This window comes from Sphaeramia orbicularis, chromosome 20, assembly GCF_902148855.1.
Source record: "Sphaeramia orbicularis chromosome 20, fSphaOr1.1, whole genome shotgun sequence".
Classification (NCBI taxonomy): Eukaryota; Metazoa; Chordata; class Actinopteri; order Kurtiformes; family Apogonidae; genus Sphaeramia; species Sphaeramia orbicularis.
In genome coordinates this window covers 19,461,990-19,604,285 of record NC_043976.1, presented here as the reverse complement: position 1 = coordinate 19,604,285, position 142,296 = coordinate 19,461,990, and the positions used below count along the sequence as shown (strand labels likewise).

General features: G+C 40.5%; 8 protein-coding genes, 1 long non-coding RNA gene and 1 pseudogene across 18 annotated transcripts; 5 read left to right on the top strand and 5 right to left on the bottom strand.

Moving 5' to 3' along the window:
* Positions 1 to 9,076: 9,076 nt before the first annotated feature.
* Positions 9,077 to 10,309, bottom strand: LOC115411390 (60S ribosomal protein L21-like; annotated as a pseudogene).
* A 192-nt stretch (positions 10,310 to 10,501) lies between these two features.
* Positions 10,502 to 11,739, bottom strand: LOC115411391 (uncharacterized). The gene is made up of 3 exons (XR_003934205.1): positions 11,699 to 11,739; positions 10,632 to 10,710; positions 10,502 to 10,538 (listed from the first exon to the last, which is right to left on the bottom strand). It is a non-coding gene; the product is annotated as an uncharacterized LOC115411391 (long non-coding RNA).
* A 614-nt stretch (positions 11,740 to 12,353) lies between these two features.
* Positions 12,354 to 17,183, top strand: LOC115411635 (ubiquitin carboxyl-terminal hydrolase 12-like). Its single transcript, XM_030123831.1, is given in 11 exon segments — positions 12,354 to 12,506; positions 13,591 to 13,626; positions 13,628 to 13,672; positions 13,767 to 13,980; positions 14,227 to 14,415; positions 14,418 to 14,461; positions 14,641 to 14,717; positions 15,053 to 15,136; positions 15,214 to 15,411; positions 16,187 to 16,265; positions 16,352 to 17,183. Coding segments are annotated over 11 exon segments (1,116 nt in total). The 5' UTR covers positions 12,354 to 12,458; the 3' UTR covers positions 16,454 to 17,183.
* Positions 17,184 to 18,075: 892 nt separating this feature from the next.
* Positions 18,076 to 24,097, top strand: LOC115411147 (G-protein coupled receptor 12-like). Its single transcript, XM_030123103.1, has 2 exons — positions 18,076 to 18,350; positions 19,175 to 24,097. The coding sequence occupies exon 2, from the start codon at positions 19,187 to 19,189 to the stop codon at positions 20,213 to 20,215; it is 1,029 nt and encodes a 342-aa protein (XP_029978963.1). The 5' UTR covers positions 18,076 to 18,350; positions 19,175 to 19,186; the 3' UTR covers positions 20,216 to 24,097.
* A 180-nt stretch (positions 24,098 to 24,277) lies between these two features.
* On the bottom strand, positions 24,278 to 37,234 carry wasf3b (WASP family member 3b). Of its 2 annotated transcripts, XM_030123101.1 has the most exons (9): positions 37,124 to 37,234; positions 32,243 to 32,413; positions 30,132 to 30,266; positions 29,790 to 29,943; positions 27,812 to 27,929; positions 26,912 to 27,093; positions 26,513 to 26,782; positions 25,420 to 25,730; positions 25,027 to 25,184 (listed from the first exon to the last, which is right to left on the bottom strand). In XM_030123101.1, exons 2-9 carry the CDS (start codon positions 32,373 to 32,375, stop codon positions 25,027 to 25,029), a joined length of 1,461 nt encoding a protein of 486 aa, XP_029978961.1. In that variant the 5' UTR covers positions 32,376 to 32,413; positions 37,124 to 37,234. The 2 variants fall into 2 exon arrangements, with proteins under 2 accessions (XP_029978962.1, XP_029978961.1); XM_030123102.1 differs by lacking the exon at positions 37,124 to 37,234 and having other exon boundaries at positions 24,278 to 25,184; positions 32,243 to 32,375.
* Positions 37,235 to 38,351: 1,117 nt separating this feature from the next.
* LOC115411560 (cyclin-dependent kinase 8) lies at positions 38,352 to 46,151 on the bottom strand. The gene is made up of 13 exons (XM_030123747.1): positions 45,693 to 46,151; positions 44,312 to 44,387; positions 43,876 to 43,986; positions 43,095 to 43,235; positions 42,155 to 42,212; positions 41,936 to 42,067; positions 41,702 to 41,845; positions 40,774 to 40,843; positions 40,505 to 40,577; positions 40,226 to 40,323; positions 39,989 to 40,067; positions 39,715 to 39,873; positions 38,352 to 39,395 (listed from the first exon to the last, which is right to left on the bottom strand). The coding sequence occupies exons 1-13, from the start codon at positions 45,818 to 45,820 to the stop codon at positions 39,270 to 39,272; spliced, it is 1,395 nt and encodes a 464-aa protein (XP_029979607.1). The 5' UTR covers positions 45,821 to 46,151; the 3' UTR covers positions 38,352 to 39,269.
* Positions 46,152 to 47,283: 1,132 nt separating this feature from the next.
* On the top strand, positions 47,284 to 53,035 carry rnf6 (ring finger protein (C3H2C3 type) 6). Of its 2 annotated transcripts, none has more exons than XM_030123249.1 (4): positions 47,284 to 47,388; positions 48,613 to 48,768; positions 48,929 to 49,093; positions 49,309 to 53,035. In XM_030123249.1, exons 2-4 carry the CDS (start codon positions 48,627 to 48,629, stop codon positions 51,159 to 51,161), a joined length of 2,160 nt encoding a protein of 719 aa, XP_029979109.1. In that variant the 5' UTR covers positions 47,284 to 47,388; positions 48,613 to 48,626; the 3' UTR covers positions 51,162 to 53,035. The 2 variants fall into 2 exon arrangements, with proteins under 2 accessions (XP_029979109.1, XP_029979110.1); XM_030123250.1 differs by lacking the exon at positions 47,284 to 47,388 and adding an exon at positions 47,411 to 48,231.
* A 724-nt stretch (positions 53,036 to 53,759) lies between these two features.
* On the top strand, positions 53,760 to 100,799 carry atp8a2 (ATPase phospholipid transporting 8A2). Of its 6 annotated transcripts, none has more exons than XM_030123239.1 (37): positions 53,760 to 53,989; positions 56,347 to 56,454; positions 61,395 to 61,572; positions 64,395 to 64,494; positions 65,003 to 65,101; positions 65,186 to 65,231; positions 65,471 to 65,511; positions 67,307 to 67,380; positions 67,659 to 67,728; positions 68,126 to 68,253; positions 68,508 to 68,619; positions 68,839 to 69,007; positions 69,511 to 69,638; positions 69,733 to 69,810; positions 69,921 to 70,009; positions 70,294 to 70,338; positions 70,511 to 70,586; positions 70,685 to 70,873; positions 70,954 to 71,003; positions 71,100 to 71,169; positions 71,283 to 71,367; positions 71,536 to 71,675; positions 73,138 to 73,276; positions 74,058 to 74,122; positions 81,894 to 82,066; positions 87,912 to 88,095; positions 89,381 to 89,491; positions 90,817 to 90,891; positions 91,308 to 91,430; positions 91,917 to 91,995; positions 92,081 to 92,142; positions 92,624 to 92,680; positions 94,164 to 94,271; positions 96,047 to 96,135; positions 96,331 to 96,435; positions 98,497 to 98,588; positions 99,275 to 100,799. In XM_030123239.1, exons 1-37 carry the CDS (start codon positions 53,947 to 53,949, stop codon positions 99,367 to 99,369), a joined length of 3,675 nt encoding a protein of 1,224 aa, XP_029979099.1. In that variant the 5' UTR covers positions 53,760 to 53,946; the 3' UTR covers positions 99,370 to 100,799. The 6 variants fall into 6 exon arrangements, with proteins under 6 accessions (XP_029979099.1, XP_029979100.1, XP_029979101.1 ...); XM_030123240.1 differs by having other exon boundaries at positions 53,761 to 53,989; positions 61,428 to 61,572; XM_030123241.1 differs by lacking the exon at positions 56,347 to 56,454 and having other exon boundaries at positions 53,761 to 53,989.
* shisa2b (shisa family member 2b) lies at positions 100,521 to 108,079 on the bottom strand. Its single transcript, XM_030123251.1, has 2 exons — positions 107,188 to 108,079; positions 100,521 to 103,781 (listed from the first exon to the last, which is right to left on the bottom strand). Exons 1-2 carry the CDS (start codon positions 107,489 to 107,491, stop codon positions 103,210 to 103,212), a joined length of 876 nt encoding a protein of 291 aa, XP_029979111.1. The 5' UTR covers positions 107,492 to 108,079; the 3' UTR covers positions 100,521 to 103,209.
* Positions 108,080 to 110,304: 2,225 nt separating this feature from the next.
* spice1 (spindle and centriole associated protein 1) lies at positions 110,305 to 119,532 on the top strand. Of its 3 annotated transcripts, none has more exons than XM_030123248.1 (18): positions 110,305 to 110,443; positions 110,651 to 110,746; positions 110,834 to 110,881; positions 111,092 to 111,232; positions 111,405 to 111,507; positions 111,709 to 111,827; positions 111,999 to 112,081; positions 112,204 to 112,343; positions 112,471 to 112,596; positions 112,727 to 112,983; positions 114,768 to 114,899; positions 116,013 to 116,138; positions 116,238 to 116,325; positions 116,428 to 116,828; positions 118,014 to 118,197; positions 118,270 to 118,336; positions 119,241 to 119,307; positions 119,377 to 119,532. In XM_030123248.1, the coding sequence occupies exons 2-18, from the start codon at positions 110,651 to 110,653 to the stop codon at positions 119,434 to 119,436; spliced, it is 2,238 nt and encodes a 745-aa protein (XP_029979108.1). In that variant the 5' UTR covers positions 110,305 to 110,443; the 3' UTR covers positions 119,437 to 119,532. The 3 variants fall into 3 exon arrangements, with proteins under 3 accessions (XP_029979108.1, XP_029979106.1, XP_029979105.1); XM_030123246.1 differs by having other exon boundaries at positions 116,013 to 116,139; positions 116,215 to 116,325; positions 119,380 to 119,532; XM_030123245.1 differs by having other exon boundaries at positions 116,013 to 116,139; positions 116,215 to 116,325.
* The last annotated feature ends 22,764 nt before the right edge of the window (positions 119,533 to 142,296 follow it).

The following is a 142,296-nucleotide window of genomic DNA, read 5'->3' as shown; positions in this document are numbered from 1 at the left end:
GGGGCGGTGGGGGTATCAGATCAAAAAGGGACTGTATTTTGCCTTTCTGTTGACCGCAAAAAGGTTTTTAATTGGGTTATATGTAGTGCCATTAATACAAAGTCACCTCAAGGTCCCTGCCCAAAATGCAGAATGGATAACATGGCCCGACCTCAACCATTCACTGCAGTGCATTACTACTTCATATTTTAATGTATTGATTAAATAATTGATGAGAAAATGTTCTTTAACCCATAAGACCCAAACATCCACCACCAACCAAAACCATCTACTGATGTGAACTGTTTAATACCTGTTGATCCACTAATCCTATCAATACAGGGAAATAATTGGTGTAAAATGCAGTTTGTCATCAGATATGACCCATTGGGACATTTAGAGGCTCCGTAGTGAACGTGAAACACTGTAATCTTCTACAACACTGATTCATCAGTAAAACCAATGGAGTGTATATAGATGACAGTGGGTGGAGACACTTGTTTTTACGTTAAGGTTATTGACATATTTTGCTGAAAAAGTCAATTTTCTTCTGTTTTCTCTGTTTTGATATAATAACCCTCAATTTTAATCTGAGCTTTTGATCAGTGAATCAAATATCAGCAAACACATGTTTTTCACTGAAAAAAACACAAAATGTTCAGGATATATTATAATAAATAGTGATAAATTGCTTAAGAAAGAAACTGAAAGAAAAATTAATTTGGGAACTGCCACAAAAGTAGCACTGGGTTTTTATGCGTTAATATGGCTCATTCTGCTTGATAGCAAATTTGGTATTAAACTGTGATTTACTTACAATTTAATATTAATGGTTGACTAAAAGATGACTTCTTTATTAATTCTTCTTCAGAGGGTTAAATGCATTCACACTCAAAATCTCAACCTTCATTTCTATAAACAGTGCCTGTAAAAAGTGTTCACAAACCAACTCTGGCTGTGATTTATTGAAATTTGCAATCAATTTGACATTAAAGAGTGAGAAACTCAAATTGTGTCAGAAATTATTGACATTTTATAACAATAAATCAATAAAATATTCAAGGGAGTGAAACCTTTTTAATAGGCTTTACTTTTAATACTTTTTAACCTACAGTGATATGGGAATTACTGTAGAATATTTGATTTTAAGTTTAAATCAAATAATAGATGCAGATGGGTCATCCACAAAGTAGAAGGTTGGCGGTTAAATCTCATCCCCTGTTCACATGCTGAAATGTTCTTGAGCAAAACACCAATCCTCAGTCGCTTCCAATGGTGCGTGAATGTGTGTGTTAACGTGTGGAAATAGGTGATGTGACACAGTGGATACCATTAAGGTACGAAAACATCATATTAACCCATTAAGACCCAGTGCTACTTTAGTGGCATCTCCCAAATTATTTTTCCCCTATATTTAACCTTTCTTAAGTGATTTATCACAATTTAATTGTAATATTATCTTCTTTACTTTGAGTTTTTCCATTTTTATAATGTATTTTTCTATATTTAATTCATTGATTATGTAGATGTTCATAAAAGCTCAGAATAATTCAAAGGTTATTGTATCAGAAACAAAGAAAACAGAAGAAAAAGTGACTTTTCAGTAAAATATATCATAAACTGAACATAAAAACAAGTGTGTCCATCCACTGTCACTGATCCAATCCATGGGTTTTACTGGTGATCAGTGTTGTAGAAGATGACGGTGTTTCTACTTCACTACGGAGCCTCTGAACGTCCAAATGGGTCATATCTGATGACCATGAAAAGATGACAAACTGCATTTTACACCAATTATTTACATGCATTGATAGAATTAATGGATCCACAGGTATTAACAGTTTGCATCAGTAGATGCTGTGGTTGCCAGTGGCTGCTTGGGTCTTTATGGGTTAATTGCAGTATGTTTACCATTCTCAGTGAAGAGTCAAATGTACACATTTAGTACTGTTACAGTATTGAAAACATACCTGTTCTATTAGAAAAGACATCATGCATACTATATAATGCTTGGTTGGAAAAAATCCCCCCCTTAATTTAACTAAGCAAACAGGTACGAGTCTTCCATTAGATCATTTTAATGTTTCAACTGCAACAAGTTATTTAATAATAACCGTTGCAGTGAGTAGCTTCTCATTTCTTCAATAACTATTAGTTTGACAGAGAGCATAAATGTTTGACCACACCAGGATTCATCAGGTTCAAGTTGTAAAGTAGTGGTTCAGGGAATATGAGGCATCATTTTCACACATGGATTTGCCACCACAGCTTCCAAACCTGAACCCCATTGGGAATCTTTGGTATGTACTGAAGAAGACTTTACACAGTGGACCAACACTCCCATCGTCAAGACAAGATGTCAGTGAAAATTATACAACTCTGGACAGAAATAAATGTTGTGACATTTATGGTGACATTGCACAAGCATTGCATAGCATAAATGATGTCACGGTTAACCCATAAAGACCCAGTGCTACTTTGTGGCACTTCCCAAATTATTTTTCTGTTTCTACCTTTCTTAACTGATTATCACCAACTTTTTTTAATTATAATATTATCCTCTGTATTTTTCATTTTTCGGTGTAAATCATGTTTTTCCCATATTTAATTCACAGATCATATAGATATTCATGAAAAGTCAGGGTAAATTCAAAGTTATTATATCAGAAACAGAGAAAACTTAAGAAAAATTGACTTTTTCAGCAAAATACATCATTAACTGAACATAAGCCAAGTGTGTCCAGTCCACTGTCATTGATCCAACTCCATGGGGTTTACTGGTGAATTAATGTAGGAGATGATGGTTTTTCCACGTTCACTACAGAGCCTCTGAATGTCCAAATGGGTCATATCTACCTAAGACCAGGAAAGTGAAAGTTTTAAGCTTTTTTACATTAAAACAATTGTCTTGATTGGAAACTGTATAATGCAACAGTTTTTCAGACACATTTTTTCAATTATTTTTATTTATTTATTTTTATTTTAATGATTTGTCCTTGCAATGGAGAGCTTTTTTTTTTAAAGTAAAACTGTGAAACTTTTGTCCCTACAGAGGACACAGATGCATTGCTGGGTCTCAGGAGGATATCTGATGACCATGAAAAGACAACAAACTGGATTTTTACACCATTATTTACACGGATTGATAGGATTAGTGGATCACAGGTATTAAACAGTTTATAACTGTCGATGGTTTGTGTCGCCGGTGGCTGTTTGGGTCTTTATGGGTTAAGTTGCACTGAAATATTGGCAGCTTATAAAACCAACAGAACCGTGCTTTGTTCAGTCACAGTCATAACATCTCACTTGAAGAAATAAGGCTGAAAAAATGGTATAAACGATAATAAGATAACACAATTATATCATATTGTTTTTCTGAGATTTGGTGAATGTGTCCTGTGAGAGCAGATAACTGTGAAATTGTATCGTGCTATGCAACATTTGGTGGTGTAAGCCTGTCTCTGTCCACGTCCAGTGATCTACCTTGTATGTTTGTGTGCATGTGCTGTGTGTGTGTGTGGTTAATGTGTAACACCGCGGGTCGATACAGCTGCTCTGAGCTGCTGGCTGAGCTGACAGACTCAATCTGTGTGTGTCAAACCAGTGTGATTAAGGGTTCATAGTGCTCCGCGGCTTTTATCCACATGCCTCGTCTTTCTGCCCTCCTCCCTTTGCTTGCTTTCTCTCCTCCTCTGTTTACTCTTCGTTCCTTCAATCAGTAACTTCCGTGAGTCAGTGCCACACATGACACTCTGATCGCCACACACAAAGGCCCTACAGTAGATGTATAGGCACGATGGTTGTCTCACTACTCTACTGGGAAAGCATGTGTTGTTGAGGTAATATTTTAGGTACAAATATGTGGCATTTTCTTTCACACATAGCACATAACAGCAAGAATGATCCACTCTGTGCTCTATTCCTGCAAGTAGTGGGAATATACAAAATGTTTGGGCACCGTTCGTCTTATCTAAACACACAAACAAGATCCAGACCTTGTCAATCAATACCAAGGGCTTTAGGGGCCAACTCGCTCACTGATTGATTGCATTTTATTTTTCCATCTGCTTTTCCTGGTTTATCTGTCCGGCTTGTTGGGTACTTATTACGCCGTCCCCGATAAGGCCTGTGTCTAAATTCCCTGACCTCAGGTGTGTTAAGGTTGAGGGTGAAGACAACCTGAGCAAGTTTATCTCAGAGGGCTGACACCATTGTCCACTGGAGGATTTCAACATCTACAACAGGGGTGTCAAACTCATTTCAATTCAGGGGCCACATTCAGCCCAATATGACCTCAGTGGGATGGATCAGTAAAATAATAACATAATAATAAGCTATAAGTGATGTCAACTCCAAACTTTTCTATGTTTTAGAGTAAGAAAAGTAAATTATATAATGAAAAATGTTTAAACTATCCTTTAAAAATTATGAATAACACGAACAACCTGAAATTCCTTAAGAAAAATAGTGCAGTTTTAACAATATTACACCTTAGTTTATCATTTTCACACATGTATTACAACTTACAGAATGTATTGGATATAAAGGCACAAAACATTTGGTACGAGCCATAATATTGTTAAACCATTAAGACTCAATTTTACTTTTGTGCCAGTTACCAAATCAATTTTTCCTCTGTATTTAATCTCTCTTAAGGGATTTATCATCATTTATTATAAGATTATCCTCTGTATTTTGTGTTTTTTCAGTGTAAATCAGGTATTTTCCTGTATTTAATTAACTGATCATGCAGATGTTCAAAAAGCTCAGATTAATGTTAAAGGTGTTATATCAGAAGGAGAGAAAACTAATGAAAAAGTGACTTTTTCGGCAAAATATATCATTAACTGAACATAAAGCAAGTGTGTCCATCCACTGTCATTGATCCAACTCCATGGATTTTACTGGTGAATCAATGTTGTAGAAGATGATGGTGTTTCCATGTTCACTACGGAGCCTCTGAACGTCCAGATGGGTCATAATCTGATGACCATGAAAAGATGACAAACTGCATTTTACACCAATTACTTACATGTATTGATAGGATTAGTGGAATAACAGGTATTAAACGGTAGATGCTTATGGTTACCATTGGCTGTTTGGCTCTTTATGGGTTAAAATTGCATTTACTTCTCTTAGGATGTTTCATATTTGTTCAGGTCATTCACATTTTTTGTGAAGAGATAGTTTGTAAATGTAAACATTTTCATGTAATTCTTTTTTCTTTTTTTTTTTTACCCTAAGACAAAGAGAAAAAATTGGAGTTGTCATTATTTATAGGTTATTATCGTAGGATTTTACTGAACTGACCGAGTTGAGATCAAATTGGTCTGTATGTGCCCCCTGAACCAAACTATTTCAACCCCCTTGATTGTTAATACTTGCATTTCACAAATTCATCCCATGGTCAAGATTGGACATTTGACCCACAGGCTGTATGTTTGACCTCCCATAATCTACAAAATGTCTTTTTCCTCTTTTTTTAATTAATATTTAGAAGTCCTAAAAGTCACATCTTTTCTTCCTTCAAAGAATGTGTGCTTCTGCAGAAATAAAAAATGCTTAACCTGATTCACACACATACATACGCTAACACATCACCCTGTCATCTGCTGCCTCTATCTCTGTAAACTGGTCCTAATAAGTGCAAATATTGGGTAAAGTACCGAGGTGGGCTGAGATAACCTATTGTCACATAACCAGCCAGCCATTCAGCCTCCACTGATTAACAACACACATCAAGTGGCCTACACACACATGCACTCACACAGCTCCAACGTTAGACAGCTCTCACACATATTCATATATGAGTAATACATGTGAATAACATTAAAAAAATAACAGTGCTATTGAAAAAACATATATTGGATCAATCCATCTCCTGTTGATGGTAAAGTACACAGAAAGATCATGAAAAGAGACTATTCACAGGCTGTGTTAAACATTTTGTTGCACCAAATGATGTGTAATTACATAAATCTGTCATGCTATATTGCCTTTTATTATGAACAGAGGCTCATATTGAAAACGAAAGCAGTGATTTCCAGCTTTTAAGCCCTGAATGACAAGTTCAGTGTCACCTCAGGACCAAACGCTTCCAAAAAATGTCATAAATTTCCATACAAACTACATTTTTTCATTTTTACAATGAAAATAATGTCTCTGAAAGTCTCGTTTGTGTGTGTGTGTGTGTGTGTGTGTAGTATATATATATATATATAGATATATATATATATATATTTTTTTTTTTTTGACATTTTAATCCTGTTGCATCTTTTGCACCATTTCAATCTTTTCATCTCTCGTACAGTTTTGTTCATCTTTTACATTGTACCCATCTTATGTCCTTTTCTTTTACATTATTTTTGTCACGTCTTTAGAACTGAAGCCTCTCTTCTACATTTCACAGCTTTATTGGCACAAACATTTAAAAAACTCTTCCAGGAAACACTCTTCTTCTGTTCTAATTAAGAAAATAAATTCCCATATGATATAACTATTATATATTTTCCTCTGCCAATAAATACAGCTATGCGACCCATTTTGGGTCCTGGGCCTAAGTTTGGGAAACACAAGTGTAGACTATTCTTAATATTAACGTGACAAGTCAAAACTTTATTTTACAGAACTTATGAAAATGGTCAAATTAGTAAGAGCCTTATCTTTTCATCGTTATCATTTTGCCAATTCACCTACATTCTAAATTGTCATCGTTTGGCCTCATGTTTGTAATTAGGGTTGTTGATCTTCATTTTGATCTACCTTGAAAAGACTGGTTAAAAAAAAAAAAAAAAAAAGTTGATATTGGATAATTGCTTACCACCAGGGGTGTCAGACATGTAGCCAGACAAAGGGTCCAAACTGACCCACAGGATGATTAATGTGCAAGAAATACACTGAAGACGTTAACGGTCAAGGGTGTCAGTCATTTTAGTTCAGGTGCCACATACAGGCCAATGTGAGCTCAAGTAAAATAATAGCATAATAAGACATATATAAAACTCTTAATTTCTCTTTTGTTTGATGTGAAAAAAAACATAATTGCATTACTAAAATATTTACATTTACAAACTATCCCTTCACAATAAAATGTGTCCACTGTACACACCAAATGTCCACTGCAATCTGAGAGTTGTGTTAATAATAAGCTGAGACATTGTATTGTTGAAATTGCACTTATTTTTCTCAGTAACTTTCCAGTTGTACGTAGTTTTTTAGGTTATTACCATTTTCATAATGAAATCTGACTTTTTTTTTTTTAATTACCTCATCGGGGCAAATACCTTTTAACTGAAAACAAATATATTTTTATTATTCTTTATAAATTATGATGCCTAATATTTACTGTCCGGCCCACTTGAGGTCACATTGGGCTGTAGTTGACCCCTGAACTAAAACAATTTTTGCCAGCCCTGTCTTAAACCATGATTCAACTGTTCATACTTACTTCTATGATTAAATGTATATAGTTCCTTAAATCTGGGTTATTTGGCAGTAAAATGTCCTGATGAAGACACTGGATTGTGTTACACAAACTGCTGAATCATGGTCCCGTCTCACTGGAAACATCTAGCCCTTGGAAAATACTCTGCAGTTGAATTATCCACTTCACATGAGGTAATCCCATAATACTGATACTATTATGTTCAATTATCACATGTATCAAACCTTGGTTATCACCTAAACACCTTTCTAAGCTCTACAGTGCATGTGTCTCCATCCACCACAGGCCTGATGCTAATGCTGAGCTCCTTGGACATTTCATTGTGCATACTGCCACCTAGTGCATGAACAGAGAAATGACTGGAAGAACCAAGGGATGTGGTTTACATCATATTGAAATACAGCTTTGGAAATACTCATCAGATCATCTGTGAATTGGTGTAGAAACTCAGTAGTACAGGCCTGTTCTTGAAATATTCAACATTTATTTTCACCGTTTGTCACTCAATACTAAACACTGGATCTTTGTTCATTTAAACACACTGCTTCTGTAAAGCATTTCAATATTTTAATCACCTTCTTTAAACTCACACTTACACATAAGAAAATCCTGATGGCTTTATAAGACATTACATAATTTTCTACTGTCTTGTTACATTGCTTTATTCCCCTCTACAAGTAAATATTTCCACTGGTCTACTGATGCCTTCGCTATCTATATATAATTTCATAAATAATTTTAAGGTTTAAGATTATTTGTGATTACGTATTCATATGGTTGGAAGAAGCCTCTTCGAATTTCCATTCAACACATCTGTATAAAGTGAACTAATCTCTGCATCATTGCACAATAGAATTAGTAGCAAAATCATTTGTGCCCTGTAGCACTGGAATTTTTTAATTTATAGTAACTTTACTTGCAGATTTATATGCATGAATAGAGCATTTGCCTCCATTTATGCAAGAGTTAGCTGCTGAATTTAAGCAAAGTATAAAGCTGATAAGGATACAAAGCTTGTGTACAATAAGGCATATACAACAGTTCTCAGGACAGTGAGTTATGTCTGTTTAAAATATAGTATTGCTAAAGGAACATGGCATGAATTTGACTTTCTGGACTGTAGAAGGAGGGTGTGCTAGTTTACACCTCTCAGTCTTTAAACATTATAGTTATATCATTATTTTTTAATGACAATTTGTTGTCTATTGCTCTTGTCTGTCTTGCTTTGGTACTGGTAATAATAAAAATAAAGATCCTCAATTCCAGTGGTCAGTTGTGTTGTCCTAAAGTCTATTAAACCCTATGCTTTATGACATATCTTTTATGAAATTGAACTGCAGAGATCTAACCAGAAACATTAACAGAAACTGGTTGTTGACCATTTACTGCTAATGATTACCAGCCATGCTTAGCCTCAATCTAAACAGTTAACAGGTCAATGACAAATAGCATAAACAAGAGTGGATGTAGATCTGTAATGCTTGTGTCACTTGTAGTCACTCTCAGATCGCCGGTGAAATAGAAAGTGCGTTTGATTTCATCTTGAGAAATCATAGGAGGAAAATCATCACTGAGTGACAGCACATGGTGACACTTCATTTTAAGTTGTTTAAAAATGTAAAAAAAAAAAAAAAAAAAAAACACGTCAAAGGGTGTGTGTACAAATATTTTTATTGTGTGAGCACTTTATGCCATGAACTCATAGGGGATGGGCTCCAGCAGCTGAGGGGTGTTCTTCTTCGTGCTGACAAAGTGGGCTTCACGTGGAGGAGCAGGCTGTAAAGACAGAGGAAACGTCAGGTGATGAATGAGTAAATAAATGGATTCAGATGAAAACAAACTCATTTTGAAGTTTAATAATAATAATAATAATAATAATAATAATAAAAAAAGTTTCCAGACATAAAAAAACAAATTCACAATAGTGTTTCAATTGTAGACATTTTAATTTGACCTAAATTTGGTTTTAATTTGTGGACTGAGTATCACCAGATAAGATCTGCACAACAAAAACACTTACTATAAATTGCACTCACACTAAAGCAGACTATAATTACTAATTGACTGAACTCATACCTGGCGCTTCAGCTCCCCCAGGTGCCTTCTGCTTGGCCTCCAGTTTCCTGGCTTCATTCTCCTTGACGCGCTGCAGGAAACTGTCCCTGCCTCTTCGAGTGCTTCACATGCTCAATGCGCACGTTAATCCTCTTGGCCAGGATCTGCCCCTGTGAGCCACATGCAAAAAATGTAAATCATGTATGTGACCTGACTGATGGCTTTGACAAAATACTGCTGTTTACTGGTCTCTTCTGTCTCCTCAATACAACCCCAGATCTAACAGGAGTCCAGACCTTTGGTGCTTAAGGATTAAGTATTTTTCCCCACATGAATGACCACTGAGGACATAAAAAATCCTGGTGGCAAAGTGAAGATGGGGTCAAATCAGCCTCGGTTTCAGTTTAAGTAAAACCAAAATTTAGTTCCAAAACACAAGAATCTATGTATTACATCAGGCTGTGTTTATCACAGATGTTCAGTGGACGTGTACATTATCTCCTAACACCAAAACTACACTGTTTACAACTCACTTTGTGAATGACTTTAGCAACTGATTCTTAATCACATCAGTCATTTCTTAATGCTCAGATAATTTTACCAACTACATAATATTTCCCTGTATGCATAAATACAATTTAACCAGCTGTCATGAAGTTTAGTGACCGAGAAAAAATATGTACTTTAACAAATTGAGGCAACAGTTGGAATTTGAGGGTTGTTCAATGAAAGACAGACAACTTAAGTACTTACTTGACCTGCTTGTTGACAATGATGCCGACAGCATGTTGGGTTACATTGTAGACTCGTCCGTCTTGCCATGGGTAGCACTTATGAGGCATACCTTCTGAATGGTTCCTGTGCCCTACAAAGAAGCACACACACATCAATTAACAATGCCTAGAAAGATTCTTGTCCCTGCAAGAACCTCAAAATACTTAACAGCTGCACTTTGCGGAAAAGCTTTCACTTGAGTCTCTGTCGTAAGATATCTTACCTTAATGTCCAACGATATCACCTTTCTTGTAGATGCGCATGTATGTGGACAGGGGAATGGGGCCTGCAAAATACACACACAACATTCACTCATCTTGTTCTGACAATGCAAAATTTAATAGCAGTTTGAAAGTTAGTCTTGGAGTCAGTACTCCACCATGCTTGCGGAAAGGCCTGCTGAACATATACCTCGTCCCCCTCCTCTTGCCTCTGGTGTTCGTCATGTTGCCTGATTACTGAGAGAATATTCGTGTCAGTTTCAATAGATCCTGGACTTTAGAGCTGCAACTGATTAATCGACTCAAAGTGATCCAAAAAAAAATAAAAATCATTCAACAATTCTCCTGAATCAAAGCGTTATTTCCTTCATTTCTCCACTGTTAAACACTGGTTCCACTGTTGCGTTTCACACTGACGCTTATTGTGACACACAAAGAAGCTTCAATTCAGGAAAACTGCAATAGAATATCTCCTTCAATCACTTCGAGTCGATTAATCGAATCGGACTTTTGCATTGACTTCAAGCACCTAGTCGATTAATCGGTTGCAGCTCTACTGGACTTACAATTTGTTTTTCTCATATTCCACTTGACAAGCATGATATTGAAGCTTATAATACCAACCAAATGTGTACGATGTGGTGCCAAAAGTGCTTGAGTACAGCACCCCAACAGAGTCAACTTTTAGGTCATTAAAAACCGGGGTGTTGGAGTAAGTTTAAATACCCTGCGTTTAGCAGTCTATGCGTGTCTGAACAAAATTGGTCGATTATATTCCTTAAACCTAAAGATCAAAAGACATTCGGAGTGAAATGATTATATTTTCCACAACCTGTACTTGCCGGTGATAGGGCTGTGATAGACATAATGCTAATGTGTTAACAAGGAATTCTCAACGTGGCTAAGTTGTGATATTAAAAACATGTTAAGAAAATGACGAAATATCACAGTCTATATTGCACTAAGGTCTGTGACAGTACTGTGGAGAGATTATCAGTAAAAAATAAAGAGTCTGCACATCGTTACGTGTCTCCCAGGCCCACATGGAGAACCACGCTACTGATCCCACCAATATAACACGGAAATAACGATAAATTGGACACGTTTATCGTTCTATTAATTCAGAGAGATGTAAAAAGGGGTTGCGATTCATATACTGACATATCAACATTCAAATGTGCTAAAAAATAAGGAAATATCTAATTTAACAAGGAGAAGCTCTTACCCCCGGTCTCTACAAGATGGCGGGTACAGCGGAAAGGAGATTGAAGGCCCCCAAACTCCGCCTTGTAAAAATCCATTTCAGGCAGACTTCAATATTGCCTGAACTAAAATTGTGAAGTAATCAGCAGTCGGAATTCGTTACGGCGAATTACAAAGAATCGATGCCCTACAGTTGTCACCACACTGGTCCTAGAAAATATTATATCAACAATATTTTGTACTCCACATAGGAAGCGAGAAACTTTCCATTAATGTATTTTTCTTTTTCTGTCACCCGACAGATTTGTACATCCATATATATGGTTTAGGTTTGCGCTACGAACTTGAGGCAAATTGTTGATTCTTTTAATGAATAACAGTGATAAATCAATGTTGCATTCTCTGCCTGCATTCACGAGCACCGTTTATACTACGCATGCGCCAGACTTGAGTTACGACAGACCTGTAATTATTTGATTGTACCAGGAGGTGTGCTATATTGAGATTTCATGTTGGTCAGTTGAGGTTGACAAATAATATTTATCAGAGTACATTGTTGATGAATCAAAGTTTCTATCCCAAATGAGGAGATTCAGGTTACTAGTCACGATATACCGAAGGCGGAAGTGAGAGACAGTGCATTCTCTTGTTTTCCTTGAGCCAGGGACCTTCCGTCGCGAGCTCAGCAGTATAAACAGCACAGCCGATCGCCTGCCCTCACGAGGGGAGCCAGCCCAGTCTTGTCAGCGCGCGGTGGTGTAGTGGAAGATGGCGTTAGCCGAATGGAAATCCTAATGACAGTCTCAAAATTTGCCTCTTTTTGTACCATGGTGAGTTCACGGCAGTCTGCTACTTGAATAGTCAGGTTTATAGGGTCATACAGTTGCCGTGCTGTTGTCCTACTAGCCTTTTAAATCATAGAATTCTCAATAAAAGTAAACCCTGGTGTCTATGCTAGCCAAGCAGTTTCCGTCCAAAGCAAAGCAAGCAGCCACCCACTACCTGCTCCGCTCTGCTCTGTTTCCTAACGATAGTACGAATTGACACTCTTGTGCGTTTATTATTTCTTTAGTTAGAGCTTGACGCCTTAGCTGATTAATATTTATCAAAGCTTCTTTGAGCACAGTGACAGTGCACCTGCTGCAGCTGGGATTCACTGCTAACTGGCTAACGTTTAGGCATCTGAAGCTAAACCACTGTTGGAGTTAGCTTGCGAACAACTGGAACACAGCTGGATTATAGATGCCTTCTGATTAATAAACCATTAATCAACTGGATTTATGGGTAAACTGCATAACGTGAAGCTAACTTTACGTATTGGCCTTTGACAAGCTACCAGATATTATTAACGCAGGCAATGACGACATGGTTTAACATTAGCTGCGCAGTTGTGGACCCGTTCCAGGTCCATGTACACCCCGCACAGTTTGCTGCTGTCTGCATATCGCATCATACCTGTTAACCGTTCTTGCAAAATTATAGTAAGGGGGCAGGAAATTCCCAGAACGGACAGTCTCGAATCAACTTCCAAGAAACTCCTTGGTCTCGTCTTGGCACATGTAATTTTGTCATTCTGCCCATTTTGTTTTGCATTTAAAAGCTTCTTAGGAACTGTGAAAGCCTAGCCAGACCAACTTCACTGTTTGTTTAAAATAATGCGCGCTGTTAGCATCGTTTTAAAGGATATAAAAGGATCAGTTGGAGTTGGCGAGAGTAATTCATAGTCTGTGAGTGTTAAATCACCCATTAACTTTTTAGTTCATCCAAAAAGCAAATGACCTTGAAATCCCAAGCTTGGCAATACATTGCAGATCTAGAAGTGCTTTTGTCTTGGTTTACCACAAATAATAGGAAAGCATGTGGTTTTGTCTTGTTTTAAGAAGATATATATTATTTGACATTGTGTTTTCACAGGGCGCCAATGCCTCTGCTCTGGAGAAAGAGATTGGACTCTGAGCAGTTTCCGGTCAATGAGCACTATTTTGGCCTGGTCAATGTAAGTGAATGATACTTTGTTTTGATACAGTGATGTTTAAGTGTATTTCACAGTGACAGTTCTAACTGTATGCCATGTGATATATTGATTTCAGTTTGGGAATACCTGCTACTGTAACTCGGTGCTGCAGGCTCTCTACTTCTGCCGACCATTTCGGGAGAAGATTTTGGCATACCGTAGTCAGCCCCGGCGGAAGGAGAACCTGCTCACATGTCTGGCCGACCTGTTCCATAGTATTGCTAACCAGAAGAGGAAAGTGGGTGTCATACCACCCAAGAAGTTTATCACACGGCTACGCAAGGAGAATGGTGAGGAAATTTAAAAAAGCTCATCAAGGAGTTAAGTAGTCTTGCGGCATATATCCAGTTTGTATTACACTGAGGGCCATCTCATTTCCTGTTACTATAAGCTATCTAAGAATGGAAAAGTACTTAAGTATTTTCAGGAAAAATTCTGCACTTTCACAACACCTGGAAGATCCTGAAGTACCTGTGGAACATGTAGAATACCAGCACAGCAATTCTAACTTCACTCTTTGTGACTTTCTTCCTCAGAGCTGTTTGACAACTACATGCAGCAGGATGCCCATGAGTTCCTGAACTACCTGCTAAACACCATTGCCGACCTGCTTCAGGAAGAAAGGAAGCAGGAGAAGACCAATGGCCGCCTTGCCAACGGTACATTGGACTCTCAGAACAACAACAGCAATGCCACACCTGCTCCCACCTGGGTCCATGAGATCTTCCAGGCACTCTGACCAATGAGACACGCTGCCTCACCTGTGAAACGGTAATGAGCGATATGCAGGGATTGTTAAGCTTTAAACAAGATTGGGGAAAAACAGCACAGCAGTCCTTTTTATTTTAGGAGACTGAAATTGAAGACTGTGTTAAACATTATGGTAACGTCTGTGTATAACAAAAATATTCAGTCGTAATCTTTATTTAAATGTTCACTTTTCTCCTCAGATAAGCAGCAAAGATGAGGACTTTCTGGACCTTTCTGTAGATGTTGAACAGAATACCTCCATCACACACTGCCTCAGGTAATGCAGCACTGCAACATGTAGAAGTAGGCAAACTCCTTTCGTGTTTCTTTCCATCCATTAAAATAGAAGACCAGAGAGCATGATTGCTTTTGATAAAGTTTCACTTTGTATTTACTATCATTAAAGTAATGTAGTAAGTTTTAGACATCTGAATCAACTATTTTTCCTATTTTTATTTGTATTTATTTAGAAATATATTTTCCACGTGTTCTACTGTGTTGTTCACCAACCTGTTTGAGGAAAATGCATTATTATTAAATCGGAGCAGTCAGACACAAATGTGGACCCCTGATATAATGAATGCTCGTTTTTTTTTTTTTCTGACTCCTCAGAGGTTTCAGTAACACAGAGACACTGTGCAGTGAGTATAAATACTACTGTGAAGAATGTAGAAGCAAGCAAGAGGCACACAAGAGGTTGGTATTCAGATTCACTTTACATTTCAAAATTTTAGGTCTACGTCCTGCGATCTGATGCTGGTTTGTGATTGCAGGATGCGAGTAAAGAAGCTGCCAATGATCCTGGCACTACACCTGAAGCGCTTTAAATACATGGAGCAGCTGCAGCGCTACACCAAGCTATCCTATCGCGTTGTCTTCCCCCTGGAGCTGCGTCTCTTCAACACCTCTGGAGATGCCACCAATCCTGAGAGGCTCTATGACCTGGTCGCTGTGGTGGTACATTGTGGGAGGTGTGTAGGTGAACACAGGAGAAATACAACACCCTATTGCTATCTCCACACCAACCAGAGGCATACATATAAGTCACTTTTCTGAAAATCAAGTGCATCTGAATCGGTTGGCACAAGAATAAAGAACATTAGAGTTTGAATAAGATAAAACAGGAGGAAACACAGACCCTCGTCTGTCAGTGTTCAGCTGTAGCGTTCCTCTTCCAGTGCTGGTTTTGACTCTGTGTGGGTGGGAGTTTGTCTGTTGGTGTTAATGCAGGGTGTTTCCCTGCTCTTACAAAGTGCATGCTTGAACAGGCTCCAGCCTTCCCTGATTCACAATAGGCATGATCTTACAAGGAGAATAAATAGAAGTCAAACTTGAAATCTTGCAGATAAAATGGTGACGGTTTCTCTTCCCTTTTCTTTGAGCCAAACTACTCAGATTTTTTTTCCCTCTTAAACAGCAGAGAGATGTGTATCATAACTTTAGTGTTGTGAGCCTGTGTCTTTTGGGATTTTGACCAGGACTCCATGGAAGAAAGGATCTCATCTCAATGGGATCTACCTGGATAAATTAAAAAAACATGTCATGATATTGCATAAATGACACAATGAGTTGCAATGATCCATTTAATACACAAACAAATACTGTGTGCAGTGACCAGCATATTAATGCTACTTTGTCAGTTTGCTGCTGCTTAGATGTGTTTTAGAAAATGTGTTAATAAAACTGTGTAAACTGACTGCTAACTTGCACTTTGTAAGGCTGATTTAATGTTTTCTTTCTTTTCAGTGGTCCAAACAGGGGTCACTACATTGCAATTGTGAAAAGTCACGACTTCTGGTTGCTGTTTGATGATGATATTGTAGAGGTGAGTCTCCAATACTGGTTTTTATTTGTGTACAAGTCTGCATAATATTTCCTAACGCTGCTGTTTGTCGTCCGTCTGCTCTGCAGAAAATCGATGCACAGGCCATAGAGGAATTCTACGGCCTCACCTCTGAAATCTCCAAGAACTCTGAGTCGGGCTACATCCTCTTTTATCAGTCCAGAGACTAAAATCTTGAGCTGAGTGTTTTCACCACAGCAGCCGGGAGGAAACTCTGATCCCGCTTTGTGGGGAGCAGTGGACCATAAACGCACCACAGCAGCTCGCTTGGTGTCCTACCTGCTCACACAGCTGTAATTCAAACCTGTGCTTTTAGGCACTCAGTGCTGCAGCTCAGCCATGGAAGTTTAACCCCCCTTAAGTACCAGCTGCCCCTCCTCATCCCCTTCACTCTGGCTGGACACTGCTGCAGGGACAATGAGACAATAATGAATGAAAACTGTGTTGAGATTGTTTCTAAACAGATGCTGAATGAGGGTTGTACAGATATTAGTTGGTGTATGAGTGGCGTACTAGTTTTTGCCTTGGGTGTGGGATGAATGGTTATTTAATAATTCATATGACATAATATTGGCCCAGTGTTTTCACCCCCACACTGTTATTCTGCACTGGGTTTTACTTTGACTGGATCATCAGTTTGATCACGGATATAAAGAATGATGGGTTCGGGGGTGAGTGTCCCATCTATGGGGCAGACTGGGTTGTGTATTTCTACAGTGTACAGAATGGTATTTGTATAAATATTACAAGAAGATAATATTATCATTGGAAAATGTTAGACCTTAAGAAGATGTATTAACACTATGGTGCACTTTTGATACCGTTTTGTAGGTGTTGGCAAGTTTAATGTGAGGGTTTGCTTGAAAAGGCCTGTTGTGAAGCGATCATTTTCTGTTTTAAGAAAAAGAAATAAAGCCCGTAAAGATTGAGGCTTGGTGTACTGAGCTTTTCCTTTCCGTGTCACTCAGGTGCGCACTGATGACTCATAGCAGCTCAACATTGCCCCTTAGCGGTGCTACCTGGTAGACCCAGTTTCCCACTGCAACAGGAGCTATTTTTAATTCATTCAAACCCAAAAGGAAGGTGCTGTGGAAAAACAGCCACGCACACCGCCGACATAATGCTTGGTCAGCTAACTGGTCAGATATATGCACAAGTCCGCCATCAGTTTGTCATCAGCAGCACAGGAGGAAGAGGAGGAGGAGGAGGTGTCTGTGGAGTCAATGCCGCAAGGATGGAGAGATGAGGCAGAGAAGATGGAGGACAGGGGAGATGGAGAAAGAGATGTGAGGAGGGGAGGGGAGGAGGTTGGTGACACACATCAGGGTTGCCGTTAATAGCACAGACAGGACCAGAATAGCAGGGCGTCGCAGGAGGAAAGCGAGTCACTGCATCCAGCATCTTCATATCTGCAACTGGACTCAGATATCCAGAAAATCATTAAAAACAAACCAGACACTGGAGCTGTTGGGTTAAAAGGGCTTCACTGGTAGAAGCAGATGTTGAAACATGCCTGGAGAAAGAGAGGAACGTTATTGAAATGTGTTCGAGCATCTGAAATACCTGGACAAACACACACACACACACACACTAAAAATTAAACACACCTACATTTGCACCTGTCTGTGTCCTTGAGACAGCAGGGACCAGACGTGAGTTTTTTTTTGTTTTGTTTTTTTTTTTTTGCGGAGTTCAACCGGTCTGGCCCATTTGGGACTCCTCCTTCATCAACCCCCCCCCCCCCTCCTCCTCCTCCCCCCTCCTCACACACACACCTCTCTGTGCCGCTCCTCCGCTCGCTGCTCACTGCACAGCCGCAGTCCACGGCGATGCGCCGTTAACGGCAGAGCCGCTCCGCGCTCTTTTCTTTCTTCTTCCACCATCCTCGCTTTGAGAGGATCATCATCATCATCACCATCAGCAGCATCACCATCAGCAGCAGCATCCCCATCCCCTCTCCGGGCTGCGTGTTTGTCCGCCGGCGCTGCACCGTCCTTATCAATACCATGGAAATACCAGGCTGTCATTCTTCCATCTAGAAGGGAAGTCTCACCTCACACAGTCAAGGTAGGCAGCTGGGTGAGGCGAAATGGGATTATTGAGCATCCTTCACATGTATGAAGAATGTACGAGCATCCTTTTCCTGCCGTGAAGCCGCCGCTGTGTTTTTCCAGTGCAGGATACTGGGCGCATATGAGCACCATATGGTCAGGGTTCTGTGGATGTATGGCGGTGGAGGCAGGGTTTAGCCGAGCTCCATGGCGGGCGCGGTAAGCTGTCTCCTGCTATGGAGAGCGGCACCTGGTCATTGACAGCACCGTGAAAGATTACCGGCACCGGTGGAGAAAATCTGGCCTATAGAGACCTATAAAGGCTGCATTGGATTTCAATTATTAGTGTCCCTAGTCTACACATTAAAAATGCAGTTCTTCATAATCCATTACGGTAGGCCTCTTAAAATAGTTAAAACCTTTAGAAAAGCTAAGTAGATCTGTACAGTTTATGATTTAATGTCAGCCTTGATGTTGGACTTTGGGGATGGTCAGGTTTCTTGTGTTACAATAGAGCTGTTAAGGTTAGTGTGTGCTCCTGCATAATGAGCTCACATGTCTACACACACAACCACACATTAAGAACCTAACCTTGGCTGTTGATGTAGAACTTGAGTCTTCCAGTTGTGTGCTGCGCACAAATGTGGGTCAGAGGGAGTATATAACATGGAGCTGTAATTCTTAAAACAAATGCAAAAAATACAATAGCATCCAAAATGATACACCTTCTGTTCCTGTTGTGGTTTAGATTCGTTGTGTTTCTTTCCTGACAGTTAAAGTGTGCATGTTAGTGGTCATGAGCATCAAACACCCAACTCAGATGTAAATCTGTTGTTTCAGACGGGGGGCACAATGAGTGAAGAGTCACCGGCCTCCCCCAGTTGGCTGACCCCTGACCCCACAGCATGGGCCAGCGGAGGCGGGGGACCGATGGACAACAGCACCAGCATGGGGACGTTTCCCCCGGAGGAGTCTCTACCGCCCAGCCAGCTGCCCCTGCTGGTCAACCCCTGGGACATTGTGCTGTGCTCATCTGGGACTCTGATAGCCTGTGAGAACGCCCTGGTGGTGCTGGTGATCTGGCAGAACCCGGCGCTCAGAGCCCCCATGTTCCTGCTGATCGGCAGCCTGGCGCTGGCGGACCTCCTAGCCGGCCTGGGCCTGGTGCTCCACTTCACCTGTGCCTACCTGCTCCGCTCTGACTCGGCCCAGTTGCTGACCGTGGGCCTGGTGGTGGCCTCCTTCTCTGCTTCTGTCTTCAGTCTGCTGGCCATCACTATTGACCGCTACTTGTCGCTGTATTACGCCCTCACCTATAACTCGGAGCGGACAGCGGCCTTCACCTACACCATGCTGGTGCTCCTGTGGGGCCTGTCCCTGTGTCTGGGCCTGCTTCCGGTCACAGGGGTCAACTGCCTGGCAGAGGAGGCCACATGCAGCGTGGTTCGGCCACTCACAAAGAACAACATAGCAGTGCTGTCCGTCTCCTTCCTGCTGCTCTTCGGCCTCATGCTGCAACTTTACGTCCAAATCTGCAAGATCGTGATGCGCCACGCCCACCAGATCGCCCTCCAGCACCACTTCCTGGCTGCCACACCCCACTACGTCACAACACGGAAGGGCGTGTCAACACTGGCCATCATCCTGGGTACTTTTGCTGCCTGTTGGATGCCATTCACTGTCTACTCTCTAATCGCTGACTACACCTACCCTCCTCTGTACACCTACGCCACGCTGGTGCCTGCCACCTACAACTCTGTCATCAACCCGGTCATATACGCTTTCAGGAACCAGGAGATCCAGAAGGCGCTGTGGCTGGTGTGCTGTGGATGCGTGCCTGCCAGCGTAGCCCACCGAGCACGGACCCCTAGTGACGTCTGACCAAGCAGACCCAGGTGGGAAGAGAGAGGCACCCTGGGTCAGCTGTGCTCCTCACTGGATGTGACCAGTGTCAAAGAGAGCAGCAGCAGGAGAGATCAGGGGAAGAAGTGGCAGAGGGCTGAAGCTGCAGTTCCGACTGGAGATAATACTGGAGATGATAGTGGCAGAGGCAGATGGGTGAATTATCCACAGCCCTCCTGGATGGATGGCGTGTGTTTCTTTGTTATATTCATCATAGGGCAAGGTATCTCACTGTCTTCCCCAGTGCAGGCGGCCATCACAGGGCTGCCTCCCGCCCCCTCCCATTCAATCCGTGCCACGCCCTTCCTTCTCTATTCTGCAGAGAGCTGAGAGCATCACATGTTACAGGCAGCAGCTGTATATAGAATGTCCATACAGCACTGGAGCTGTGGTTGGCACGTGCTTGTTTTACTTCAAACGGCGGGGAGGGATTATTATTTTGAGCTTCTGTGCGTGCGTAAATACGCGCGGCGGATTAACAAAGCAGTGTGCGCGGTGCGGTGCGGTGCGGTGAGGTGAGGAGAGATACGGCCGCTGCTCAATACGCGGCATTTCCACAGTAAAAGCCCGTCTGGAGCAGCATCCCGTCGCTCTACTGCTGCACTCTGAACGTGCGTCGAAAGCTAAGCAGCCACGGAGAGCTAAAAATAGACCCTGGCGCTCTCTGATCCGCGCCCTGCGTCCTCCACGGACGTCAAGAAAGAAAGAAATCTAGCCGCCTTTTCTCCTCGCCTCTCTTATATTCTCATTTCTAATTTTTTTTTTTTCTGGATTGTGCGTGAATGTGTTGTAGAGTCAGTCTGTGTTTGAGAGGCTATAGCTGCGTCTTAAAACAAGGCCCAGTTTAGCCACCATTATTTTTTTATTGTTAAGAAGCGCCGAACCGTGTAGAAAAGGAGTAAGATTATGTAACCCCCCTTATAGCTCTCCAGTGCATCTTTTTAAAAGATGGGAATGCTATAAATGTATTGCTGTTTATGGAAACAAAGATAAAATCTAACTTTTAAGGTTAATTTGGAAACAAACACTTTAGAAAGGAAATCAAAATCCCTATGTGGAAATTAGTAAAAAGTCAAATGACAGAAAGAAAAAGGTGTGCTTTTTGTTTAGACTGCAAAATCTGAATGTGTTTACATGTATTTGATCTCTAATGGCTCAAAAGAGCACACAGCAACCACATAATCTCTAATCTGCATGCTAAACTCTAGTGTAATTTGCATGCAAGCACAGATCCCACTTTTTCTCCTGAATTCAGTGTTTTAGGTCACATAGGCCACTGCAGGCGATGTGTCATGGGATCCTGATGTCATCATGACCCAAATAATTTTCATGTACCTCACTTGTATTGCATTGAAAGAGCTACAATCATCACTGGATGGTCACAATGTTTAATGTATAACTAATGTGCAGAGTTCAGAGGTGATCTGATTATTCTAGTTCACAAAATCTAGCAGCTGCTCTGAGTTAATTACTTTTGGTCCTCAAACATATTTAGGTGATTTGTTATAACCCAACAAATACGTACACTAATTCCACACTCATACAGATCATGTCAGCAATAACTAGCCTCTGAATGGTAGTTTGTTGTTTTTTTTTTAGAATCGAAGCAATACTCAGACAGCAATAACATCCATGCCCCACCATGACTTCTTCCTGCAGAGGTGAGGCACCTTCATGGTTGCTCTGGTGGGGATGTGTTGTAAAGGGCAGAACCTACAAGTGATGCTTTAGTGATATCTCTTCAAATAGGTGGTAGGATGGATTATCACTTGTGGATTGGAACAAGTGGATGAGGTCAAAACAACTCAATTGTAACGATGACACCACTGCCTCATGTTTCTGCTGAGGGTGTTGTTTTCCAACCCCGTCAAAATTTGGGCTTCGATCTTTAGTCAGACCAGGATGAAATTGTGAACTTCTTATTGCCTCTGCCTTTTGTGAGCATCTGAACTATTCTAAATGTGGTAACCTCAAGCGTTTGTGTGTGATTAGGGACTCTCTTTTTTGTTTTTTGTTTGTTCTGTTTGTTCGTGCATAAGGTTATGAGTTGCATGGCCTCTGGGTGTGTGCATGTATGTGTCCGTGTGTGTGTGTGTGTGTTTTTGACCCAGCAGCTCAACAGACCGTAATCTGTCTCGTTGTGTTGTCAGGGGTTATACCGGGTCGGAGGGAAACAAATTATTGTTGACCGCTGACCTTAGAGGATAATGCTGCCAGTCTTCCTGTCAATTCTGAGAGAAGTGGCCTCGTTCTGTGTTTGTCTTACAGCATGTAAACCTTTTACAGAAAGAAACTGGACTAGGATGCGAATGCTCCTGCGCTTCAAGCCAAAGTGAAAGGACTCTGAATGAACTGGGATCCTAGTCCTACTATGTTCTTTTGTCTTCTCTATATCACTAATATTCTACTCTACTTTAAATCAGTCTCGTCTGGTCAAGGCAGGTGCCCATTAAGTGACCTCTGAACGATTCAATGAGCTAAAATTGGCCACGTCCAAAGACAAAGTTAATGCTTCTTCTTTCTTTCCTTGCAGAGCTCTCTGTCTTTCTGGCCTCAGATTATTTAGAAAGCATTACAAGAAAAAGGCGAGATATGTAAGGAAAGCAGAAGCATAGCATTTCTTAGCACTGGAACGTAGCCTGTGTGTGTGAACTTGTGCACAGTGTCAGACTGAACCCTGTAGTTTTTTCGATGAGCACCGACAGGTCAGGCTGGCACATCACAAACCATCACAAACTCTTATTCCTTTACCTTTGGAGAAAAGTCTATTTTGTTATATTCATTGAAAAGTTCTATTTTTTTCCACTTTAGTCTGGCCTGAATTCTTTCAGATTCTGATGTTGTATGATATAATGGCGCTGTAAAGCCTTTTTCTGAATGTAGTAATAATCAACAAATTGTTTAAATGATACCCTCCCCACCCCCTCTTGACTAATTTGTTTCTGTAAATAAGGCATGCTTAAGAGGAGGGACTTTATACCATTGTGCATGGTGCTGCCAAAGCCAGTCAAACTAAGGGATGAGTTGGTTTGCACCAGTATTTGAATGATATTTCACCAAGGCTGTTAATGTAGAATTTGTTCTGTTGAGTTTCACTTTTCTCGCTTCAATATGCACCAGTTTGTAAAGGCTGGTTAACTGAGTGGATCTGGCAACAAAGATGGGGGATGTTCGAGAAAGAAATGGCAGAAGATGTCTTCTGATTGGTGAATGTTTTCCTCATGTACAGCGAACAGTATTGTTAACCTGGAATCTGTAAAGATGTTAAGGTTTTTTTATGGTTGAGCAGGTGTGAACAAGGGCTTTGTATCCAAGAATAGTATAAGACTGTGATGTTGGATGTAATACTTATCTGTACACCTGTTAATCTACTGAATGGTTTCACTCTGTAATAGTACGCAAAGTATGGCTGTGTGCAAAGCAACCAGAGCTTGTGGGTTTTTGGAGAAATTGTGTAGCCAGTGATGGGACATTAGTTCAGAGGGAGGCGGTGTCCACTAATCTAGAGCTAAATATCAAAACACTCAAGGGCCTGTGAATGTGTGTGTGTTTGGGTGGGGGTGGGAGTGGGGGTCAGAGGTGGGGACACCACAGTAACAGCATCTTGTGTAGACGTATGCGTAGTTTTCAATGTGAAATGCACTTTATTTTTTGGATGAAAATGGCACAACAAATTAAGTATCTGCAAAATGAAACGTATAAACGATAATCAACATGCACTAACTGAGATATTGTAAAAACATTGTGTGAACGTGGTGTCTATTTTTCCAAGGTGTTAGTTGTACTTTTTATTGCTTTGGTTAGTTCACTCAACTGAGAGATCTTGTTAATTTTGTATTAAAAAATGTGCTGTGCATAAAACTCACGCCTTGACTAATTTGTTCATCCTCATCCTGGCTCAGTGCCTCCCTCTTCGCACTCCTGTTTCCCTGGCAACTAAATTCTTAGCTGTACTGTTACCATGGAAACTGAAGACTTAGTGCCAGGTATGTGTTGTCTCTATGACGACAGTGGAACAGTAAAGAGACATGGCAGCCCAGCCATGATCCTTCATTCATCATTTTATTTATCAGAGCTCACACTAGCATATACATCGTCACCCCCGCCCCACAGCAGTGAACAGCACTGAACTCCTGCACATGCAGACGGCTCAGTCACTTAATCACTTTGTATACTGTTTTCATCATCAGTAAGACTGTTTACATATGGCCCTTACATCCTGTTTTCTCACAGCATTTTCAAACACTCTCCCCAATCACTCCTTCAGCTTCCAGTTATTGTCATCTACACATTAAAAACTTGCCTCATGGTCTATGGCATAAGCAACTGTTTTCAGTAAAAACGTTAAAAAAAAGACAAGTACATTGGTTAGCTCAAGAGGAAAGTTTCTAGCATTTCTAACACTCTTAAGCTTTGACTATACATGAAATAAGCACCTTCACTGGGTGTCTATAGTGTTACAACAGGTTAAAGAAACATCTATTGGGGTGTATTCACAATGCCTTTGAATATAATTGTCAAACTGAACCTTAAAGTTTCATAGAGTGGTCAGGATTACAGTATATTACTTTACAGTGTGTATGCATGTTGAATACACCCCCATATTTCCAGTTTTGGACCATTCAGCTTATATCAACCTACAGCATGTGATTGTGTGTAGGTGTAAAGTGTGTGTTTTCAGCAACAATGTGTGCAGTAACCTGTGAATGTGGTACAGTGGGCATTCTTTCAGTGTGTGTGTGCCTTTAGTGGTTATTCCAAGTGTGTGTTTTTGTAAATTTGAGTGTGCGTTAATCGGACCAGTCGTTCTCCTCTAAGTCGGAGTCGTCCTCCGAGTCGGAGTATTCCACTGCGATGCGCCGCGACAGGATGGTGGCCACGTCGTTTCCAACTGGCTCTCTCTTCGCCTGTTGCTCCTGCTGCTCCTGCACCTTCTTCAGCTGGATGCCTAAAGGAAGACATGGGATGTAAGGTGTGTTTTAACTGGTTTTTGCAGTACAACAGCAATAATAGGACAACTACTATCATGAAAAGCAGCTTTATTTCAGTGCTGACAGATTCTTGGCTTGGTAAACTTGTATACTCTTTGGGACAGTAGACAAAACACGCTTTTGTTGATAGTACAAATGTTTGGTATTCTTAATAAAATACACAAATTGAATCATTTAGACACAAGCTCTTACCCATGCGTATGGCAGCCAGCAGATCACTGCGAGCATCACTGACCACTGTCGTCTCAGCAGGTGCAGAGGAGGACATCTTGCGTGTTGTGGAGTGGGAGGCACCAGCTGGAAGGGGAGGAGGTGGAGGACCTGGGGGAGGTGGGGCTGCCTGTGCACCAGACACAGGTGGTGGAGGAGGAGCGTAGCCTCCAGCTACACTCATTGGTCCAGGAGGCATCGGACCTCCAGGAGGTAAGGCAAAAGCAGTTTGGGCAGAAGGAATGAGAGGGGCGGGAGGAGGGGGAGGAGGAGTGTTGGCATAGCCATCCATACTGCAGGAAGAGAAAAGCAACAGAGTCAAGAATCTGTACTCACTTTTTCAATCAGAAGTACAGTCACCATGGTCCATAAATGAAGCATAAAGATAATGTCCCACTAGATGGCAGCATTAGCTCAACGTTAACAGATAGTATAGTACAACATGAGCATGCCCTGACCTCTGACAGTATGTGAAATGAACAAAAACAGCAAAAAGTTGCATTTTAACATTACAGAATTTCCTCAAACAGGGATCAGGGCCTTTATTTACTTCAAGTGCAGAAGGTAACAGACCTTTATTTGGAACAGGCTTGTATTAGAAGCCTTTATTTCTAATTGTTTCTCTCATTTTGTATAGGATTGGTCATATTTGATTACAGAGCTTCCTTTTGAGTTTTATGTAAATTTCACTACCTGGCAAGTTTCCCATAGCTTAAAACTATTAATATTGTGGCACTTGTATATTATTGCAAATTTAGAGATCAGCTGCGACATCAACTCACAAAGACCCACAACTTACAACTTCAGATGAGTAATTAGAGCAGTGAAGTTTGGAAAATAACATGAACATCCTGGTAAAACACATATTATATGACAGCCAGGAGGAGTTTACCCACTTTTGGTTTCTCTGACCTTAATTGAGAACTTATATATTGATTGACCAGGCTTTATTTGAGGAAACGCAGCACTTATAAAAACCCACAAATTGTTCAGAGCAGTGTAGCTCAGCTTGACTTACGGTGTTAAAAGGACATTACAGATGTGTGTCTGTGAAGTGCAGTGTGTTTGTGTTTACCTGTAGTCCACTGGTGGGAGGGACATTGAGCCTCCATTCATAGCCTCAGTGGGTGGAGGAGGGAGTGGGACCTGGTGGTGAGATCGGCCGAGTGTCCCACTTGGATAGGCCATGGTCCTGCCTCGGTTGTCATGGTCACTTCCTCCTCGGGCAGTGTGTCCTGCAGCCATCTGGGCAGCCAGGATGCTGGGCGGTGGGCCTGAGTAGGTGTGGGCGTGGCCAGCATGGTTCATGGCATTGGGATAGTGATGCTGATCAGGACCATGACCCCTGAATGACACATTACAAAGTTTAATGTAAGCAATACAGCACATTTCTTCCACTTTTATATTGGTTGCTAAACTCACAACATTACACAAACAAAAAAATTAGGCCTGAGGGAGACAAGTGTTACTTTACCTGTTCTCTGGAGACATTGAGCCCTCAGAAGAAGCACCTCTGTCTCTATGTATAGTGTGTCGGTGATCAGGCCTCAGTTCCTTATCCAGAGCCATCATATTCCACTCCTGTCGACGGTTCCTTGCCTTGCGGACCTTCTTGACCTCCCTCTGTAATGTGCCATCCACACAGCGTCTCTGCTCCTAAGAGAAGCAGAGAGAAAAACAGCTCTACTTTGATGAAATGTATTTTGATCTACCAAGTAACAATAGCCTGAAGGACTATTTGTGTACCTAAATATACACTGTCTTGTTTATGGATCATTGATTATTCTCTTTGCTGTAATAAAGATATTTTTGTGTGTTTAGACTCCTGGTATCTTTTTTCAGTATGCTCATTTTTAGGTATTTTACTTACGCCAGGTGGTCAATATGAACTACCACAGAAGTGAACAGGAGTAGAAGGGAAATACACACACAAGACCTAAATGCAAACTTAAGTGAGTCTGAATCTCAATCACGTTGCAGCTGAGGCTGATGTTGAACATAAAAACCAACAGCTTCTTTATGCACTGACAGCTTTGCATCTACAAAAATTCTGCATCTGACCTGTGCTAGAGAATATCAAACGTATCTGTGCTAACAGCCAGTGGGTTTGTTGCTACAGGTTCACAGGTTAATGACGTTAATTTAATCTTGTGGTCTAGCAATGTTAGCTTGCTAGTCTTGTTTATTTCAGGTGAAGCTACATCTACATCAGAGTCATTATCATTCTATAGGAATAGGAAAATTGGTAATTGATATCAACATTTTCCAAAATGTACTCTTTAGAACTGCCAAGTGCAGACTTTAATTAAATATGTGCATTTACTATAGCAGTAATAGTAGTGGTAGTATAGTTTATTATAGAAGATAACTATACCTTCTGCTTTCTCTTTTCTTTCCTCTTATCCTCTGTGTCCTGCAGCATCTTTTCTTTCCACAGGTCAAAGAAGTACGAGGGATCAGTGTAAAACTTAAGTGCTTCCTTGTGGTCATCCCTACAAAGATAAATACAAAAGGTTACATTCATGTACACAAATGTCTGATGAAAAAAGACCTAGAGTAGTATTTTTTACTCAACATATTTCTGTGAGAAGGCTATGCAGGGGTAAAACATGTGAAGCTATCAATATTGTAAAAGTGGAGGAGTGAGTGGAAGCACAAGGATGGAATTATGAGTTTAGTGTCATGTATTTATATTTCAGCATAACTGGAAATGACAGCATGAGAAGTGGAAGTGGAAAGGCAAGTATGCAGGAAGAAAGAGTAAAGTGTGCGATGTAGTCAGGGTTACTAGTTAGATTCCCAGTGGAGGCTGCCATGCTAAATATGTAATGCACTGAAAGTACTCGAAAGCACATGGGGTAAAAGCAACTACCGAATACCATTAACGAAACATCACCAAATCTGCAGCAACACTCGGAATTTAGGTCAGAAATGGGCCAAAACTGTATTTATAGCCAGTGAGAGCTCTCATGTATGAAATAAAACACAAAGTTTCAAAGACAAAGTCTCATGATGAACAAGAGAAATCTATTTCCCCCTTACTTTCACAATAATTAACTACTCCTTTATATGAAACCCTTCTTTATGCTGACAGTTTCATTGTAAAAAACAAACAAACAAACAAAAAATAATGTTGTAAATATTTGAAGAATGCACTTCAGAAAGACACACAAGAACCAAATCATGTTCAAAGTTAAGACAAAAAACTCCACTGACAGGTTTGATAAGTTAAATTATGAATGGGCAGTGTTGATATCTTTACAAGCTGTTCTAAGAAACCAAAATCTGCTGGCTTAATGACTCTAATCATGAAACTGTCATGAGTAGCCAAGCCCAACAATGGAGACATTGATAGGATGTTGATTTATATATACTGCACCATCCAAAAAAAAATAAAAAATCCCCATCATTTAACCAAACAAACAGGTAAGAGCAGTGATTAATATGTTTCAGCTGCAACAGGTTCTTTAGGTGTAACTGATGCAGTGAGCGTCTTCTCAGTTCTTAACAACCATCAGATTCCCAGAGAGCATAAAGATTGGACTGTGTTTCAATGGAAAAAGGTCATGTGGTCTGATGAGTCCAGACAGACCCTGTTCCAGAGTGATGAAGAGAGGTGGATGAAGTAATTACCCATCATGCCTAGTTCCTACAGCACAGTGAGGGCAGTGTTATGGGGTCGCTCATTTGGTCAGGTCTAGGATCAGCAATGTTATGTGTTCAAAAAATGATGGAAATAAATGTTGTGACATTTCATGAACTTACAAACACAATGCCAGTGAATGAGTGCCATAATTAAAGCTGAAGGTTAAATAAGTCTGGGTGAATCTTAAAGTGTAGGACTTTTTTTTGGCCAGTCTGTGCATATGGGTGCAATATATATTCTGATGTTTTATTATTCTGCTTTTTATGTGCTTCTGTTTTAATTGACTTATTAAAACTCACATGTGTGAGTGTATGTGCATTAGTGTGTATATATGTCCCTGTGTATTATAAGCCATATCATGTGCATCTCTGTGTACAATTTTTTTCCCCATTGTTTGGTCACTTCTGTACTTTGTTCATATTTCTCTTACATGTGTGTTCAGCAAGTTGTAACTGTGTTTTAAAAACTGTGTTTTAATAAGTGCTATATAAATGAGCCCTTATTTCCTTTTAATCGCTGCATTGCATCACTCTAGCTGATAAATCAATTCAAAGGTGGTTTTGCTTTGTAGACAATGCCATCATATTTCAATGAATTTGTAAAATTTGATGTCTTGTCTGGATCAAGTACTAGTACTCCCTGTATTTCCCACTGTGTACTGGTGGCCTTAGTGTTCTGTGAGTGTGTATGGACCAAAAACACCAACCTGTATGTAGACAGGATGTTGAGAGGCGGAGGCTTGTCACTCAGATTGTACATCTCTCTGACAGGATTGGGCACGCTGCCCTTGGACACCACCTGCTGGTCCTGAGTGGTGGAGCTCTTGAAGGCTTTCCTCATGTTGATATCTTGTAGGGAAACTGAAAACAAAAAAAAGGAAGAGAGGAAAATGAACAGACAAATAGTTGAAAGAAAGTGGGGGGGGGGCACATAAACAATGGTGGTCCAGGAATGCAGCAAGTGGAAAAAAGCCTGGCAATATAAGACTGGCAGCACTAGGACAGAGTTGCTGTGCCTTTTCACTCAGACCTTTGACCCTTTGACCCACCTTCTTCTACTGTGGAGTCCAGCTGCGTGACCTTGACAGCCAGCCTGTCAATGCGGTCCTGGAGTGAGTTGGCACGCAGATAGAAGGTGTTGGCCTCATTAAACAGCTCACCGAATATGTCCTCCGCATGTTTACCTAAAGGGGAAGAGTGGGAAGGCCACGAAGAAAGAGAGGAAGGATTTTATGAGAAGGAGACTTGTGATCATTATCTGGAGCCAAGCAAATCCCCACAGAGACTGAGGTCCAATCAATACAATGGTAATGTGACACACAGTGAAACTAGAGTCTGACGAGTCACTGCAGGACATTGTGTCTCTTAATACTCAATATAGCAACATTCCTCATGAATAAATTAATGCAGTCTGATAAAGACTATCCACATCATACTTTACATAGGCCCATGAGAGAAAGAAACCTTTCTGTTTTAGATTATATTACCATTCTGTTCAGGCTGTTAAATGGGGGTCATATTATTGCTGCAGTTCAAAGCCATTGACTCTCCATACATTTCATGACATTTTGGTCTTCCTTAATGATTACTGCTCATGTGCGATTTAACACTAGTGTATTATTTTAGCAGGACGGCAAATTAAGTGCATATGGCTGTACTAATTCATATCTTTAAAACACCCTTAACCCAAAGCTAAAGTGAGTCCTCTGGCTAAGAAATTGTGTCCTTTAAGCAGAGTACAAATATTTTAGGGTGCATGTGCACTGAGGTGGTTTAGTTATGGCATAGGTTAAACTTCTACATGGTTTTAACAAGCAAAACATACAGATAGAACTGCCTCGAGGTGAGGCTTTGTAAGACTCATGGCTTCAAAAGGGGTCATAAGTAACATTTAGGTGCAAGACACCTGTTAGCTCTGTGTTAATGAAGCCATAAACCTCTGGCTACAAAGTCCTAATCATGGTGCAAAGATATAATGAAAATGAATGTGGTATTATTTTTAAAAAAGATTTCATTGAAAGACAACAGCTTAATTTCAATGTTGCTCTAATGACATTGATTAGGTGTAGTACACTGTGTTAAAAGGTGGTGTGCCAAACCTAGACAAACACATGCTAACAGCTATTTCTGTCCCTCCTGCTGACAGGATGGGCTGCAGGAAAAATATTTAGAGGAAGGAAGAATCACAGATCCGGCATGCTGAGGCCCATCAACTCTGACCTCTCCAGAGGATTCTTATGGTCCACTTCCATGCAAATTGCACACGCATATGTGCACACACATATGTAGTCTGTAGATTCACCCTTCCATGCCTGTGTGAGCATTTATATTTAACCCACACAGCTGCTGTTGAAAGGCCCACTCCCAGCACAGGAACTCAATACAATAAGAAACACAGAGAATGGATATGACTGGTCCAAAAATTGAAGTGTTAATAGTGAAAACAACTACTAGAGGTCACAGCATGAAATCTCCAAAAGGAGACAGGGATACTGGGTGCAGCGGGGACGAAAAGTCAGTGGATAACAGTCAAACAGCAACACAGGACACACTGTGATAGGTTATGAAATATGGATACTGGAATACATGATACTGTGGATGGTACATGAAGATAGATGGGAACACAGATGCCCTTTCTGCATTTACAGTGAGTATGATAATCAATATAAACAGCTCTGTGCAAAAACACCCACACACAAAACAAGTATGTGCACTGTCGCATGTTCACAGCTGTCCTGATGGGTTCATTTTAGCAGGGCTATCTAAAAGGATTACATTTCAAGGCTCCATGTTCCAGTACGAGGCCGCTGTAAGCCCGCTGCTTGCCGAGTGACCCTAGGCTCTGTAACTATGACAACGCCAAAATCAATCACCGCTTCGGGATTAACGATGAAAGCATGTGATCTTGTCCTGCTACAAAGAGGCTAAACACAGTGCAGACAGTTGCTATACTGAAGTTAATAGGGATACAGCCTGAGGAAGCTCTACTGTGAATTTCAGTCTGTTATCAAATTTATACAGAAACCTCTGTGTTTTTTTTTTGTTTTTAGACTTTTAACAGCTCGTATTTCTTCCAAATGCTCCAGTGAATCCATATGGTTTTGTGATCTTCGGTGTGTGTGTGTGTGTGTGTGTGTGTGTGGGTGTGCGTGTGTCTTACTCAGGCTACTGAGCTGTCGGATGATGGCAGAGAGTGTGTTGTTCATCACACACTCTAGCTCACTCCCAATGCCTTCTGGGAGCTCCCCTCGGCAGAGGTGACGGGGCTCGATGTTCCTCTTCACCAGCGGCATGGTGAGGCCTCACACCGACGCACTCCAACCAACACAAACTGAAGGGAAACACAGAAGTCAGGCACAGGTTTCAGACTCCTGTATTGAAATGAATTACATTCTATCTAACTGATAGGGATGATGGAGATTTACATAGTTCCAGTGCACTGCATCAACGTCAAATGTCCTTAGTTGGGCTTGTACATACAATTAGAGTACACTTACACACAATAAAACATACAAGAAGTACAATAAAATATATAAAACAATAAGCATATTTATTATTTTATACTTCTTCCTACTCCTTTTTGATCATACAAATTCAAACTTTCTCATACTTGAAGACAGACTCTGTTCATTTAAATGTTATTTTGTTTTTGTTTTATTTTGTTTCTTTGCATGTTTGAAAGAAAGAAAGAAAGAAAGAAAGAAAGAAAGAAAGAAAGAAAGAAAGAAAGAAAGAAAGAAATTACCATTAGCTTCAGCTCTGGTTTAGTGATCATGATCATTGGAGAACATCTTCTTCGGTAAAATGTCACCCATTGAAACAAGAGTCACACACCAGACTGTTGCTTTGAAGCATGAAGATTTATCATTTTTACTGTCGTATGAATAATTCCAATATCCATAATTTGCCAGTGTAGCTAGTTGTAGAATTCAGGCCCAAGTCAAATTTCCCTGAGGGGGTAATAAAGGATAGCCTATCTTAATACAATCATAACATTTTAATTAAGACTTATTTGGTCAATTTTAATTTCGGTTTTATACTGTTTCTTCTGTCATGCAACAAGTAACAATCATAAAGCTACTAAAATAATCATACGGCTGTAGTTTATTTATATATATGTGTGTGTGTGTGTGTGTGTGTGTGTGTGTGTGTGTTCTGACAGCTCTAGTTTTAATATTATATTTCAGATGAAGTGAAATTATTACATTTTCTAAAATACAATAAAATGTTCAGCTGGCCTTTGACGACCTCTAAATATTTACTGTAGACTATGCTCACAATGTGCTCTGACCACATTCCTGTTCATAATAATGTGCCCACATGTACATCCAGCACACTGTTCATACAAACAAAGAAACTAAGGGTTTGCCAAAGAACTGACAGTGATGACCAACAGTGTCCCAAAGCCACAAGACTTCTGGCAACCAGCAGAGAGATTAAAGCATTAGAGATAGGAAAATACAGTGTGCCAGCTAATCCCAGGGCAGCTTGTCACTGTCCCAGCTGGAATCCTGATACAAACTGAAAATCATGGATGTGGTCATGCAAAAAGCAAAATGGGAGAAAATTGCTGTCCCTGCAAGCACAACCGCTGTTACTCAACAAAAATAAAGAAATCTCAAGACACAACTGAAGCCCACACTGATGCAAACTTTTGCATTGCTGTACACAAACACAGCCACTCTGTTACACTGTGTAAAAGAAACCCAGACTGGCTCCGATCTGACACTCTGGACTCTTTGTAGTTCAAACAACTACAGACAATACTGGAACCATGAGAGATCCCAACATGCATCAGAACAGCCATCTTATCGGCGCTTCTTCCTGCTTCCTGTTTTTGCGGTATTGGTCTAGGTCCTGTTTCCTGGTCCTCCCTATGTCACATCTCTCTTCCTGTTCAAACACTTGGCCAGAACAATATGGCTCAATAAGGAGCAGCTGAAAGGAAGGACAGGGGGACAGATGGAAAAGCACAAACCCAATTCCAATCAGCAACTCATTATTGTATTTGTTAGCCAAAAGGAGCACTTTCAATTACAGATGGAGTGGTTTTATTGAACAGCTATGCCAAAAAAATCACTTTAGAGAAGAGCATGTGGGAAAGAGGCAGGAGCCCTGGCAGTGGGAAAGAAGTCTAATAATAACTGACAGGAATTAGAAATACAATTCATTATTGATAGACTATCAAAACCTTGTAAATATTAATGTATCATTAAAAGGAAATTTGGATAATTTTTGGATACTTATAAATTCATCACAACTTGAAAAGTATGGGGGCTTTATTATTTCTCATTTAGAGTTCATTCCACATCACTATATCAAAAAGCACAATTACATTTTTAATCAAAACATCACTGTCTTAGTAAATATGGTGCTGTGTTATCAGTGTCCATAAAGGAAAGTACTGTAGATAATGTCGTTCCAGCTGTCCCACACAGAAAGAGAAACTTCTGTTCAATGAGGCCAATTCCCACCAGCCGTGTCTTCATCATCAGGCCACGTTTTCTCAGCTAGTGGCCCCCTGCAAACCTCAACAGCTTCATGCCAATAAGACAAAACAAAGGGTCAAATTACACCATCTTGTGCTCCCACAAAGCAGACTAAATATAGTCAATACAGCTCGGTTTGATGCAAAAGGGCTCCTTAGGATTAACAGTCTGCTTGAGATATTGTGCTTGGAGGTGGCACAAATTAGAAGATGGCATGTTTTTGCCTTTACTGTCTGCCTGGCATGACAATCACATCAATGAGGCGAAATAATGAGCGAGTGAGGGTGAGCAGGAGGGAGGAGGGACGGGCCTTGTCTGATTGTGAGAAATGAGCGAAAAGTAGAAGCAAAGCAGGGCGCATGAACAGAGTGAGAGAGAGAGAGAGAGAGAGACACCAAGTAGGGAAAGAGTGTGTGTCTGGGAGTGTGATAGGAAGAGACAGTGAATGAAACGGTGTGTGTGTGTGAGAGAGAGAAAAGGTTGTGTGTGACATTAAGAAATGGACAAAGTATGTGTGTGTTTATGTGTTTGTGTGAAGGGGGAAAGGGTGTATTGGGTGGGGGGAGGGGTAGAATCAGGGACCTCGGGGAAGCCACTGAAAGGTTCCCGGGACAATAGAGCTCCGTTCACACGGCAACAGCACCAGTTCTCCCATGCATCCTCCTCCCCCTCCTCCTCCTCTTCGACCTTCTTTAAGGCCCCCTGTACTCCTGCCATGAAAGCATAGCAAGCAAGCACTCCTCCTCCTTCATCCTCCACGCACTCAGGGAGAGAGGTAGAAGAAAAGGAAAGTAAAGCCTCAACATAAGCCTGCTTACTAACTGTGTCATCCAACGTGTTAGTTTATACTTCCAAATAAACAGCAGGTTTCACTCTCATGCTTGTAGCTCCTCATTTTTTTTTAAATTTACATGTCTGGAGCCTTAAATTATGACAATCCTGAAAAGACACTCACTCTGTCAGGTTCACACACACATGGTAGCCTCTGAAATGTCCCATTAGCTGCATGTAAACAGTCCCATCAGCTGCAAAAATGTCTTTGATCCTCAGAGAGGTCCCTTTATAGCTACATTTGGGGGTAAAACACAGTTCCCCTGTGACTCCTGCAGCATCTCTGCACAGAATCACAGAGCTAGAAGAGACATTACTACAGATGTGAAAACTCCATTAAGATCTGAAAGGGAAATCATTACCAATTTATGAGCCCAGCACAGCTTCTTGTGTGGCTGTTTTGCTTGCTCTGATGTTATGAATAATGCAGATTGGATTACGTCAGGTCACACTGCCCTAAATATGACGTAAAAATTTGTGCTGTTACAAATGTGCCTGTCCAGGGACTTCTCCTTTTTCCAATATTACTCGGGGGGGGCATCCGTGGTGAAACATTGATGGTACTGTGCCTGTGGTCCACTTTCAAGAAAAGCCAATACTTACTGGATAGGGGACGCTTAGCAATAACTTTTTTGTCTTTCTCCTCTCTCAAAGAGGCAGATTATAGCATATTACAGAAGAATATTCCATAAATATCTCAATTATCAGCACTGATCTTGTCATAATTGATTCAATCACAAGGCTCAACCTTTAAAGTAAAAGCTTACATCATCACTTGCTTAGTCAGCATATTGATTTAAAAGTTGGTGAATCATGCTACAAAAGACATCATTTGTAGCTTTTTCCTTTAAAATTCCATTTCCATTTTATTTTTTCCTGTAGCTAGAAATCCGAAGTGATGATCTTGATCTACAGTGAAGCTCCGTTCTTGGCATTTTATTGCTAATTTTGCCATTTTATTCAGCAATAAGGGTAAAAGTGATTCTTCCTATTAAGTCATACAGCCTTGTAAATGAATTTATAGTACGCTGTCATTCACAATATTAATATCTACGAGTCAGCCATAGGTATTTAGTAATGACTCAACAATAATGTATCTGGATTTGAGGTCGGGCAGTTGTTACTGTTACACATGAATGTCATGCTTGGGTTATTACTACATAATATTAATCTGTTTCACGCTTCTCCATACATACTCCTTGTGTGTTTTTCCCACTGGCTGACAGACACGGACACGCACATACAGAGGGGTAAACTAATGGCAAACACGATCAATCACTGTTCCGCACCGTCGCTTCCCGTTACTGATGGACTGACCCACATCTGTTCATCTACATCGGTTCCTGTGGATTCCTGCCAGTTTCAATCATAAATTTACACCGCATTCTGCCGTCTGCGCTTCCAGTGAACTGATTAACACACCCACGTACAAGCACCATTCACTATCCGATCAAAAAAAAAAAAAAAAAAAAGCTTTAAAGTAACCTAACACGAGGGAAACACTTAATTAAACGGGAAAGATCCGGCTAAGGAGAGTCGGTTTATTATCCTCAACTGGGGGTCCGCTCCAACTGACCACTTGGTTAGCTAGCTTATGTCCACTACTCGACTTCTTAGTTTTGGATAAATAAGACAACAGTGAAAACAAATAGACACGCACATTTCATCAATTAGACAAAATATCTTATTAGTCTTTGTGAAAAGTATCATAAGACCCTCACCAGCGCTTGAAATATTAGAAGAAATCAGCCCGTCCGCATGTCCCGTTAGGTACTCCTATTAGCTCTGCCATCCTGTGTCCCCCAGCCCGTCTGGCCACTCCGGGAAAAAAATCCTTTGAGGACGGGGCGGTGCCCACCGGCCAGATCTACCAATCACGTCTCATAATAGGGGATTTAACACTTGATAAGCATTCATATTAACCAATGGAATCTCTCAAAGAGTATGAGTGACAGGGAGACTCCCCTGCTCGACAACGGCGTTCCGAATGGAGGGGGCGGGGATATGGTTGGGCGTTGCTGAAGAGCTTAACTGAGCTTTTTTTTCTTTTTTTTTAACGCGACTGAGTCCCATTCGTTGCCAAAATTATAAGGGGTTTAAAGACATTTTGTAGCCCGTGGGGATTTGGTGGACATGAAGACTAATTTAAGTAACGAATAATGGCTTTAAAGTGTAACCTAGATAGTGTTTTAGGGGTTAGAAAAATGCTTTAGGCAGGGATGCTGAGAAAGAGCTGGGATAGTATTGTATAACAGACTGAAATAGCTGGGCCAGCATCCTTACAGGAAGAGGTTCAGTGAGAGGACTTTCTATACTTAGATGTGTGCTTTACTCTCCCAGGTGTGTTTGTAGACAAAAACAGACTGAAGGAGATGACTGTCAGCAAAGCAGGGAAAAGCAGCTGAGAATAGTTTTTGGGCTGTAGACTAGCCATTAAAACTGTAAAAGGAATTTCATTATTGAAAAACCTGTTCTATTCTCGGTCAAGCAGAGAAAGCAATGGCCTGTTTGTGATGTAGAAATGTCAGTGTAACATACATAATTTATTTAGCAATGAATACTAAAGTGGGTTACACAATGTATAAAAAAAAAACTTAATTTTCAGTAAATTCACTCTTATTGACTCTTTGTTTAATTTCAACTGGTTTATAAAATATTTCTTTATGAAGTTTGTTTAATTGCTACTAGTATTTGATACTTTGTTGCATTTTATTTTAAGAAGTTCTTTATAAACTGAGCTAACTTAACTTTACTTAATCCTTTTCACCATTTTGTGTTTATGAGTATTATTAATCAAGAAACCCTCTCTCAAACACCTTTACCTGACTGCTTGAAAACCTAGCCCCTTAAAAACCAAGAAAAAAACCTTAGTAGGATAGTATATCAAAGAGTCATTGTATCAAGACTTTGCATCTCACACCTGCTGCTTAAGCACAGACACTCCCAAAATATCAATGTTTCCACTTTTATTGTCAGGATACTTGCTTCATGTAAAATATTTCAATACAATACAGTACAATGCATGTTCCATCTGCCATCCTCCATGCTATTGGTTGGTTTTGTCATGTTGTAAGGCTTGCCCACAGCGTACAGCAGCTGAACACTCATCCAGCACAAGCTGCATCGCCACTCTTACCATAAGAACAAAACCATGAAAAGAGATTAAATTATAAACTACTAAAATCTTTTTTTGTCATTCTTTTTTTTGTCCTTTCTGAACAAAAAACCCTCAATGCCACAGCTGTGGGGGCTCCATATCTTCCCAGCATGCTTCACAGCAGCTCAGGTCAGTCCTCAGCTGAGGCCCTCACAGGGCCACACAAAAAAAGTAATGGGTAGACAGACAGGAGGACAGACAGACAGGGAATCTGTCAATGCTGGCAGTCACATAGCAGCTTTCAGCCTCATCCAAGCTTCGACAGGAAGAGGGTAACTGGCTGGGGCAGAGTGTGTGTAGAGACAGGTGAAGAAGGAGGGGAGGGGGGGTGAAACAGCAGATTAACGTGCCCCCCAAACTGAGCCATCTTCTCCTGGCTGGTTCGATTTAGTCTGAATAACAGAAAACAGTCTGGATTCTCAGCTTCGTAGGTCGGGAGCATCTCAATACTCCTGCCTTGTGTTTCCCATTAGCTTTTGCTCTATAGCGGTGCTTCTAATACTGGGGTTACTGTGTTTTATCTTGAAGAAGTGTACTTTGATGCCATTCTGGCCTAACGGACTGCTGCAGAGAAGGTGCCCTCTGAGGGGTGGGGTGATGTGGGGATGCTGTTGCCATGGACACCCCCACATCCCTCAGTACATTCTTTCAGGTGGGCGTGGCGAGGGCGTTGTATGTGTGTGAATGTATTTGCGTATGGGTGGGATGTCTCAGTAGCGGTGGGTCTGGTGAGAGTACTGGGGCGGCTGTTGGGAGGTAGAGGAGTATCCCATGCTGCTTTGGGGCAGTGATGTGCTTGGTCCAGGGTTCTGGTAGGCAGCATGTGGATTGGAGCGCTGTATGGATGACAGAAATCAAGAAAATTATTGATTTGTGTTCCATCATTTCTATATAATTATTGCCATATTTTAGCCTGTACTGCACCTGGACCCACATACAAACCTCTGCAAAAAAGCAAGTAATTAATTTTTGTTTTTTAAGTGTTAGGGAACCTGAGATCCAGATTTTTTAAATCACAGCCTAGTATATTTGCTCCAAACTAGTTTTCAGAAACACAAATAATTTGCATTCCCCTTGGTGCAACTTTTTGAATGTTTGCTTCAACCCACTAGACATCTCATGGAAACACATCTTATGGGAAACAGAGAGAGGTACCTGGTAGTCTGAGGTCATGATGAGGCCACCTGAGGTAGTGGTGGGCGGAACAACTCGCACTTTCTTCAGAGGCGGGCCTTGGGCGTGGCTGTTTTCAGGGTTACCAGTGTGCCCCGCTCCATTCGTGTGGTTATTTCCCTGTTGCTGCTGCTGGTTTTTCTAAAAAGCAAAAAGTTGCATGGAACTCTTTATATATCCTTTAACTTTGTATATGTAATCATGAAATAAGCACTGTAAATAGCTGAAATGTCATTAGACAGTACATGTTTCTTACTTTATCTGCCTTGTCTTCTGGCTCCTCCTCTGTCAAGAACTCCCTCTTAGGATAGGGAATCTGGCAGCCCGCAAACACACTGGAGAAAAAAAGAATAGAAGCTCGTTGACTTATTTATTCCTGTGACTAGCAGCTAATTAGCTAGAAACTTGTTTAAGGTAGCACTTAATATCCCTTGGACAAATCACCCGACCTAATGAGTAGCACAAGATATGTAAACTTGATTGTGTGACTCACTCAGAGGTTGGCAGGGGCTCCTCCAAAAAGTAGGGGTCCTGCATGGCCTGCTCTGACGTGATTCTACGGATGGGGTCCATGGTCAACAGCTTCTGCAGCTTTATTCAGCAACACAGAATGTATGCGTCAGTGTGACGAAAATGCATACTTCATGCCCCATTGAGAGAATTACCCAATAACTACATATTAAATATCAACATACTAAGGATTTATCTCAAGTCTTCTATAATCTATGCAAATGACTTGTGATTGCTTTAAAACTGAGGTATTTGAACTTACCAAGTGGAATGCTTTGCTGTCTGGTTTGACTTTGTGTTTTTCCATGTACTTTATAAGGCTGCAGTTTGTGTATCTGCAATAACAAATGGGCACATTGTAATTTTATGATTCATACATTTATATTTTTTACATTTATACATTTCAAAAAATGAAGAGATACCACATGATAATATGAAAATAGTTGTTATGAAACATAACCCTCCTTGCTTGCAGAAAACACTTTAGACTAGACTTTGAGAAACTGGGACGGTGATGCTGTGCAGACTCACGTGTTTCTTCTGAAGTCTTTCATCAGTGTGGAGTGTTCTGGCATCTTTTTGATGTCCTCCCAGTCTTTATCTGTTAAATGGGAAAGACAGAATTACACAATATTACATCCACTCTTCCTTCACTAACAGATTATTTAGGTTCTAGGGTCTGGATTACAATACAAATCCTCATTATTTCACTGTGACTGTTAAAGTTACAACTTGACTAAACACAATGTGCTTTAAGATGCAAAAATGCATACTGAGATATTACATTTCAACTGCGCAACTCTGAGTAAGAAGAGTGAGTCTGCAAGTTTATATACATTCTTTTCACTTAATAGTCACAATTACTTCAATTGATGATTGTGCACTGGGACCATTACGTTTGTCCTGATACAAACTTTATAAGGCTCATTCCCACACAAAATCAAATCAAATCCATCAAACAAACTGGTGAATTACACAACAAGAGCAGCAGACATGGTAGAGGAAAAAAAGAGATCAGAAGCAGCTTAAGTGAACTGGAAAAAATAGGCCCAAATGTAGCCCTGCAAGTAAAAGTTACTATGTTTGTGCCTTGGCTTCTATCTCTATATCGTGTCAGTGGATTGATGTTGAGAGCCCACAGACCACATTACTGCCCAAAGAAAAAGGAGGAAAAGCGACCAGGGAAATAATCGACTCTGGTAGAAATGGAAAATGCTGATTCTCGCACAGCATTTTCCATTGAAAAGGAGCACAGTATCTAAGACATGAGGAAAACAGCAATGAACCAGCATTAAGTTACAGTGGAAAATCACATATACTGATTTCCCTTAATATTGAAGGCAATATGCTGGGTTTTAAACCAGTTCAGTTTAGTTATTAATAAATAAGCATGCAACTAATTATTGGCAAAGGACATTTTTAACTATTTTACTCAAATCTGTAATTAGCTGAGTCTCACCAGCAGGGAAGCCCATAACGTTAAAGATACGGTCCAGTTGGTCATGGTGGTAAGGGTTACTGGTCTTGATATCCTCCTGGCGACAGTGGAATATAGGCTCAGACGTCAGCAGCTCTGCAAAGATGCAGCCAATCGCCCAGATGTCTGAAAGGACGGCAGACCACACAACAATGCTGTCAATAAAGCCAGCAAAAGAGGATTTACATTTACATGAGTTGTACCGACAGTTCTCACCGATGGCTTTGGTGTAGTGCCGAGCCCCCAGCAGCAGTTCAGGTGCTCTGTACCAAAAGGTGACTACCACAGGGTCGAGATCGGCTAAAGGCTTCAATGGTGAATTGAAGAGACGAGCAAAACCCATGTCCGCTACCAAATACAAATACACAACACTGAGTAAAGCAGTAACTACTGCAAAGACTGAGAGCTTAAATACAAGATGAGAGACATACATACCAATTTTTACTCTACCCCTCTCTGGCCCTTCACCCATCACTAAAATGTTAGCTGGTTTCTAACAGGAAAAAACACAGGTAGACACACAGAGTCATGAATAGATTCCCACAGTTTAAAAACATGGCAGATTAAAGTAATAAAAAATAACTTTGGACCAGCAGTTACACTGTAGGGCAGGGGTGACCAATCCTGGTCCTCAAGGGCTGGTATCCTGCACGTTTTAGATGTATCCCTCTTCCAACACACCTGATTCAAATGATAAGCCTATCATCAAGCTCTGCAGAAGCCTGATAACAACTGTCAGGTGTGCTGGAAGTGGGAAATATCTAAAGCATGCAGGATACTGGCCCTTGAGGACTAGGATTGTCCACCCCTGCTGTAGGGCGATATGATTTGCAGTAGTTGATGTCAATGCAATTCTGCCTTGCTGCCCTCTAGTGGACAAAATAAATAATGCATCCCCAAGGAGAGGTCCACTATTACTGTCACAATTATATCAGTCAATGGATGTAAATGGCAGTCTGGATTCTCAATGTTACTATAAAAGTACAGCTTTTAATGAAAATTTGAAAGTAGTAATAATAGTTTTATAATATTTTAATATTAACTCAAAGAGGGAATTGCAATTCCCCAAAATGTACTATATTTCCAAATGAAAAAATTAGGTCTTTGTGCTAATAATGCATTTGAACAAATGCTCTGTCAAACCAGCAGCAGGTTACTGCATGATAATTGTGCAATTCTGAACAAAGCACAAATAGGATAGTGATGAGCCATGACTAAACATGTGCAGATTGTCACAGCTACATGCTTTTGACGGATTCTCTGGCCGTTGCCAATTTTTCATCATCTGCTGACTGGTTTTTCCTGCTACCTAAATATTTTTTCTATCCCACCCCCTCTTTTCTCTTCCCCTTCCTGCCCACCCCAATCCTCTTACAAGGTCTCTGTGAAGGACCCAGTTGGCGTGGAGGTAATGTATGCCATCCAGAATCTGGTAGAGCAGGGACTTGACCATTCCTCTAGGCAGCTGAAGTGGCTTCTTGTTAGCCTTGGATGCTCTGTGGAACTTAATTATGTGCTACAGAAAAGAAAGAATAATCATTATTTTTTAACATAAATTGCAAAAATGTATTATTTGGTGTCTCTTACTATATTTCTATCACAAATGTAAGTTTATGATACAGGCAACTTGAGTAAGGCTGCTGTTTGTGGCATGTGTTTCCACTTCGCGAGAGTGGAATGTGAATGTTGCAGCTGTGTGGCAGAAAATGGCATTTTAACCCAGTTCTGATGCCCTGCCATTTAAAACCACTAACCATAATGCAGCAGAGATTTGACTACTGAATGTTGAATACTTCTTAGTATGTGTTATGCTTTAATGAGATTTAAGAATGCATAATTAGCACTGTTTTTAATCTCTTTCCTCAGGACAGCCTGATGAATAATTCCTAATTTGTTCATTGAAAAAACTAACAACAAAACCTCATACATATTAAAATAACATGACATAAATATGTTGCTACATATTATGTATAGGTGTACAGTATGTTTGTATATATACTAACCTAAATATAACCTATGATTAACATGTGTTCATAGAATGTGGAATCTGCATCATCTACATGTGCACTGAATATAACGACAATACAATGCATGACCTTTAATATTCTGTCATGTACCTCAGGTATGTTTGTGTTTGCCTAGTGTATGCATTTTACCCAGAGATCATGTTCGGCGTAGTCGAAGAGCAGCCACACTTTACGGTCTGCATGTGATAGGAAAACCTTCTGCAGTGAGATGACATTGGGGTGCTTCAGCTCCCGGAGAAGCTGCAATAAACAAACTCATTCAGAGGGCCAGTCACACACCAAGTGGAAATCAGTGACAATGTACCAGTCTGTATTGGTTGTGGAGTATCTTCAACATCCATTTTGACACCAGTTTGATGTATTACAACATTTAAAAAAAAAAAAAAAAAAAAAGCTCAGTGTAATATTTCTTATAATGTGCTACTTTTTAGCTTCTGTGTTTGACTTGTTGTCTATTAACCAAAAATGTGAAGAAGGGTGATTTAGACATTACATAGAACACAATAAGAATGGCATAAAGGTGTTTAATAGAAATCACAAGGGACACAGGAAGACAAGCTCTTACTGCAATCTCTCTGCAGGCTGACATGGAGATGCCAGTGCCTTCAATCTGCTTGAGGGCGTAGTCCTTATCATCCTTCCTACAAACATAGAGAGAGGCAAAGCAACATCAACACCAGACCAGACTGCAGGCCCCCTGAGAGCTGTCTGCACAGAAACATAAAGGGGGGCACTTGGCAGCTGGCACAGGGACTCTGAGAAGAGGCCGAGTTGCATTACCTCCAGATTTGTGTAATCAAGCTCACCTCTGAGGCTCAAAACAATAATGGGAGAGAGGAAGCAGGCCCTGTCTGGCAGCTGGCAAGGGACAAACAGAGCACTGGGACTGGCTCTCAATTGAATGAATTGGTTACAACCCCTCCCTCCCTCCCCCTGGCCTAAATCATCTCATAAACCCATGCTTTGTGCCTCCTCAGGCCTCGTCCAAGTGCTGCAGCACAAATAAGCTCAGAGTCTCATAAACAGCAGTCTCTTAAAGTGAACACAAACATCTTTAAACACTTTAAGGCTCTTTTGTGTGGTTCCGGCTGCCAGAATGTACCGGGCTGAGATAATGGGCCTGGTAGCTAAAAATGCCTTTAGCTCTCCCAAACTCCAGTCTTGACATACAGCACTTAAGAATATTTCTGCATATGTATTAAGTACAGCCCAAATGAAAGAAAATTTCTTAAAGCCTAAAAAATGAGAGAGCCATGAAAATAAAAGAGCTAAAACATGATAATAGTAGCAAAGTTCAATTATCTTTATACTGTCCAGACAAAATTCACAAGTGGCTGCATTCACATGACAGGGACTACATACGTTCAAACAAAGCCTTCTATGTGACAGAAAATATCATACAAAGCAGGTGTAGCAACAATCATGTGATATATTGTGGGTTCAAAAAATACCCCTTAAAAAAGCACAAATGAGACACTTTCTCATGAGAGCATGGTTGCATGTACACCTGCCACCTCATCCTGCAAACACTACATCACCCAGTATGACTGTTACTTTGACTAAAAAGTAAAAATGGCTACTGCTGAGCATCAATACAATACATTTCATCTCGAGATGTCTCACAAATACTCGATGAGATAAAGCTCTCATTTGTCAAAGAGCTACAACAGGGGAAAAGGAAGCAGCCATTACAACGTTTAACCATATGTCAGTGGTTTCATACACAACAGTAACCCTCTTCAGTAGCCTGGCACTGACAATTTCAACACACTGCCTCTGTCGTAGTTCTGTCACTGCTCTGCATAAACCACTAGCAATGCCTCCGCTGCCAGTGGCACTCGATTCTAGGCTTGAAGGAGGAAAAAAGTAATTAAAATTTATTTGGGAGAGGGAGGGGGGCTGGCGCAGGGTTCACTGGCTAGAGGCCTTGCTGGTCATCAACTCACCCATCTTTTCTCTTCGCCTTGTATACATGGCCGTAGGTGCCTCTTCCCACTTTGCATCCTTCGTACTCAAACAGGTCCTCGACACGCTCTCTTTCGCCGGTCAGCTTCACTTTAAAATCATAGTCCATTTTCACCACTGTTTAGGCTGAATGTGTCCGCTCCTTCCTTTTTAAAGCGTCGCTTGGGAAGCAACTAAGCTACTCCAACGAGCTCGGTTTGGTAATTCGGCTAGTTGCCTTCCCCAGCGTGGCCCTTTCTTTCCTCAGCCCAGCTTAAACATCGAGTTCTCGGGTCAAATTTGGTGTTGTCGGGAGGATGCGCGGTGCGCGGAGAAACCCCAGGTGGAAAACGAGCCCGAAATATATTCCTTTCTCTTGTTGCTGCGTTTCTCTCAGCCGGTATCTGCTCCAAAGAGACGCACTTCACTCGGTAACGACGGCGTATTCGCGCACGGCACTGTCGTAAAACGTCGTGAACACAGCCCTGCAGCAGATAAAGAGCTGAGGAAAATGACTACACCACGTGGAAATGCATTCTAGTAAAATAAGAGCCAAATATCAAGTTTGATTAATCGATGAGCAAATAATGTGTTTTGTTCATCTCCTGGATAGCCTTTGATATTTGGCATAAGCTATGGTAGGACCAAAGTAAGACGTTCACTAAGATATTTCCCTTTTGTCAAAGAACTCAGCATTAATCGAATACTTTGATTCGACGCAAGACGGGGCATTTCACTCTGAATAACCAGGAAAACAATGCATTTATGTTCCCATAGTTATGGGTCACATTAAGCATTACATATTCAAAACAGGCATTTTTTATACAAGAAAATACATGGAATAGTAAAAAAAAAAAAAATTCAGCAAAACACAAACATCAAATAAAACATGCTTGATTTCCGGTATAAAACAGATATAGGGCGCACTTAGTTAATTTGAAGTCGTTTCTTGAAAAATTTCAACATTTGAAAAAACACTAAATATTGCCCCAGCACCTACGCCTATTGGTTATCATGCAGGTGTTGGCAGATATTATTTGGGATTTTAGTTCCTGAATATTTAAACATTTGAAATTAAGATTATGCTAACATGACAGCCTGTTTCCCTACAAACTTTCTTTGTCAAAATGAGTTTTGGTATTTATGTGACGAATCATCTATTAGCCTTGATGATGAAAGCTTTTCATTTGTTTGTGTAATGACCTGTCACCTGGCTGAAAGTGTGCCAGCTGCTGAGGCTGTTGCACTTTTTGTCTGTCCACTGGGGAGCTATTGACGATTCATATTTTATTACAATATTACATTTTTTCCCGTAAGAACAACAACATCACGAAGAAACCGGACCTATTAAATGTACGCTGCAGTCATAACGTGCAAAATGCAACGGTCAGTAAAGGTACATTATTTGAAAGCTCTTTTGCCAGTGTAAACACATAAAGATTAATGTTAAAACTCCTTCACAATGGTTTATCTGGATTTTTTTTTCGAACTAGTACAAGTCTATTAAATATCTTAAATGTATGACATGTGATATATATGACAATAAAGTTGCTGCTGTGTTTTGTGTGTTAGGTAGGAACTAAATCGTCAGGGAGGAGGTTTTCTACGGACGGCGAATTGTCGCACCACTGGTCCCATCTTGGTTTGAGAGAGAAGGGAGAGTAAGGCAAACCGTCCATATTACCGCTGCCTTGTCAGGTACTAAATTCCTTTTACTGTCACTGTCATTTTGTATGAAACTTTACTAGGGTAAAGCGTAAATATCTGTATACATTAACTGCTTGATTAAACAACTAGTCCGATTGATATATTGGAAGTTATTCAGCCTCTCAGCTCGCTGGCGAGTCAGCTATCCCAGCTACCCCACTGTCGACGGACTACTCTTCGCTAATGTTAGTTGCGCTAACCTGCTAGCTCCGAGTTAGCATCTAAAGGGTTGCGCATTCGAAATGATTCCTATTCTTTCAGTAAGGCAGAGAAAACTACCTGTTGTGTCTGAGTGGCAAAGCAGTTAATTGTTTCCTCGTATTAACAGCTGAATTATGTAATACTTTCACAATGTTGACATGATTCTTTGTCTTTCCTTCTTCGCTGTGCGTTTACATGGAGACCTTTAGTTTGCCATGTCCCGCCCCCGTAGAATACTGATTGGATGCTTAGTGGTTCCGTCATGACTATGAGGTCGGTGATTGGTGACCAAGCAGGATGACAACGCCAGTTTTGCTGCTTTACTCCCTTTGCCTTTAACATGGCCTTCCGTAGCTACTGTTTTAACTTGGCTAATATTAGCTCACATGAAGACAACGTTGTTTTTTAGGTGTGCCTTTGTATTCGTTTGCAGTGAAAGAGTTATATGTTTATTTATCCTTTATTGAATTAGATGGATATGCTATATGTGGCTTCCGGTTAAAAGTGACCAACGTAAACTGGATTTACTGTGGCTTCTCTCAGTCTCATGCTGGCGATGTCTTTCGGTAGAAAATGGATGGCGTTGCTTAAACTGCCGTTTTTCGCTAGAGATTAGTGACTGATCAGCCGAAGGTAAATGAATAACTGTGGATTAGGGGGCTTTAGTTTGTCATCGCTGTTTGCTTTTACATGTCAAACAGTCCTGGTTGCGTACGGTATGATGCAAACCAGATGATTTATTCTTTATCTGTTTAAAAGAAACTTGATGGCCATATACCTCGTTTAGATTTTGTGCAACCCTTAGAAATAACAAATGAGAATGTCTGTTGAGCACTGAGGGTGAGAACACTCAATATGTATTGGGATTTGTCTAGTGCTGTCTTTTTCTGTCTGTTTGGCCTAGGAATATTGTGTGTGAATGACCTAATAATAAATATATTTTTGCAGGATCCTAAATATAAGCTCTTTCAATAAAACAGATTCACCTGACACGCTCTGTCCTTTTTCTGCCAGCACTTTTCACGGTGATGGACCCTCCTAGTGGGGGAGACGAACGGCGGAGGCAGGCAGAGCGTCTTCGTCGAGAGGAGGCCTACTATCATTTCATTAATGAATTAAGTGAGGAGGAGTACCGCCTAATGAGGGACAGCAACCTGCTGGGCACTCCTGGTGAGAAAGAACACATTCTTCTAAATAAACACCAAGGCAGTGTCTGTGCAACCTAAATGCCCAAACATTTAAATATATGAAGTTTAAATTGCTTCCTACAGAATCATGATTCTGTAGGACGAGTAGTGCATAAACATTTAGATATAATATTTTTTCATAGGTGAGGTAACTGCTGAGGAACTTCGCCAGCGTCTTGATGGAGCTAAGGAGCGAGTGTCATCTCAGCCCCGTACTGAGCAGCAAGCACAGACTGCTGATTCTGGAGAACAGCAAGGCAGTAGCGGGGATGGAGAGGAGAGAGGGGCTGGAGGGAGACGAACAGCAGGTGGGCAGAGGGAGGAACCTCTCTCTTTCCCCAATTTTGATATATGCCATTCATGATTTCATAAAATGAAAGCATTTAACATTTAAAAAATGATACCTGTAACAACTGACAGCTGTATTCTGTGAAATTAGATAATCGCAAAGAACACACTCCCTGAAAGTATGTGAGAATATTTTGTGCTATGTTGCCATCTTACCCCCATTTGTTTTTTGCAGGGAGCGCAGAACCTGGAGCGGAAGCATCAAATGGGGACTCATTACTGGAGTGGTTGAACACTTTCAGGCGCACTGGAAATGCAACTCGCAGTGGGCAGAGTGGGAACCAGACATGGCGAGCTGTCAGCCGGACCAACCCAAACAGTGGAGAATTCCGCTTTAGCCTGGAAATCAATATCAACCACGATCAGCCGGAGCCAGGGGAGCATAATGACACCTCAGACCCTGCAGAGTTGCCAGTAACTGCTCCAAACACGACATCGGCCTCTATACGCACCGCTTCCTCCTTCTCCAACCCTCGGCCTTCAACTACACCAAGGCCAGCCCCTTACCCTTCCCCCCGCCCAGCCCTCAGTCGGAGGATGCAGACTCGGCGTACACGCAGCAGTACTACTACTCTTTCTATGAGCCCCCCTGCTCTTCCCACACCAGTGGCCCCCCAAACCACTGCCCAGAGAAGAGGTTCTACTTTGCACTCTTTAGCTCCACCCCAATCTGTTCCCACCCCTCCTCTTGACCAAACTGCACCTTTACAACTTCAAGCCCCAAATGCAGAAGAGCATGGGCGTGATAATATGACCCCTCCTCTAGACTGTCCCCGTGTGTCACCTGAGTCCGGGCCTCAGGTCCCAGCAGTGGGACATGAATCACGTGGCAGTAGGACTCGAACACGTGGACGCACACGTAGGGCGGCGGCAGGTCCCAGCAGTATTTCATCACGCCTCACAAGGCGAAGTCGTTCACCCTTGCACAGAACACCTGTTTCCAGTATCACTCCTCCATCAAACACTGGAATCAGTGGCTCTAGCATCCACACTGTTGAGCCAAACAGTAGTGCAAATTCTGTGTCCATGGAGACAGAGGAGGTTGTGACAGAACCTGCAGCTGTAACAGAGCCTGCCATAGAGACAGGAGAACGTGAGAGTGAGTCACATATTACCGGAGGAGGAAGTTCTGCAGTACGCCGGCATCCAACTATCATGTTGGACCTGCAAGTAAGAAGGATTCGACCTGGAGAAAACCGTGACCGTGATAGCATAGCTAGTAGAACGCGTTCTCGTGCCCGGGTTGCTGAGAATACAGTCACATTTGAAAGTGACAGTGGAGGATTTAGACGCACAATCTCCCGCTCTGAGCGAGCAGGTATCCGCACCTATGTGAGCACTATCCGAATTCCCTTGAGGCGCATTAGTGAGACAGGCCTGGGAGAGCCAAATTCTACTGCCCTTCGCTCCATCTTACGCCAGATCATGACCGGATTTGGAGAACTCAGCTCATTAATGGAGACAGAAGCAGACTCTGAAAATGTTGCCCCTAGTCATGCTGATGCTAGTGGTACAAACAATAGCACTAGCCCAGCTGGTCATCTGCACTCAAATGAGAGGGCAGCCGGTCAGGTTGGTACAGGTGGGACAGATCAGGAGAGACTAGGGTTGATGGGAACTGAAGAGGACCATGGTGGGCAGGCAAGGCTCGGAGGAGGTGTAGTGAGTACCACAGAGGGGCGGGCCACCAGCAGAGACACCAACAACCTCGTAGAGAATGGCACTTTACCCATTCTGCGGTTGGCACACTTCTTCTTGCTGAATGATGAAGAGGATGATGAACACCCCCGTGGCCTGACCAAAGAGCAGATTGACAATCTAGCCACACGTACCTATGGCCAGGCTAGTTTGGAGGGGGAGATAGGCCGTGCTTGCAGTGTCTGCATTAATGAGTATGCCCAGGGCAACAAGCTGCGCCGTCTGCCCTGTTCTCATGAATTCCACATCCACTGTATCGACCGCTGGCTCTCTGATAACAACACCTGTCCAATATGTAGGCAACCCATACTTGGAGTGCATCATGATTGACTTATTTGCTTATAAACACAAATGTCATGTTCCTGGCTGGCTTAACTGAGCAGACCCAAGTGGGCTTTGCATGTACATAGCGCTTTTCATGTTAAATTTCTTTAAGGTTGTTTTTGAAGGTTTGAAGCAAATGTATGAAAAAAGAAACTATAAATGCAGAGAATTAACAACTTTATTTTTTTAGACTTTGTTTTCAATATGTTTTATTTTTTCTTCCTGTGACCATTTCCACTGGTCTTAGGCCCACATTAATGGATGGCATTAATGCTTAAGGAGCTCTTGTAGCTGCTGCTGACTAGTCTCACATTAACTTCTCAAGGTCTGAAACATGTGATATCTCCTTGCTACAACTGGACTACACCATTCACTTCTAACTTGATTTATAAGCTGTAAATATTTAATCTTTGCTTATATATAATGGTTTTGAGGTGCATTGCTCCTCACATGCCATCTGTCAAGAATGGAATCAGGAAACTTTTTTTTTTAACAGTCATCCATTTTAAAGGTAATCTCAGTTCATATTTTTTACTGTCACTTCACAGTCATTTAAGAAATGTCTTATTTACTGGGATGTGTATGAGCTTTGAATTTATTTTTAAAAAAGATTTATTCAATAGTTTTTGTATTTTTTGTTAAACCCTCCACATATTCATAGCCCATGTAATTATAATACAGATTTCACCTATAAAGTCACTTTACAATCATTGACATTACTTGCGTGAGCAGCACAATTTTAATTAAATGCAGTTAACAACTGGTAATCAGGATGTCCGTGTAAGAATTTAGTATGAGTTGTGCAATAAGGAGAGGAAAAACAGTGTTGTTTGTGTTGCTGTTCACCGTTTACACTGTATTGCTTAAATATAGTCTCCATCTAAACAAAGTCTTGTCAGTCCTGAATTCAATGTTCTCTTAATTCCTGTCACTGTTGGATCCATACCTGCCAGACACCCTGGTGCAATGTCAAAAAAACAGCATTAGTAGTTAGCTTGACAGATCTGCTAAACAAAAACTTGGAACCCATTTAAATGTAAAACATGACATTTGATTTTAAAAAGGAAATGCTGCTCTGGGTTTTCATGGTACATTTGTCCAGCTAAATTGCCTCAGAAATTTTTCTTCATGATATTTGGTGAAAACGGTCAATGTCCAGAGCATCTACTGTAGCTTTGACTCCAGAGCGATGTTTGTTTTAACAGTAGAGCTTTCAATTAAGTCAGAGTGCAATGGTCACAGTCTATTTCAGTTCAACAGTACTAGTGCTACACCTATGTAAGGCAGTGTTTGTAATATATTACTGTATGCTCTTTTTGATTTTTTTTTTTAACATTACATACACAGATCGTGACTTTTCTAGTACAGCACAGATGAGTTATTTAGCTGAACCCCCAGTTCAATGTGTTGCCATCAGGGTCACTTTGTGCATCATCAGTAACCGTATGCAGGAGAAACTACATCTCTGCCGTTGACATGTGACTTAAGAAAACTGCAGGAATGATACAGTAGAGTATATAAGAATGTGTGATAGTGGGGTAAGTGTGTATGGCTTTATGTGTGCGCATGTGAGTGTGTGGATGCTGAAGGAAAGATCCAGCGTACCAATAAACCTGGTTCTCAGAAAGCTTCTGTTCAGTTAATGTCCACCTTAGAAGTGAAAAAAGGTTGTGGCCACACAGTTCAGGAGTGATTATTTATTCTGTTCCTATTTAATAAGATGGAAATAAACTTTTGAAATATGAATTAAGTATTATGTTACAATGTGATGAGAGTAAATAAACAGTTACAGAATATGTTACTATGTAATAAAATGAAAACATGTGTTTTCTTCTCTGCTCCTTAATAATGGAATAAAATGCAGCTTTGTTATGCCTGGAGATCCGCATATTGTCTTAAATGTGTACACGCGCCTTTAACTTATGAGTACCGCACGTGCGAACATGATCGATCACGTGACAGCCGGAAACGGGTCGTGAAATAGTTAAAATGGTGATGAAATACCGAGTGAAATGTGTGTTTTAAGCACACCGAACTCATAGATGGATAGAAGTCAACTCTATTTTAGGATACCGTAATTTAATAAAAGGTTAACGGTGAGTAAAGAAATTATTACGACCACTAATACGGAGGCATGCCGGTTGACATTTCAGTTTTCCACAAGCTACTGGAAAGTAGCACTTTGTAACGCTACACTAGCAAAGGTACACATTTTTAATGGCGTTTAAAACCCGTTACAGAGATTAGCGTTCACTGTTTGGATACGCATTCGTACTCCTGGGCTGATTCGTGACCGAAGACTTAATATCAGACTATAAGCTTGACAGTTGACCTTCAAAATAAAGGCCATTGTTATTTAGTACAGTCGGAGCGTTTTCGCAACACCGACCCTTTTTTCCAGTAACTTTAACTAACTGTGTCCCTAATGCACGAAACCAGTAGAGGTAGCTACATCATAGTTAGCGTTACTGGTCTTGAACCTACTGTGTTATTTTAACTCTTTGTTATTTTTTCGTACTAACATAAATAGCTAAATCTATCCATAGGACTGAAAGGTGTAACCGGAAGTTGTCCTCTCCTCAGTCTGTCTGACTTGATGCTGACTAAAACCGCCTTCGACACCGTTTACCTCCGCGGCCCAGCCGACAAATTATGATCCCGGAGAAGAACCAGCAGCAGCGGCCGCACCACGGGCCCAGACCAGCGGTCCCCAGCTCTGTCGCTGAGCTATGAGCATGCCACCGCTCCGGCTTCTTCGTCTCAGTCTGACCGATATTCAGTTACCAGCAAAATGTATTTCAACCGGAGAGCCAAGAAGATACACAGCGAGGGAGGTAAGCTAAATAATAAAATAACAACACCTTATGTGTCATATTTCTCTATCGGGGCTCCGCCCGCCGCTTAATTTGTGACTTGTCACTGTAAAGTCGGTTTATCTCAGGCTTACTAATAGGCCTGTCATTATGGGGGATATAGCGGCCTGTATGTAATCGTGCGTAATTGATATGTGCTCGGCATAATAACGGGATCCGTATTGCTCTGGACTGCGGCATACATGTGGGGTGCTGTACCGGTATTTATCCTCTAGCTTCGCTCATTTCTGGCACCGATCTGGGATGCAAGGGCAAGCAGACTGCAGGTGTTTGCTTGTCCAGGTAGTACTGTGTGCCCTTTACATACTCTGGTGTTTTGTTTTGTTTTTTTTTTTTTTAATACAGCAAAGACTATGACAACAAGGGAACTATAGCTCAACATCACGTAAAGACAACAGATTATGCGACTCTCTCATGTGACCATATCACTGTTAACATGTTTTTAATTGCACTGGCGTGATCATAGTATTATATAATTTTATTGCAACAGACTTTGGTATGTCCACCGCCTAAACTGGTGTATCAAATTGGATGTTCGGGATGATTTGCCTTAACATGATGAGTTGTCATACGTCTAAATATTGTCTTCAAAGTTAAATGTACCTCACTGTACAATCTTAGAACATAGATCAGTCCAAGAACAGCCTATTACCCCGCCGACTTAAAAAAAAACACGTGACTATCCAAGGAGCGCTCGTCGGGAAATTGATTTCAACTCACCTAAAGGCCATGGACATTCAGTGCCTGGAATTACATAACATTTCTTTTTACACACTCATATGATGCTGAGGGTCGCTTCAGGCAGTTGCATACAGAGCGTGTGTCTGCCAGATTGTGTACAGAGAATGTTGTTTATTGAATACATTCTCCATAACAAACTAGGCTACATGGGATGAGATCACACGTGGCAAACGAACGATGAACTGGATTGTCCTGGAGGAGAGAGGAGCATGTGTCTGGCTCATCCAATCGCTTTTATTAGTGACTGGCACATATTGTGTGGTGCTTTGCTTTTGTGTGTGTGTGTGTGTGTGTGTGTGTGTGTGTATGTGCGCGTGTGTGTGTCGCTTCATGCTTTTGTAGCTTCCAGAAATAGAAAGCGGGACAAATTGTGACCAAATATAAGCGCCAACTGGGCCATACTATCTTCAGGCCACATATTTATTTATTATTATCATTTTTTATTTTATTTTATTCTTTTAGACAAATACAACCAAGATATTCTGTCACAGAGGCAGTACAGTTTTGTCAGGATAAAGGTCAGAGCTGAAAGAGTGTTAGATGCCTTCATATATAAATCATACACCTGTTGTCTCTAGTTTGTTTTCCATGTCCAAGCTCTGTAATCCACAATGTGTGATTTGATAGTTTAATCCCTTTGGCATTTTGGCAGTAAACATGCAATTGAAAGTCTGTCCAAGAGGTTTAAAAGTATCTAAAGCTTTTCAAGGTGGCAGTGCAAGATGGACCCAAATTTGGATATCATGTGGTGTGAACACATTTCCCGTTCGGATTCTCCATGTAATCTCCTGAAGTCTTGAAGTCTGACCTCTTGATTCTTTGCTCTAATTAGTGAGCTGCCACATGGTGATGACGTCTGCACCTTCCAAGCTGTCACATTTACATTGACAAACATACCAAATAGAAACTGTTTGCTTAAGAAAGAAATTCTTCAAACTGATGGAATATTTTATTATATTTAGAATCCTTTATTTTCATATCTCACATACATACACACATTTGCTCACATTTGCAGCGCAGGTGACATTATTCAGCTAAACACATTACATTGGGGAAAAATCATGTCCTGTTAAATTGTGAACCCAAACCAACTAGACATAAGATGACAACAGGTTTTGCAGATTTTCTAGGAGAGCCATATGTAGATAAAAATAACAATATTACCATGAACATTGCCACAGTGTTGGGCGTCAGTGGTAGTCATGCTCAGTAGACTGCCAACAATACATCTGTTTTGTTAAGATAATGACTGGTTGTCATGGCGTCTAAGCTGCTGAAGATGTCACTTGGGAGAAACAAGGGTGCCAAAGTAATATCAGAAACAAGGTATTTACATGAGCTGAACACATGGGGGCACTCCTGGACAAGTTACAGGTATTTTGGTCAGTCGCCTCTGTGACACATCTTTCATATGCATGATGCTCATCTCTCTGTAGAATGCTTCCAGTGAACATACAAACACATTTACAGTGCAGTTATTGACACATAGATGTGTTGTGTGGTATGTGTACAGTGTATTGACATGTTGTCTTGTGTGTGTTGTTTTCTCCCGCCGCGGCCTCTCTTGATGCCCACAGAGCAGTTAGTGTTGACCACCATTAGGCAGGAGGCTTCTGAACTACAGGACCCAGACCTGGGTGCTGGTGCTACCATGCGTGCCCGCCTCACAGACAGGTTTGACAAAAGTGAGTTTGCTCTTACCAGACTGGATGATGCCCCATTTGTGTTTGGAGTCCCAAGGTGCATGTGGCTGTGCACTACAGAAAGAGCAGCTGTTTTCAACCCCCGGCCCTCATGAGCTACAACTTGTAGTTAGTGAATATCAGTCTGAAAAGGTAAAGGCATAATATTACAGCTGTGGACTCCAAATAATCTTTAGCTCCTTGGGGCCTGGAGTAATGAATGCTTAAGAGGAACAAAGCTCTCACTGCATGTGCTTGTGCAAAGTGCGATGACCACACATGTGAGACTGTAGTACTGAAGAAAGACAGATATGCACAAAGGTCGTTAAGTAATACACTTACAATGCCTGCTGATGTACATGTGGCATATGCATGTATAGACATGGCATGCCCTAATTAGAGCATGTACATGAACACTGCAGCATGCATGGAACTTTTAACTGTGTGTGAGTGGCAAGGGGATCAGGTGCATGGGGTCTTGCATGCTCTCAGGCATTAAATAATCATTATGCCCTTCTGTGTATTAAGAAGGTGTGTGTGTGTAGTAAATGTGCATATGCATACAGGACATAATTGATATGTGTGAGGTCTCACTGTGGTTGTGTGATACACAGTGTGGTTTTGTTATACAGGAGGTTGTTGTCATATTACAGTCAAATGACAATGAAGTAACGTGTGTATGAAGATTTCTGTTACTTATATTGTAAAGTAATGGTATCTGCTTTTGGATGTGTGTGTATGCATGCGCGTTGTAGTTTCACCTGTAGGATTATCAGCGTGTGGATTAGCAGTAGGTGAAGTTGCAGAGCAGACATAGAAGAGATTATCAAGCTCGCTCACTCAGTTTGTAAGAGGCTTTCTTGCCTCTCTTCTTATTCCGTTACTGTAGTAAATGGACCCAGTGGGAATGCTGAGGACCAGAACAAGGAGAGTATTCCAGTAGGGCCTACAGGTCATCTCGGAGACCTGGACAGCCATGGGACGTAGGGGTCGTCCAGGCAGACGGTGTTCTGTTGGTAATGTTTTACTGAGAATTGTTCGGTGGACAGAGGCATGCAGGCTAAAATGTTTTACTAAGCAACATTAAGTTCTTGACGGAGACAAAATTGTTGAACTTTAGCTCAGAATTTGTTCCAAGGGCTGTGAATTATTGTGAAAGCAAGAAATTTTGATGGAAAACAATTACTTCAACTATTTTACCTCCATGTTGCCATGATGGGAAGATAATTTGGAAATGGAATATGCATGACATACTGGACTATGCATTTTCATCACTGCAATTGCATGTAGATTTCCAGATAGTAAAAATGCAGAAACACTCTGAGTATCTCTCCTCAGCATGGCTTCTGGAGGTGGGAGTGATTCAACAGCTGAGATAATTGTAGGTATTGTACTATAACAGTTGGGATGATCAGTAGCTTTTTCTTTTATGAGCAGCTTGTTATGTACATAGAGCCTCATTATTAGACACAGCCAGACTAAATGTGTAAGCATCACCAAAGCTATGTTTGTGTCTGAAACACAATTCTGGCAGTCCTGCTAACTGACAGTCACAGAGCAAGATGCTGTGATAGAGGCTGACATGTGAGCTGTTTGAGTGAAGGCTGAGCCACAACACCAAGGCAGAGTGTCTGGTGAAATATGCTCTGCCATACTGGAAAATGTAGATAAATTATGCAGCCCATCTTTATCCATTATTTAGTAGCCTAGTCTGCTTTTAACAGTGAAAGTTTGGCACTAGGCCATGGCAGCTTGGGTTTGCCCCAAAACACTAAGTTTAGTGGAGAGAGTTAAGATATTACAAACCCTGTAATGAGAGACATCTCGTCTGGATGACATGTATAATGAATATAAATGTCTGCAATTTCAATACACATAACTCAAGTTATTTCATCTATCCACTGTGTATAGTTTGTTTGGTGTCTACTAATGCCATAGATGCTTCTAAGCCTTTCTGCAAAATGCCAGGTTGTTTTCTGACTAGTTGATCCATGGTGCTGTTTTTTAATGTTCAAGGTTCTCCATCCATGTGAGTAGCTGGTAGTATGAGATCAGAGTGTTTGTTGAGGAAGGATCAGTCTAGTCTTACCTGTTCTGGCTGCAGGTCATCAGTCCTATGGTACCTGTCCTGCTAGCCTGGGCGCTTCATGTGTAATTGACCTGACTGTGCTCTGCTGGGGAGTGTTGCTGACTCATCATTGGCGCATCGCTAATGAATTACGGAGGTGACTGCTTCTCTTTTCCATCAGAGATGAGTAACTGAAGCATTGATCTGCACAAAAATGAATCAGAGTTATAGTGAGTTGCTGAGAAAGCCAATATTGATCACAAAGTGCAAAGAAAAGAGTCTAAATGGGTTAAAAAGTAGACAGAGCGCTCAGGGGTGCTGGTAATGGGGTAAACAGCTCTACAACAAAATAACATAACGTCACATAAAAGCAGGAACCTCATGATAAAGACAAGAAGAGAATAAATGTGTTTATATGAACAGGCTGCTTGTGCTTGGTGACAGAAGTATAAAAGATGACTGTAGAAAATGGACTGGGCACTGCCCTTCACTACCTTTAACCTTGGATCATCTGTAATCATTTCCATACAACCACCTACTATCGTGTATGACCTCAGTGCCATTGACTGTGTGGAGACCTGAGCTGTGATTGTGACTTATAGCCCTGTTAGGAAGGTAATAGCATGGTCAGCGATAGAGAGATAAGAGATACACTGCTATTATCATAGTGCTTGGGCAGACTTTGACCCTTGCTCTCTGCCTCAAGCAGACACTTTGTGGAATGGTTTGGAATATCCCTATACTGTGGCTGCATATTAGAGGGTGATTTTTTGACATTACAATCTTCAACTAGAAGCACTCGGAGAGCGCAGACCTCCGCCAAGGCTGATCAGTGGGCCCCCCCCGTGGGCCCCCCCACCCCCGATCACCCCCAAAAGTTAATCATTTCTTCCTTATCCCATTTCCAACAAACCCTGAAAATTTCATCAAAATCTGTCCATAACTTTTTGAGTTATGTTGCACACTAACGGACAGACAAACAAACAGACAAACAAACCCTGGCAAAAACATAACCTCCTTGGCGGAGGTAACTATACAAACGTTGCATATTAATGTACAAAGACCATACATTGCATTACACTACAACTATATTAAGTTTTCACACTTTGTTTACAGAAGAAATAAAGAAAGACAACCTTCAGTAAACCAAAGTTTCACCTAAGAAGCTGTATATGATTTGTGGATACCTAGTCTAAACTCGTAATTCAGTGGATGGACATAGAAGCATCAACTGTGATGCATTGTGTTAACCGTTTATCCAACAGGGCAGACAGGGCAGGGCTGTCTGGCTCAATTTACAAGTTTAAATTGAATATAATAGTACTTACTTGTGGTTATCAGTAAACAGGAAGAATGACCATGTGATCTGTTAATGTGGATTCATTTCTACAAAAATAAGGCTTCTGAAATTGCAGAGACAGTTGTAAAGCAGGCACATACTCCTACTTAAATTATTAATGCAATTAGCCTGTTTACTTAATACTCTTAGCTACAGACAGAACTCAAAGAACATACACTACTGTTCAACACATAGAAGTGCAATACACTCAGATAACATAATAGCTGACAATTTGTAATTATTATAAAGCTCACAAGTACTGAAATCCCAAGAAAAAAGATATTATCAGAAAAAGTAGGATTATGGGGGTTGTTTTTTGAATCACCAGATACTGGAGATAATAATTTTGTTATGCATGACTAGTCATGATGGCACATATAAAATAGGAAGTGTGTAGAAATCTGTAGTTAGACCTCACAGCTGTTGGACAGGGATCGTCGGAGGTAAGGTGACTGGAAGTGATCTCCTGATAGATGGCTGATGGCTCAGGGTTGTCATTTGACCCATCAGTGTGTCTGACCGCTAAACCTTAAGGCGATATCAGGCTTCTGGCCCTTTAAAAGCGGAGTCCCGGCTTTGCCCCTCCGCAGCACTGAAGGAGCTCCATATGGCTTCCTCCCGTTGTCTGAATTTGTAGTAGCAAGCTCATCAGCTTCAAATTGGAGGGAGAAGAACGTCCAAGTCGCGCCGGATAAATATTTACCCGAAGCGGTAGGCGGCCAGATGACACGAAGGACAAGCTTGACGGGCCAGTATCTGTCACCGGGGCCGGGAGCTTCCTCCTCAGCGAGACCGAAGGAGAAGAGTGGGAGCACCGGCGTGCTGCTGCATCTGTCCTCGCCCAGGTCCGCCGTTGTTTTAGCAGCTGAGCAAACTGTGGCATCCAGACCTGTTTGCGTTTCTCTTCGTGTCCCCATAGTACCGTAGTCTGTGCAGTAACTTGGCGCTTTCGAGGATGGAAACGTCCTGCTCCTGAGGCTCCTGCGGGGGTGAATGAGCGGAGATCACGACGCTTAAAATGGTTGGAGATGACAAAGCGAGGCGGGTCGGGAGGCAAAGAGTCTGCATAAGAAGCGTGTTGCATCCTTCTGTCACTTTTTCAGACCTAATTTGTACATGTTGCATATTGACAGCCGCGATGTGTGCCGGGTCTTCTCTGTGTTACATGTAGACAAGTTGGCGTGCAGATAAAACAGACGAACCCAGTGTGTTTGTTCGCCATTGTGCATCTCTCAGCACATCCATTATACGCGGGGGGTCCCGTGGGCGTCGCGAAACGCGTGTGTGCATTGACTGTACCTGCATAATAATACTGAAAGACAAGGGGAGGGGGCTGTTTATAACGGGAAACGTCATTGAATCGACTCCGCCGGGTTCAGCACGCATCAGCATCAGTATCCTCTCGTACTAATTGGTCGCCTTTGCTTTTGAACTGTAAACCACGTCTCCGTCTATGTCTCTGTCTCTCTCTCTCGCTCCCTCCCTCTTTTTCTCTATCTCTGTGTTTCTCCCCGTCTCTCACTCACACTCACTCAGCCTCGCCTCTCTCCCATCAATCCAACGGTGCAGGACCTGCTTGCTCGTCCGCCGGCTACCGCAAGGCAGATGATGAGATGTCCGGAACCACTTCCCAGGCGGATCCTGTAGACGCAACTGCGCGGACGGTGCTTCTCAACCGGCCACAGAATACCAAGTTCTGCGACAACCATGTCAGGTAGGTGAAACTACTCCAAGGTTGCTGCATGATGCATGTTGAGTCGTTTAGATGCACTGATTTTTTTTATTTTTTATTTTTTTTGTGGGGCATTCATTAAAATTTCAGCTGACTCTCACTATTTATTTCTCCAAATTACTTTTTTTTACTTTAAGCTTTTCCAAGAAACTCACATTGCACTGTGATTCATTGTGCTGCTAAAACACTTCACAAATGAAGATGTTTCTTCATACGGGCCTCATGCCCCAGTTGTCAGATTGAAGGGCTGACTTTTATAGCCTGTTTGCATGTATTTCTATCTGGCATGCCACCCAGCAAGCAGACTTTGAACCTCTGAAGCTTGTTTTCGTTCTCTCACTCATTCTCTTTTTGTTTATTTTGTCTGAAATCTCAGAAACTTAAAAGAAAAATGTGTAGTTCTACCTTGACCAGACCTTAACATGTGAACCTTTTGATAAAACTGTTTAATAAATCACTTATTAAATGTGACTCTGCCCCTCCTGCCTGATGCATGTCTTTGCTACAAGTCCCCTCGAAAGTGTCATTGGAAAAGTGCTTTGCTTAACAAGTTAACATGACAGTGTTACTTAATCAATACAGGCTTATAAATATTTATAGCTGCTGATAAAAATGAACACTGTATTGTGTTTACATAAATTACAGAAAATGCCTTAGCTATGTTTATCTGGTCAAAGGTCTACACTTTATTATCGGTGTTTGGAGTGATTTTGAAGGATCATTGTAGAATGACGGGATCTGAATGAGAATGAAAGCTGTTTGATGCGATTCCTCGGGTTATGGTCGAAGGCTGTAGGTGGGATTCCCTTAGTTGTGACATTGTGTAGTCTGAGCAGCTGAAGCAACAAGGCTTGGACTGTAAATCTTTCATCACTGTCCAACATACAGATTCTAATTCTTATCTTGCCATTCATAATGTTGTGTCGGGGTGCCCCCCCAGAGTCCAAAGTGAACATGAGTAAATTTTCTGCTTGTATGGAGTTATCTGTCATAAGCAGGGTCATGGGCAGGGCCAAACGAACTACACTGCAGTGGAGAATCTCTTATCAACATCATCCCAGTTGGAGATGACATACTTCGTGGACTCTACTATTGCTGTAAATAATAACAGTCAGGCAAACTGTATTAGAATTGGACTGATGCCACTGTCTGTTCTTTGTTATTATTTCTATTTGTACTAACTACATTTTGGCACCATTAGGAGCTCCCTCATGTTCTGTAAGTGGAATACTTGTTGTTTGCCAGTTGATATTCAGTGGTCCGCCGTTATTGTCAAGAGATTCAATTTCACTTTTAAAAGAACCTTTTTCAGATTTACTAACAAGATTACATCAGGGGCTCCCTGGCTCATCTGACCAGATCACATGTGCATTTCTGTCCCTGCTGTGTGCTGATTGGAGTCTCAGGAGCACTCTGACTCTGGAGGCGTGCCCTTTGATGTCCCTGTGTTCCTGTAACTCTTTAGTTTATGTTTTAAAGGTTCAATAGCTTTATTGATTTTTTTTCCTTGAGATTAAAGCCTTGTAGCTTTTATCTGTATGCTCACCGCCTCTTGATTCCCTGCAGCCTCCACTTTTATATTTTACTATCCTCGGATGTTTTGTACCACCTGCATTAGAGCTCCTCTAATGCACAGTTTCTGCTTCATCATTAAATTGTTTATGTAGTCATACAAGACAACTTACTTTACATAATACAGATGCAGTCTCTCAGGCTTCAACTAAGTTTTAATGTATAAAGAACTCTGACCTTGTTTTTAAAAAAAAAAAAATGCCACAAAGCCTCACAACGGCAGGAGAGCATCAGCACCCTGCAGTTTACAGCTGTTAACACCACCAGCAAATTGGAGATCTATTGTGGAAAAACGTAACACTGCCAGATGCTGTTGTCTTTTTTTTTTTTTTTTTTTTTTTTTTTTTTTTTTTTTTTGCCTGACCCAGTGGAAACATGTATGGAGTCTGGTATCACGTGTCCCTGATCAGATTAAGGAGCCCTTATCTGCTGAATCATCGGTGTAGTATCAGTAGCCCGTAGGCATCTAGACCATCAGGGTCAGGATGACAAGTTTGCAACAGACCAACATCTTTTACTACGCTGTTCTGTATTCACTGTCCTGATCTTTTGGGGTTTTTATGTCTCTGATTTTGAGGTAGACGGAAAAAGGGATTGTGGGTCCATCTCCTAAGAGATTCTGTTATGTGATAGAGTGCATGCACTTGACACACTCATGCTCATGTGCACACAAACATGCACTATCCATTAAAGACGAACCACAGCAGAAGCCCTTACTTTCAGTGAGGGCACATAGGAAAAAACAAGGCAGCCTCTGATGTCAAGGTTGGCTTTTTTTCATTTTTAGCCTCTCTAAAAGCTATTACGGTAGCTGCTGGCTACAACAAGGCTAATCAATACAATTGTCAGATCAGTATAGGTGATTGACTGACAGGTTGAGGTTGCCAAGGTTCTTGCACTTCTTTTCTGAGGTGCTGGGTCTAAATTTAGATTGTTGGCTAAAAAAATGTAGCTATTTATAGATGTGATGCAGCCCTTAATGGCTTTTTTTGTCCCTCTTGAGTACAATTGAGTGATTCTAATAGATTTTCAAGTGCTGCAATTATTAGAGCCTAAATGGAGAGGGCCGTTATTTGGCCTTTAAGGTAATGCTGTTCAACGGAGTCAGCTTGATAAATCATTAGTGCAACATTTATGCATGAATTCCTTCTTTTGCTAATGGACTCCCTGTCTCTGCATCCACCTGCTGAATGTAAACACAGTCTCTTGTTTTTTCTTGTCTGTTTTTGCAGTACCACCAAATACGGAATACTCACCTTCCTACCCCGGTTCCTGTATGAGCAGATCCGGCGGGCAGCCAATGCCTTCTTCCTGTTCATTGCACTCATGCAGGTAAAACTCACAGACAAAAAAGATAAGAACAGTAGTCGGCACATGGCACAGCAGGCTCTGTGTTTTATTTCATTCATTGTTTTGATTATAGAGCTGTGTGGCCCACAGTCTTTAAGATGTTGATAGAAAAGCATGTTTTGAAATGATCCAAGATTCCTACTGCACCATCTTTTTCCTAAATACTGAATTACTGGATTTTTACTACACTATCGTGTGAGCATCATGAAAGTGAAACTTATTCCAAACTCCGCTTTGTATGATTTCTATTTTTTTTTTTTTTTAATATGAAACAGTGTTGGTAGTTTTTGTGTATATTCCTGTATCCATTTCAGCATGTAAGCTGAACACACTGTGCTAGCCAGCTAATGTATATCTTAATACAGTTACAAGTCATGTTTATCTGTGCCATCACTGTGATTGTCATAATGGAAACATTAACCTAGTGAACGCTTGCTGTCTGTCAACTCATTAGTAGTGTTTCTGAGTTCTGCCTCTCATCTGTCATCAGCAAATCCCTGATGTATCACCAACCGGACGCTATACTACACTTGTCCCACTTATTTTCATCCTCACCGTGGCTGGAATCAAAGAAATCATAGAAGACTATGTGAGTACACAGAACATACTGCTACAGGCTTTAAAAACAGAAGATCAGTGATTGCATTTGAAAGAAATGTTTGTCTTCTTACAGAAAAGACACAAAGCAGATAACACGGTTAACAAGAAGAAGACAACAGGTATGTACTGCGTGTGCACACTCATTAATGTGCATCAACTTTCTGTGTGCTTTTCCATGCGTGTGCTTGTGTCTGTTTGTGCAGGTTTTGTGTTCCTTTCATGACTGAGTGAATGGCTGGTTTTCTGTCACTCACTATAGAGCAGGCCATGCAGCCTCAGACAAAAGTTTAGTTGCTATGAATACTGTATGAGAGCTGCTCCATAGGCTGACTGATGGCTGTGTTGTCCTGTCCCTCAGTGCTGCGGAACGGGGCCTGGCAGACGATCATCTGGAAACAGGTAACACTATCTTCATAGACTTCATCTCTCACTTATCACTCCTTTGTTTTCTTTCTTTCACTCTCTTCGAGTTTAGCAGTTCAGTTTAGCAGGCTTTGTTGACGGTGAAAGACAGTATTGTAAGACAAACAATATGTGAGAGGTGATAGATAAAATTATATAATCTAATTGGATTAGGAAATCAAGACTTCTAAAACAGGATTAGTACTAAATATGTATCTTTCTAAAATATGTTAGCTGTATGTTTATCTGCACAATATATGACACTATGACCTTGTGCTGGTGCTGTATAATGCTTTCCAGATTTATTCCATTTTAAAATCGAGTAGTTGCAAATTCAATTTCTTAACATATTTTGGTTTTCAGTAATTACATTTGTCTCTGAGAATGTGTATCTGTGTCTCCATCTCACCTGTCGACTCAGGTCAACTCACTTTTCTGTGGCCAGACTGTGGTCACTGAGTCTGCATTTTATCTAGAGTTGTCAATGTTTCCAGTCGCTGACAGTAAAATGATACTCTGACAATTAGCAATAATGCTTTAGGGCCTGTCAAGATGGTTTAGAGTTAAGTTGATGTTTTGTAGGAGAGATTTATCCAACATTTTAAACAGGTTGAATAATTAGATTTTCTTTGTTGGCCTGTACTTCATCTGCAACAGTAACTCCAACCAAACAAAAAGGTTTTATTTCAAGTGTAGTCTGCCAAATCCATTCACTGTGACATGTCACAGTGCAATGCATGTTCAGTGTTTAATGAATTAATTTCTCTAGTGTGTAGTCTCAGTCTTGCTCAGCAGGTCAGATTAAATCAAATTTAAGTCCTTGTTAGGTGGGTGATAACACTGCAGGAAGCAGGAATTTAACCACCTTGTCAGGCAGGATCCAAGCAGGTGAAAGCATTTGTTCTTGCTGCCAAGCTAACTTAGTGCTGTCCAAATAGTACCTATGATAGAAAACCAACTTGCCTTAGAGACACTATATTGCAGCAGATGTGTCAAACTATGTGAGATATTGCAAAAGATATTTTTCAAATAGCTGTTGTCTTGTGCTTATCTCATCATCGATGTTATAGGGAAACAGGTTTGTGGGTAGAGATACAAGTGTGAACAGTTAGACTGAATGGTTTAGACAATGGTTTGGTCTGTGTTGATAAAGTGTCCCCCAAATGATTTGCTAACATTGGTTTTCCAATATTTATTTTTTTTATTTTTTTTTTTAGTATTTTGTTTTGGAGGATTTTTGTTGATAACATAAAATACAAGTACAGGCACGACACAGTAGACATGGTTCAAACATAGACCAAAAGGAGACAAAAAAATAATCACAAAGACTGCCAGTTCATAAAACATTTCAGTAAGTCAGTCCATCAGGTTTTGGTTTTCCAATGTTAGCATATTTTTCAGTTTTTGTTTGCAAATTTTGACATGCAAATATCTTTTCTACTTCCTCTGGTTTATGGTGCGCTGTACCATATCTCCCGCCTGATTCAGTCACTGATCTTTCAACTTCTTCTTTCTCTACTTTTGTCTCTTTTGTACATGCTTATAATAACTTCACTGGTATGCTGGTCTACACCTGTTGCAACATGATTATAATGGGTTAAGCCGCCCACCGCTGTGCTCACTTGTCACAATATCTCTCAGTCTTTGCTTTCTGTTGGCTGGTCACTAATTAAAATGCCTCTTATTTTCTGTCTTTGTTCCTGTGCCTTTACTTATTACCCCTTCCCCTCTGTCTAACTCCCCTCTCTTCTTTTCTCCCCACGCTGTTGTACTGCTGCATCATGGCCACAAGGTGGCAGTAGGAGACATAGTGAAGGTCACCAATGGCCAGCACCTTCCAGCTGATATGGTTATAGTATCCTCCAGGTCAGACTTCATTGTGTGTGACTGTGTATTTCTGTGTATGTGTGGTATAAGTATGTACAACATCTGTGTGTCTGTGTGCCTTCATTAATGTCTTACAGTCATGTGTAAAGTCCTACAATGTTTTAAGGCTGCAAAAAATTATCAGTCAGGTGGCAGTAACCGGTAAATGATTTAGAAATATGTCACCAAATAAAGTATTTAGCAATTATTTTAACTCTCAACGAAGATGATAATTAAACTGAAGTCCAGTTTTATGAGATCATGCTTCTCCTCCACAGTGAACCACAGGCCATGTGTTACATTGAGACTTCAAACCTCGATGGGGAAACTAACCTGAAAATCAGACAGGTCTGACATGTTTAATCATATCTCTTTGTTTCTACCAAGTTGAACAGCAGAAAGTTTTCAAAGTAGAAGGTTCTAGTACAACTTTACCTACTTCTAATGTGCATGAAGAAGGAAGAAACTTTAACCAAGTCTCCAACAGCACTCGTAGCATAGAACAATTTTATTGAGCTTTATTGAACAAACTTCTTCTATAGTACAAGTGCTGTTAGAATTCTTGACCTGTTCTTCTATTTTTCTCAGTGCATTGCTTTTTTTTTTTTTTTTTAGTGTATTGATTCAGTATGATGCTGTGTTAGTGTATTTTGGACTTGTATACACTCGTTGAATTACAATTCTGTCTTGGAAAAGTGCTTCTTTCCCAAACTTGACTTGACTTCTGATGGTTGTATTTTACCAGGGTCTCCCTCTCACGACTGGATTTCAGACTCTGGAGGATTTGATGGCATTGTCTGGTCGTTTGGAGTGCGAAGGTCCCAACAGACACCTGTATGACTTCACTGGTACACTGCGACTGGAAAACCAGAAGTGAGGTTTAAATATATACATACTGAACAAATATGAATATTGTTTAATTGTCTGTTTATCATTAAGTTATTTATTTATTTTTATGTATGACCCAGAGAAGATGACATATAAATTCTTTACTTGACTTAAAAAAACTGAAGACAAAAATATGTTTTTCCACTGTTATTCACTGATAATGTAAAGGGAAAAAAAATGGAAAATTAAATTTTTCTGTTCATTACAATGTTGTTTTTTTGCTTGCTTTCCTTTTTCAGTCCAGCTCCATTGGGTCCAGACCAGGTGTTGCTGCGTGGAGCCCAGCTCAGGAACACTCAGTGGGTCGTGGGAATTGTTGTGTACACCGGTCATGACTCCAAACTGATGCAGGTACAGTATACTGTGTAGAATAAGTAGAAAGTCCTCGTGTCAACACATCCACCAGTCTAAGACTGTCTGCCACAGTTTTCTGCAAAAAAATGTCTTTAAAGGGACCCACAAGATAAACAAGTGTAACGACATAAAAATACCCCCTCACTCATCATCATCTGCACAGACCTTTTAGTTGCTCTTTATTTTGTTTTATTCACTGACCTCTCCACCTCCCAGAACTCCACCAAGGCACCACTGAAGCGCTCTAATGTGGAGCGGGTGACCAACATGCAGATCCTGGTCCTGTTCGGCATCCTGCTGGTCATGGCCCTGGTCAGCTCCGTGGGTGCTGCCATCTGGAACAGGGAACACACTGAAGACGCCTGCTGGTACCTGTCCCGGGCAGGTGAGTTTCTTTGGAGTAATGAGCTGCTAAATTACACTTATTTTAGCCCACCCATATATTGACGTACAGGTCTCCTTGACAAGATATCTATGCACTTTGGTTTAAGGCCGTGGTGATAAAAGCTGTAAATGGCAATTCAGTAAACAATAAAATAAATAATAAAATCATTAAGATTACTGAAGCCATTCAAACATAAAACATATTAACCAACTAGAACAAACACAAGCAATAAAACCCAATAGTTGTGTCAAATTAAAAGCTGATTTGCATTTTGGTGGACTGAAGAATGAGTCCAGTATCAGCAGAATGAAAACTGTAAACCATACGTAGTGCATTTATTAGAAATGTTAGCTTAAAATAAAAGTTATAACACAGTTGTTCATGTCAACAAGGTCCCAAGCCATCAAAGATCTGGAGTTATACTGACTTCAAGTTTTTATTTGGGGGAATATAGTATATAAATAATAAGGGTCAGTTAATAAATTAATGTTGTCTTTTCACAGGTGACATCTCCACTAATTTCGCATATAACCTGTTGACATTCATCATCCTTTACAACAACCTGATCCCCATCAGTTTGCTGGTCACTCTGGAGGTCGTCAAGTTCACTCAGGCTCTCTTTATCAACTGGGTAAGCATTAAGAATGCGTCTGCAGAATGTACAAATTCATAATTTTGTGTCAAAATGTTCCTGATCGGTTTGGATGTGTTTTGTGTTTCCTCAGGACGTGGAGATGTACTATTCAGAAACAGATACACCAGCTATGGCTCGAACATCCAATCTTAATGAGGAACTGGGCCAAGTCAGTTTCAACTACTTCTCATGTTTTGCTATTTGGATGAAAAGAGTGTATTAGCTCATAAAGGTGTGTTAAAATACGCTGTGTGTATCCATTTATTAAAATGTTTCCAGGTGAAATATCTCTTCTCTGACAAAACGGGAACACTGACCTGTAATGTCATGCATTTTAAGAAGTGCACCATCGCAGGGATTACATATGGGTGAGTTGCTTTTTTTTTCTTCTTTACAAATTAAGTTTTATCAGCTGAAAGAACAAAAGCTATTATTTTAAATACATTTCTGCATAATTTTTCCTCTAACCTCCTAACTAAATTCCTACGTCAATAATGAACTAATTCATGACTTGTATTAACATGTAGTAAAGGATGAACTGTTTATTAATGAATCTGATTAACTATCCATTCCTCTCTGGTGCATGCTATGATCAAACTGACTAATCAACTGATTGATTCCTTTTGCAATGAATCCTCATTCATCACTGCAGCCATTTTCCTGATCTTGACTGTGATCGTTCAATGGAAGACTTCAGGTAACTGTCTTGTCTCCTGCCCTTCCTCCCTGTCTAATACAGTTTTCTTAATTTTAAGCACAGCATGCTTTGAGAATTCTGTCTGTGGTTCGATTGAAACAATAGTCTCGTTGCACATTTTTTGCCTCAACAATTTGATATTATAAATTGTTGGGGGGGTTTTGTCTCGCAGCAATCTGCCGTCCAACAGTAATAACTCTACAGAGTTTGATGACCCCACTCTCATCCAAAACATAGAGAAGGACCATGTAGGTTTTTCTAAAATTTTACTTAAAGTGTTTCTACACAAAACAGCTGGAAGCTGCTCCTAAAACCCATGTCCACCCTGTTTCATGTGTGTATGCAGCCTACATCACCTCAAATTTGTGAGTTCCTGACAATGATGGCAGTGTGCCACACAGTGGTCCCAGAGAGAGAAGAAAACCAGATTATTTATCAGGCCTCCTCGCCAGATGAAGGAGCTCTGGTCAAAGGGGCCAAAGGACTTGGCTTTGTCTTCACTGCTAGGACACCACATTCAGTCATCATTGAAGCTGTAAGTGTGTATGTATATATTTTTGGTGATAAAAGTTACTTTTTGCAATGTTCAGAGCTGATTTTTATTGTGTATTTTAGAGAGGAAAGGAAATGAGCTATGAGCTGCTCAATGTGCTGGAGTTTTCCAGGTAATAGACCCAAGAATATTCCTCACACCCAGTAAATATCACTTGAATAAAAAACTGTAATGTGTATTGTAACTAAACCCACTGCTTCCTTTACAGTAACCGCAAGCGCATGTCTGTTGTGGTCAGGACCCCCAATGGGAAACTACGGCTGTACTGTAAAGGGGCTGTATGTTAATCTCATTATCAGTGTAATCTAAGGCGTCAAAGGTCTCCATAGGATTTTCCATATTTAAAGAAACATTATCTTATTGTTGATTCTGTTATTTTATACTTTTGCAGGATAATGTCATTTTTGATCGCCTGACAGAGGCATCCCAGTACAAAGAACTGACTGTTGCTCATCTGGAACAATTTGCTACTGAAGGTAAGCAGCAGAACTATTTTTCTTAGTTACTTCAATTCTCTCTATTTCTCAGATTTCAAATCTTTGGAAAAAATGCTCTCTGCTATTCACTCCCGTTTAAAATATGTAACTTATTTCGGCTCCCTGAACACATGGAATGATTATCTTATCCTCCTTCCTCCCACCCAGGGTTGAGGACTCTGTGTTTTGCCTATGTGGACCTAGAGGAAGAGGCCTACCAGGAGTGGCTAAAAGAATACAATCGGGTCAGCACTGTGCTCAAAGACCGCGCTCAGAAACTAGAGGAGTGTTACGAATTAATAGAAAAGGTAAACATTCCATTTTTTTTCTCTGTGGTGATGTGTGCATCTGATCTTATTTTACCTCCGCCAAGGAGGTTATGTTTTTGTCAGCGATGGTCTGTCTGTCTGTCTGTCTGTGTGCAAGATAACTCAAAAAGTTATGGACAGATTTGGATGAAATTATCAGGAAATGTTGATACTGGCACAAGGAATAAATGATTAAATTTTGGTGGTGATTGGGGGTGGGGGGGGGGCACTGATCTGCCTTGGCGGAGGTCTGTGCTGTCCTTTCTAGAAAAGCACTCGTAGAGCGCAGAACTCCATCAAGGCAAATCAGTGCCCCCCCCCGCCCCCCCCCCCCCCCCCCCCCCCCCGATCACCACCAAAATTTAATCATTTGTTCCTTGTGCCAGTATCAACATTTCCTGAAATTTTCATCCAAACCCAGGGCACTGATCTGCCTTGGCGGAGGTCTGCACTCTCCGAGTGCTTCTAGTTACAATATATTTTTTATATGCATGTAAAAGATGTCTTTTGAGTTTGATTGTATTTAAAAGTCTAACATGCCCTTCAATTTTTTGTCACACATCGTTACATTTTTAATGATGAGCCAATGTTGAGAGGCCAAGAGGGGCCATATCGGTCCCGATGATACACAAACATACTTTTCATGCTTGCCAGTAGGTGGCAGAGTGCTTCCATTGACACCCACACTTCAGAATCCAGTGTCCCATCATTAAGCACCATGCCTTAACCTTACAGTTCACAATCAGGGACTAATTTCCCTTTAGTCCCTTTCTCTAAACATAAAAAACATATAGTGCTCTTTTTAAGGATTTGTCAGAAATATAGTGCTGTGTGACTCAAAAGTTAACAAAACAGTCAAGATTTCAGCTAAGCATTATGAGCCGAGAGCTGAAATGATGGGAGAAGTAGTGATTTACAGAAGTGAGTAGAGGTGAGAAAAGAGAGTGAGGAGGGGGAAAAAGAGGAAGCAAGAGGAGGAGGGTAGCTCAGACTGGGAGACCACAAGGGTAATTACCTGCGCCAGCCTGCCAAAAGCCCTATAAAACTGGAGTCAACAACACTGTAGTGTTACCTTGTGTGTCTGTGCGAGTGTTTGTGTGTGCCCAAGTGTGTCTAATGAGGGTACACATGCATTTAAATGCTGAACAAATTAAAGCAAGGGGGGAAAGGTAATGGGTTACTTCTTGGCATGAAGACACAGAGTTGGTGCAAAGGCCCAACGGAGCTGCTTTTCTAACTTAACTGAACTTGCTGGCACTGCTCTCATCCTCAAATTAGACATGGATGATGTTCCTCTGAGAGCACGAGCCCTCACATACACTGTGGTGATGCCTGTGTTTGTAGCCTAAACATGACTTCTTTTGAACAATTTTTTCCCTTTGTGCTATATTTCATACTTGTGTGCTCTTTTTATCAGAGACCATTTTTGTCTCTGTGTCACGCTTTTCTGTTCCACCAACAGAACTTAATGCTTTTGGGCGCCACAGCCATAGAGGACCGTCTCCAGGCAGGCGTGCCAGAGACCATCGCCACTCTGATGCGGGCTGACATCAAGATCTGGGTCCTTACTGGAGACAAGCAAGAGACTGCTATCAATATCGGTGAGTGGGAAGCATTTAAAATGTCCACATGTCCAAGATGTGAAGGACACTCATGCCACAAGATGAGGTACAAACTGTGGGCAACCTATTGCATATGTGGGTAAGACTAGTTTGCAGTGGAATGCTGTAGTCAGAGACAAATCCAACAATAATATGGAAGTTCCCTTCACTGGAGCAGTCTGATGTGAAGTACTGCAGAGAATTGCATGTTTTGTGGAGTTAATTAAATCACAGTTGGGAGAAAAGTGTGCATTATGTGGGCTGCAAAAAGCCAGACATGCCTCCACTATCTCAGTCAAATATGCCACTGACAAATGTGCCCAGTGTAGGAGAGCCATTAATTTGTGCAGCAGTCACATGAGTATGTTTGGATTTCCTTGGCAGTTGTAGAGAAAGATGGTAACTGCTCCAAAAAAGCATGACTTGAAATGCAAACTTAAGGGAATACTCAAAATACACAAAAATACACATGTAGCTCATTAAAAGTTTGGCACTCTACATTTACTAAATCCTATATCAAAGCAAAGTGAGGCTTTTATGTTTCGCACACTTACATGGAATTGATATAGTATATTGAATTCCATACATTCAGATCTGTATCTGTGTTTAAAATATTTGTCAGTAGCTTATTTTTCTTTGCTTATTTGGTACATGATAAATCGGGATGGCGCACTACTGCAGACTTATTTTGATGGCTAAGGTCTGATGTGACATTGAGTCAGATGTTTGTGTGCTTGTGTGTGAAACCCTCATTTTGGACCCTCCGCTGTCCATTTCTCAGGTTACTCCTGTCGTCTGGTGACGCACGGCATGTCTCTCATCATCGTCAATGAGGACTCTCTAGACGTGAGTAGATCATTTGTGTCCCACTGACCCCTCCTGTGTCTCTGTACACTTTGTACTATAGTAGGACTGTTTTGCACCAGAGTATGTAGAGGGGTAGCAGATTGGGTTGGGGTATAAACGGCGTTACCGTGGGAACCAGGGTGTGGTCTACACATAGATTGGTGGGTGGGGCTCTTTGTCTTCCCACAGGTGTAGGTAATTAAAGTCTCTGGTGTCCTTTGGAGAAAAGAATGAAAAGAAACAAGTGGAGAATTGAACTGTCACTTTTGTCTCTGTTTCTCTTTTTTACTACCTGCTGCTTTGATGAATACTTATGTACTGAACCAGGCTTTCATTGATCTGGCAATATTCTAACAGTATATTATTTTTTTAAATTTATTTTTATTCTATTGGTTTATTTAATAGGGACCATGCGTGTTTATGAACATTGTTGTATAAAAAATAGACCCATGTAAATATACCAGAATTAGTAAAAATAACTACTTTTCATCTGCAGTCCCTAGCCAGGTGACAGAACAAGACATAAAACAGCCAACATTGATACAGCACTCATTCACTATAAATAAAAAAAAAATACACATAATGATGACATAGACATAATCAAAACAAACACATAAACAAAAAACAAATAGACCTAGGATGATCACAGGGGCATTAGCCTATTCATTCACCTTTATACTTACATCCAATTTTGTGCCAGTCTTATTTAACACACTTCACATACTTTGGCCTAAAACAGAATGTACAGAATGTGTACATTCCTGGTCAACTTATGTCCCTGTTGCTATTTAGAGTGAGATCTCAGACAGCCTTAATCTTTAGATTAGATTTAGAACCCAAATTATGTGTGCTTTGCATTGAGGTTTTATGTGTGACCGCTTGACCTAAGTGACTTGATCACTGTCATGTGAAAATATCCTGTTTCTCTCTCCTTCACACATACACTCCCAGATTCTCAAATGCATGTGCACAGAATGAATTTGTTCACTTTACAGAGTTGTGTGAAATGGAGGAAAATATGGCACACAGATTTTAGGCACATTTTTTTTATGTGATTCTGTTCATTTATGTTTGAAAGCGCTATTTGTAAGTCTAGTGTGTTTCTAAACATAAATAGAGGAATGTCTGTTTTATATGCATCATTTTCACACTTCATTCAGACAGATGGTGAGCGTCCTGGACTGATTTTATTTATCTGTAATCACGTCATTTAGTTTGTAACTGCATAACACACTGACTGTAAATCAAATTTACTTTTCTCTTAGCATCAGAAGTAATTGTAAAATATTGCTCTCCATCAAAGCAGTGTCTGGATGCTCTCAGAGTCTGGGAACTTGTGACCTCAATTTGTGATTTTAATGTCTATGGAATTAGTGAGGAAAACTAATAGTAAGTAAGTACTATAAGTGGATCTCTCTTAAAAGGTTTAGGTGATTTTGTTAGAAGCTGTACCATGTTTTACATACTGCACCTACAATACATGAAAAGGAAACATTGTAATCCCTTTTTCTCTGGAAAGAAAAATCTTTTGCAGATGAATGGCTTGAAATGGGGCAGGATGTAGCTATGAAGGATGTAAGCTGCTGAGTTGCACTGTCTAAAGATGAGACCTCCAGTATAAACAAAATAAAAGACTGTGGAGAGAGTGGTGGGTTCAAGTGGCTGAGTAGGCAATTGAGCATTTACAGTAGAGTGTTGTTTTTGTTTCAGTTTTGTTTTCCTTCAGTTTATTTTTAATTCTTTTTTTTTTTTTCATTTTTTAAAAGATCTGAAGAACTGAACAAAGAAAACAACAGTACTTTTACACCAGTAAAATATCCTAAATCGTTTGTCTGAAAATGAGTGGAGTGCATTACAAAACGGACTTGCACTCACTGTGACTGGAACTTTTTTTGATGCCGTACCCTGATGTTCTGGTGCCAGATGCAGACAAAGACTTTCCAGTCAATGCACTCCATTTAGCAGCAACTTAAGCAACTTGACTGGGTAAAGAATCCATCTTTCAACTGGAAAGCCTGGCTTTAGTGCACCGTAATGGCAACCGTCCACCCTGTTCATGGGTCCTTGAGAAAGTTTTTGAACTGGTACCAACTCCAGCGGTGATGTTCTGTAGCTGACCTTGGCTTTCTTTTAGAGAAAGGCGCACACAAAAGGAAACATTGGATTTTAAAATGAATAAAACACATGTTCGTTTATGTTATAAGATGAAAAAAAAAAGTTATAATTATGCAGTGGTTTCTTATCAGATTGGTGTGTAATACTTGGAGACAGGAATGTAGACAAGGACAGCTGTTTGACATGAAATATAAACTATCAAGCATTACTGCAATTTTTCATCTAACAACTGCACAATGTACAGTGTGCTTTATTGCTTACTGCATTTATGGCAAGCAGTCATGAGTTTGTAAATGCAACTCCTTTAAAATAAGTTTGGTAGTTTATAGAATAAAATACATAGAAGATATGGAGAGATGAAAGATGAGTGAAAAAGGACAGGCATGATAATATGAAGATGTAACAACTAACAGAGATAACAAGACAAAAACAACACAGGATGTGCAACAATATGAAAACAATTTTAAGAACAGAACAAGACAAAAAAAACTCTAATAAATGGACAATCAGATACAGTCCTTTGACAGTGGAAGAGAAAAATGTAGATCTATGGCAATCCATGACATATTTCTCTACATTTGGGTCTCAAGGAGACGCCAAACTTTTCTTTTGGGTCTCAACTTGGGGGAAAAAAAGTAAATTATTCTTTTATTCCATTCATTACCTGAATTTACAGAGCAACTGCTTTATGATATCATAAAAATTTACATGACAGGAGATTCTAGCCCATCACTATCCCACACATAAACAAAAATCTGTCACTTGGCAGGAGATAATCATATTTACTCTCCTAAACATAGCATTTAAAGAAATGCATGTGCAAAAGGATTTCTACTTTTGAACACAAAGCTTTGAAATGAGAAATTCAACATGTGTGTCTGCATATAGCACAGACTTGGTGTCACAGTCATGCCTATCGCGGCAACTTCAAAGAGTTTGGTTTGTGACTGCTGACTGATGTAGATGAAAGCGACACTGTCTTCAGTGACCACTTATCTTGCACCACACTTAAAATAACTTGCACCAGTTCAGCTCCTTATGCCAGTATGCCCGTTACAAAGTGTAACCCCCCCATGTGACAGAAAACAGAAGCTGCTTATCAAACTCTCACCTCTAGGGTGACCTTTTGGCCCCATTTATAAAAGAAAAAGTGTCCCACCTCTGTCTCTTGACCTCTTTTCTCAAGTCGTCAGTGGAAAAGCAGATCTGTGCTGTGAATCTTGCAGTTGCCTTTATGACAGCAGCTGTACCCCACCTCCAATCGTTTCCTTAAGCCCATTCTCCACTCCATGTCTCCTTCACACTACTACCTCCACATCTGTCCGCACCCTCTCTGTGCACAGGAAGCAACTACACAGCCCCTGATGTGTGAAAGGAAAAATATGTGTGTGTTAAAGGCAGAGAAAACTTGTCTTTGTAGAAATGCCAGAGTGTGTTTGTGAATAAAGCACGGAGGGTGTTTATTGTACTTCATGTATGAGATAGACAATCTGGAAAGGGGGAGAAGACGGGGGAGATTTGGCCGAGCCATGTGAGGGTGATGACTGAGTGGTAATGTGATCTCCTTTTGGTGCTCCTCCTCATCAAAACAAACCCTGTGAGCAATGCCTCCTGGGTAAACGGTTTGCCACCGCTGAAGCTGTGACAAGCGCCATCTGTCACCTTCAGATCACATGCCACACACAGACTGACACAAATCTCTGCCCTGTCTCCTTCTGTTAAGTCAATACCGATGGACACAGGAAACAGAACTTTAAACTCTCCTGCACTTATTTCTGCATCTGGCTTTGACATACAGGCACACACTGTTTACCCTAAATGCAAAGGCACATGATCACCCTGATCAGCTTGATAATTCTAAATATACATTTCATCTCACTTTCCCACAATCCTCTGCTCAGCGTCACGCTGCCCGCAGTACAGCCTTTAAACAAACAACATCTCTCTTCTGCTCATTAATCATCTTTATGCGCACAGTTACACATACATTTAGCTTCCCTCCTCTCACATGCAGTAGTTTTGTAGCACTAACCATCGATTAATAAGTTATAGGGTTTTTTTTGTATTTTTTTGTTTTTGTGCATCCTGTCTTTTACTATTAAAGAAGAATGTGTGCCTGTATTTTTTTTTTTTTTTTTCGTTCTTTGCTGTCAGCTGTGTGTATGTTTCTGGCACTGGCTGCAGAGGATGTGGGTGTTTGCACAGATGCACAGTCTGATAATTAAACGGTATATTAAATCTCACTGGTGACAGAATCTGCACATCAGATATGAGCATGTCTTTCTCCGCCTTCTTTTCACTCAGCAGCTCTCTCTCTTCCATTTCACAGCCTGATTCACATTCCTTGTTTTCCCTTTCTTATGTATCTTTTCCCATTCATCTTGCTTAGTGCTTTATTTCTATGTTTTATACTCTGTCTGTGTTATTTATTATAATGGTATTTACTGTAAGGCTTACTTTGAATAGAAGGTGGTCTGGAACAAATCAACATTTGGTTGTGTGCGTCTTTATGTACACGTCTGTATGGATGTGGGTCATTACGTCTGTGTGATTGTTTGCATTTATGCTTTTTATGGTAGAGTATGCAATGAGAAAGGGTGACCTGTGATTTCTCAAACCACCTTCATACCCTACTCATTTTCTGATCCAAATATAAACCTGATAAAATTCCACGGAAAAGGGCTTGTGAACATGGTTTACAAAGTGTGTCTTTGAGAGTTTCCGTCCTCTCCAAGTGCAGATGCAAATGAAAAATAAACATTTACTTTGGAACATAAAAAAGCTTGCTAATGAGATTTGTCATACTGCAACTGGCGCAACCAAAGAGTTAAACAATTTTTCCTCAAAGGTCTCCAAAAATAGGAGGTAATTTAGCGTGAGAAAGTAGAGACTTGCATAGTAAGGCATTTTTCTTCAGTCTTGTGTTGAGAAAGCGTTAACAGATCATACTGGTCTGTTGTGAGCTGTTTCTTTTCATGTTAAGCCGGTGTTCTTTTGTTAGACGGATACAGTTAGGTCTGAACTTGCTGTACTTTGGTGAATGGCTGCTTGTTAGCTTTAAGAGCTAACTAGTGTTTGTACCTAAGTTACCTCCATAAGCCTCTGTAACTCCCTGCAGACTTAGTCTGGTTATTATCCCAAGTTATCTTAGCTGCCACTAAGGATTTGACTGAACCTGCTGTGACATGTCACTGTGGTGTACTAGCACCTCACTCTAAGCTAATAAAATGTGTGCAGTCAGATGGGTATTGACTAGAACTCAAACTATTATGGACAGAAAATTAGTACCTGTTTTATGTTTGACAAATATTCTCTTTTTTTCCATTTTTTTCCCAAAAGAGAATTAAGTGCCTTTAGATTATAAAGTGTCCCGTTAACAACATTCACTTCACTTTTACTCATTTAACAGCCAATTTTCACATGTCAGTATTAGACACAATTAGTAATTGAGCCATTATTATATATTTTTAACTACTTAATATGGTGTGTAAAGAAAGTTGAAAGTAAAGGGGTTGAAGGTGTTGATAAAAATATCAACACCTTCAACCCCAAATATGCATCATGTACTGTGTTTTTACACACTTAAATGCTGTTTACTTTGCATTATCCCCCTGAGGCTTTTTGTGTCGATTCCTCTGTGATGAAGTGAGGACAAGCAGGAAAAGGTCTTGTCAGTTTCCCCATCTCTCACACATGATGTACATGTACATAGACCGAACCCCCGCACACTTACATGATAACAGACACATGCATACAAGTTTTACCCCCCCTGTGAAAACACGTGCACTTCACACACACACACACACACACACACACACACACACACACACACACACACACACACACACACACACACACACACACACAGATGATTTGAGCTTCAGAACCCTGACAACCTGTAAGCTCCTTTAATCCTTTCATTATGTTTTTGTTTTCCTTTCCTCTGTTTGGGGAAAAAGGTGAATGCAAACAGGAATTCCGGCGTACAAAGAAAAACACACAGCCTCAGGCTGAGAAAACAAGAGCAGGGAATTTTTGGGAAGAGGAGGGACACTTGTGTGCACAGGGAGTGCTTATAGCATAAGTTTTGGCAGAAGATAGAGAGATTGCATTGTTCATAAGATTGTGTTGTACAAGGATATTCATGTTTATGCAGAGTTGCACAGTGGTGTCATCTCTCTGCAGGTCTGATGGTCATTGTGAGACAGTGTAGATCTTGAACGGCGGCAAATATTCAAATGTTTGTGAGCTTTTATGTCTGGACTTTGGGCTTATGTAGCTGAACGCTATGTGTTTAGTTGTATTGCCCATGTTTCCACAAACAGTTCCTGCCATGGGGAATTTAATTTTGCGTCACTCCATTTATTATGTGTATGAGCTGAATTCCACTTGTGCAACTGGCAAAAATGTCCTTAGATAAAACAGCCAGTAAGCACAGTGTTTGACCAAACTTTGGATCTAGATAACTTAATATGGATATTTAGTATTCCTCTGCCTATTTAGCCATTATTTTAATTTATCTTCTTATAGAAAGAGCTCGTAGATTAATTCTAGAGGAAAAAAAAGAGCAGCAAACAGAGTAGAAATTATGAAAGGCTAGGAATGTTCTTTCGTTACCATTTTTTGTTTCTTGTTGATGAATTTGGAGATTGGAAAATGATTGATCACAGTGAATGTGTAGCATCTAAAAGGTAGTGATGAACTGAGGCCAGGAGGATGTGTGATGCACCTTCAAATGGTATTACACCGTGGTGATGCACTGTAATGTAGATATAGACATCATAGTTTAGGCAGTTTCAGGTGTATGTGTGGGCCTGACTGGTAGCTTGTAGCGTGCCTGCTTCTCCAGATGGAATTTATTACAACTCAGTGGGCTGTTTATTTTCTCTATTAATCCTTGTTCCTCTATTATCAAGAGCTCCATCAAAACTGCCCCAAACTACTGCCCTACAGGCAGCTCGTATTCCCACAAACACGCACACTGTACACTTTGCTGTTACAAATCTGACGCATTACCCTGTGCTGTGACTTTGGTCTAGCTCATGTATCTTGTTTCCTTTTATCCTTTGGCTATGTGGTTTTGTCATTCTGTACTGTGTTGTGAGGAAAAGATATTAGATTTGATAGCTGTGGTTTAACATCCAACCAGGACCTCAGAGCATCAGCATGTGAGACTGATGATGTCTAGAACTGTTAACTTTATATTGGCTTTCTTAATTGTGTTGTGTACACAGAAGCAAATTCTTTCTCCAGATGAAAGCAGCCTGTGCAACCAGGAGCATATGTCTTCAATTTAGTGCCAGTGGTTTTGACCTTTCAACAAATTAGTCTATGTGTTTTGATCTGTGTGATTTGTATTTCACCACTTTGTGAGGCCACAATATCCTCACAAAAACATAAAACCTGAAAATGTGGTCACTTTAAAGTGCTGCTGCCAGATCACATAAGAAAAAGAGTCATTTCCAGAGTGAAATGTTATGATTGGTGAGGGTGCCGATTAGGTCTTTGTGTTGTTGGCAAATGGTGGAAAGACTTAAATATCGGGGTTTTACTGCAAGCCAACTAGTATTTCTTCAGGAGCTAACAAGAAAAGAATTGTGGTAGTAGAGATTTGTCAGTAAAAGCATGTTGATAAATGTTTTCTCTATTTTTGCAGGCAACTCGTGCCACACTGACAGCCCACTGTTCATCGCTCGGTGATTCTCTGAGGAAAGAAAATGAGCTGGCGTTGATCATTGACGGCCAGACTCTGAAATACGCCTTGTCCTTCGAGCTCCGCCAGGCCTTCCTTGACTTGGCATTGTCCTGCAAGGCTGTCATCTGCTGCCGGTAGGGAACACTTGAGCAATCAATCACAAAAGCACGGCAGCAATTCATACTACACTTATGCAAACTACAAGGTAATTACTTGCACATTTTGAATTCACAAGCACTAAAGCACCTTTTTAGTAAACAGTTCTTCATTTGACATCATATTTTAGGCTTAAAGTCATTTTGTTTTTATTTTTAATTATTTATATACAGGGTGGGGAAGCAAAATTTACAATATTTTGAGGCAGGGATTGAAAGACAGTGTATGTTAGTTTATTGAAAGTCATGAGAATTTATTTGCCACAAGAAAATTTACATAATAGAAAATGTTTTTATTCTATGTGTCCTCCTTCTTTCTCAATAACTGCCTTCACACGCTTCCTGAAACTTGCGCAAGTGTTCCTCAAATATTCGGGTGACAACTTCTCCCATTCTTCTTTAATAATATCTTCCAGACTTTCTCGTAATAGTTTTGCTCATAGTCATTCTCTTCTTTACATTATAAACAGTCTTTATGGACACTCCAACTATTTTTGAAATCTCCTTTGGTGTGACGAGTGCATTCAGCAAATCACACACTCTTTGATGTTTGCTTTCCTGATTACTCATATGGGCAAAAGTCTCTGAAAAGGTATGGATAATAGTGTTAGGTATGATTATGACATCAATATATGTTTGGTTTCAAAACAATTCACATAGTGCCTGCTGAGAAAAAACAACTAAATGTTCATTGTAAATTTTGCTTCCCCACCCTGTAAATACCAAATTTCTTATTTTTCTCTTTATATTTTTCATTTTCACTCGTGTGGCTTTTTCTGCTTATCTTCCTCTCTGCACTTGCTTGTTGTTTGTTGCTGCTGTTAACTGTGAAATTTCCCCATGGTATCTTATCTTATCTTATCTTATCTTATCTTATCAATGAAAAAACAATGAACTATGTTAATTTGTTGAACTGCTCAGAGGGCATTTGTTATATCCAATAGCAAGATGCATCAAATTTTCCAGATTTCAGATCCTAAATGGCAGATTTGACAGTTTGATATTTAAAAAATATATATATTTATTTATGTATTTATTTATATAGTAGGACTGCTTATGTTCCACTGCTTTAAGGTACCTAAAGTAGTACTCAGTCCCTGAAAATCCTCCCAGAACACACACAAGTATTATAAATACTGTAAATACAGTATACTTTTTGGGCTCAGTTAGGAAGGAGTCATGGAAACAAATCTGGGAAAAGTCCAATATCTAAAACCTGCCTGAACTTCTGGCTGGGAAAATACTGAGTGTCATGGGGATATATGCCATCATCTGCAACGAACTAAGATAAATGTAGGAGAATCAACCACAGGAAAAGTTCTAACAGAAGTATGCACATGTTTAATGAATTCAGAGGAAAAAAAACTCCTTGAAGTCTTAAACACACAGAAAGGTTCCTACCCTGTTGTCTGCATGATGAATTGAGAGCATCAGTGTATGTGTGTGCATGCGGTCAGCCATACCTGCGTGCATGTGTGTTTGTAAAGGTTGTCAGTTGCCCACGGTCACCAAATGAATGAGGAAGATAAAAGGCTGTTGAACTGAGGAGTAATGTAATACACTGAGCTGCATGGAAATGTCAAAGTCATGACTCGTTCGCCGCTGGTGCCCCTGGAATGGGCACAAACACACATACACACACAAAACGGCAGCTTTGCCATTACACATTTCCATTCATACAAAGTGCTCTCTGTTTGTAGAATGTTTATTGCGTGTACCCTTTTTTGGTCATGTTCCACTCAGCAGCAGCTGTGATGTTTTAACAAAAGACTTTCCACTCGTCTTTTGTCTGTAAGTGCATATATGCATGTTTCTGTGCGAGTGTGTGCTACCAGGAGGGAAGTAATTGACTCTCCCGTGCATATCCGGACTCAATTCTCAGAGGCCTTGCAAACAGCCTCCAGCTTCCTCTCCTGTATCCTTCACTACATCCCTCCCAATGTGCACCCCCCCCCCCCCGCCCCCCCGGTTCTCCTTTCTCTCTACCGTGGCTTAGGTTAGGCCAGATACTTCAGTATGCGTTACACAGATCAGAAGATGCCAACAGATTAGACTTTCATCAGATAGTTACCCTTATTTAAATTTTAAAAAGCATAAAATGTAAATGTGCTTTATTGAGCCAAATCACATTTAGAGCCACTCTTTAGATTACATATCAGTTTGAAAAACTTTGACTTCCTTTACTTAACAAAGACAGGAAATATAGAATATTACAAAAAAAGAGCACAACTCATCTTTCCAATTCAAAGCATTTGTTAGTTTTCCTTTACTCTGAACCCAGTCCATAAATTGTCTAAAAGAACACTGATTGCAAAACAATTTTTCATTTGATTAAATGTTAACCAGTATAATTCTTTAAACCAGGTTAGTTTTCTGTTTGCACCTTATGCATGCTTTGGGCCTCAGAAAACAGCAGGGTCGTCTGGTTGGTGGGACTTGGTCTGACCCCATCGACACTCGGTGGAGCGATGGACTCCTGCAAGGCCTGTAGAAGGAGCTGAGTTGGTAGCTGCAGCAATGAAGGCGTATACAGCTTGGGTTCAGGGCATCAGAGGCAGTGCATGCACTGGTATCATTTTCTGGAGCACATGAGAGTGCCTAGCTGGAGCAGCGACAGAAAGGGCAGAATAGCCAGTGTTTGCTGGATCCAGGGCGGAAGATGTAACATTAGCCAGAACTTCGACTGTAGAGTGAATGTTGTTGGCTGAAACAGAAGCATCAGCAAATTTGAAGCGTCAGAAAATTTGATTCACTTCACATGAATCAACTAGCCAATACATTTATACATTGTAGGATTTATTGATTTCATGTAGATCTGTAGATGGATCTGGGGGCACACAGGGATGCGGTCTGTGATGTATGCACTCCACTGATGGATTAACCTTTTCTTTTTATCCTTGCTGGTTCCTGCATCAGTGTTTCCAAACTTTTTAGGATTATATTTAAAGGTGAAGAAAGTTTCATTGGCCTGGAAGTTTCAGGAAACATTATTGCCAAAAAAAACTCAACCTCATTACTGTGACTCATCATGAGCTGGAAGGAGCTCATGGTAGAAGCACTGTTTTTGTAGGTTCTTGTCATGAGTTTATATGGATACAGAATTATATAGAGCCAAAAAGAGGCCTGTATGTAATGACCTATTGGTTTGACTTTTAAGAACGTATTGGTGACATATTTTGACTAGAACTGTGTGTGTGATAATTTAGTGTGTGTGTGTGTGTGTGTGTGTGTGTGTGTGTGTGTGTGTGTGTGTGTGTGTGTGTGAAGCTGGGTACACTTGAATGCATGGCTTCCTAACTTCACTGCGTGTTGATTTATAGGAGGACTTAGCGGCTGCTTATTTTCTACTCAGTTCCACCATGAAGAGCACTGGCAGCCTTTCATCTCTCAAACGCTACTTTACACAGTCCCAGACACTGTTAGCAGTGTTTAGAGGAAAAGGTAGAGCGGGACAGAGCGGGAGATAAAGAGAGATTTGTGGTCAGAGGTCTGAGATGCAGAGGCAGGCTCACTCACACACTTCGGTTGCAGAAACAGAAAAACAAAGAGCAGGGGTTGATCCCATAATTCTGCAGCAACTACAGAGGCCAAGATTCTCTCTGAGGTTTTCCCTCGGAAATATCCTGTGGCGTGTGGTGGAGGGGTGGTAGGTGTGTTTGTGAATGTGTATAAATTTGTATGTTTTGCACATGGTTACATATGAATACTAAGCAGACCACCCAGCTTTGTGAATTGACGGAGACAAGAGATGATCGACATGAGACGATAGACCATCTCATGACCTCTGGGCTCCAGCTGTGTGTGTGTGTGTGTGTGTGTGTGTGTGTGTGTGTGCGTGCGTGCGTGCGTGCGTGTGCCATAGAGAGTCATACATCTGCTCATGATTTCATTTTGTTATAACTTTATCAAAGCATCATATTGTGTTCTGTGTGCATGTGATGGTTCACGCAGCTGCTCATAATTTAATTTTGTAATATTATCAGTAGTGATGAACATGGTAGGGATCGCATGTGTACACACAGCTGTTCCAGATATTTTGTTTATTTCTAGGAGTTTGTGTATTAATCATACTTTGAGTGGAGTGTTGAGTGCTGATATGTGACTCGAATAACTACAATCTGCTTATTATAATCACAGAAATGTAATAAGTATTAACTTTAATAGTTAGTAATTAGTATTTAATAAGTGGATTTAGGTTAATCTGATATAACCCCTAAGACAAGCATCACATTGAAAATCTACTTCCTGCTACCTGATAGTGGAGTATAACAGCTGCATGTCATGTTCAGACTCATGTAAAACACAAATCACTTTGCTTTTTATACTGTAAAATGTACCCTTGCCCCAGTCATACTGTGGGAAATATGACTTTCTTTGTTAGTTCAGTCCCAGTGTCAGGTTTCCTCTATGTTTCAACCTTTATGGATGTTTTCTTTCACTGTTCAGGTCTCAGGTAGTAAGAACAGGACTCATTTAATCAGTGCAGTGTGAATGACAGGCAGTACTGTAGACACGCCTCCTCATACAAAGCATGTTTTGGAAATAGAGACGAAGACGACTCAAGCCCGGTCCCCACGTCCAGAATGTAAACACTGTGTGGTTTTGGATGTTTCTCCCATGAGCTGTTAATAAGATTGCTGTCAATCACGCACAATCACTCCCTCATATCTAAAATAGCTATTATACTAAGCAGATGCTTGAGTGTTGTCATAAAAAGCTAATACTGAAATTAATTTGGAAAGCATGATAAAGTTTCTCAATTACATGGGTGAAAGTACTTTAAGATATGTCTATACTCCAAGAAAATATCAATTGCTGTGTAGATTATCTGAAATTACAAAAACAATTCCTTTATATAAGCTAAAATAATAAGAGGTAGATCCTAAGTCAACCCAATCTTAACCTAAGGATGAACAGGTCCTTGCACCAGCTCTTACAGTGTATTTTTCTTTCTCTCAGCCCTTTCGCATGGCACCGTAAAATGAAAAAAATATCCGTAGTAACTCGATGAATGCAGTAACACCTCACCGCACTCCGTATCCCCAAGGGAAGCGTCTGTAATCGAGCCTCCCTGGGTTCCTCATTGTCAATGAAGAGACAGAACCGGTTATAGAAAGAGGATCAGTGATACAGGTCAAGAGGGTGGAGTACCACGGGAAGCTCCCCAAACACACTTTGAAGCACACTCAGATGTATGAAGGCTTGCACGAACACACACATCTATAAACACATCAAACATAAGCTACCCAGAGTCTTATTAGCAGAACAGTGAATCATTGTTTCCTAATACCACTGAAGAGCAGGAAACGGAGCCCTGCAGTGTTTGTGTGTGTGTGTGTGTGTGTGTGTGTATGTGTGCGCCAGTTCCTTATCCATCTCTTCTGTTTCCCCTTTTGACTGTTTTCCACTGTTATTTTCTCACTTTTTTCCCTCTTTTCTTTCTAATCACTGGGATTTCTCTTTCCTTCTCTCGTTAATATTTCTCACTTTCTCTTGTTCCCACACTGCAAATTATTCAGTTCTTACCCAGATAAAAAAACTTAGATTTTGAAGTGTTTAACAGTTTATCTTATATACTTACTATACATCTGTAGACATGCTTATTTCTTAATTCAAGAAATCTTGTCAAGTGAAATTATCTTTCTGCATGGACTGATAATTCACTTGTTTGGAGTACCTTTTTCCTCAGATTTAGTGTTTTTTCTCTTGTTTTTAGACACTCCTTTTTTGCAGTGCACAGTATTCTTTGTCCTTTCCTTCCTCGCAGTATAGACAGCTGTTTACACTTAATATCAACTGAACATCTCCTCTTTGTTGCCTGCAGAGTGTCTCCACTGCAGAAGTCAGAAATTGTGGACATGGTGAAAAAACACGTGAAGGCCATCACACTGGCGATAGGCGACGGGGCGAACGACGTGGGTATGATCCAGACGGCTCATGTCGGAGTGGGGATCAGTGGCAACGAGGGCATGCAGGCCACTAACTCCTCTGATTACTCCATTGCACAGGTGGGGTGCAGACATAGCACGGTCACTGATTGATGCAGGATTAGGGTCATACAAATAAACATGTCACAGTCTTTACATGCCTAGATAATGGATACATGTCTGGTCGAAGTCCTCTTGTCAGCAAGTGTCCGTTCTGCTTAAATGTCTGTAGGCAAGACATTGAATCTTTACCTGCTCACTGACCTTTGAACTCCCTAGAGGGCAACAACTGGAAAAAGAGATCATTTCAGTATCACATTATCATTTCACTGTTGTTACTCACCACGTTATAGTTTTTGTATCCCTAAAATGAGCCTTAAAAAGGGGAAACGCTTTATATACATTTGCATGAAATGAAACAGGGATGTTTTCTTTTCACACAGTTACATCAAATTCTAATCTGTTACACTATTGTTATCGTGAAACATTTAAAAAATATAATAGTCCATAAAATTGTCAGCCAGGACTCATTCCCATTAATCGTCATCAGTGGCTCTAAGCTGGGGGTCAGGAACCCCATTAGAGGTCAGGGGATCAGTGGAACACATAATTAACATAATAAAGACGAAAGGAAAAAACATTTTTTCTCAGCACATATTTATCTCTCTTTCTCTGTAAAAACCAAGCTGATTAGATAATATCTTTGTGGAAGTGGAAACCGGAATAAATGTAACCAAAGGGCTCTGATTGTCTGACTTCTATCTTGTCTTATCAATCTTGCATTTTCTGTCTCACACATTTGCATTCAGTCACTTTCACTGTTTGCATTGCTTATCTCTAAGCCTTTGAGCATCTACACAACTTATCTCTAGTGAGTGTTCTCTTGGTAATGCTGGGTATTGCTCTGAAATGTGCCATACCAATTACCTTAGCTCTATTACTGAGTTATAAAAAAATACTTTTATCAACATTTCCATTGTTACAAAGTGAAAATTACATTACATTACATTACACATTGCACAGTGCAAATCTTTACTTTATTTAGCATTTTTTACACTCAAAACAGTTTTGCTAAATGACAGTAAAACTAATTACTGTGACTTAAAGTTCTCTGTTAATTAATATCATTAATAAAGATTTATAAAAGCCCTACATATTCAACTTTGGTATTAAAGCGGTACAGGCATTTTTCAATACTCAATAAAATCTGTCCCCAGCTCTGCCTCTGCTTGAACTTTCTTTTCTCCCAAAAAGGTTCATAACCCTGAGGTTGTTGTGTGTATTTCTTTCTTTCCTCTTGTAACATTTCATTTATTTAATTATATTAATGTCTTTCTTTCATGTCCCTTTGTCTTTTTATTAATAGTTTTCCTACCTAGAGAAGCTGCTGCTTGTCCATGGGGCATGGAGCTACAACCGTGTCACCAAGTGCATCCTCTACTGTTTCTATAAGAATGTGGTCCTCTACATCATAGAGGTAGGAGCTTTGGCACCACACCCCATTTTTACACACACACACACACACACACACACACACACACACTTACATTAACAGAGACATTTTGCAGCTGTTTGTCGACACGGCTGACAGTGATGGACGAGGTGCCCTTCTGGTGTCTGCTTTCTGTCTCTTTTGCATACACACACACACACACACACACACACACATACACATGCACTGAAAAAAGTGTGTTTAGATCAGCAGTGATGAGACCTTGGCTCCAAGGGTCAGCAGATTTGTGTGTGTGTGATGAAAGGGCACACTGCAGCCTTGGCCTGTCTGTTATGAGGGGTATTTGTCAGCTGTGCTCCACCCCCACTTTACCCCCTGTCTGACATTAAGGATGCCAGCAGGTGCAGGTCCTCACGGGAGCCACCGCCTGTAGCCCACTGTCCCTCTAACGCCAGTCACTCTGTGCTTGTGCATGTATATATACGAGTGTGTTTCTGTGATTATCTCACATGATTGGCTTCCTGCGGGGTGCTCTAGGCCAAAGGTTAGAGACGGTCTCTGTCCACTTATTGGAGACAGAATATGGGGGATGGGTACGTGTGTTTTTGTGTATCTGACCTCACCCTGGGGCTGTATGTTTCACTGTATGCTCTGGGAATGCCACAACACCAGGGGCCCCAAACATTTTCCCTATCTGCTCTCAGATCAGCCTGTTTTCCATGTGTCTATGAGGGCGTTAATGAATGTTTCCCCGAGGCCAGAGTCATATTTAGACACACTGTTTTGGTAAATTAACTCCTGTAAAGTCAGATTGTGGTTTCAGAGGTATGTTTGGAATCCATTTAAAACTGAGGGCCAAAGCTGAATGGAGGTACAGTGGGAAATTCGTTTAAAAAGATTTTCAATTTTGATGTCACTTTTTCAGTATTTTTACCTCTGGCATGTTTGTAAAACACTCCTGCTTTTTTGTCACAGCATTTGGATAAAAAGGCTAAAAAGAGGTTCCCATTCGCCTGTGAAAAATCAGAAAGCTGTGTTGCAGAGCAGCATTTTCTGTCTTCGCATTTTACGGAATAAAATCGTTTTTTCATGAAGTCATGTAAATTGTGGTAGGTATGGATATAGTCTAACAGGCAGCAAGATGTTTGATTTCCTCGTGTACTAATCATGTACAAAAGCCTTCACATACAACCTATATATTCTCTTGAAGTTCCTTTTGTCAGTTTTAGGAGCACAAGCACAAATTTGGCGATTACCATGTGCTGTTTGACTGTGACTACCTCCCTAAGGCAGTTTTACCTCTGCTATTGTTCCTCTCATCCCCTCTCATCCCTCTCTTTATGTTCCAGCTCTGGTTTGCCTTTGTGAATGGATTCTCTGGCCAGATCCTCTTTGAGCGCTGGTGTATAGGCCTCTACAACGTGGTGAGTATCCACCCTGACTCCCTCTGAAAATGTCTCTGTCTCACTTCTATACATTTTTCTTCGTTCTCGCCCACAGTCTCACCCCCTTTCCTCTTTTTTTTACTTAGTCGATGTTAAGTGCTGTCACTCTGTCTAACTATCTCTCAGTCAATCTTAACTTCACTTTGTCTTCTTATCACTACTCTCTTTGCATGCCAGAGATATTTCTATGCATGTGTGTTTTTCTATTTATTTTGGCATCTGCTATGTGCCTCTATGTCTGACTTTGGATGCCTTCAGGCATCCTTTAAATGTTATCAGTAGGAAATCCTTTAAATGTTATCAGTCTTGCGTGGACACTTATCCAGCTGTGCAAGTCAAAGTGCACTTTATGGTAAAGTGTTTTACTGACTTTAACTTCTGCATGTACTATCTAGATATTTACTGCACTGCCTCCATTCACACTGGGGATATTTGACCGACCCTGCAGCCAGCAGAACATGCTTCGTTTTCCTCAGCTTTATAGAATCACCCAGAATGCAGAAGGTTTCAACACCAAGGTACGTGGACACACCATGAGCTGTGACTGAAACCGAAGCTAAATCCGTAACATTTCTGCTCTGGATTTGACTTGCCATGCCTTGCGGGTTGTCTGTGGGATTGACGAGTGATGCCTGCTGTTTGTTTGGTACGCCAGCAAGTAAATAAGAGTGGCACAGAGACTGGGATGTTTCCACGGCAACCCGTAATGAGATTCATAGGGCCAGAATAAGGAAGTCTTTCATTTTAGTGTGTACACCAGCAACCGAACCTACTGTAACTGTACATGCATTTTAGTGTGTGTATGTGTGTGTGCGCAGGAGAGCAACTTTAATGGCAAGAGCACAGTAGAAGTTGTGTGTTACTTTGAGGAATTGCTGTTTTTGTATGTTTTATGTCTGTGGGAGTGCGGGGCCACGCAGTATATGTTTTGGCATTACATTGCACTGACTTGTTTTCTGCTCTTTTCTCTCCATCTCTTCCTGTTCTTTCTGTTTCTTCTTCAGGTGTTTTGGGGTCACTGTATCAACGCACTGATTCATTCAATTATTCTCTTCTGGTTCCCACTTAAAATGTTAGAGCATGGTAAGTTCATGAGAAATTATGCTACCATGCAAAAAGATTCTGGAGGTTTTGATTTTGTCATGAAGTATTTGTGTGCTCCCCACAGACTCTCCCTTCAGTAACGGTCAGGGAAATGACTACCTGTTTGCTGGAAATATGGTCTACACAGTAAGCATCGTTCTTGTGTTTAGTATGAGTATGTGTGTCTTTTTTATTTCTGTGTCTTTTGGCATGCAGATATGTGTATTTCCTGCATATACACAGTATTTGTGTACACACCAGGACTGTGCTGCTTCCTCTGGGCTGTTACGGGTCTCCAGTCAATCTAGTCTCGTCTAGCCAGTCTGTCTCCTCTCCACACTAATCCATCTTTTCTTTCTATTCGCGTCTCCATCTCACACACTTGCTATCATTTTACTCCCTACAGTCCCATGTGTATTTCTCTAGCGTTTATTTGTTGTGTTGACCGCAGGGGCACGTGGGGGTTCTGAGTATTTTTTACAGACATTGCTAATTTTACAGTATAACATTAATGTTTATTATCTCCACAGTTGCCAGTGAACTAATCCAGTCTCTTTTTCCTTTTTTTTCCTTTTTTTTTATTTTCTCCCTCTTGTATATGTGTGTCTCTGTGTGTGCATTTGTGTAGTATGTGGTCGTTACAGTATGTCTGAAAGCTGGAATGGAGACCACCGCTTGGACCAGGGTAGGAACATTAACACACTCTAATATGCCACACCATATGGGCTGCATTTTACTCAACCATTGACAAATAAAGAGGGGGGGGGGGGTCCCACTCTGTGAGGACTGCAGTGTGAGGTTTTCATATTACTTGGTGTAAATACTTCATAGTGAGGGGAGGCATGGGAAAGACGTGGCCTACCTTGATCATGTGGCGAAGGTTTGAGGTTTCTCCAAATGCAGAAGAGCCTGTTGATTGCACCTCAGTTTCCAACCCAGCTCACTTGTGACTTCATATTTTTTCCATTACTTCTTAGTCATAATTCTAATGATCACTAAGAAAAAATGCCTATGTCGAGATTTTAATCATGTTTCTTTTAATTCAGCAATGGGTTGCATCTTACTCTCGAGGAGAGCCAAGAACCAAGATGAAAATCAGGTTATTCTTTAGATCACAGCCCATAATTTAAGGCTTAATTACAAATGAATACTTTTCTATAAGTATGTGCCTCTATAGTATGTATGCATAGACTTTTACATATAAAAATTAGTGAGATATGGAGAATTTTAGTGGTGACACATATGGTAGTTTTGTATCAAAATTATGTTACAAAAGACTTTACACCATGTTTTCCAAACTTCCAGCTTTGTCGCTCATATTGCTGTGCCTATCAAAATACAATAATAAAATACAATAATAGAAAGCTATATTCCAACTCATTTAATATTCAAATAAGTATGCCTTTGTTTGAAAACACACACATTGTTGTTCTCTAAAAGTTGCATGTTGTTCCAGTTCACCTACAATGTGCATTCTGTACAGGTACCCCATTATAACAAAATATAGCACTGTATATTTAGTCCTAATTATGATCTAATATGTGAGCTGTAATCTAAAATAATACTGAACATTAAAAGGAGATCCATACTGATAACACAATGCACAGAAAATTGTTAAAATGAATTAGAAGTATCATGATTATCATCTCTTATGACAGGCAACCGAAACTAATGATTTTGTGCAGGTGAATATTTCTTAAGAAAAGACAGAAATCCAAGATCAGTTCCATCTTACATTGCTGGAAATCTGAATCTACCTCTGGAGAATGTCTACAGAGGTGGATTTGGACTTGATGATTATGACTGTACCTTTTGGCTGTGACTGTGACATTGTTTGGCTCATACTGTGAGTATGATACTGACTTGATACTCACACTATTGAGTGAGAGATTGTCTGGATGGACAGAGGGGCGCTGACACCTTTGTCCCTTCAGCTGTCTACACAACAGCCTGGCAGTAATGAAGCAGGGTCCCAGTGGAATTCACACAGTGTCCTCTTACAGCAGATCACAGAGGGACGAAGACAGGGGAAGGAGGGAGGGAAAGGTTGTCTATATTGGGATGAGATGTATGTAAGCTATTTGACCTCATGCTGCCGGTCTTTTTTCACCCTTATTCTCCATCCTGCATTTTCTTCTCATTTTTTCTCATCTTTCTCTCTATTGCAGTTTTCCCACCTGGCGGTTTGGGGAAGCATGGCTCTCTGGATGGTCTTTTTTGCAGTCTACTCAGCCATCTGGCCCACCATCCCAATTGCCCCAGACATGCTAGGCCAGGCAAGTTTCCTCTCTATAAACATGTGTCACTCATTTGAAGAACAGAGGCTGAGGAGGGTTAAAATAGCCCCTTCCATCTACATCTCTTTTTTGCAACTTCCACCCCTTGCCCCTCCCTTCTTGGTTGCCACTACATGGCGCCTATTTGACTCACCTCCTTGGGTGTTCCACGTCGGCACTGCTCGATCCCCAGGGGAGATTTATACCCCACCAGCCCCTCTCACCAGGCTTCCTGCACCTGCTGCGTGTCACCCGAGCCCCGGTCTTTTACTGCCCTCTGTGGAGGTGTTGACTCAAGAGGGTGGGCTGCTGTCGGTAGTGATGAGGGTCTGTTGGGGGTGAGTGGGACCCCTTGATTGAGAGACTCATTTTGGAGTTTAGGGATAAGAGGGGTGATGTGAGGTACCCCACTGAGTGAGTTGGGAGGAAAAGGGACCAGGGCAGTTTTGACTCCCCTCAGCCCATTAATTCAATTTGTGTCAGAAATCAGGAATGCGGTCAAATATCTCTGCAGCTGCTCAGTCTAACTGGGGAATGGTCAGAGACACACAACCACCACCCCCAACCCTCCATCATCCCCCCTAACTACCCTGTTACCTCTCTTATTTCCCCTACTCCATCTATCTATATTTCCATCTGTCCAGGGGAGACGGAGAATGGAAAAAGTCTATATATCTTTGTACAGAATAACTGGCTTAATGTATTTTGGGCTCACTGACATGTAATTTGTATTCCTTGATCATGAAAAGGTGGCGACCAACAGTCTATGTCTATGGATATAATAAAGCAGACAAAACCATTTACCATGTCTCCTTCCATGCTCTGTATCTGTGCCATGTGACATATGTCAATGTAGAAATGGACACTGTGTCTTTTATGTGTCGGGTGTGTAGGTGTTTGTCATAGACAGCGTTAGTGGGTCCAATTGCATCGTCTGTACTCCGGTTGTGATTCCAGCTGCTGCAGTGGATATCTGCTAATAGTTTTCCTGTTCATTTTTCCCAACTGCCTCTTCCTGTGGGACCTAAATTATCTATATCTCTGGTTCCAAATAGAGGACACAGGAAACGCATTATATGGACTGGTAAATTAGTAGAGCTTTGGATCTGGGATGAAGTTTTTGTTGCTGTTGACTTAAATGTTCACGCCTAGAGACAAAGGCTTGAGAAATACCACAGAGCTAGCTCATGCAGATAACCAAAGGGAGGATAATTAACAGAAAATGGATGGCTTTACAGTAACAAGCAAGGGCAAGCAGAAGATGCAGCCTAATAATGAAAGGATGTTGTGAAAGAGTGAGATTGGAGTGAGCCACTGGAGAAAAAGATGTGTGGGAGTGAGAGATGAGGCGAAATGCAGACTGACAAACTGAGACAGTGGTTAGATATGTGATTAATCCCTGGAGACTCACCAAGGGTATGGGGCAAAGGTCAATGAGCCTGGCTGCAGCTGGACTACAGAGACAGGTAGGGGGGATTAGTTTAGTCACTACATTTTTATCAGAGGAGTATTGCATTTCACTTATGGGAATACTGTGTTAAATTCAGTTTGTGGTGTGAGAAAGCTGTTAAATACTGTATGTTTGGCTGACTTTAGGGGTATGTAACCTTCTCTTTGCTGTGAACTCCTTTTAAACTTTCAATGTGGTTTGTGTCACATTGCTCTTTGCTTATGCCACATGTTCTTTCTGTGCTCATTGCTAAGAAAAATGACTTAATACTCTATTTGAATTAATATATGGCCAAATAAAAGGAGCCTGTGTGCTGTCATTGCAGGCTGGCAGGGTGATGCAGTGCTGGCACTTCTGGTTGGGCCTGGTCCTGGTGCCTACTGCGTGTTTACTCAAAGATGTTGCTTGGACCGCGTAAGTAGAACAGATTTAATATAAATACATAAGTACTTCATACAGCGACTATTTTACTTAAACCGAAAAGTTTACATAACCCATATTGAGTCTGTGTCAACACTTGCACAGACTATATTATGAATCATATATGTCTGCAAACTAAAACACTCAGACTTTCCTTTACGGGCCTGATGAGCTTATTCCACTTTGCAGCACACGCCGCACTGTGAGGAAGTCTCTGCTAGAGGAGGTGCAGGAGCTGGAGGCACGAGCTGTTGACCCAGGGGCAGCTGTACTTAGGGATGCCAGTGGCCGCAGGTATGACCTTCATGAAATATCACTAGAGCAGATGAGGTTTCTTTTGTTTATTAGCAACAGTCTGTTGAAATTTGATTTAATACTCCTTATACATGTATTTTATTGATGTTGTGTATTGTTTGACTATCAGTTATATTGAGTGAATGTGAAAAAGTGGTATTTTTAACTTCCCAGTGGCACTGTCCACAGCACTGAAGCCAAGGCTGAGGTTCCATAGAGCCAAAGCTGCTCAAAGAGGTAGATTCTGGGTTTGAACTGTCCTACTGTGTGAACTCTGACCTCACATGACCTGTACAAGCTGCTTTGGAGTGACCCTCTCTCTGTTTCTCTAAATCACCTTTGACCCAAATGTCATCCTCACATTAGGTTAATCTCCTGATGTAATTTTTTTATTCTTCCATCTTTGGATTGCTCTGTAGGTGGATCACTTTGAACTGCTGTACAGACCTGGTGTGTTTACTGGATTTGTCTCATAGTTCCCACTGCTGTGATTTAGCCTAATGTGTTGTGTCACTAGAGTCGTGTTAGACATGAATTGTTTGAGAAAGTGGTAGTTACTGTCTTAGGAATGTAAATCTTTCACAACTTGTCTTAATGTTAAGTCAGATGTCAGTCACTGAAATGAGCAGTTTTTTCAGAGCAGTTTGGCTCTTGACAGGAACAGGTGATTTCTGAGGTGTGTTTACTCTAGGAGAGGAAGTGTGTGTGTAGCCACTTGGGTCTTAATGATCCCTTCGCTTTGCCCTGTCCTGGACTGATCCTCCTTTTTTAATGTTAAACAAGCAGGACCTAATCTTTGAACCTCCTCAGTTTAGAATAAGAGGCGTTAGGTAGCGGTGGGCAATGAGGCAGTGAAGCAAAATGGAAAAGAGTACATCTGTGTTTGTAGTACCTCAGCAGATTTTGGGGTAGGCATGGGAAAGTGGTGGAAAAGTAGAGCGCAAAAGAATCTCCAGGGAAGAGTTCAAACAGATCACATCATTGGGCTTTTGTGAATTCATAAGAAGGCCAACATCAGTGGTACTGATCCATCAGCCTTTCATTTATTTCTCTGGTCATCATTTAGTCTTTTATCATTCACTCAGCGCTGTCATCTATCTAACAGACATCATTTTCTTTGGCCAGAGTCTCCCTCTGCAAACTTCAGAGCCTCTTGGTTTTTTCTTTTTCCTTGATAAACACACTAGTGAAAGTTCTCAACGGTCACATACAGTAATAAGAATTTCCCAACACTTTGCTCCAAATTTTAGCCTTGGGAAAGCTGGCTGTAGTCCCCAACACTCTGTTGATCATCATATCAAAACTAGTGTGTCAGCACCAGGGAAGCCCCTCTTGGGTGATTTTAATGCTCTAATGATGATTAAATGTAGAAAATGTATTCTTCGAAATAAAAATGGCCAAAATGCAACATCCTGTCATAGAAATCAAAATTCTGGGGTCCTGACAGTTTCATCCTACACTTCGAGCTAATGACTGTAGTGGCTGCAATGATACTGATGAGACAGGAGAGAACTGAACAAGTGTGCGTGTATGTCCATGCATTTGTGTGCATGCATGCATTTGTGTCCAATATCTGGAAAGAGCTTAGTTATTTTTGGTCACGGAGGAGAGGAGCCGTGACGGCGTGTGGTCTCAGAACAGAGGATCCAGTCTTCTTCTTGGAAAGAGGGGGAGAAGAGGAAAGGAGAGGAGAGGAAAGTAGGGGAGGAGAAAGGGGGGGTGAGGAATAGTTTACTGTAGATGTCCTGTTACTCTGCAGCCACTTTACGACTTAATGTTCAGTTAGGAACAGTTAACATCAACCCAATTACCAAATATATGGTCTCGAATGAGGTTTAGTTGGTTCATTGTTCAATATGAATATGTGCTCATCCTTTTTGTCAATATCCGTTAGTGTTGTTTTTTTTTTTTTTTAACTTTGTAGATTTATGCAGGCAGGAAAAAGGTGTCAAACCTAACATTCAGAGTAGTGCACTAGTAGCTGGACATGTGGTAGTGACAAGTCTGTTTAGTTTCCTTTTCTTGAGTGGTCATGTAAGGTATATGTTTCTTTCCTCACAGTCTAAACGAACGAGCCCATCTGCTGACAAGAGTCTTTAGGAAAACACCTTCAAGTGTAGGACGCTCAAATTCGGTGCAGCAGACTGTGTCACGTGAGTGCCCTTTCCAAACATACATGTATATTACATTAAAGCAGTTATTGTTCAATAACTTAAGGCTAAGAACTACTTTGCTATGACTCCTAATTGTACTGTGTAGCTTTCTTAAATTAATAGTTAGACTTGGGTAACTGTCATTTTTAATCTAAGTGGAAATTTGTGGTACTGCACAAACCATACAGGGACATGACAAGCACATCATACAAACAAAAACAAGGAAAATAGTCGTTGTGAAGTGCTCATCAATAACTGTACATGACAAGATAAAGTACTGCACATCCCCTAGTCCGTGTATTTCCCAAATGCCCACTGACTACAACAACCTATTAAGCTGAGATATTACTCTTGGAATAAATGAGGCTAAAAGTCTGTTGTCCCCGTGACTTTTTCCACAGGTCTTCACAGTTAATTTGTTCTTGTGAGTTTTTTTTTTTTATTTCGTTAACAAAGGATGCTCTTTATAGAATGATGAAGAGCATCAGCAGTAAGAAGCTCTAGTGCTATTGACCCTTCTGAACATTCTTTATCATTATTATCAGCTGTTTCAGTAACTTAAACACAAAAACTGAAGCAACATACTACAGTTGACAAACAGTGAGCGCACACAGCATTATTAAATACTAACAGTAGATATGTTTTTTTAGATTTATTCACTCATCCTCCTCTCTCTGTCTCTTCAGATGGCTATGCCTTCTCTCAGGAGGAGCACGGCGTGGTGTCTCAATCCCAGGTAGTGCGCTCCTACGACACCACCCGCCAACGCCCCAGCCTCTAGCCCTACTCCTGCCCAAGACTTTGGCTCTTCGTAGCAACGGTTGTCAAGGTGACAGCGAAGACAGACTTATGTGACACCCTCACGCCGGGTGACAGACCCCTGCTGTGGCCTTAACTAGAACTATGACCTGACCCCTCGCTGTGGACTGGGGGTCACGGTTAGGCGTGGAGGCCGTCACCGGAGCATGGAGGACTGATCTGAGAGAAGGGACCAGGCTAACTATACGGAATAAACATTGTTATAACTCTCACACAAGCTGCACAGGCATGAGCAATCATATCCACGCACAGACCTGACAAGTCAAACTCAGAGACTGCTTCTCATATCTGTATACCCCACAGACTGGGTTTGGTTCATGCAAGTGTGTGTCAGTGTGTGTGCGTGTGTGTTTGCGTGTGGCATTCCAGTGCGTCTGTATCTGCCTGTGCATGTATGTCAGCACGCATTGGCGCTCCTGTGTTTGTGTGCATGTGTGTGTGAGTCTGCGTGTGCCTGTGTGCGTCTGTTAGCGTCCACGGTTCCCTCTCATCTCCCTCTCGTGAGGTGGGTTTAGCTAATCTGTCATCACATGACGGAGGGGAGGGGTCGTCAAAATAAACACACACTGGCACACATGAATTCCTTAAAAATGGAGGGAGGGAAGCATTGACTGAGGACCGCTGGAGCCCTGAGCCCCATTGCAGCATCAAGCCTCACTGCCAAACACCACAGAGATGTCACTGAGGCAGAACCCTAACCCCAAATGGACCACCACCCAGCAGCCTCTCCCACCCCACTGGGAACACCTTCCACACACAGGAGCAGCCTCTTCCTCTCCTCCTCCTTCCTGCTTATCTCTCTTCCAGCTCTTCATTTCTTCTATCTGTCCATCTCTCAGCCGCTCTGCAGCCTCCACCTCCCTCCTCTGCTGCACATCTCTCGGCCAGTTTTAAAAACCACTCTGTTTCCATTTGTATTTCCTGTTTTTAATTCCGACCGCTCCTGTGATCGCTGATGCCGCCTGTCAAGCATCATCAGCTGAGGTTGAAGCAGCAACAGCAAGCCTGGCATTAGAGCTTCCTCCTTCATTTCTGTTGGAACCTTTTATTTTCCTTTTTTAATTTTTATTAAAGTGGACATGTGTATGTGTTTATAATTTCTTTACTCTTTTCATTAATGCCTGTTTTTGTACTCATACGTGGAGATAATCTCATAGAGGGAATATTTTACTTGAATTAGAGCTAATAGGCATCTAAACAGAAGGGATTTGATTGAGACACTCGCCTGGATCATGTGTTTTTTCTGGCTCTGGGATTTGTCTGAATGTAGAGTCCATTGTCTCGTGCTCTCTGTTGAGGACACTCTGGTCCAGGAATGCAAGATTGAATGGGTGGGAGAAGGGGTTGTCCATCCAAGTCCTAATCATTAAATCTAATCAATCCATGGCCTGACCAAATGTCTCTGTCTTTTTACTGTAACACAAGTCTTATCCTGCACGCAAGCAAGGTTTGTTTCCAAGAAACACTGGCTGAAGTGAGGAAAAGCTTGACATAAAATTTTACAAGTAATGTTTTATACATAAGATGCTTAATATTTCATATATTAACAGATTCAGTCTTCTCCCACGCTCCCACTTAAGACAGTCAGTATAGACAGACCATTAGCAGATTAGTACAGCCCCCATCCCCTTGAGTTTTCCTCCAACTAGACATCCCTTTCCCACCCACCTTCCTGGACACATCCCAGGCCAAACTGACTACAGCTGCTCCAGTATGGAGAATCCATTGGTCGGCGGCCTACCAGGAGCCAGGGAACCATTTCTGCTTTTAAACTCCTCCCCAGTGGCTCCCCAATGGCCCATACCGCTTTCCACATTAGCTCAGTTTGTGGAGAAGCCTGCCAAACTGCATCTCCATAGGATTAGAAGATGTCGTCGGAGGTTTAAAACTGCATTGTTGTGGTGTATCGTTCCTCCTGTGTGAGTCAGGTGATGTGACAGGTATTTGTTCTGTCCACTGTGGGTGGTAGAGCTGTCTGAGAAAGTGTGTAATTAGTGTTTCTAATGGCTTAAGTATGTGTATTTCAAGGGGATTGAGAATGTGACTTCTGTGCACAAATCCATTCACTTCACAGATTACTCACACAAAATATGATTTCACTGTTTAAATCGCAAGTACATTTCTCTGTGTATATTTAGGACAGTTGAGGGTGGTAAAAACTCAAAAGACAGTCACAAATGCAATAATTTCTGTTTTAAAAATTGTTTATTTTTCATTGTTTATATGAAAACTTCACTCCTGCAGCAGGTCCCTGTATTTTAGAGGAAGCAAACACTGGACCAAATTTTCACCATGGTTTTACAGATATTCTTTCCTGGTCAAACACAAGCTGCCTTCTTCCTTTAACAGACATTGTGCTTGGGGTACAGATGAGGTACACAGACACGCCGGTTTCAGTACTATGAGACATCTCAGGCTGCATGCTCAGTGGAGCAGCACATTCCTGAAGTTGCATGTTACTGAGTTACCAGTCCCGTTACAGACCCCCCCCCTACACACACACACACACACACACACACACTCTCGCTGCACAACAGCACAAAGAACAGCTAAAAAAATATTCAACTTTTACTCATTTTTCAGAAAGGCCATTTCTGTTCCTTTCTTAAGTGGAAAATAATGATTCAAAGCTGCCCTGGAGCAGAGTTTGCCCTCAGTTAATGCGCTGAACTGTGGGAGTGTTAAATACACACATATGCACACACCTCACACTGAAGTGAAGGGGCAGTTGGCAGAGTTTTTGCTGTATAATTAACTCTAATCTTCAAAAACGGCCTCTCACTCCCTCTCTGTCACACACTCGCACTTTGTAGGTACATTAACTCCCGGCCTCGCATGAATATTTTCATTTTCTGGTTGTGTGTGTTTCCGCTTATGGCAGTTGGGTCAGTATTTTTTTCTGTTTTTTCTTTTTTTTCTTCTTTTTGGGTGGCAAGGGAGGGAGTTGTATAGTAGGGTGGAGCGTCACAGTCTATGTCCTGTGTTCACTTCATTAGAGTTTAAATGGTCTACAGGGAGATTGCGACTGCCTTTCACATCACACCACCTGCATTTCCCATTACACACAGCTAACATACAGTTACTCATAACGTCCACATCCCTCCACTCTTCACACACATACTCCCACATATACAGTACAAACATTTTATCTCATACTTTCTTTCCACATACTTCAAACAGATTTGTATTGTATACAAAGTTGTATTGTATAAACCATTCACAACCATTTACAAGTGCAGATGTGCACATGGCATAAACACAGCATGTGGTCTTTTTTTTTTTTTTTTGCTTGAATATCCACTTTGCATACAGTTCACTGCAATAAATCATCCAGTCATCACTCATTCCTGCACATATAAGCCAACAAATCTTTTTCCTCACTCTCACATACACATAGTTACAAACACAAACACTTGCACAGTCTTTATTGGACTGCAGGCTGCACTGAAATGTGCAGGATTACCCATCTGAGCCCTATAAACCACCAATATGCAGTTTTGTCTTTGTATCAAGACAGAAGATTGTTTATGCATCCATCTTACCCCATTACAGGCTGAGCTTAGCTCATTCCAACTTGTCAAGAGATCATATGACACACTAAACAGATACACACCACACACAATAGCAGGGCAGGCTCTGCTGCCAGCAAGGCTTTATGAGTCCTTCATGTGAGTCTGACTCCCTGCGTTTCTTTTTCCACTCTGGCAGCTTCCCCAAAAGGTCTCTGGGGCAGCTCTCACAGGTTTAACTTCACAACTTAGTTTTCACAACAAAGTGGCCGAGTGGTCTGCATGCTGGCCCCTCACACAGTCACTGGAGGGTATTTCTGGTCACTGGTAATACTGGATCCACCAGTGGGAGGAGGGCAGGGGGACTGCAGGGGTCTGTATCCTCCCTGGGTTGGGTCAAGGAAGGTTGGGGTGGGGGACACGGGGTGGGCATAGCCAATGTACTGCGGATGTAAGAACTGTCCCTGGTGAGGCATGATTTGGGTGGCTTGCTGGCAGTTGAGTACAGAGAAGTTGGTGGGCATGTTGACAAAGACGCTGGCATCAGGGGGCAGGCAGCAGGAGGCCTGAGCCCGCATGAGAGGAGGGGGGGCAGGGCGGGGGGCAGCTGGGGGGGCAGAGGAGCTGGATGATGTGGCTGTGCTGGACTGGCGTGATGACGAGCCTCTGGATGTGCCCACGCTTGACATCATGGGGATGGTTTCCAAGAGGCGACCACCACTGGCCCCACCTCCGGTTGCACCTCCAGAAGACAGTTCCTGTTTGGGACGGAGGCAGCGGCAACAGCAAACAGCCACCACAGAGCCCACCAGGATGAAAGCTACAAACACTGAGCCAACGATCAGGAAGGGCACATAGATGGGCACTGCAACAGAGGAGGAAAAACACACGTTAGCTTTGACAGTTAAAAAGCCTGGTTTTGTGTCACTTCTAAACCTTCATGTCCTCAGTCACAGATTGAGTAAGACAGTGAAACAAAAGTTTGAGCAGAGAAAAGTGTTTGGATTAGAGACGAAGAATGAAAGTACACTGGAGTTGGGTCCCTGGGGAGTCTCAGGCTCTCATTAGCAGTTATTAACTTTGTTTTGATCTGTTTTAATCCTTGCCTCCCTGCCGTGTCCCCACCGCTGCTCAGCCTCCTCGACCCTCCACCCCTCAGTGTGTGTGTTTGCATGGGTGACATTCTTAAGGCAGGCTGCCAGCAGATATTTGTGACCCTTCTTTTTCTACAGCTATTTATGACCAAGCCTTTGAAAATAAGTTACTCAAGTTGAACTACAGTACTTGGCTTTTGCTTAAAGAAAGGCATTAAAGTGGGCTGATTTAATGGTGCTGAATGGGAGGTTATTCAGCCTTTAAATCAAAAGGAGTAAAGCCATTCCTGTTCTGACTTTTCCTTTCTTTGTATCTAAAACTGCAAATCATACTTGAAACAATACACTGGTGCAAAACTCACAACTTCACCAATTAAAGAGTCATATGGTTTCAACACACAGTTGAGGCGTTATTAAAAAGGTAAATGTCCTGGCATTTTTATGCATGAGGATCTTGGTTTCAGGTCTTCAAATTTGTTATGAGTTCAGGAGAAACTCCAACAACAACTTTGAAACAAGATCAACAAAAACTTTTCTATGGAAATAGCAGATTCTGTTCTAATTGTACGTTTTGGCCCATAAACGAAGGCACAGAAAGAGCACTGCTGGCAGCAGTGGGGTGACAAGCAACATGAGGTCACTGCTGAGGTGTTTTCCGCAGCTGTAAATTCCCATGCATGCTCCCACAAACACCTTACAAACAATAATGACCATGTTACATTATAAATGATTTACTGTGTTTTATTGTTCCCACAGGGTGTAGTTATTTTCCGCTTTGAATATGCCCATGTGTTACAGCCTGTAACTGTATGCCAAAGAGAGGTGGCAAGTGGCTCTAGTTTCCTTTTGTCTCTGGGCTCTTTGAAATACATCCACGGCCTTGAGAAACTTTTGAGAATGCTCATCAAATGAAGCCGGGTATTAAAAGGATTACTACATGAAACATGTTGGGAGAGCTGGAGGTCATTCATTTGGCTGAGGCATTAAGTCTAGGTGACAAAAGACATAGGCCAGGGGCAGAGGAGGCTGAGACACAGTGATATGAATAAAGGCAGGACCTTGACCCATTTCCCTTTGTCAAGAGGTGGTGTCAACTTCAGAAGCTAATGTACCTCACAGCTACACACCTTCCAATAAACAGGTTTTAACAGGAACTCTTTGGATACGACTGTTACAGTACTACATATAAGTTACAAGAACAGAAAATGTCCCAGGGAGCATTTCACTGCCCTCTTTTCCTGCACTTACATAGTCTTGACCTTAACATCTTTGCTTCCACTCCCTTTTCCTGCATGGCTGATGGGGATTACCAAACTGCAAAAACTTTCTACTTGTGTTACTTCACTGGAGAGCTGCTTTCCAAATAGCTGTGCTGTAAATCAGTGATGGAGGAAATAAGCATTACACAAAGTTCAGGGACTGAAAATATATCCCAGCTCTGTCAAATTATGACTTGTCTGTTATATTCCTGATTTTCAAAAGACAAAATTTCTGGTTGTCTCCTTTTGGAAAGAATCACTCCTATTGTTCCCTGTCACTCTTCAACACCTGTTGCTGTAGTTGAGCTGTGGCAGCCATGCTGCAGTAACAGCAGCCCCCTCTCCTAAGCTCTTGTTTTGGGCAAAGTCTTTGTGGCTGGCTGGCTGGACTCTCCCTCATCTCCCTCAGCGATCCCCACGGGCATTCTCCTGTTCCTAAAAACCATATGTTTCTTCATGTTGAAGCACATTAATAATTTCCTGCCTGTTACTCACTGACATCACAGTGTGTATCTTTGTTGGATGATTAATAGGCTGAAAGCTTAAGAAAAATGAATGAAATGCACAAACTGGGTCCTGCATTTAAAAAAAACAAACTTCCTTTATTCTAAGTGAGGAAAAAGTCTGCTTTTCTTTAACTTATTTTGGCTAGAGGCCACTGAATGAAATGTATACACCGCTTCCTGCGGTGATAAGGCATGATAGTATTAGCAAATGACAGATTATAGCTGAGGTCCAAAAGAGGGCATATCCTCCTGGGAAACATGAAATCAGTCAGTGTTGCACTGTTTGTCTGCTGTCTAATATTTGCCCTGGTGCAGTTATTCAGTGTATGATGCAGCTTCAAGAGGCTTAATGGTAGATTACCTTATGGGAATGTAAGCAAAGATAAATGGAGTGGGGTAGCAGTGTGTATTGTCATGTAATCCACCACTAAGATGGAAAGTATAGGTTATACTTTGCCTCTGGGTTCGTTTGGAGCCTCTCTTGACTAAATTTAATGTATGTGTAGGATAGTGTTTGAAGCGGCTCTGAGTGTGAATCCCTTCAAAGCCCAGAGACACCAGAGAGACTACAACAAGGGGGGGGTTCATTAAGGAGGTCTGCGATGGGAAAGTGAGTCTGATAGGAAATGATACATAAGGCACTTTGAGTGTTTTTTATATGAGCTGAGCTGTCAGCGCCTCTGTCCGCCTGAACCACTGTCCAAGATCCGGTCAAGTCCAAACTTGATCCCCGTGGGGACAGAGCGATCTGAGCCCAGCCCTCTGCACTGTTACAGACCAGAACAAACACAGCTATTTATAAAGTGCAGCACAGCACAGTTTGCCATTTGTGAGTGCAGTTAACTGGTTTTTGGAGGAGTCTGCTGTCTCCTGTGCAGCTGTCGTTGCCAGCCGGGACAGGCAGCAGATGAACCTTTTACGGGGAGATACTGGAGGCCGGATGGGTTTATGAGTAGAAACTGAAGCCTCGAAATGGGCTGAAATTTATTATATCAACTCACCCAAATGATAATTTTCATGTAAGACGACCTTTCAGTTCACTTTTATTCAATCCCATTTAGAATCATATAAATTTATGAAGTACTTGAATAAGTGCAGGAAGTTATTTATTTAACTTCAGTTGCTTCCTCCATGTCTTGCAGACTACCTCATACATAAATCATAGTAAAGCGGATGAGGATAACTTGAGCTTGTTGAATGTCAGACACTCAGGAGGGACCTCCCAAACACCCAGGCCACCAGAACCACCAAGTATTTACATAAAACCTAAATATTTGCTCTTTACATAGGCATTTTAATTCCTCATATCTTTGAGCGCCCTTCTGTTTTTATTTGCGTTTCAAACTTTTGCTTTAAGATAGTAACCACTGATGACATTATTTGTGTTTGCATGTTAATTCATAGGTTTATACCTGCACCGGAGTCCTTGTTCTCCTTGTTGTCTGTCCCGGGCTCTTGCGTCTGTCGGTCGTTGTCGCAGCTCCCCTGGTCCAGCCGTGCGTCCGTGCTGGAGCAGCAGTAGCGCAGTTCACATTTCCCGCAGCAGATGATCGCGTCCTCTCCATCTATCTTCTCCGGACACTGGAATCCCTCTTTCCACACGCCCTGGGAGTCGTGCCAGCCGTGGCAAAACTCGCCGCTGGCCTTCACGTCGATAATGACCAGGAGCAGAGTTACAATCACGGTGACAGACATCGGAAAACCTCCTCCCCACATCCTCGGCCAGGTGGCCCGGGGCCGCACGCTGGCGCACGGAAAGAGACAGAGAGGCTTTCACTCCCCTCGTCTAACCTGGTTAGGGGGCTGATAAGGTGTATCAGTGCGATAAAGGGAGCTGAGGGGATGGAGTGTGAAAGCAACAAACCACTTAGGTGCTGTCATTTGTTGGGAGAATCTCGTGCGTAAAATCACATCCAACGTCTCCAAAAAGTGACTCCGTTATGTAGGTGTTTATCCAAGAGTTTTCTCACACTACTAAAGTTACAAATACCACAAACTGTCTCGTTTAAACTCCAGCTGTAACACTACAAATTTCTGCGTAAATCCAACATGGAAAGCCTAAAAAGTCTCCTCTTTCACGGGAGCCAAACCGTTCCGGTGTCCTCTTCAAATGCTTTTCCACTAAGATGCAAAGAAAGCACCGGTCGTAGCCTGATCCATGGGCGCACTGCTGCTGTCAGTCCCCAGTCCTCTCACCGCCAACCCGGTGCGCAAAAGAAAAAAATCAGACTTTTCTGGCTTAGTCCGCATTGTTGGTCAAAAGTCACTAAACCAAGTCAGGGGCAGTCTAGACCGATTGAACTAAAGCGCGCAGAGTCTATCCTACTTCTGCGTCAGAGAAAGGGGCGTGTAAAAAGTAAAATGCACACCTCAACATAGTAACGCAAGGATTGGAATTTATGGTGTGAAGATGAGTAGGACCTGAGAAAACTGATTAATTGTCTATAAAATATGAAATGATGAAATTATTAAAGAAAAAAATCTCACCAAATAGTAATAATATACTAAATGAATGAACATGTTAAATCAATATCCTTTTAGTGTCCTTTTGAAAGAGATGGTGACTATATTTGCTTTGAAACATACTGCTACACTTTGTTTCAAGGCTGTAATTACGGATGTTTTTGCTGTTAATCGCTGCCATTTGTAACTGTCAGAGCAAGAAGCCACATTCTCAACATCTGTCAACTACCACTTATGGAGTCAAAGTGGTGCTTTTATTTTGAAGGCAACACATTTTATTTTTGTGGGAACGATGCTGTATGGCTGAAATCAGCATTATTTCAGGAGTTTCCTCTAAGTAATTGCTCTAAAGATTAGAAGATTTTTTTTTTTTTCGTTAGTTTGTTTTTAGAAAAATATTATTTATTTTTTATTCTCCTGGCTGAAAGAATTTGACATTTTTAACAATTTCCTCACAACCTTGAACAAAGTTCACACCGCTCCAAAAAGCCAACAGCGGATTTTCGTGGGGATTCTGCCATCTAGTGGTGTTATCAGATGTTTGCTCCTTTTGTAACATCTGCAGAGAGAAAAAAATATACCTCATACCAATGACTTTTTGAAATGTTATTAATTATTTTGGTTCTAGATGTCTTATTTCTGATGCTAAACAACTTCTTCTTTCATTTCTAGCGTTGGACTACAATATCCAGAATGTATAGTTTTACTAGATTATGGGCTGATCTTTATTGATACTTTGCATAGCATCTTTAAAAGTTTACCAAGTGCTTTAACAGCAAACGGGGCAATCAGAACACTAAGTACAGTTAACCAAATAGTAGTGGACAAAGCTTATAAAGAAAAAACTACAAGCAAGCTTAGAAATACTTCATTAAAATTAAATAAAACAAAATCAGGCAAAAAAGAGGAGACATCAGATCATAAAAATAGTGAAAGTGTTAACATTTTACAATAAAAGGAATAAAAGGGAAAGAAAAGCTAATAAAGGCAATGGGAGAAATACTACATATACTATACATATACATATACATACTATACTATACATATACTACAATACAAGAAATACTACAATAACTTTTATTAAAAATATTATTAATAACTATTCAAAATAAAAAGAATATACACTGCTAAAGCAAGAAAGGAAATAAAACAAAAAAGGATGCTAAAAATCACATAAAAGCAAAGTCTATAGAATATGCGTCTATATCTATATGCGTTTAAAGTGATTTAAAAGATATTAACATGTATTTAAAAAAAGTTGCTTTCAGTTGATGCATTATTCACAATAAATCTTACTGTCTAAAATGATGACACTAACGGAAGTTTTATTGTTCCCTTAACGCAGGGGTGTCGAACTCATTTTAGTTCAGGGGCCACATTCAGCCCAATATGATCTCCAGTGGGCCGGACCAGTAAAATAATAACAGTGAAAAAAGTAAAATTACATTATGAAAGTGTTTACATCTACAACATTTCCTTAAAAATCTGAATAACATGAATGACTTGAAATGTCTTAAGAAAAATAAGTGCAATTTTAACAATATTCCGCCTCAGTTTATCAGTTTGTCATTTACACATGTGCGTTACAACTTACATTACAATTACAAATACACAAAACATTTAGTAACAGGCAGAATATTGGTAAAATTTGCATGTACTTCTCGTACAATGTTTCAGGTCGTTCATATTTGTTCAGGTTATTCACATTTTTTGTAAAAGGATAGTTTGTTAATATAAACATTTTCATGTAATTTTACTTTTTTACACTAAAACAAAGATAAAATCTGCACTTTTCATTATTTAGATGTTATTATGATAATATTTTACTGGTCTGACCCGACTGAGATCTATTTGTTCTGTATGTGGAACCTAAATTAAAATGATTTTTACACCATTGATTGTTAGTATTTTCAGGGTATTTCATCCTGCGGGCCAGACTGGACCCTTTGGCGGGCCGGATTTGGCCCCCGGGCCTTGTGTTTGACACCTGTGCCTTAACGGATCGCAAAGAGAGCCATTACTTCATTTCCCATTATGCTTTGGGGTGAAGCGGTGTCCGTGGTAACAACACAGGAAGTGGCGCGCAAGTGTTGAAAAACTGTCACACAACAAACTGAAGATTTAGCACTGTTTAACTTCAACAGCTTTCCAAATTAGTGTTACGAAGTTTAATAAATGTCTTGTCGTGGCTTTACATCGTAAAAGGTTAGTGCTATTTCAATATTTAAAGAATGTTTAGCTAACGGTAGACAAACCTTTAGCTAATACAACAGATGAATGGAGTTAGCTTAAGTTTACACGCACATATTGTGGTGCATTAGTGTTGATTATATGTAAATCACAAAGTAACAGAGTATTGTTTATGAGTATGGTTTACCCCTTGGCTTTTTGGTCTTTTATTACTGCTAACAGATGTCATTTGTGAGAACGGGGCGACCACAACATCACACTAAAGGGAAAAAGCCTGTGCGGCCCAAGAAGGCAGGAGCCCCCAAAGGAGAATGGGTGGTGAGTGCAGATACCTGTTGTACCTGATCAAAACTTGAGTGAATAACGTGATGATACAGTAATGACTGCTGTCTGTTTTGATTTCAGAGCACTGTGAATGACCTGTCTGTGCACAAGCTGACCCCTGCAGAACTGGTAAGGTTTATGATCCAGTCTTTGTATAGGCTGTGGGATTTCATGTCATTATTTACCTGTGAAGCAATTCATAGTGTTTCATGCATTTGAATGTACTTGGGCTGGAATATTTCTGCCTTATCACGTGTTTTTCCTGAAACAGTTAAAATAAATAAAAACTTCAATAATTGTATAATGAATTCAATGTCGTCACACTGTTCTCTTCTTCAGAGTCATCGTCATGAAATCCATAAGTCTCACAACAAGACAGCGGCTCAGTGGGAGCTGAGAGAGAAGGCCTTAAAACGTCGTCTCAGACACAATGGGAGTCCAGCACCTCTAGACCAGGCTAGCCTCAGCATCATCAGGGAGGTGGGTATGAAGATTTATGCGTTACTTAGTGTGTCTGGCTATACTTACTCCATAGAAAGATTTTTCCCTTTTCTGTTTCTGTGTTGGCTTTCAAAATAGAAATCTTGACTTCCTGCTCTCTTTTTCTCTATTGTAATGCTCTCTCTCATCGTTGTGATTTGTACATCTGCAGGTGTTCTCTGACCAGCTGCTGCTGCAGGATGTGCTTGCTCGTTCAGACAGAGCCATGGCGGTGGTCAAAGACTTGTTTGGAGATGCTCCCCGCAGACAGACTGGTAGAAAACATCTCATCTTCATAGTTAAAGTTCATCTTGACGATAAAAGCACATGAATGATGTTTGCCAACTCCCAGTTACATACGTTTTAGAAAAGTAGTTGCTTTATTGTTTATTCTTGACTTTTTTACTTGTGTCATTTTGTGGAATACATTATTTTTTATGTGTATATTGTTTCTACTATTGTACATGATTCTACAGGACATCCCAGTGTGACCATGGCTCCAAACTGTGACTCTGACTTACCACTTCCTGTCCTCCAAAGGCCAGATCCTCCAACTCAACTATCTCTCCTCAGCCAGTCTATGATGGACCAACAGGTGTCAGTTTGCTGGTTTAAGATTATTGTGGTTTTGCTTGACATAAATATTTGTATATTACTTCTTAAAAGAGGTTACATGCGGTAATGCTATTACCAAATGTAGCTTTTTTTAATACATAAGGTTTCAGTTGATGTTAATGTGCTTGATGTGTATATTGGTAAATTCCAGGCTCTTAATGAACTTCAGACTTCAAATGAAGACCACAGTGATGAAGACGCAGCTGGTAGCTCAGACTACAATGTAATCCGAAGGTATTAATGTAAAAAACAAAAACAGACGATATGTGCTCATACCAGTATCTTCTATTAAGATCAACTTAAAGGTGCCCTTGCTTAGGAGGACTTTAAGCCATGGTGCAACATTTTGCTTACAGAACTAACATCCGTAAAATGAAAACAAGGGCTACAGGCAAAGTGTTGCAGCAGCAGACACTTCATCCAGGCTCTCGGCAGGTGGACAGAGATAGTGTTCCTGTAACCCCCCCCACAGTAGGCAGACCACCAGACCAGACAGGTATGATGAATAGATTGGTGTCCTGAAAACATGCAGGTTAGATTTACTGCTGATCATCATGCTGATATCACTGAAATCCAAAAGATAAATAATTTTCTACAGAGAAAATTATCCCATTTTGTTTCAGCTCTAAATGCTACAGTGGCTGTCCAGCGTGTTAGATGTTCACAGAGCCAGTCTGGGGAAGACAAGCAGGATCCTTCACCTTTGGTTTCTCAGGTTCTAAACTATGAACAGCTACCCAGCCAGTCAGGTATCAGCTAGACAATACCTAATATATCATGTCTTTAAATTACTTTTTAAACATACTGTGCTCAATAGAAAAAAAATACACTGTTTGATAAAGCCTCTCTATATTTTTTGGTTTGATCTGTGTTTTCCAGGGCGGAAGACCAGGAAGTGTGTTTCTCAGAGTTCAGAGCTGAATGGGTCTTCCTTTGCCTCTCTCAGTGGGGACCAGTCCAGTCTGGGCCTGTTGCAGTCCATGCTGGGTCAAGTGGAGGCAGACTTGGATTCCTTGAGTCCTAATACTGTGGCAGCATCAGCACAGAGTCCAAAACACCACCAGACAAAAGGCCTCACTGGATTCTCTGTGGCCTTGGTGTCCACACTGGGACGCTTGGTGCACCTCCTCAAACAGGTACTCCTCTATCAACTCTTGATTAAAATCTGCCTCTGCAATAGGATTTTATACATACAGTGGGGCAAAAAAGTATTTAGTCAGCCACTGATTTTGCAAGTTCTCCTACTTAGAAAGATGAGAGAGGTCTGTAATTTTCATCAGAGGTACACTTAAACTATGAGAGACAAGATGAGAAAAAAAATCCAGGAAATCATATTGTAGGATTTTTAAAGAATTTATTTGTAAATTATGGTGGAAAATAAGTATTTGGTCAATAACAAAAGTTCAACTCAATACTTTGTAACATAACCTTTGTTGGCAATGACAGAGGTCGAACATTTCCTGTAAGTCTTCACCAGGTTTGCACACACTGTAGCTGGTATTTTAGCCCATTCCTCCATGCAGATCTCCTCTAGAGCAGTGATGTTTTGGGGCTGTCGCTGGGCAACACGGACTTTCAACTCCCTCCACAAATTTTCTATGGGGTTGAGGTCTGGAGACTGGCTAGGCCACTCCAGGACCTTGAAATGCTTTTTACGGAGCCACTCCTTCATTCCCCGAGCGGTGTGTTTGGGATCATTGTCATGCTGGAAGACCCAGCCATGTTCCATCTTCAATGCTCTCACTGATGGAAGGAGGTTTTGGCTTAGAATTTTACGATACGTGGCCCCGTTCATTCTTCCCTTAACACGGATCAGTCGTCCTGTCCCCTTTGCAGAAAAACAGCCCCAAAGCATGAGGTTTCCACCCCCATGCTTCACAGTAGGTATGGTATTCTTGGGCTGCAACTCAGCATTCTTCTTCCTCCAAACACGACGAGTTGAGTTTTTACCAAAAAGTTCTATTTTGGTTTCATCTGAACACATGATATTCTTCCAATCTTCTTCTGGATCATCCATATGCTCTCTGGCAAACTTCAGACGGGCCTGGACATGTACTGGCTTAAGCAGGGGGACACGCCTGGCGCTGCAGGATTTGAGTCCCTCTCGGCGTAGAGTGCTACTGATGGTAGCCTTTGTTACTTTGGTCCCAGCTCTCTGCAGGTCATTCATCAGGTCCCTCCGTGTAGTTTTGGGATTTTTGCTCACCGTTCTCATGATCATTTTGACCCCACGGGATGAGATCTTGCATGGGGCCCCAGATTGAGGGAGATTATCAATGGTCTTGTGCGTCTTCCATTTTCTTACAATGTCTCCTACAGTTGATTTATTCACACCAACCTGCTTGCCTATTGTAGATTCACTCTTCCCAGCCTGGTGCAGGTCTACAATTTTCTTCCTGGTGTCCTTCGACAGCTCTTTGGTCTTGGCCATGGTTGAGTTTGGAGTCTGACTGTTGGAGGCTGTGGGCAGGTGTCGTTTATACAGATAACAAGTTCAAATAGGTGCCATTAATACAGGTAACGAGTGGAGGACAGAAGAGCTTCTTAAAGAAGAAGTTACAGATCTGTGAGAGCCAGAAATCTTGTTTGTGGGTGGCCAAATACTTATTTTCCATCATAATTTACAAATAAATTCTTTAAAAATCCCACAATGTGATTTCCTGGATTTTTTTTTCTCATTTTGTCTCTCATAGTTGAAGTGTACCTCTAATGAAAATTACAGACCTCTCTCATCTTTCTAAATTGGAGAACTTGCAAAATGAGTGGCTAACTAAATACTTTTTTGCCCCACTGTGCATGGTCAAAGCAGGAAAGAAATTGCTTTCTGTCAGCGTATGTATTCAGTGTAGATAACTGTATTACTTTGACATCTTGACATCATTATGTTCACAAGACATGTTTGAACTACAATGTCTCTCAGCGGGAAGACGAAGCCCAGAGGGGGGCTCAGGAGAGGAGACGGCTGGAGGAGGAGCTGAGGGAGCAGCAGAGGCTGATTGATGCACTCACTGCTGAGACCATGGCTCTGAGAGAAGAGGCTGCTACCCTGCAGGTGAGATGACCAACACCGTCTGGTAGCACAATGATATCCAGCTGTGGCAAAAGTTAGGATATCACTGTTTGTTTACAGGTGTGGTTTAGCAAAACCTCCAATAATGCAAATAAATCTAATTTGTATTCATTTTGTTTTCAACACAATACTCATGTTTTAACCTATAAATCAGTATTTGGTGCTATAACTCTGAATTGACTGGATCCGCAAAGGATGGGTTACCTCTAAAATATGTCACACATTTAGTACAATCCATTGTAATAGCTATTAAAATAGGCCCCACTAAAATTATTTGCTATATTGAATACTTCATTCATGTTGGGTTTAGTGTCTCACAGCATGTCTTAATTCCACAGGACACTGTGCACTGGACAGAGTGGCACAGAGAACAGTAGCTATGACTTCATTAACAGCAGATCAGTCAGTATCTGATGGTCATTATTGTTTTGTGTGTTCTGCAGCTGTTATGTTCCTCAGTTGTGGAATATTAAGGATATAGGGCTATGTAATAAAACAGCTTGCATTATTTATATTTATGTACCAAAACTGAGAGAAAGCGCCAACTGTCCTGATCCCTCCAATAGCTGACTAAATATTTCACACTTGAAATGATTTAACATTAGTTTAATATCATTCAAGCTTCACACATTTTAAGATTTGAAGAAATAGTAAGAGACAGTGGACCAGAAGGGAGTTTAGACACAGTTAACACCATGCTTCAGCAGAAAAATTACATATAGCAGTTTGGACTAGTCTCTTGTGAAGTAGATGTTCTTTGCACCATGGCTTAGTTATACACATCTGCATAGAAAGGCAATGACTTTATGCCCAATGTATGAATTCCCTTATTTGCAGTTTTGGCCCATGAAAGCTGTGCAATCCTTCAGTGGATCTAGCCATGAGTGTTTATGAATCATGTTCTCAACCTGTGTTCCACATTACTGTTGGCTTAATCAAATTCGTGAAGTTTTCAGTGAGGTCCAGGTTTGGAAAATTTTGTATTTCTCCTTTTTCCAGAGCTGTTGTGTCCAGATTTAAACTCAAATGATAAAATATTTACTCTGAAAGCAGGGGGCAATATTTCTGTGTTCATCTATTGGTGGATTCTCTCAGGTGAAGTTGCAGGAGCAGACTGCAGAGCTAGAGCAGAAGTTGGACACGGTGGTGTTGGTGATGGGGGGACTGGGGCTTCTTGAGACAGAGTTTAATCCACCTCAAGACTGTGACGTCAGAGCTCCAGGTTTGTCTGTACTTGTTTACTTGTATGTAAATATCTGTGATGTAAATTATGTGTAATTGTTTAAAACCTGTGCAGTGTGTCATGCTTCACCTGTTCCCGGGGGAGTTGAAACACAAATGTCTCGAGTGTCTCCTGCTGTGCTGCTGTCCCCCCCTCAGCAACAAAACAACGGGCCACATATTCCTGGTAACCACCTCTGTGTGCTTCTCTACTCATTCAATCTAATTTCATCTGCTTACATCACACAGTGCTCACAGGGTAATTTTTCTTTGCCCATCTCTTCCATAGTGATTAATCCTCTTCCTGGAGATATTCTGCGTTCTTGTGAGGACATCAAGACCCACAGCTCAGCCTCGAGCCTCACCAGCCTGCCCTGCACCTCCTCTCTGTCACTAAGCTCAGAACCTCTCAGTTCGCACATGTCTCCAGAGGCCATGCTGGCTGAGATCGCTCAGCTCAGCAGACAGAACGAGTTGATGAAGGCACAGCTTAGTCAGGCCAAGAGTCTGGGGTCAGGGGAGGGAGGATCGCCCAGCAGTTGGAGAGAGGACAGACGGTTGAGCTCTGACAGTAGAAGCATACGTCAAAATGTTGGAGAGAAGAGGATGTCAGGGTCCAGCAGCACAGGGAGACACAGCAGACAGAGGCAACATGTTCACGCTGCTGAAAGTGAGCAGGAGGCTCAGCAGGTGAGATGAAACTTCTCAAGGTGACCATTCAATGTTTACAGCTATATTATAAAAGCCAGGTGACCTCTGTGTGTGTGTGTGTGTGTGTGTGTGAAATGTGTCTAGGGATTCACAAAACAACCAGAAAGAGCTGACTCCTGCAGTTTGGCATACTTACGTATTTTGGGTCAAGGACCACAGAGGCGAAAACTGCATATTGATGCAACCTATACTTTTGGAGTTATTAGTTTTTGAAATTACAATAGGTTTACAGGCGGACTGCAGACGAGTCCATGGTCCATGTTGATGTCAATACAAAACGAAATGCGGGCCATTCTGTTTCTCCCTAATCTGTGTGTTACACCAGTAAGTTTAGCTCAGCTCAGCTCCCCATATCAACTCTACTGCTTCTAGAATCCGTGAATTCCCACAGGTCAGTGCACTCGTTAAAGTATGTTTGTACTTTGCTGAGAAACCTGCTATTTAAAATACTACATATGAAGCTTCTAAAACTGTAAAGGGAAGGAGCCTCCTTTCTGAAGATGAACCCATAAATGTTATAATTGTATAAAGGATTAGTTCATGCTGCCTCACCCCAAATTGTGAGTTTTTATAATTTTCATAATAGTTTCAGAGAAATAAATTAACTATTGCTACAGAAAATATACAGTCAAGATGTGGGATTTCCCTAAGCTGCAGTTAACATGATTTGTTGTAATTAATATTTTTTTCTCAGGGCCAAATAAAATCTGTGTTGAGCCTAAAGTAAGAAAATTAAAACTACAGATATTAATTCATGAAGATGGAACATTTTTTATTTCTGAAGTTTATTTTTTATTTTAGAAAGAACCATTAACATGAATACATGCTGCAAATTATCCCATCTTTCTTGTATGGTCAGTAATTTCAACCAAATCCAGTGAAACTATTGGTTGGTGTTGAAGGTTGGAATAAACATAATCAAAAGCAGGGTTTGCTCTGAGGGCCTAACTTCAAAAATGTAGAACAAAGAAAAGTGTTTGAAGGAGAGATGAATGACTCTGAAAGGTCCCATGAAAATGACATGAACAGTGAGAGCCAAGGAGAGATTTTCTATGATTCCACTGGACTACTACCATGCTGAATCAGATCCAAATCAAGGCTTTGGGTTTTGTGTGTTTTTTTTTTTGTTTTTTTTTTACATGTAACATATTTTTCACTCTTTAGGCAGAATCACCGAGCACCTTCAGCGCGATCAGTGTAGAACAGCGCCTCCTTGAGCTGAACAGACAGAGTGCGGCCGCCAGGAGTCGCCTGTTGGAGCTCATTGAACAACAGAAACAAAGTGCTTCTACCAAAGTTTCCCCTTCTGCCTCCCCCATCCCTCCATCAGCTTTCAGCCCAAATACAGGTACGACACAGTGACATTAGCAGATAACGTCTGTGTGTCTGTGTGTGTTGTAACATATCCTGTCATTCTCAGAAATAAGGTCAAGTCCAGATGTGTCCATGCAGAAACAGGAGTTACAGGCTGGTGGTGGTGATAAGGGGTGAGTAGATCTCCAGTATCACAGAGATACTTCATGATAAGGAACAGAACATTCAGTTTGTTTGAAAATGAAAATTTAAAGATGCACCTCATTTTTGCACCTCCACTCTGTTTTAAATATGTATATAGTCTGTATAGTTTTTATTACTATTATTATTATTATTATTTTTGTATTCAGGGTTCCTACGCAAGTATGGAAAAGTATGGAATTTGATTTTATAAATTTCCAGGTCTGGAAAAGTATGGACAATGTAAACAAATGTATGGAAAAATATTCATGACTGTTACCACTGCTCTATTTTCTAAAACATAAAATTATGAATATCTAAAAAAAAGAAATGGATCAATCTGTTTTTTTAAGGCACTTGCTGGCGTTCAGAAAATATTTGGGCCGCTTGACTAGTTGAATGCCCCGCCTTCTGCTCTTATCCTCCTCCAACCCATTTTAAGGCCCGCCCAGGTGTGGTCAAGTTTCACTGCTGCTTCGATGGACAGGTGATGTCCACACAGTGTTGGTGAGCGAGCTATTCAACATGCCTTGTTTGATTGATGGCAGAACTCATAATGGGTAGATGTAAATTCTCTGACAACTGGCTCATAAATCCCAATTATAAAGACTGGTTGGTTGGTTGGATTTTTTTTTACCAAGACATCTGGAAATTAGGGTCTGGAAAAGTATGGAATTTTGAAGTTTCAAATGTGTAGGAACCCTGTATATTGTTTTTTGCACTATCTTTATGCATCCACACTTTTACTTGCACTTTATTCTGTTGCTGCCTTAACTGTTGAATTTCCCTGTTGTGGGATTAATAAAGTCTAATCTAATCAAATGAACTATCTATTGTTACTTACAGAGTTGCATAAAGTCAGAAACTGTGCATCACTATTATATTTCTGTGCTGCAGAGGTACGTTGAATGAAGTCTCATCATTTCAAAGTGTCAGAGGAGAAGCCAGTGAAGGCAAAGCAAAGGTATAAACAAACATGCACTGATTCAGATTTGAACAACCTGAAATCTGAAATCACCCTTTTTTTCCTCAACAGGTGGAGAAGCAGAGAGTGCAAGAAGGTTGGTTTGCCTTGTCTGCTCATGTGAGATGACAAGAAGAGGAGAGTTGATTCCACCCGAGGAACTTTCGGACCTCTTTGTAATGTTTTATTTAATTTCATCTATTCTTTTTAAATTACGGAAATAAATGTTTTTAGAATAAAACATTGTGTTGTTTGTCCATTTTTTTCCACACACACTTATAAACTATAGCTACAATATAATATGTCATATGCAGCCTGAAATCTCTCCTCATTCTTTTCCTATTTAATTTATTTTAGGGGGGTAAGACTTCTGTTGTGTTCTTAAATGCTCATGATAATCTCCTTTGACCTTTCCTTCATATGTCTTCATGTGCAGTTTGTACAGTGATGAAACCCCTGAAGTCTTGACCAGCATTTCTGTATTTGAGTCGAACATGATTTGTAGGAACATGAAACAATGCAGCAGTAAAACTAGTAACATATTTGTGAGAGATCTGATAAGATCCACTCTGACATGCAGAGACCAGTGGGACCGCTGTGGCCTCCCACTTGTTCAGCAGCAGTAAAATCCTACACTGAGGTCCATTCTGAATGTGGTTGGACTGTCTGTCCGTTTCTCCTTTTGTTTCGAAGGCTGTGGTTTGGGAATGTTCTGTTTCCATGTGTTTGATAATCATGTGTTTGTGCTTTTCCTTGGGGAGACGGAGGTTGCGTGCCGACGGGCCATGAAGAAAGCGCAATAAGAGGAGGAGAAATAGTTGCTTTAACCAAACAAGTCAAAGAATGGCCTCTTCTGAATATTTATGGTACACAAATGAGGCACATATTCATGTTTTTCCGTTTCTATTTTGTTTCTCTTTGATTCATTGATTCACCTTTACACTAGTTTCAAACAGGCAAAAGTCATATGAAAATAAATAGGTAGAAACATCAGCATAAAGTGTGTTAATAAGGTGTTAATCTACTATGTGCCATTGGAATTGCTTCAGTTTACTTTGGCATTGATTCTACAAGTCTGAGAATCTTAAATGGGTAATGAACACATTCTTCCAGACGGTGTTGGATAATGGTGATGGAGTGTTTGACGTGTGTTGACTGATTCACATCATTTTCATCAAACCATTCAAAGAGCCTTCATGTCATATGGATTGGGCATCATTGTCCAAAAGGTGACCACTGCCATCAGGTCAAGACATCAGGCTGCATGAAGATACGCTTTATAAAACACATTACAGAACATAAGAAAGAACCACATGACAGCTTCTGCAGTTTGAGTTAGAGTCACTTTTCTGTTGATCCTCTTGGGGTTGACTCTCCCAAAAAAAGCCTCTTTCATCATTTTTTAAAAAATATATATTTTCTACAGGAATTTATACATCTGCAGTCACAGAATTCACACCTGAATGAAGTTTTTTCTGTTGCCCCAGACCGTAAACAGTCGAGGTCAGCTGTGGAGGAAGAGCTGTGTCCATGATTACATAACGGTCATTTTGTTATAAATGACAAAATGGAATTACAGCATGGATCAGGTTGCTTTTCAGTATTTTTACTCCAGAGCAGAGATTTACTTTTAAATAATGTGTCTGACCACAGCAGTTTGCTTCCACATTCATCAAAAGATGGATGAATAGGTTTATACAAAATACATGATGTAATATAGACAATGTTATACAACATAAATATAGTGTTTGAAATTTAATTCAACATCACACTTAAGTTGAGAAATTGGTATTAAACTATATAAATAACATGCTCAATGATGCTCATTTACAAAGACAGAAACATCTGAGCCTTTTCATTGTAGTTCAGGTATAAGAACTCATGTCCATAATTTTAATAAAACCATGTCCACTTTTCTAAACCATGACACAGTTTGTCACTGATAAACTCTACAAAGGGGTAAGTGCTGCATGTTCTTTACCACTTTTCAAAAAGACAAAAATTCTACAATTGAGATCATTTTTAGGAAGTGACAGAATTCAGTTGCAAACTAAAGTGAATTTCACCTGTCACTACTGCCTTTTCTTTTTTTTTTTTTCTTTTTTTCTTTTCTTTTTTTTTACTGGCCACATTCTTAAAGTTCTACTCTGTTAGATTAATTTATCCACAATGTTTATCCAACAGCAGTTTTTTGTTTTGTTTTGTTTTGTTTTTAAAGAAAACTTTAGTCACAAAGTGGTTTGTCTCTTGATGGTTTCCAATGTCAATCAAATGAAGTTCCACTGGGAATGGAACACATTTTCTCTCTTTTTCTCTTGTCTAACCTCTCTATTTCATAATATTTAACAAATATTTTTTATCCCCTGAGTCCGTACGTTATACACTATTGATTCATAAATATTAAAAATGCTGCTTTTCTGATATAAAGATAAAAAACACAAAACTAAGAGGTTTTGTCTACAGACTCCAAACATGGATTTAATTCTTTTTTAGTCAGTCATGTATGATCATAGTTTAAGTTATGATTGCAACCTCATTTATAAATGTCATTCTAATACTATGGTAGATGCACATTAACGTCATAAACATGGTGCTGTATTATTATAACCTTTGTTTAGGATATATTGAGGAAGTAACCTTATCTACAATAGACCCAAGACAAAACACAAAATATTTGAAACATACAATGGATATAACAGAAATACCAAAAAGTAAAAGTGACAAAGATGAATTAAAAACAGAAAATTCAACATAGAAACAGGAGCAGCAGGAGGTAAAAAAAAAAAAAAGACGCAATTACAGATTTAAAACACAAAACATTCGAAAAATATAATGAACATATCAGATATACCAAAAAGTATGTTTGTGTTCGGTATATTTCCTACAGCAGATTTTACAGTTCAGACTAAAGTCAGCAGATGGCAACAAAGAGTCAATGATCTGGAGAACCTGCCACTGGGACAAAAGAAGATGTGGATTTTCCTACTTAACCTGTTGAGCATATAAATATACTTTTAAAAAAACTGAATAAACCCTCATCCCCAATATGATTTCTGAAGTAAATTCACTGAAATTACTATATTCTAATTTTGAAACGTAATTTGTTGGTTACTCTCAGTTGTATAAGATGTAAAGTTCTCAAGATATGGCAGAGGATGATATGAGTAGTGTAGAAGCCAATAATGTAATAACAGCCGATAACGTAATAACGGCTGATGATGTAATAAATTTGTCGTTTTTAAAATGTAATAAGCCAATAACGTAATAAAAGTCCTGAACCGATAACGTAATAACTTTTGGCCAAAAACATTATAACTTATTGGCTAATTATTTTGTTATTGGCCTAGTAAAAAAAATTCTTTGCAAATGTAAAAACTGAGCCAATAACGTAACAAGTTATAACATTATTGGCCAAAAGCTACTACGTCATCGATTCAGGACTTTTATTACATTATTGGCCAGCTATTACGTTATTGGCTTATTACATTTTAAAAATAGCAAATTTATTACATTATCGGCCGTTATAATGTTATCAGTTGTTATTACATTATTGGCTTCTACAAAGTCCTGAACCAATAAATAACTTTTGGCCAAAAACATTGTAACTTATTGGCTGGTTATTACATTATTGGCCAGGTAAAAAAAAATTCTTTGCAAATGTAAAAACTGAGCCAATAATGTAATAAGTTATAATGTTATTGGCCAAAAGCTATTACGTTATCGGTTCAGGACTTTTATTATATTATTGGCCAGATATTACATTATTGGCCCATTACATTTTAAAAATAGCAAATTTATTACATTATTGGCTGTTGTTACGTTATCGGTTGTCATTACATTATTGGCTTCTACAGTAGTCGAAGTTAATATCTCTAAATCTCCATAAATTATTCTTAATGGTAGAAAGATTCAGAAATGTTAAATAATATTGGGATAAAACCCCTATTACTGTTCATTTTTGTTGTATGTTGTATTTTTCTATGATATTAAATCACATTATCATTTGCAGTGACTGATATTTTGACTGCACTACATGTACATTGTAGTTTACTTTGCTTTGCATGCAATTTATTTGCTGTATTGTATTTTGTCCAGTTGCCCAAATCAGATCTTTCTCATCTAATCTGGATTTGGTTGTTTTGTTCTGACTGGCTGACTAACTAATTAAAAGTCACTTTGTTGACTCGGTCTTTTCATTGACCGCTGCTCTTCTGTGCAGCACCTTGTTACCAGAATCAAAGAGTCAGAACTAAGTGGTCATAAGATTACTTATTTCCACTTCAGGTGGTGTGTGCTTTGTGTTTGCGTGTTTTTTGGAGGAGGGGGTGGTGGTGTTAGAGTGGAAAGGAGAGCACTCAAGTTTTCAGTCAGGGGAGCTGTGTGTGTGACCACAATGACTAGCAGAGAAATCAAAAGGAGTAAATATTGCAGATAATAACAGCATGGAGGCATAAAGGGTGCACGGACAGCAACCGTAAATGTGGGGTCAGAGGTCACAGAAGAAAATCAGGGGGAGGCGGGCGGGGCTTATTGTGCCCTGGCCAGCTGAGTGAAGGACAGGGTGAATAGGGATTAACCCCACCCCACTGCCTCTCAATACTCCCCCTCTACCACAGGGACTGGGGAAGTTTCCCATGTGACCACCCCCCCCCCCCTAAAATCACCAGCTTTATCTGGGCCTCGGCTCCTCGTGCACATATTCACACATACCTCCTGCAACATATAGCGAGGGAAAAGAACTGGACTGATATTAATTAGGGGATTCTTTGAGTAAAATGACACAATAAGAGCTCAGCAAGTCCCTCACACACATACACACACACATAGACACACACTCTCACCCACATATACAATGCCATGAGGGGAGGGTGCAGGAGAAGGGGAGGGGGGTAGTTTTCTTTACTCATTTAAATCTGCCCCCACTTCACCTCAGTGAAGGAGGCTGAAGTCACTCTGAAAAACACACACTAAAGCTTGTGCACACACTGGCTCGTAGTGTTGCTTTTGATATTGATCAGCGATGGAAGTGTTGATCCTGAGCTGGGATCAGTGAGTTATACTGATCTATATGTTAGGATTTGAGCGATCAGTTTGGATGACTAATCTGCACCAGTATAACATTTAACATTTATTTTATTTATTAACAGTTGGCAATAGTGACCAATGGCTAATTTTTGTCTTTATTAGAAATACAATAGCAGAAAGGACTGTTGCAAAAAAAAAAAAAAAATAGTACAATATAACTCCAATGCACTGTGATACAAAAACAAAAGCCTCTATCTACATTACTCGTTATTATTTTTGTAAACTGGGAATACTGAGTATAATGGTGTCATACCAGTACCTTTATAGATAGCCATCCTGATGTTATGCTGCCTCTAACAATGTGAACACTAGTTCATAATCATTTCCAGGTTCATTTTTTGGGTGAATACTGAAGGTGACATTAGTTGATTGATCAGATATCAGCGTTTTAGTGCTTACAACTGTTGTTACTATATCGACCTTAAAAACCATCACTTCTCTGTGCAGCAGTCGCCAGAAACACAAAACTGAATCAATTCATTATTGAAAAAATATTTGATAAAGTTAGTTTTGTTCTGTAGTTTTACAGTAGGAGAATTAAAGTGATTAATATAATAGTAATAATAATGTAAAAGTTATTATGACATGCTTTTTAACTTTTTCATGCATAACGGTCACTACATTGGAGGGCTATTCTACAGCTGTTCTCTTGTATTGTATTGTATTCATGGGTTTGGTTGTTTTAGTTCCATATCAGCCAACCCAGTGGATGCTTATGCAACATCTCATACACTGACATTCAGACCATTACTGTAACTGTTCTTCATAAACCTGATCTCCAGTAACATGCTTGAGTGTAAGTCAATTGCTAATTGTTATTAGACTGTAATTAACAGTTTTCTTGAACAAAAAGTTGGGGGTTTTTTTTGCATATTATCTCCATGAAGGGAGTAATAACTAGTATTAGAGTATGCTAAAATGTGAGAAAACATCAGATTAGTTGCATTGAAATGTTTTTATTTCATAGTTTCCAGATTGCTTTCTGATATTGCATTTTAAACACAAATTTCTTTGCTTCAAGAATCAAACCCATGGTGTCCAGCTGAGTGGACATTTTTGTAACTCCATGAAAATTAGGTTCATTAAAAATTTTTCAATCACATTGTTTTTTTTTTCATGCCTAAAGAGGAATAAAAACACTCATGAAAAAAAAATCTTGACTAAAGTTCTCATAATCCATGCACGAAATGGTTAAAATATTGAATAAAGTTTCCAAGCCTCTTTTCCAGCTTCTTTTAAATGTTGGAGTGTTGTAGTCGTGCCACAAGAGGGCGATATTAATATTCTGGAACAGCCTGATTTTAGGGTCTTTTATAGTTCCCACCTTTCACACCAGGTATGGCAAACAGAAAGAAACTAAAAATAATTAAAATTTTAGCTGCTTTTGTGGTGTGTAGTGATTTAACTGCAGCACACAGAACATCTTATTGTCATGAGAGCAAGTTTTTTTTCTTGATGCGATAAATGCTGAGTGTAGAAATCATTTGGTGGGTTAACATGGGTGCCTCTTAAAGTGTATGAGGGTGTATGAACTGCATGGTGTGACATGTGTGTGAGGAGGAGAGTGTGTGACCATGTGAGGGGGGTGCCCATGTGCGTAGGAGTGTACTCCACAGCTGTGCGAGGTTCTGATCTGAAGCAGGCTATTGCTTGCTGTGAAAATATTATTGCAAGTGTTTATTATTGCTTCAGTGTGAAACAGTGGGAGTGTTGTGTGTGCTGCACGGGCATGTTGTGTATGTGTGCAGGGATAGTTGTGATGGTGGAGGTGGAGGTGGTGGAGGGGTTTCTCTCCGCTTTTCCTCTCCTCTGTTTCCCACCGGCCAGCCCCCGGCCTGTGGCCCATTGCACCCTGGGTAATGGGGAGGCCTATTGGAGTTGATTAGTTCCGGCTGGATCCCAGATAGAGTTCTGACAGGCAGGAGAAACGAGCTCTCAGCGTGACCCCCCACTTCCCCCCACACACCCCTGTCTCAGACACAATGGGTAAGGCAGGGGAAGGGCTTTTTAAACAACTGCAGCTTTGCTCTACTCCACTGCTCCCCCCGGCCAAAAAAAAACTAGACCATTATAACTACAAAACCACATCACACTCCAGCACAAATTCAACCTTGACTGCCCTTACAAATATTCATCAAAACAAATGTGTGCATTTACCTAACGTTCTTTAGTTAAACAAATTAGCCCAATATATCAGATTAACACTGCTGCACATGAATGCTGCAGATGAAGATGAATGTTATGGATGCAGTATGCGCAGTGTGTCGCCTACAGAATGGGCTGCATACATCAGGATCAAGCTCGGTGTGTTGTATTTCCCTGACAAACCATCACGTCCACCATGTTGGACACCTGTGGCATGAACTGACATCCATTAGACACATTCCACAGAAGAGCAGCATCATTCACACACTTTCCCTGCGTAGCTTCATCCTCTCTATCCTCTTTATTTCCCACTAACCCCCCCCCAAAATTCTCTCTTTCTTCTTCTCTCCTTTTCTCTCTCCCCCTCTTTCTCCACACATAATTGATTAAGAGCCGTTTTCATAAATCAATTTGGGACGCACATCAGTCAGCCTTGAATGGAGGAGCCCCCCTCTGAGCAGCGGTATTAATCTACCTCAGCATGCCCTGCCACTCTCACTTACACATACTCACACATGCTCACTCACAGACCTGTAGAGTTTGTTTTTTTTAGTTAGTTTTTTTGCCGTTCCAGGTTGCCAAACATGAAATATGCAAATGTTTTCAGCAGTTTTGCAGACACTACAACTTGGAACAGGCTTCCTGACAGACACATACACACAATTTCCACTGAGTCTGAACAACGCTCACTGTTTCTGAAGAAATTGGAAGAGAAATTGTGGGTGTTTTTGAGGGGTTGGAGGGATTGATGGATTAGAAAGGATGACAAAAGCAGAGGCAAGCAAAAAAATAAAAAAATAAAATAAATAAAAATGAAGGGTTCTTTTTTCTTGAAGCAAAAGAAGGACAATTCTTTCCATATGTCGGTTCTGTACATCCCTAAACAAACAAATATGCTGTTTGTACACTGAGCAATCTGTCTCCAACACAAATGCATGTTACTGCTGTTTATAATTACACAAATTTAATTGTCATTTCTATTAAGTGACTTCATCTCTTTCTTTTTCTCTCTGCTTCTCTTTCTCCAATTCAAAGCTGTTGTTTTGGATGTTTGATATGAATGTAACCATGACACCGCCCTTTCTTATTAGAAAATCTTTGCCAAGTTGCAATGGATTCTGGGAGCATGAGCCTGCAACAGCTGCAAGTGATATGCCTGACTCTCCCCTCTCCCCTCAGCTTGAATTTTCTTACAGCTTGCCCTTTTCTCTTTAACTTTTTCCTTTACCTTGATCTTTTGTTCTTTTTTTTTTTAATACCTTCTTTGTACCCCGTCGCTCCGGCTCTATTTGTTTCTCGTTCCTTTACGTCTCTTCCATCTTTCTCCTCACCCTGCCACCCCTCTCCGTGCTCCAGGGTGTTGGCTTTAGTGGTAGTGAAAGCTGCTTTGCCTTTAAAAACAGTTTGTCTTAATGAGTAGGGGGGGGCAGGCAGGGGAGAGGGGGCCGAGGGTCACAGCTGAAGCCAATTGCGTCCCTTTCCTGTCTGAGGTGCTGCGGGCCGGGGTCAAGCTCAGGGTCACGCTGGCCCATCACTCCGGCTGGGTCCTGGTGCCGGTTCTGAATTGCCGCCAGCGCGTGTGTGTGTATGTGTGCATGTGTGTACAAGACAGTGTGTGCTTTTATGCAAGTTAAGAAAAGAGGGGCAGGCGGCACATCTGTTTCTGATCCCCCAGAAAGCCTTGCTCTCCGGACCTGGAGGTGCTGGCGTGCCTGTGGAGGACCGAGAGGGAGAGGGAGGGAATGAAAGGGCGAGTGAGCGGTCGCACGCACACAGTATGTGTCGGGTACAATGTGGTGTGATATGGAGTACTTTACCTCCCGCCTGCCCCTCGTTCCCCTTTTGCCTCATTCACATAGAAAACAGCAAAATTATATGACGGTGTTATGAGTAATGACCTTGAATGAAATCAGTTGTTTTAAGAGTAAAACTGTACTTCAGACACCTATATTTTTTAACACAGCTAGTCTTGTGATAGATTAAAACAATTATTATCACTTATTCCACCCATAAAGACCCAGTGTTATTTATGTGTCAGTTCTAAAATATTTTGTTCTCTACACTGTAAGACCAGATAGTTGAGTTTACTTAAAAAATCTCAGGTAACTCGTTGCCATAAAAAATTTAAGTAATGAGTAATGAAAACTTGAGTGTATTAAACTTAAATGCTTGATTTGAATGGAATTGCTATTTTAAGTACAACACACTAAATGCCAGTTTAATTTAACTTAAAATTTGTTGTAATGTCAGTTGCTTTGTACAGTCATTAGACTAAATATCATCAGTTCATTGGACTCAATTTCAAGTAGATTTACATTAAAATTTTTTGCAATTAAAATGGCTTTGTTTAATTATTCAGTTTAACATATTGTAGTGTGGATTGACATTAGGTAAGAAACTGGCTCATTGTAATGTGCCAGTACAGGTATTGCTTTTAAATTGGCAAGGAATTCAGATTTACATATTGTAAGAAGAATGATGGATGAACAGGAAAAGCCATTGTCCTTCCTATGGCTCTCACTCATGGTACTGCTGTACACAAATACAAAAACAAACACAAAAAGGCTAATAAACATTGCCATACACACATTAACTCCAAATGAACACTACCAACACAACCCCGCTGAACCCCTGCACAGAAAAAGAACACATTTTCAACAACATGCCTAATACCCACAATGCAATGCGGAGATAAGAAAGGTGTGGTCATAACTAAAACTTAGTGATTTAAATCCATTCAACTTAAACTTTATCGTACTTTCGACTATGTCTACAAATTAGTAGAATATACTGAACATTTTGTAGTAATGTAATGAAACTTAAATCATTTAAGTACATTGTAAATAAAGCATTTTAGTAAATACAAAGTCCGGGCTTACAGTATATATGTAACTTTTCTTAAGTGACTTATCACAATTTGTCATGACGTAATCCTCAGTATTTTATGTTTTTTTCAGTGAACATCAGGTATTTTCCTATATTTAATTCCCTGATCATGTAGATGTTCATAAAAGCTCAGACTAAAGTTGATGGTTAATATAACAGAAACAGAGAAAACTGAAGAAAAAGTCACTTTTTCTGAAAAATATATCATTAACCCATAAAGACCCAGTGCTTCTTTTTTGGCAGTTCCCAAATGAATTTTTCTCTGTATTTAACCTTTTTTAAGTGTTTTATCACCATTTATTGTATTATTATCTTTTTTTTTTTTTTTTTTTTTTTGTATTTCTTCAGTGGAAATCTCTCATTTTCGTATTTTTAAGTCACTGATCATGTAGATGTTTATAAAAACTCAGATTAAGTTGGGGGTTATTATATTAGAAACAGAGAAAACTGAAGAAAAAGTGACTTCTTCAGCAAAAAACATCATTAATTGAACATAAACCAAGTGTCTCCATCCACTGTCATTGATCCAACTCCATGGGTTTTACTGGTGAATCAGTGTTATAGAAGATGACAGTATTTCCACATTCACTCCAGAGCCTCTGAGCGTCCAAATGGGCCATAGCTGATGATCATGAAAAGATGACAAACTGCGTTTTACAACATTTTTTTTTACATGTATTGATGGGATTAGTGGTTCAGAAGCTATTAAACATTTCAGATCAGTAGATGGTTTGGGTCATCGGTGGCTGCTTGGGTCTTTATGGGCTTAAATAGCTTTAACCCTTTCATACATGAATTATTAGAACCTTAGTCAAGATTTTTTTCCTGATTTTTTTTTATTCCTCTTTAGGCATGAAAAACAATGTGATTGAAATGTTTTTTAATGAACCTATTTTTCATGGAGTTACAAAAGTGTCCACTCATACTGGACACCATGTGTTTAATTTTTGAAGCAGAGAAACATGTATTTAAAACGCAATATCAGAAAATGACATACTGTGTGAAAATCATATTTGCAATTTTTATAAGCAACTTATTTACACTCAAACATGCTATTGCAGATCAGGTTTATTAAGAACAGCAAAGGTAAAGTAATGGTATGAATGTCAGTGTATTATGGGATGGTGCATAAGTGTCCACTGTGTTGGCTGATACGCAACTAAAACAACAAAACCCATGAATATACAAGAGAACAGCTGTAGAATAGCTGTCCACTGTGGTGACCACTATGCATGAAAGGGTTAAAGCTGTTTAAATAATTTTATTTGACATGTGCTGATGATATAGCATATACATTCTTACCCATAAAACTGGAATAAAACACTATTACCTCTCGTCATGAAATGATAACGACAATCTGATTGATTCTTGATAGATAAAGTGTAACTGGGACTCAGTATGTAATCATTGTGTAATCAATCTGACGTGTATAAATAGGAATAAAATGAAGAATGTGTCTGAAAACAAAATTACCAACTTCATGAGCAACAGTGAATATAGATAGGTACACTGTGTTGAGTTGCATCATCTTTGCATAAGGATGGTAAGTTACATTTACAGTGCTACATTAGAGACTATAATATTCAACAGTGGTCTGAACAACATGGATCTGGTCACATATCAGTCTAAACCCATGTTTTATAGGTCAACAGCTGCTTTCTGTTTCAAGAAAGTTTTTCTTTACTAATTACATCCAGGAGTTTTATTAAATGTAAGCTGTTGAAATTTGCATGTGTCCTTTATGTTTGCCAGTATCTTCACTTTTAAGTAGTTCAGCTTTTTCTTCCTGGGTTTGAGTCTTAGTTACAGTAAACTCTCTGATGTGTCATTGTCTAATCCAGTTCCTTATTTAGTCCATGACCTTGTAAAAAGCGAGGCCTCACTCTTCTTCTCATCTCCCCTCTCTTCCTCACCTAGTCCCTTCTCTTCCGTCTCCTCCTCCTCTTCCTCCTCTTCCTCATCCTCTTTCTCTGTCTGTGTGGAGAAGGTAAGGTTGAGATGAAACACCACATCAGTCTTTGAACAGAGCCTGTAAAACAGGCGCATATTAACGAGCATGACTAACAAGCTGCAGGACCAGGAGAGCTGGATCACAGTGTGCACGTATGCACACAGTCCACATCAGGTCTACTGCATGATATAGTTCTCTGTCTCTATGTTCATTTTTTTGTCTTTCACTTGCAGCTCTTTCCACTTTCCCCACATATGTTTCATGCATGATATACACCAAAACTGAGAAAGTTCAGTCCCAAGTTCTGCAAGTCCAACATAAATCCTGGTTTTTATCTACCTTTCAAAGTCATATGAAATGATAACCAGTTTATTAAACCTTCCGCATTGTCTCTTGTTTCTTTATTATCCTCCATTATCAGTAATAATACATGGATGTTATGGATGAATGATTACAATGGATATTTGCACTGGGCAGAGTTATATATTTACTCTCAAACCTAACAACTGCAGGCGAGCAAAAGCAACTATTTAATAACTTTTCGATGACTAATCCCATCAACACGCTGGTAAAAACCCATGTAGTTTGACAAATGACAGTAGAAGTAGATGATTGTTATTTTGTTAGCTTTCTCTGTTTTGATAATAATGTTTTTACTTAGCTTTTATGAACATCTACATGGTAAATAAATTAATTATTATCTGTCACTGAAATATGTAAGATGCAGAGGATACAATAAATGGTGATAAATTGCTTGGGAAAAGTCAAATTTAGAGGAAAAATCCAGTTAAAAGTGACCACAAAAATAGTTTTAAAGAGTCAAAGTTTCTCTTCCCCTTAGATTCTCTGATTGTCTGACTCCTTGTATCTTTTGCCTTGTAAAAGGTCACAGCTGTAATTAATTGCAGAACTGAGAGTTACATATTTACAAGCAACAAGTCTGAGCCTTCAAGTCTCCGGTAAGTTCGATGTTTTTGTGGCAAAAATCAAGGAAATCAGGGTGAGTACCTGCTAAAAGTGAAGTGAGACAAATCAAGTCATTGTTCAAGTCACAAAACCAATGAGTTCAGTCATACAGCGATCGTGTATGATGATCTATCCTTCAGGAAAAACTGAGCAGTCGATCACAAGCATTTAAATGAACAACAATAACGTTAGGATCTAAAGCAGAAACAGAAGTCTTTTTTATTTTTATTTTGTCACATAAGGAAATATTAAATCAGAGCTCAAATGAACTAAATAGTAACCTAAAACATCATATAATGACAGTGGTAGAATGCAGTTACTTATAATTATAACTTATATAACTTACTTGCACACTTGTTACTTTTCTTCTTCTTCTTCGTGTTATTATTATTGTTTATTATTTATGTCATTTTAAGTCAGTTCAACAAGTTTTAATATTTTTATCCTCTCTTTATTTTTCTATTGTATTAATTGACATTGTTTTTTTTACTGAGGGACCACCTTAGTGCACAATGTACACTTTTTTTTTTTTTTTTTAACCCTTTATCTATATTTGGCTGATTACACTAAATCCACCTTTTAAAGAGACAAGTTTAGGAAAACTTTTACTTTAGTGGAGTATTTTCATAGTGTCTATCGTTACTTTTACTGAAGTTACTGATCTAATACTTTCCCAACTTCAGTTTTTTTCCTATTACATCAAACCATGAGACTATATTCCAACTATTCCAGTGGTTTTAGTATTACTAAATTCTGACTTCTCAATATATTACTGAGTTAAGTCCACTGCCATAAGTTACATCAGGTGAGTTCTAAGCTTAAGTCGAGTCTTACATCAGTTTTAATCAAGTGGGTGTCAAGTCCTAAAAATTGTGACTTAAGTCTAATTTAAGATGTGACTCATTTCCTTCACGTCTGATTCATAGTAAAAAAACAAAAACAAATCAATACTCAATACTCTTGTGTTTTCCATGTCCTTGCTGAACCCCGGATTCTTTTATATACATTCACACATATATTTTATTTTACTCAGTGAAATGGTTGCTGCTATGTTTTCTTTAATAGTAATACATTTTTTACACAGTAGGGAATATGTCATTTTAATGCACAAACGAAATAATGAAAACTATTGTTTTAACTGTGAGATTTGTACAGTTGTGATTTACATGACACTTGAGTGGTTACTGCTTTTTTCCAGTTATTTCTGCTTTTAATTTCTTGGTCTTTTTCCATGTTCTTCAGTCATAATCTTACTGCACTTAACTCTATAAGCACACACACACATACGCACACACACGAAAGAAAGAAAGAAAGAAAAAACTAAAGAAAGAGAGCTCTTTGTAGTGACATACAGTAATATCCCCCAGTCACCATTTCACAGTCCCAGTCTCTCTACTCGACACACCTGAGCCAATAAAGTGGAACATTTTGCCAGGAAAAGCTTTTTCATTCTGTCTCTGCCTCTCTCCCCTATTTCAGTCCCTGAGGCCCTAAAAACTGCCCCGTACTTAACTTCTCCCAACCCCTGAACCCCACCACCACCACCACCCTCCCTCCCAAATCCTTCTCCTGTTCCCCACGCCAGCTCCTCTCTGACTTCGTCCCCCAGGGCCTTAAGCCGCCAAGCATTTAACTCCCCCTTTCCTCCCCTCTTCTTCTTCTTCTCTCCCCCTCCAGGCTACACCAGAGAGGTTCTTTACAGCCCTGTCATCCCTGCCAGAGCAGTAAAAAACACATCTGGAATCACACTCTACGTTCTCTACGCTCTCACCCCGTGTTTAAGAAGCCCCCCCCTTCCTCCTCACCTCCTTTCACAACACACATACACACACACACACACACTCATGACGAGGGCCACGCCGCAGGAAAAACACTCCCATAACGAGCTACAAACACTGAAATAACACTGTTACCCTAAGTGAGATGTTTCTAATGAGCGCTGTGGAGGAGCGTGACACAGACAGACGAAGGGGGAGAAGGACAGTATGTTGGATTCACCCGCCCACAGAGGACGAAGCCATTTTGGATCATGGTCAAGCCTTCCCTCCCTGTCCATGTATTCTTTCATGAGAGGAGTTTGTTGTACGACCCCGTGTTCACTTAGCTTTTGTGTGAGAAAGTGAGTGTCTCTTGGTCTGAAGCGTGACTATATATACATTTAATAAGGGCCTGTGTGGCGGAGTAATAGGCGGTTGGGCTCGGCTATGGCACAGGGAGGAAATGTCAGCAACCGATAGAGAGCTAAGAGAGCGGAGAGAAAACAAATTGATTCCCTGAAATTGCCACCTCATCTGTTCTGATTGAGACTTGTGTAATGAAAGTCTGCTGCAGTGTTCATTTACATAAGTGTGTGTCTGAGAGAACGTCTCAGCTGTTCTCCTCGCTCTGTCTCAGTTGAACTGGTACCAGTGATGGATCAGAAATGCTAAGCTAACCTCAGCAGCTGACAGACGATTCACACTTTAAGTCTGTTTAATCTGTACATCTAAGTGTAAAATGTTCAAGGTTCATTTATTGTCATTCATTCGATGTAGCACATGGAGAACGAAATGTGTACTAAGATCCCAATAATAAGAAAAGAATAGGAAAAAAAAAAAAAAGTTAACACACACTCATGCATGTTCTTCTGATCCTGATAGAACATGAACCTCAGCCCTGGATGGCAAAAGTTCCTATTAAAGAATAGTAGCTTTTCATAAATTATTATATTTTCTAAAAATACAAAAATATGCAGTTTAAAAAAACTATTGATGACACTGATGTAAGTGTACAATGACCAGATCACAGTACATTACCCTACTTATAGCTATTAATAGAAGCAATCAGTATAACAAATAACACAAACATACACACATTTTGATTGTTCTGAAAAGGATTTATTGCTTAATAAATAATATAATGAATGATAATTTGAATAATATGATGAATAAAATAATAAATATAGGGTACCAATGGTTTGTTTGTTAAAATAACTAAAATAAAATGAGAAATAATAATAATGTGCACCAGTTAGTATATGTTTTGTTTCGCAATAAAGTGTCTATTCTATTCTATTCTATTCTATTCTATTCTATTCTATTCTATAATAGCTTGTAGAGTACCGTCATTCATCAATACAAACAAAGAATTCAACTAAAATGTGTAATAATTAACTTATTTGCATATTGGAAGAACAGGTTCTATGTGTGCAGGGATCATTGTCATTTTTAGACATTTTAAAGGTGCTACTTATACAAATTTCTTCATTATATCCTCTTTTTAAAACACCATAGAGGAAGGTTGAGTTCTCCAGTAACCTCACTGATCTCCAGGTAGAAAATGACCTTCAGATCTTCTACCTATTGCTTCTGATTTTGCCTTTTCCCAGATTCAGAATGGCTCCTTCAGCTGAATAAGCCACTGTTATGTTCGGGGGGGGGGGGGGACTTTTAGATTCTTCTGGGTTTCTTTTTCTGCCATCGGCCTCTTAACCAGCTCCAGGTCTGACTGAGGTCTGGTATCTGTCTGAGGCTTTGAATCCTTAGCCTCTTATCTTTAAGCTGTTGCATCTCTGTCAGATCAGTGTCATCCAGGAATTCAGTCGAAACCATCCTGGTCTCTTGGTTGCTGGGTCATAACTTTTCAATGTCTCTTTTATATTAGAGCTGTTGGTGCCACTCCTCCGTACTGGTTCCTTATGTCATCTCTGTAATCCACAGAAATGAGGCTCAACAGTTTTTCAATATTTTGTTTCACCCTCGAAATGGAAGCACTATTTCTTGCCCTCTTAAGAGTACTTCAGCTTTTTTACTCTCCTTTTTTTTTTTTTTTACTGTGCAACTTAATCAGGATGAAAGACAGATGGAGAAAAAGTAAGTAAAGGAAAAACTGACTCCTCCTCTTTCACATTTTATAAAATAAAGCTTTTGAAATGAGAGAAATAACTCCTTGAGAGACTGAGTTTCATTTGGAGCTCAGAACCTTTTAACCAAGACCATGTGCCACTTCTGGGCTGGCTTGTGAGTACGTATTTTCATGTGTATGTGTGTGCGTTTCAGAGACGGCGGGTCAGGTTTCGGCTCCGAGGGGAGGTGCTCGGTGCTGTAAGGGAGAGAACAGTGCTGCGGTAGGTAAATAGGGCCCTGACCCAGGCCTGCCAGTGGAACGCTCTCTTCTCTCTTTGCCAGAATCTTTTCTGTTTTGTTTTTGTGTTGTTTTTTTTTTCTTTTGCAAGACTTGGGGGGCTGAGATGGGGTGGGGTTGGAGTTTAGGTGGAGGGGGAATGTGTGTGTGTGGGGCTGGCTATTAACGAGCACCATCGTTTTTCTAATTAGTGCTTTGGGGAATATTTTCTTAAGGACTGTCGACCCTCCCTGTGGAGCTTTTTGGGGGAGAAGTACATTTGTGTGTGTGTGTGAGTGTGTGTGTGCACGTATGCGCGTGTCATGATGCACATACAGTATGTGTGTGTATGTCTGTGCACTTCTGTGTCTGACCTGGTTTTCATTCTGTGTTTTTTCAAGAAACTCTCCAACTTTATTTTCTCTCCTTACACAAGCTGTACTTATATATGATGTTATATGTTTAGACACATACTATTGTTGCATCCTGAAGGCATGGATGGACACACACATGCACAGAGTCGCACAGTCACACACACTCTTTACTCCCAGTTCATTAAATCGAGGGGTTTCAGATCCTCTCTCCTTCCTGTATTCTCAGAACTCAAGAGCAAAGGAAACTTTCCTTTCTCTTTTCTTCCCCCTCAAAACTCTCTTTTCTCTTTTCTTCCCTCTTCTGCTGTTTCTTTTCAGCGAGTCTGCTGCTCTCGTCCTAGCTTTGATCCCCCCTCTTCCACTCTCCGACCCCTCCTACCCCTCCCAGGGCCTCCAGCCAGCTCACTGGAGCGGTTTCCTGAGTCTGCCCAGATTAATGAGTGTAAGTTGGTGTGTATGTGCGTTTGAGAGAGAAAGAGAGGGAGAAGGAGGGAGAAAGAATGCTTCAGTGTACCACAAATTGTGAGTGTGTGAGTTTGCATACTGTACAAGCTAGTCTGTGTGTGTGTATTTGATGTGTGGCTTCCAAACCAAACTTTATTTTGTGGATTTTTTTCTAAGATCATCAAAGTAAGTGATTCCACAGAAGGCTGGCTTTCTTGTTGCATCTGGGCCATTTTAAAGAATTCCCAATCACGAGGCTGCTGGGATACGATTGCAGTCAAGCGGCAGGCGTCTGCATGAAAAAAACCCAAAATGACCAAAATGCTCCTGATCTCACCCTTGTGACACTGAAACAGGGTAAATCTAAGGAGCTGGGACTCAAACTTCATTCACATAAAGCTATACTGAGGTTGAGACTGTACAAAGTGAGAATAATCACAATACTATAACTGATTAGAATTCCTCCATGAAAACACAAAGTGCTAAAAATAATCCCCTGATTGGAGCCATGTGTTGAATTTGGGGCGGTGGGGGTTAGGTAGTGTGTGTGTTTGTACTGTGGTGGGTCGAAGAGAGAGGGAGGAGGCAGTAGAGGGTGGTATGAATCAAACCAGAGAGAAAAAACAGTTTGTCTTTTCTCTGAGCTCTGATAATAACGCCACGTGAGTCCCCTCTGCACGGAGTTTATTTACTCTCACAACTCACAGTGTACACACTCTCGCTCTCACACACATACACGCGCAGTTACGCACTCTGTCGTCAGCACGGCACAGACGCCTTCCAGCAGACTCTCAAATATGGACATAAACATGTAATCACAACCATGCATGGTCCAGTACGGGCAGAGACGCACTTTCTCACCCCTCTCCTCTCTGACACACAGATGGGAGGAGGAGTGATGGAGAAGAGAAGCTTGTAATGACCAGGTGGTTGTAGTTAAGATGTATTCTACCTGAGAGCATGAAGGGAAAAAAAAAAAAAAAAATAGAGCATGAATAATTTTCTTGGCCAGGTGAATTTCCAGGAAGCTCAACTTGGGTGGTTCTGTGTTTTAGTAAAGTGACACAAAAAACTGAGAATACAGCCAAATAATTTAGAACAGAGGTTTAGGTAATATGTATGAGTATGTAGCAGTTTTAGAAAGTGTGAAACATAAACCTTTTAAGAAAGAGTTACTTTTGTTTTTGGGTGCAGAGTGGGTGAAGTCCACTTCTTAAGCAAAAGTACTACTCCACTACAGTATGCACGTAACAACTTAAGTATTACAAAAGTAGTGTTTTGGAAAGTAACTTATGATCCTAAGTAATTCCTTCATATGCTTTAAGAATGAATTTAAGTCTATTTTAAAGGATCAAGAAAGTAATACACTTGGTCAATGTGATTACGTCCAAATTTACACTGAAATCATTGTTTAACTTGCTCTTATTAACTCTTGAGCTTTCTTTTATTGTATATACCCAAGTTCTGTATTTATGTATTTATTTGCATTATGTGAGAGGTGTCTGGTTGTTGTATCTTTATTTGTTGGAACTATCATTTACGCTTCTCTCTCAGGCCACTCTTGGAAAGTATAGTGTTGCCCATGAATTTGGAATTCAATATTTTTTACCTCTTCTCATGAAATGATTGCGACATTGTGATTTATTCTTGATAGCTTAAGTGTAACTGGGGCTGAGCATGTAATCATTGCACCAGGTCAAAGGTGATTACTGATGTGTATAAATAGGAATAGTTTATGGACAACAGTGTAGTTTCAATCAGGAAACAACAAATATTCAATACAAATACAAATATATAAATGTGCTGCATTTACAACTGAACATATATTACTTTATTTACGGTTGTTTAACCCACAGCAATGCATCATGTTCTATTAGATCATCATATATCCTAGTCAACCTGTTTTCATCTCTGTGACGATGCGTTTTACAGCTAAAACCAAGAGGGTTTTCAAAGAGTTGATTTAGCTTAAGTAGTAGGGGGATTTTCTCATCCTTCTCTTAATCCCAAACTTTGAGAATCAACACATTTACAAGGTTTTCACTGGACAGAACAGCTTTGAGTAATTGTAATCTGCATGCCTTCCCACACACTGATACACAAGAAAACAACACTGTTGTCTTCTCAACCTGGCAGCCCAAACACAGCTTCTTAAAACAGCTCATAATGATAACTGAATGATTTATTAACCTTAAACAAAGTACTTAGTGCATTTCGTAAACTCATGAAGCAGCCCAGTTGTAATGGTGTGTATGCTGGAAAATAAGGTTGAAGCCATTAGCGAGTAAACACAAGATGCAGTAAATCAATATGAGATTCACCCGTGGAAAGAGATGCTCAAATTACTGTGTTCAGTCATGTTAGAGTTCCCATCCAGCTCTCTGCTGTGTCTCTCCAAGCCCATTTTGGCTCGTATAAGTCAGCAAGGGCCTTATTGTGTCATCCACCATCAGCTCTTATCTGTCTGTCATAAATGAGGCAGCTGCCATGGCAACAGAGTGAAAACACTGTCACATCTGGTCTGTGTGTACATGTATCTCCAAAGCCATAAATCCTTGCTGGAGGGAGCATCTCTGCTGCCTAAAAATTAATATCTGTGAAGCACGTCGGCCTGTGTAAACTGTGGATTTGGTCGTCACGCACTGTCAGGCACATCCACGCTGACGTTACAGTAAAGGAGGTGAAGACATTTTAGTACAGATTATTGCATGCACACAATCAGAATGTGTGGGAACGGATGCTGTGACTGATACTGGTTCACAGATCTGTCCGTCAGCATGAACGAGCACTCTGTATGACAGCCCAGAGGAAAGTGGGTGGGATATCCTTTGGGAGCACGTGGTTGGACAGCGGGCTAGAAGGCAGTGTCTGCTTATTTGATAAGAAGTCGTCCGTCAGGAAGGAAAATAAACAGTCGAGTGTGCTGCTACTGCAGAGCCAGAGGAAGAGCTGTTACTAGAGCACAACACAATATTTATACTGCTGGACAGACACACATCCTCAAAGGCACCCTCACACTCACCCGCACATATACCTGCACGTTTAGGGGTGAATTATCACAGAGGTGGGGGGAATTTATACACAAACACAGAGGTGATAATAGCACCAATAAAAGTTTCAGCTGAGACTGTGGCAACTGCACTTATTTTCTCTGTTTATATACATACACGTATACAAACATGTATAGAAATAACATCAGTGATTTTCAATGAGATTCCAATCTTTAGGCGTAACCAGGTCACGGCCCTGGGGTGTACAAAGGGAGATCAGATGCTCCTCTGTTTCAATACAGTCCTAAGGGAGAAGTGACTCAGTTTCTTGAATAATCAGCTATTTTGTGAAATCTAATGGTTACATAACAACCTGACGACTTCTGTGAGGATTTTTAATATCTTATGCATAGACTTGCACATTACGATGACACTTCATAGGATGTGAACATTATCTAAGTGAACGTTTTGTGTGAAGTGACTGTCTGAGGTGTTCCGACCATTTACAGCAGCTCTACAGTCTGTCAAGAAGCTGAACCATGGACAAAACACACATGACTTTTTACATCAGTTTTCCTCTTTATCATCAAAACCAAGGTAAAAAATAATGAAACTCACCAAACATGTGGCAGGGCAAAGAAATCCACCCTCCTCAACACCAAGATTAGACCTTAGAAGATAGTTTGGTGACATCAGGGAACTGATCCAATTGGCTCACAATGATACATGTGGTCAAAGCTTAAGACAGGTTAGCTGATACTGTTTTCAACACTTAAACCAAACTGGAAACTTTCATCTTTAGTCCTATGTATCGTTAATAAAAAAAACTTATGAAAAGGTTCTTGGAACCATATCCAAATCCAACAGGAAGTCAGCCATTTTGGATTTGCTGTATAACTTCTGTGTGGTTTTTCCAGCTGTAAAACTTTCACAAACTACTAATAGAGACTTAATGAGAGTGATTTCACAGTTGTCATATTTGTTAGTACCATCTGAAGATATTTGTGACAGCTAATTTCAATGTCTTACCATAGAAGAAAAAGCCATGACTGAGACTTACACAATCCTATCTATCTAAAATTCTCATTTGTAACAGCCCTGTCATGAACATGTCGCATCATAGCGCCACCAATTGGCTAAAGGAATCCTGCCTTATGTGATGCATCATCATTCTAAAACTAATACATATTCTTTAGCACCGCACTGTGCAACATCTGACCAGGATCCAGCCATACAGTCACAATAAAAACCCTTTAATTGCAGAGTGACCTGATGTGCACAAAGGTCTGAGAGCTGATCATCACCACGTGCTGCATTCAAGGGTCACTGTGTAATATTTAGTGATGCCTGGCAGTGAAATATCAGTTTGCAACCGAGGGAGTAAACTGCTGATTCACACTCAAATATAGTAGTGATGGTGATGTACCTTAACCCTGGATGCCACCCTCCATAAAGAATAAGAATTAGAACATTTAAAAATAAAAACAAAAAAGTCCATTTTGAGCTTCTGCAGAAAAATAGCAGCGCAACATGTTGGACTGACTTCCAGCTGATTCTAAGGTAAAGAAAACACAACAGTTCTTATTTTCAGGTGATTATACATTAATGAAAACATAATGGTGAAAACTATTTTTTATTTCTGCAATCAAATGTCCCTACATCTACACTATGAACCATTATTTGCAATCTTAAGTTCCTAAGATAAAATACTTTTTCTGTACAGTTTTTCTTAATGTGACTGAAAGTACTAGTTTGTTTAGGCCTCTAGCAGCTATTCAGCTAAACTGAGAGGCTTATCGGAAAAAATCACTTCAAGGTTGAACTACTGGTTTAGACATCTTCATTAAAACAGGCTATTTGAAGATTTTATCTTTGCTTCAGGGAAACTGTGATGGACATTTATCAGAGCTTCCTGACTGTAAATACAGTTTGGTTTGCAGTTGAAGTCAGGTGCTTTCTTGAAGTATAAGAGATGCTGATCTGAGCCTTCAGTTGTTTTGGACATGGTAGTTGGTAGCGTAGTAGCTACTTTGTGAAAAGTTTGTGT

What these genes read in the sequence shown, in the direction of transcription:
- LOC115411147 (XM_030123103.1), top strand. Translation starts at nt 19,187, where the DNA reads ATGAGTGAAGAGTCACCGGCCTCCCCCAGTTGGCTGACCCCTGACCCC.
- wasf3b (XM_030123101.1), bottom strand. Translation starts at nt 32,375, where the DNA reads ATGCCGCTGGTGAAGAGGAACATCGAGCCCCGTCACCTCTGCCGAGGG. An exon ending in CCGACAGCTCAGTAGCCTGA is followed by an intron (nt 30,267 to 32,242) that starts GTAAGACACACG and finishes CTTCCCCTTTAG; the next exon opens with GTAAACATGCGGAGGACATA. An exon ending in AACATCCTGTCTACATACAG is followed by an intron (nt 27,930 to 29,789) that starts GTTGGTGTTTTT and finishes TTATCTTTGTAG; the next exon opens with GGATGACCACAAGGAAGCAC.
- LOC115411560 (XM_030123747.1), bottom strand. Translation starts at nt 45,820, where the DNA reads ATGGACTATGATTTTAAAGTGAAGCTGACCGGCGAAAGAGAGCGTGTC. An exon ending in GCACTACACCAAAGCCATCG is followed by an intron (nt 41,846 to 41,935) that starts GTGAGAACTGTC and finishes CCGTCCTTTCAG; the next exon opens with ACATCTGGGCGATTGGCTGC. An exon ending in TCATGACCTCAGACTACCAG is followed by an intron (nt 39,396 to 39,714) that starts GTACCTCTCTCT and finishes TCATCCATACAG; the next exon opens with CGCTCCAATCCACATGCTGC.
- rnf6 (XM_030123249.1), top strand. Translation starts at nt 48,627, where the DNA reads ATGGACCCTCCTAGTGGGGGAGACGAACGGCGGAGGCAGGCAGAGCGT. An exon ending in CAACCTGCTGGGCACTCCTG is followed by an intron (nt 48,769 to 48,928) that starts GTGAGAAAGAAC and finishes ATTTTTTCATAG; the next exon opens with GTGAGGTAACTGCTGAGGAA. An exon ending in TGGAGGGAGACGAACAGCAG is followed by an intron (nt 49,094 to 49,308) that starts GTGGGCAGAGGG and finishes TGTTTTTTGCAG; the next exon opens with GGAGCGCAGAACCTGGAGCG.
- atp8a2 (XM_030123239.1), top strand. Translation starts at nt 53,947, where the DNA reads ATGTATTTCAACCGGAGAGCCAAGAAGATACACAGCGAGGGAG. An exon ending in CAGAAGGTTTCAACACCAAG is followed by an intron (nt 91,431 to 91,916) that starts GTACGTGGACAC and finishes TTTCTTCTTCAG; the next exon opens with GTGTTTTGGGGTCACTGTAT. An exon ending in GGTGCAGCAGACTGTGTCAC is followed by an intron (nt 98,589 to 99,274) that starts GTGAGTGCCCTT and finishes CTGTCTCTTCAG; the next exon opens with ATGGCTATGCCTTCTCTCAG.
- shisa2b (XM_030123251.1), bottom strand. Translation starts at nt 107,491, where the DNA reads ATGTGGGGAGGAGGTTTTCCGATGTCTGTCACCGTGATTGTAACTCTG. An exon ending in GAACAAGGACTCCGGTGCAG is followed by an intron (nt 103,782 to 107,187) that starts GTATAAACCTAT and finishes CCTCTGTTGCAG; the next exon opens with TGCCCATCTATGTGCCCTTC.
- spice1 (XM_030123245.1), top strand. Translation starts at nt 110,651, where the DNA reads ATGTCATTTGTGAGAACGGGGCGACCACAACATCACACTAAAGGGAAA. An exon ending in GTGAGCAGGAGGCTCAGCAG is followed by an intron (nt 116,829 to 118,013) that starts GTGAGATGAAAC and finishes TTCACTCTTTAG; the next exon opens with GCAGAATCACCGAGCACCTT. An exon ending in GCTGGTGGTGGTGATAAGGG is followed by an intron (nt 118,337 to 119,240) that starts GTGAGTAGATCT and finishes TCTGTGCTGCAG; the next exon opens with AGGTACGTTGAATGAAGTCT.